Consider the following 144,179-nt stretch of genomic DNA (forward strand, 5'->3'; position numbering starts at 1 on the left):
CACACACACACACACACACACACACACACACACACACGCACGCACAGACCATCTCACACCCATCCACACCGAGGTAACAAGGGCTTGGCTTACACATAAACACTCCCACAGAAATACACGCTGAATGACTACAGTGTTACACCATCTTGCCAGGTGTCTGTGCTCTCTCACAACATGCCCAATAGCCAGCAGGCCAAGCAAAAGACCAGCTACAGTAACTAATTGACCAGCTGACTCCATGTATACAGTACCACTACCACCTCTGCAAAATAATTTACTCTCTATTCGGGTTTAAGATGATTCAGCACTGCCCTCTCACCCATAAAGGCAGAGTCATTAGAACATTGCAGGCATTTACTCCAATATGTGGATGACATTTCCTATTGAGGGCAGTGGTGGTTAAGGCTATCTGCTTCCCATTACGCACCCTTTGGGTCAAGGTATGTCGTATACATGTGGTGTGATCATGCAGAGAGAGAGAGCAACCCGATGGGAGGCATGTTGAATAGTAGCGAGGGCTAAACTGAAACCATGTGCTTTTGTGGTTAGAAACTTTGTCATGTTGAGCTGGGCATTGAGGGGGAAGAAAATCCCTTTTCACCCGACTGACAGTAACTAGACAGGGATGATTTGTTGTGATTTGATGCTCATAAGAAGTAGACACCAAAGCTATTGACCTCTACTTCAGTCAATGGTCTTCTGTGTAAGATATGAGTGTTGCAGTAGCTACACTATCACAGATTTTGATGTTCTTTCAAATTGCAGAAAATTCCTCCAGGCCTGTTTAATGACTTAATTTCCTAACTTGTTTTTGAGGGATGTTTATAGTGACCTCCAATAACCTACAGTAGAAAGCATCTGCCACCATTTGCCACTGTTGGGAACCCTCAGGGTCACAGACCTGCATACATGGAAGATTGCATTTTGCAGCTAAAAGGTCAAGGGTCAACAGAGGGTTTCTGGGTACGGATGAAGAACGTGGCCCACGAGGGAGTCTCTGTGTTGACATTGTGTTTGGACACTTTGAACAATGTTATCTCAGACAGTGTGGGGCACTGGGCCAATCAATCATTCTGTTATTGGACCAGCTCCGGTGATTATTCATCCTGGACCTTTGATATCGGCTGGCGTCAAATGATTCCTGCGTGAGCCTCCTTCTTCCCTCTCTGTCTCGACTTTGTCCTTGGGAATTAGTCACGCCTGTATTGACTTCAAAACATTTTGGCACAAGTTAAGCTTGAGATGTTTCAAGCTCAGCCATGGTTGTAAGGAGACAGCATATAAATCTGGAATTTACAGGCAGGCATACCTCGGGAGCAGAAGAGGTAGCAGGTCGCACATTTGGAAGGCCATGCATTTACAATGGCAATGATAGTAGCAACACACAGGACTTTCCCATTGTATTAATGGGAAAAGCTCTGAAGCGTACAGTAGTGTTTCTGCTGGCCAGTGTACCTGCCTTGACTTCCCCCCACATACTCTGCCACTTAGGCCAGACAAAATACTGTAATACAGAGAACAGAGGCACAGTGGCAAAAGAGCAGGCAGAGAAAAACTGAAATTGAGGGTTGAGAGGGAGGTGTATGGACTGATGTGTGTTTGCTTTTCTACATGACTTTTAGCAAGTGCTTTTAAAGTAAGACATTTCTATTTTGGACACAAGTTGGTTAAATACGATGATTAAAGATCCCCTCCAGACATATTTTAAGACCAAAACAAATATGCTGCTTGGAATAGTAAGTTGGGTCTCATGTAGTTTTTACGCACAAGGGTTCAACTGCCGAGTTAAAATTCTTGAAATTACATTTACTCCTGCCCCTTTCAAGGTCAAATATTCAAGTGAAGCAACAATGAAGGGGACTTTAAATGTCATTTTTTTCTATTCTTTTACAATTGTGATACATCTATACCCAGTTCAGCCTTTGTATTCTAGAAAAATTGTCTGACACACAGCTTTGTTGTCCTCATTTGCACCGGTATGTCTATTTCTGTGTGTGTACATTGAGAGCAATGGAAATACCAGAGTAAAATTATTTGTATGTGTACACATACTTGGACAATAAAGCTGATTCTGAATATGGACACGAAATGTTGTGACAGCAATATTGGACGAACTGAACATGCTATTTTCAAGTCACATGGAAATATTAGCTAATTGAGTTAAGCAAGTTGAGCATCAGTTAAGTTATCACTTTCAGTTTGTGCAACTGAAACATTGGTTGATGTTAGGATGAGGCTTTTGTTGTAGCTTAACGTCTTTATTTACAGTTACAAGCTTCCTCTGAAGTCAGGAACTGAACCTCCGTTGACAGAGTTGGAAGCAAATGTAATCACTTATCCACCAACTTAACCTCAATACCTGGATTTCCCACCACGTGCGTGTGCCTGTCATACTACAGTCTGTTTCTGTGCACATTCTCTACGTGATCCTTTCATAGTGCCAAACAGTAATTTCTCTTACTTTTTGTCCACACAGTGTGTAATTTCCATGCCCAGGTTGTTTGTCAGCATGTGTGTGCCTGTATGACACCGTGATCTTCCTACGTGTATGACTGTGTCTATCTATGACTGCCTGTCTGCCTAAATGTCTGTCGGCACAAAGGCAGCGGGGTCGTGGTGATGGGAGGTTGAGTCATAAATCTGCAGCCACCGTAGACAGTGAAGTATATCTTTTTTCTGTTAGTTAGAGAAGGTGCTGAAAGGTGATAGATACTCACCAGAGACAGACAGTAGCTGGTTGTGGCAGAAGTTGGGGTGCTGGTGGTGGTAAGGTAAGAGGAGAGAGAGTGTGTGTGTGTGTGCGTGTGTGTGTGTGTGTGTGTGTGTGTGTGTGTGTGTGTGTGGGGGGTAGGGGCACAAGGAGGTGCTGATTTACAGCTGGAGGCGAGACAGTGGATTTGGTGTTGGGTGTGTGTGTTTGTGCTGGTGTGTGCAGAGGGGTTTGTATGATGGTGGTCTTGGGGGGTTCAGCTGAGGCTGCATTTGTGATCCAGTGTTAAGTGCTCGGTCAGTGGTGAAGGCCTTTAGGATTAGACCCCCACCCCTCCCCACCCCCTGAACTCTTGTAAACAGCCCCCTTCTGTCCCGCACACACACTCTCTCGCATGCACCTCCTCTTTGCATGGATTCCAGCTGTGAGCCTTTGTGAGATTCTCCAGAGCCTCCCACCACCAGCTCCTACAACCAGTACTTTTTGCCTGTTCACACACACACACACACACACACACACACACACACACACACACACACACAGACACAGACATACTAATAGTGCTCACTCACATGTCAAAAGACACTCTAACATAACCAACAGCTCACCATTCCCTTAATATTGCCAGAGTAAAGTGATCCCCTCACACTCACATCACATTAGTGCTGCTATTAGACCATACCCAGACATAAGGACTCTAGGGTGTGTGTGAACTCTGCTTTTATGCATGCTAGAGGGAGTGACTGTGTGTTTGTGTTTGCGATTTGTGAGGGAGGAAGGGAAAGAGAAGTGTGTGTCAAAAAAAGGTCTTGGGTCTGTGTGTGTGTGTGTTTGTGTGTGTTTGTGTGTGTTTTCGTGTTGCGTTTTAAGAGAGAAAGTAGAGACACTGATATCCTGGCATGAGATGAGTGGGAGGAAGGATGGATGAGGTTAGCAAGGGTCTGGCGAGGGCGCAGTAGGTGTAAGCTTGAGAAATTTCCATATGGCAGTAAAATGTCTACCACTTTACTTATCGAGTTTCTAATGTGTGCCAGGTGCTTCTCACGAACACTTAGTGAACCATTTCTCTGTGTCTGTGTGCTGTATATGTGTATGTGTGTTTGTTTTAAGTCACATTTGGAACAAATTGTGGACTCCAAACCAGATCAACCACTGCCTCGGGACAATATTGGTTCTCAATTTGGTTTCAAAGCAGTTGCATTCAGGAACAGCTAAAATATCTTCTTGTCCTTATTGGGGAGATTATAGGGTAAAGGTAAGTACAATGGTTAGGGTCAGGCATGTTTTGGTTATGGGTAATGGTTACGGTATGGCTTCTAGGAAAAAAATATCAATGCATCGTCTCCAGAAATAGGCTATCTGTGTGTGTTGGTGTATGTTTTCAGCACTAATCTTGACCCGCTACAGTCATTATATGTCGACGGCTTTATATAAAGTTTTACTGCTGCCATTCATAGACGAGAAAACTCTCAACCGTCAAACCAGACCCAAATGACACACACTATAAAACGTAGAAAAATAAACCTGCTCTAAACATTTAGTAAAAACCCAATCATAGGTACCGAAGCACAGAACCGTTGATTTATTAATGTGGATGTTACAGTCATTGGAAAAAGCCCCCACCCCCACCCAGTGTGTTGGTTTATACCAAGCCCATATTTATGTTTGACGCACTTTTTTTTTACATTGGCAAACAGAGGGGCTTTCAACAAATCTCTGAGACTTACCCCCTGGTAATCTTTTGTTTATCATAGACCAAGATTTTAGCTTTCTTTTTCTCAAACCCTTTAAAGGTGAAACAGACTCCCGACAATAAATCTGTAAAATCTGTTTTCTTTTCTTAGCAAAGTTGCTCTAAAGTCTTTCTACCTCATTTCCTTTTAAGAGCAGTCTTAAGCGTGTAGAAGGAACAGAGGTGGCTGTCCTGAACTCAGTGTGTTTCTGGTTGCCCTTTAATGGCGACCAGGCAGGAGAGCTGGGGCTTCAGTGGTTTTGGCAACAAACAAGACTTCTTTGAAGCCGCCACAGATCCTCTTACCCATGAAGCTTCACTCATGAAATGATTTTCCTTTCAAACGGGCTATGTCTACAGGAATTCTTATGGGAATCTGACAAATTTTATGTCCGCGAGACCTACGCCCCAAAATACCTTGACTAATTCTGAGGGAGCTCTCAATGCCTTTTTTCCCTCTTTGCTAGTTTCTGAGTATTTTAGCACATCAAGACAAAGATGCTAAAGTTATTGGTCATAGAAAATACACGAATTAGTCTTTTTTTTGCATGGATATATTTTGACCATGAGATTAAATAAATGAATAAAGTATGTATATATAAATATACAGCATCTAAATATAAATTGTAAAAAAGCAAAATCCTGACAGGTAGTTTTACTGTAAAATCAATCCATCATTTACCAAAAAAAACGTTGTCTCACCTCTTCTGAATATGAATATTTTAGAATTTCTAAAGGTACTGTATATATTCACAATAAGAGTCTGTATATGACACCAACAGCAAAGCACTGTTTACAGCATAGTACTGTTGTTAAAATTAGTTATCCTGCTTATAGGAACGTCAAAACAACATTGATAATACAGTAATGTTATTGTTAATAAAATGAATACATTTTCTAGCAGTGTGTTGTCCTAGATGCTGGGCTGCTATATCATTAAACAACTGCAATAATAATCACAGGAGCAGAACAATTGTTTAAAGGAAATGTTGTAAATACACTGTTTATATTACCAGCAGAGGTTATTCTTTCATTATATTTCTTTTCATGTGGTATTTAGGTAGATTTGTGTCTCTTAGCTGATATCTATTCACAATAGAAACAGTGTGGATTAATAGTTAACCTCATAAAATCTCCCTCTTGTCATCTTTATAGTCATTCTACGAAATATATATCATATTATGTGAACGTAAAAGAAGTTTTCAGACACGAGGGAACACAAAGTGAAAACATCCCTTTGAAAAGTCGGCCTGTAACACCAAGATGGAAAACTTCAGCGTGTTTCTCATTCACATACAGGAGTCCAAGCTTTTCTTCTTATTTCTCTGGTCGCTCCAAAATCCTGAACAGAAAAACTAAAAAGTGAAGGGATGGGATTTAGAGCAGTGCTACAAGTGTTTTCAGCCAACTGAATCTTAACACTCTGAAAACAGAAGTACAACACATCAGCAACTCTTTCAAAGTTATGTTTCTGCCATTAAATAAATTAATTCAGTTAAATCTGTATTGGGTTGTATTCTCACTTTAAAAATATTAGTTTTTGACCAATAAAACCAAAGTACTGGAAATATTTATTCTTGATGAATGTCAACATTTCTGCCGTTTCACATTATATCACACTATAAACTAGAGGTAAAAGTCAGTTTTAAAATTATTTGAATATAAATCTAAATAATGACATGAAGTGGGAGTTTTGGTGATTACAAAAGTAAAAACTGCTGATCACTGTAATACTGAAAATACACTGAGTTATACAAATTAGCCAAAAGGCACAAGATTACCTTTTTAAACTATTTATTACCAGCCAGTGTGACGGTGGCAACACTGACACATAAAACACAGAGACACACAGCAGAGCACATGGTTACATCGGTCTGCTTGCACCTCTCAGGAAATGGCATCCAATCACCTTTCAACTTTACACTAACAGACCAGTCATTTGGCTTCACTTTGACATTTCACAGGTCTCGTTTCCTCATAACACACCGACAACTTTTCTTTATTTATGTGCAGAACAGGCGAAACATTCTATTGTATCAACATAATTGTTATTCTCTGCACACAGAATAAAGGAGAAGCAGCCTGACGATATACTGCAAATCACTTACATTATCTTTAATACTAATAACTTTATGTGTAGCTCTCCACTTCCTTCTGATCTCCAAATACAGCAGAGAACACATCAATATTCAACATGATTAATAATGTAGTTGACTCCTGCTATATGGTAGCCTAGTATTAATGCTGACTGTGCCTAGTTCAGCTTCTCATAGCCCCTGTCAACTGACGCTGTTATATATAGCCTATATGTCTGACTTGATTAAATGCATCAGTCGGTTATTACTGAATTAAACAATACAAATTGGACACAGTATTACTCAGCATTTAAGTAAGAGTGGAGATTATAGAAATATTCCCTATGCATCAGGGTGTGCCTATATGACTGATGTAATGAATGATAGACTTTGTTTTGTCAGCAGCCCTGTAATTCCCCCCACAGATCATAGGATTTTATTTAAGTGACCAAATGGCTATTTCCGTCCACCATGACCCCTTAAACTGAAGCAAACGTATTTATTTTATGTAAATAAAAAATAAATATAAAAGGTTGCCGTTTGGACTGAAATGCATTATCATTCCTGAATGATTCCCTAACTGTGTTCACTGCTGTTTTGAGAATAGACCGAAGCACTTACTGATACTTACTGATAGAATAAAAAGACTGCAAAGGCAGAGGGATTGAGGAGAAAGGCTGTTAAAGCCTGGTCGTGACAGATTCCTCCATGTTCAAGGAAGAGGGAAAGTAAATTGCGGGTCTATAATCCTGCAAGGAAAAAAAACACTGCCTGATGTAATTTGCCTGACCAGTTGAGGTAAATGTCTCACTATTATAAACACAAACGAGCGATTTAAATAACTGTGCAGTTTTATGTTCCGCTCAAGTAAGCGTCGCGTCCAGGAAAGTTTTTCTTTAAAAGAAAACGTTGAATCCACGGACTCTTGCATTTGAAATTAGTGAAGAACTTTGATGTTTCTCGTGAGAATATCATTGTTGCTTTAGTCTTAAATTGCATATTTTATTTTATTTTGTATTTTTTTTAAACGAAGTCTAGAATATAAACGCATTGGATATGATGATGTCACTATCATACTCACAGAAAAGCTCTAAAAATGCGAGGTGCTTTTTTAATCTAGGGGGTGGGTCCAGTGTCCACCGGAGCTTTTTCTTTCTTTCCTTTTTTTTCTCCCAAAATGCGTTAATATTGTTGAAGCCACGCAGTTGAAGGGAGAATAGTTTTAATCAAAGCATAAAGTCAGCAGAAACTTCCTTTCTCCACTGCTTAGAAACGAAGCGACCCGCAGGGAGGCGCTGTGTGTCCATGTGTGTACATAGGCTGGGAGTCCCAGGGAGGGAAAGGCGGAGTGACACGCTGCATAAAGAAAGATAAAATAGAAGAAGAAAAAAAATTACCAACATGACAATTACGCCATTAGTTTAAGTCATGCAAATCCTTGAACATTTCAAGTGACGATATAATTCAAAAATGTTGCGCAAAGTATTCCAAACGTATCCCATTATTCTATTTTGGTCACAGAAAGGTTTTATATCAAGAGTGTGGTAGAGAAGATCGTTTTGTATGCTGTCTTAATCGTGCTGAAACTCTGGGAAGACGTAAACATGTTCTGAACTTACCCTCGTTTTTTAAACAGACAAAGATTTTATTTTGATTATAAATGTGAGACTAAATGATTGTCATTTTTTTCAATGCAGCTGCTTCAACCCTAACCCCTCCTCCTGGCGCCCCCCTGGTCTCTCTCTCTCTCTCTCTCTCTCTCTCTCTCTCTCTCTCTCTCTCTCTCTCTCTCTCTCTCTCTCTCTCTCCACTCTGCTGTTATTCCTCCACAATCGTGTGCTTCATTCCAGTGCACAAGCCGAGCGAAGCAGACTGTCCACACTGCAGCCAAAGCTGATACATTCGCTCAGGGAATAAATCTATATAAACCGCGCGGCTGTTTCTTTACAGGAATACCACTTGATCGTGGACGCATGTGAGCGTGCACATGCCAGGCTGGGACTGTACACCATGGCTCTGACACAAGTGCGGCTATCTCTGCCTCTGCTCCTCTGACCACAGAGAAAGTCTTTGGATCTCCTCGCGAAGGCTGTTATTTCTTTTTTTCCCTCTCCCCATTGACTAACAACGACATATTGCTGGAAATCTTCTCTGGATGGTGACCGCGGACTGGACTACCTGTTTTCAGCTGATTCGCTCAATGCGAGGGGAAGGGACTGGAAGTCTTGCGTCCGCTGCCTTTTCTCTGGTTTAATAAGGCGCGTTGGAGATCACTGAAAATCGAGAAGGGCTGCTGTATTCACACTTTTTACACTAAGGGTGTTATTTCCTCTGAACAATCACCTTTACGTGTTTTTGGTGAATGGGGGTAACTCTGGTCCTGGGGGCTTGACACAGCTGGGACTGGGACGGGACTGGGTGCGTGGAGCGTCAAATCACCCAGGATTGTGTTCCCTTCTCTCTCTCTCTCTCTCTCGTGGGTCTATTTACATGTCCGACCCGACTGCTTTATGACAATGGATTACTTTCTGCTTTTATGCAGCCTCTTGCTGCCTGTGGTGTCCGCCGTTGAAGGTAAGAAATTTCATCTTCACTTGGTGTTGCGTTGCAGGATGCCTTAAGCGTATTTTTCCTCCATATAAAGCGAGTCAGCACCCATGCCTCTCAGAGGCTGGGCACCGCAGCGCGTGAGGCTCCCGTTTACCTAAATTCTTAATTTTCTACTATTCACGAATTGAAACTAACCTCTCATTTCCAAAGTGACCATCTGGCTTGTTTTAAGGGATCAGCAATGGCATTATTGGCTTTACGCAGCCGAGCGCTGTGGCCGGTACAGGTTTCAATACACAATTGTAATGCGCGTCAAGGAAAGCTCATCCATTTCAATGGTAGTTGTGTATTCTTTTTTTGTTTTTGTTTCATCAGCTATTGTCGACAGCTAGTGCTTTCTTCGTCACTTAAAGGAAATTAGCTTCACACTGTATCTCATCGGGGACTCGCGGCTCCAAGACACCCCTCCCTCTCCCAGACACTTTCCCTAAGGTCGGCTGCGTGTATTTTAGGGCTGTATGAGTGTGGCCTTTTGACATGTGGACTATTAGTCTGAGGTCAAAGTATACACTAAAAGCAACCGATAATCGTCTATTTTGATATTCAAAAGCTGCTACATGATTTTTCTATTTTCAAAGTTGCTTTGAAACTCAAAAAGTAATTCAGTAAATACAGTCAAGTGAACTGTTATCTCTGTGTAACTTCAGTTTTCGTTTAGTTAATATTTGTTTCATTAAGTGGCATCGACTGATTATTTACATTTCTGTTTTATAACAGTTGTTTCCAATAACAAAGCCGTCTGTTTAGCTGAGTGTTGATGTTTGCCGTGCGTTAAATCGATGGGAAATTCTATCTGTCATTTTTTTTTGTCCACCAGCGAGATAGTGTCCCACTCTTCTATTATTCATTTCTTACATATGGGATGTCTCACTCTGCTCTGTTTGGGTAAATAAGAATGAGGAACAGTGGAAATAAGGTTGAAAAGGGCCTAAAGCTTGAACTATGAATGCTGGAGCGCAGGCGAGGCTCCCGCTTGGCTTGTGATGCCAGTAGGAAAGTAGGACAGTGGGCCACAACGCCTTTCTCTCTGTGCTTGTTTCTCGACCTGTCTGCACAATGCAGACAGGTTTTTTTTTTTTTTTTTTCTCAAAACATGTGAAATGCGTCTGTCATTGACGTTAAAGGGACCAAGAATTTGTCAAGGCAATTTTTACTTTGCTTGACAATTATACTTAGCGTCCAAGCTTTGAAATAAAAGGACGCCTACAGTGAATGGGCTGCCTATTTCCTAGCTGGAGCTCAAACGACGAGAGACGTTGCTCTGAAAGGAAACGCTAATTTATTTCACTTCAATTTATACAACATACACTACGATAAACAATTTAAAATGAAGGTTATGTTTTGGTGCTTAGCCTATACACTGTGTGCATTTATTCAAGTTCATTTCTCACTTCCATTTCAGTGTATTGACCCTAATTTGAGAAAACATCCGTTACAGTCGGTGCTGAGTAAAGATTACACGCTGCTTCTTGAACTCTTCATGGAATTACCAAATTGGACTAAATTGCTTTTTAAACCAGCTACTGTGTTCGCTGCCAGGACCATGGCGTGAAGAAAACACCCGTGCGTGAAAACAGTGCAAAGATTGTCTGATAAGGTTTGCTGTAAACCATTGAATAACAGGGGTGACCGAGGAAGGCTACGATAAGAGTCCCAGTACAGAAGTGACTTGACTTAGAGGCAGTCTGATGATGTACTGAATTAATTACCGTCCCGTTCTGTACACCTAGATGGATGGTATGGCTTTAATTACAACTTTCTAACATCATCTTCAACTGAACAAAATTATTTTGAAACTGGAGTTCTTTATTTTGCTGTAGGGACCCCCTGGACCCACTCAGTGACCCCTGCAGGTCACCGGACCCCAGCTGGGACTCTCTGACTTAAAACACATGGCTTGAATGGATGAGTGGATACTTGTTGTGCAGAGAGAGAGAAAGAGAGAGAGAGAGAGAGAGAGAGAGAGAGAGAGAGAGAGAGAGAGAGAGAAAGAAAGAAATAAAGAAAAAAAGAAAGAAAGAAAGAAAGAAAGAGAGAGATAGAGGTGTATTCTAGTAGCGAGTTGGCTGCGCGCAGGCTTGAAGTTGATGTATTTCGTTAGAACAATCTATCCCATACATAAGTGATGCCATAAATTGTACCCGACTGACCTGGCTGGGGGTTTACCAAAGCTTTTAATACAGCCGAGTGATTTATGGCCGCTGCTGGGTCTTCTCTCTGGATATCTGGGTTTATGGCGATTTAGGGGAGAAACAAGCGGCCTGGTGGGGAAGTTTCCCTGCCCTCACCGCGCGTCTCTCCGGGTCCCGGGGTCACACAGCCCGGGGAAATGCTCTTAATGAATTCATGTTTTTTTCCCTCTCTTTTCTCCCTCCTTTTCCTTTTTGTTCACACCCGCTCCTTAAATTGTCATCTAATGACTCAACGCTATCAATCTTGTAAATTTAGTTTGCTTTTCATTATTTAATTATCGGCCTACTGCCTAATACACCCAGGGTTTCGCCCGATTCAGAACTTTCAGTGGCTGCAATCATCAATGCTGAATAATATTCTGACTCTGTTAATACACGTTATCTCATTTAACTGTTTGGGTGCGTTTACATAAAAGAATAACCAGGGTTAATGTTATTTTGCGCAGGATTTTGTATTCTTCTAATGGTTGTTTTGTGGCTTTGTTCTAAATAATAAAATATCCGGGTCACATCTTATGTTATATGAATCCGGTTTTTTGGGGGATATACAAATGTGTTTGTTTAATGTGTTAATTGTCTGAGGATCACGACCTCATTAGAAAGGGAAATTCGTTATGTTTTTGGTCAAAATGACAATTAGGTTGTTGCAATGCTGGTGAGGTCAGAATATTCAGTGGACCTCAGTGAGTGTAGGAAAGGCCTTGGCTGTTGAACTCCTGCTATCAGTGTACTGAGGAGACAAATTGCGTCGATGACAGTTGTCTGTAGCGCACAGGCGCTGTGGGTAGTCCTCTAGTGTAAATGACTTGTGATGGAGGGAGGAAGCACAGAAACAAAGGCAATAGGCACCATAATGATATTCGGGCAAGCCATCGGTCAGTACACCCAGCTGTGCATCTGAGTATATTGTCTTTATGTTTATTTTTAAGACTTTACCAGTATGTAAGCATTAAAAGGAGTTTCAGGTGGACAAACTTACTCCGGGTCCCGATTTAGGTGCCACAAATGAATAGACTTGTGTTCAGTGAAAAAGTTTTGCGTGTATTTATTATGACAAAAACGTCAACCCCGTTATACTTACACTTTAGCCAAAAGCCCAAAGTTCTTACGACGACTTCCAGTGGAACAACTCTCACCTGGAATCATTTTCTGTCTAAACTGAGACAAATGGGCTTTTATGGTTGCAGCTCAGGGTTCCCCACTCACACTCCATGTTTTTTTTCTTCTATTTATGGCGGTGCATTTCGTGGAGTGATTACGCACAACCAGGACCTTTGAAGCGCACATGTTTATGTTTTTATGTGAGTGAGATCACACCTCCACAGGAGCTTTCCTGTGCCTGTTTGCAGTTGGCACATTTTTCATCTAACTCTCTCCCATGATTTATTCTCCCCTGCTCTTTCTTTAGTAGAGGACGTCCCCTCGCCATTATCATTATTTTATTGTTAATATTATCAAACATTGGCTTTAAAGTGGCAAATCCTAAATTGTGAGGGAGTGGGCTTGCAAATTATAATTTCCGGTTGAAGATCAGCAAGCAAAAAATGCCCATACGAAAATATGTTGATTCGAGAATTAAAAAAAATTAAATAATCCATCCTGTTTTACTACATGCTATATGATGTAGGCAAGTTTCGTCAGAAGTGACAAATAGGCAATGTAAAGTCCGTTACCATAAATATAAAACATGGCTAACCATAAATTGAAGTGATGCGATTTTACTTTATTTTAAAAGAATTGCAAACATGCTTAACTGAGGTATTTTTTCACCCTTAATTACGTTCAAATAGCCTATATTATATGTTTGGTATTTGTACTCTTTGATATTAATAAAAAAAACAAAAATGTACAAATTCAAATGTATGTTTATAGGTTTGGGACCGGCTGCATCTTGCTGAAACTCAATTAACATGAATGATGAAGGGCATAATGGGGCCATTTTGTCCGGCACACTTGCTGTCCAAAGGCCTTCATACACCAGACGTTATTTAAGAGCCGCACAAGCATCAGTCATGTGTGGCCTGAGCAGGACTCACACACAGGACGCTGCTTTGTTAAACTTTACTCCAGGAGCTCCTCTACCCCTTTTACATAACATTTATAAGCAAATTACTGAACAAATGTATTTATGCGGACAATTGAAGTGACAAAGGGAACTGTTAGTGGCTCTGTGGTGGCTATTAGGCCTACACAGACCATTCAAGGGCCGAATGGCAACTTGCTAAAGAGGCGTGTAAATTTGCAAAATAAAAGCAAAGTCAATCTGGCAATTCTACTAATGAATCATTCCCGAGGTGACATGTCTATCTATCTATCTATCTATCTATCTATCTATCTATCTATCTATCTATCTATCTATCTATCTATCTATCTATCTATCTATCTATCTATCTAATTTATTTAAGAAATAAGATACTGCTGGTAGAGATGTAAAAAGATAGTCGCTACGATGCGCACACACAACACACGAAGTGTTCAAAGTGTCAATTGATGCTGTCTTATTGATCGAGCGAATCAGAGCTGCTCAGCCTTTCTAAAACCGCAGAATCAGGTTTGATGCTGAATACTGCCTAGTTGTCTTCCTGCAGGAAGCAATCAGTAATTCATAAGGATATTTATCAATGTGTCCCCATTGGCTGGGTGAACGATGACTTCACTTCTCATGCAATATTCACTAAGGGTTTCCATTAATAATAACAAAAGTAATAATAATAATAATAATACACCTGTATCATTATTATGGTATTATTATTGTTATTGTTATGATAGTATTTCCTGTAAGTAAGAATGTAGGCTTACAAAAAAGAAAATAAAGAAATACATTTTGTTAGCAGGGAAATTGTAAATAATTTGACAAAAATATAAATGTATGAATAGAAAAGGTTCCAACATATTATTTTAATTAATATTAATAACAATGATAATTATAATTATTGGTCAACTGTATTTGTTTATATATACTGTATATATATAAAAAAATTAATCCAACAAATTATTTTTGCCCATCATGCTGATATTTTCAAACGGTGCTTCTTATTGGTAGTGCATTTGAATTTTTAAATAATAAAATAACTTTTAAATAATAATTTCTTGCTTCAGAGTAAAAAAAATAGCACAGCAATCCAGATCCATCTCATCATTCACATATATGCACTTATTTCAAAGAATAAATAAATAAAGGAAACGATAAAGACACTGTCCATCACCCTCAACAGTGTCCTGGTGTATTGACCTCGACAGAGAGCACAGCCAGTCGCTAGGTCACATAGGCAGCAGCCATGTTGAACAGATGTACAGTGACTTAGGTTCAGATTGGCGTAAGGCGCTCAGGAAGAAGGGGGAGTGGATGACGACATGTTGTGAGTTGGGGTGGGACGGTATGGGGGAGAGCTGTGAGGTGGTGTTTGGGATATGGGGGCAGATTTGGATCAGAGACCACAGAGCAGCAGAGTTGACAGACTTTACAGATGCAGCGGGCCTGCGGGAGCGCTCATGTGCACCGACTGATGGTTCACGGCTCATATGGCGGCGGGGAAAGATTCACCGAGCTGGAATTTCACATGTAGGCAAGCAACAGCCGTGTCAGGCCCGCTGGGGCCTTCATACACCAGGAAGTGGACGAAGCAGGGTGACCGATGAATAAGGCAGCAAGGGTGAAAATAGGGATGTTGTGAACTCAGTTTTGAGTTTTTAGCACTGTACTGTGGAGCATTTATTGAAGATGAGTCAAAATATGACACCGGGGATGTCGCCAAGTCATATTCGTTTTACTGTATTTGTTTAGGGCTTTACAACATACCGGTCATTTCTTGCATAGTTTTGAGAGCTTGCAAAGAAGAATCATAAAGCCAGCAGCAAAATTAGATACTGTTAGACAAATATGAGTGTAAGCATTATTACAGTAATACAATATGTTTTGTAGGTTGTTAGTGTTAGTTTACAGTGACCTCTCTACATGTAGTTAAATCTTTATCAGCTATATATTACATACTTATATTGATAAAAATGTCAGTGCCTATGTAATATATGTGCATTATAGCATAGCATAAGTCACTAGTGCTAATAATCAAATTAGTTTAGTACAGCTATTCATATGTCACAAATTTAACATAACTGTGCCTGAGTATCACGATCACAGTTAAAGAAACGTGATTGTTTCGAATTTACGTTGTAACTTGTCTCTGTTAATTCCATAAAATTGGAGTACAATATTAGTAGTAGAATATTTTCTTGGGAGAATGGCTGTTTTTGAATATGGCATTGGTGTGTGCAGTCCATCCTGGCCTCCGACAGAGGGGCCTTGTGGGATGGCAGGTCTTTGACACCTACTGTCGAGAGCAAGCAGGGGAGGGCGAATGTGTCTGGGGCTGCTCACTGCACAGACACACTGCTGGTGTCTGGAGTCAGCCAAGCAGAACAAGGGAGAGAGTCACACAGACACAGGGAGTGAAAGAGAGTGAGAGAAAGAGAGATTTTTCACTCACAGGGTGTTACATCTCGGGAGTAGAAGTGTGTTTGGGAGGTAAGGGGTTGGGGATTGTTTGTGTGTATTGCTGGGGCTACAGTATGTTATGGGTTGCCTACTGCTCTCTAACTAAGATGGATTAAATTAGACATAGTAATGCGATGTCAGCATAGAGATACATATTAGTCATTATCATTTATAAGAACTAAGTTTCCAGTTAAACCTTTTATTTAAAACATTTCTCTTAGAAGTTTTGGACCATTTTCATACCCCGATACAACCTAAACCATTTTAAACTCAAATGTCTTCTTCAGAACCTGTTCATTTCTTGACATTGGAATGCCCAGAAGATGAACGTTTTATAGCATATGTGAATGTGTGGGTGTATGATGGGTGTTTCACATTGCTATGCTGACTCAGGCAGGGATGTTCCCCCTCTTTGGTCCTTACTAAACGATATTAATGGCTTTCAAAATACTGATAAAATGTTTGACATAATATTAATGGCCAACAGAGTTGGCGTTTTATAGGCCCTGTCTGCACCGGATGTCCATAAAGTGCAGCTGAAATTACCATGTGTCGAAATGTCCAGATTATAAAGTGAGTTAGGACCTGCTGTGCTTTCCACCCACTCTCAACCCACGTCCTGTGACCCATATCCAGAGGTCATGGGGAGGGGTCTGTTTGGATGAATTTGGAGGGGGCCTACTCCCCAAGGCTAGTCTTGTTCTTTCTCAACAATAGCTGTTCTAACACAATCAAGCTCCAGGGGTTATCCTTTTCCAGTGGCGAATAAAAATACACTGAAAGAGGATGTGTATATTTGGAGGGACCGACTGTGCAACTTTCCACGACTCGTTGACGTACAAACATTCACACAAACAGACCAGGTCAAAAGCACAGTCGGAGACTGGGTCGTAGGTGTTCGCTTGACTTTTTTTTGACAGCGTGGCCAGCCTGCAGACCAAGGCAGATATACTCTTTGTATGGTGGACCTGGAGCAGTTGATGAGAGATGACTAGGGGCCTGCATGGACATTATTGGCCGCTATGCCGCTCGTCACTTGGCGAGGACAGAAGAAGCAGGGATATTCGAAGGAACACAGGGTGGAGTTTGTGGGGAGTAGACTTCACGGCCTCCTCCCACCATTTCTTTACGAGCTACAGCCTCTTGTAACAAATTTTGCCAATGAAGCAGAAAGAGATCTTTGATATTCGTCTTTAAAAATTGCCAGTTACAAATCTGTCTGGAGAGTTGACGCCGCTGTAAAACAGTGTGCCTTGAGGGGAAGAAAGGCCACATCACCTGGTTTGAGCCTTTGCCGGTCTTGTTAAATATAAGAAAAAAAGAAAGATGGGGGAAAATAGGGAGGGGCATTTCTTTTTGGGTTTAACTATAGCTGGTGATGGTGGGACTTTTCGAGGCACAGTGCCCATATCTCCAGGCCTTGTTCCCTTCAAGAGCAGGGAATCAGCTATTGTTAATTTTCAAACATTGTAGTAAGTCTGTGTGATGATAGGAACAGCTTTAAGAGAAAATCTGATTTCATGAATGATGTGATGGGCTCAAATGTCCAGTGTAATTAACCATAATGCATGTGTGAGAACAAGAGTTTTTGAACAGTGTATATTTTATGTGTGAGTGTTACTGTTCACTATAGCAGATGGCTGTTATCAGACTTTATTCTGCCCCACTTCTCATCCTTGGTGTCAGAAACACTTGCCACCTGCACTTCAGCTACACTTCAAAAGGCCCGCAGGCATGAGGAGGGCTCCCCACTTCTATTAAATATTCCCCCCTTTCCCTTTTGTCTTCTTGAGAACAGCAGCAGGTTTAACCAGACCCCTGCTCTCTTATCAACAGTGCAGCAAATTCCCTCTCAACATCTTAAACCCACTCTCTTCTGCAGAGCTCACACATGGTGAGTCCAACACATTTCAGTGGTGGCAGCAGCACCAATCACATGTGACCTTTTGTCAAGATATTTACATAATCCCCATGGTTCCACGCTGCAGCCTCCTGGAGGCACTGCCAGCTGTAAGGAGCATTTATTTAACCTCAGATCAAGTTGGAACTGAGTTTCGGTGACACAATGACTTTATGTTTAAGTGAGTGCAATATGTAGAGGACAATGAACGGAAGGTCAAAAATCCTTACTGGCTATTATTAAGGCAAGCATTTCATGGGGGCAATCTAGCAAATGTGGAGGTGTTGCTTTTGGTCTTTCAGATAGGCCTAACACCTGACCATTTGGTAGATGGATGGCGGAGGGCTATAAAATAGTGCTTGTGTGACAGATACACTCATGATGTGTTTTCTCAACAGCAGATAGCGGAAGGGAGGCCACCCTGTGGGTTTGCCATCAGCTTCATTCAGTTCACAGAGCTGTTGTTCCACTGTTTCAAGAAAATCTGTTCTCCAGCAGAGTTACTTCCTTTTGATAGTAAGATGCAATCAACTGCAGCTAGTATATTCATTCTATTTGACTTAACTGCAAACTTAGCTGTGGATAAAAATTGTAATTCATATATATCATGTCATTTTAAATATATATTCAGTGTGCAGATGGTGGTTGTTAGCTGTGATTTTAACATGGATTTGACGAGTGCTGTGAAAGACTAATTGCAATGAGCCAGATGAAAGCACCGGACAATATAGGCTGACCCCCTCCCTCTGTGCCAAACAGCTTCCCTTTCCCCTCTCACACCCTATGGCAATCCCTTCTAACCTCTCACACACACACACACACACACACTTAACACACATGAATGGTGACAGTTGCTTAATCTCATAGCCATACACACGCAGGCACGCATTACCTCCGCCCAATACACATGCACACACAAGTCCCCACAAAATCTTTACCCACGCACACATCCACATCCACTCACTCCTCTGCTAATGAATCAATCAGCTGGTTCCATTCATTTCATTGCTGTCAGACCCCATCGATCAGCCCCTTTCTCCCCGTCCCAACAAATCAGCAGGGGAGCTCAGAGATCGAGAGGAGAAGAAGGGGCTTGAAACATCCAGGCAGTTCAAAGACTCCTCATTTCTTATCCGCTTTGGTTCCCTAGAAATATGGTGTTTTGATGGTGTGTAGCAGTGTGTATGTATGTGTGTGAAATGAAAGCAAGAGAAGGGATTAAAAAAAGATCAAGAAGGCAAGACGTCTTCTCCTAGAGTTTATACATGGTATCTGACCTTCCTTTGACCTTAGACTAGCGTGCTAGCACTGTGGACTCGCAACATCACGGGAAGACTGGAGGTAGCAGGTGGCGGACTTCAGCCAGGTGCAAGCTCATGCACTTCCAGGGATGCCCCTTCTTGGCCATGAGGTATAAACTGCCCCACCCGTTTGAGCATCTAGCTTGGCTAGGTGAGCGATGTGTATGGTGGGTCCAACTCTCGCCATGCTCCACTCCCACACCTACAGAGTCAAAGTCAGAAAGGTTATTAAAGCCTGTCAAAGCTGGAGCTGTGTGTGTGTGTGTGAGGCCATGCAGAGCGAGAGAGGCGAGAGAGGGGTTTTCTTTACCAACAAACACTTAATTCTGTTTATTGGCCAGCCAGTTCATTTCAAAAGGTGTTGAGAGAAGCAACTACGCAGGCCAGAGGTTGCAGGGAGCCAAGGTCGATTATGTTCTGGTTGGGGGGAAAGGAGTGGAGGACGACAGGTAGGAGGCACACAGGAGGAACAGTAGATTCTGAGATTGTGAGATCCATCTAAGCAGAGAAACTGTAATCTCCACTTCCACACCATGCCACTTCCTCCCAGATACAGGATTGTGCCTGGGAAGAGACATCCATTGCTTTCCACTAGTACCTTTCACTATATCCTTAACACTCAGTCTCTGTATCTTGTCCACACATACACTCACATTGGTCCCAGATGAAAGGTTGAGGCTTTGATGCAGTCTGGAAGGAATCTGCCAGCAGGGTTTTTAATGAATCTGACAAGCAAGCCAGTGCAGATCGATGAAAACATTGTGCGATGATTTCAAGATGCAGTCTAGTGTCAGAATGGTAGAGTCATTGGCAGATGGAACAAAATAATTAGAGTTGAACTTAAGGCAGAGGGAGCGTGTGAGTAAACAATGAGTGAGTAAACACAAATATATAAATGTTAAACTAGGTTATCAACAGGAACAAAGCACAGAGTTATTTCTCAACATTTGGTTTCTTTTTATAGAGTGGCGATGTTTACCTTTGGTTCAGATGGCCATTGATTTTTATGGATCAGTATATTTTATTGCCATTTAGTTAGATGAAGTCTGAGGTTTTATAACTGCAGTGGTGGTTTATCAGGTACGACTAACTCCAAGGTATTGTGCTAGCCAGACAGCTTGGTGCTCCGGCCTGCCAAATAGGAAGAACTGAAAGGTTCAATGCTTTCCACCAAAAAAGCAAAAATCCTCAGACAAAGCCTCCTTTTATATGCTGTTTACCTTCCCTTTCTTCACCTCCCTGTCACTCTCTTTGGCCTTGTCCCTTTCCCAGCCTTGCTCTCAGTCTATGATCTCTCCACCCCCTCTCTTAAACTGTCATTCTCGTCCTTTGTTCTCTCATCCCATCCTTTTTGTCCATCGTTCTGCCCTCTGCCCCTCTTCAGTTCTCTCTTCTGTGACCAAAGCTTATCACAGTTACAGTAGGTCCTAATTGCAGTATTATTTTCCTTTCCCTGTTATCTCATGTCCTTGTGATATCAAACTCCCAACAGTGACAGTAAGCAGCTAGGAGACGGATGCTATTTACTGCTCAGAGACCCTTTGTTATTGTGTATTACTTGATAAGGTCTTGACTCTCGAGAGGACTTCCCCTATTGTGTATGTAGACATGGAAGTCTGCAGTTGAAAGGCATTGCAAATGCACATCATCTCCCCTCATTCCACTGACCGAAATTGTTTGTTGACATGACAGGTCTGACATGAACTTTTCTTTCAACATGTCGCCCTTGGCTTTTTACACAAAACATGGTCCTTGCCTGTCAACTTGGACAATAAAAAAGATTAGTGCAGAAGGAATGGCTGCAAAAAAGAAAGGCAAGAGTGCCTTAGTGGGCTGTAATGCAATATGTTGCTTTAGGAGGGCGACGAGAGGGTGTCTAAGTGGGAGTCGCGTGAGGTGTCTGGGAGCCAAACAGCTTAGAGTGTGAAAACAATCGGCAGAGACATGAAAGTATGAGCGAGAACACACACAGGGGTCAGATAACCCCTGGGCAGATGGGGATGGTCAAGTGAGCAGGGAAGAGAGGTTTTGGGGGGTTGCAATGTTTATGCCACTAGTGTCAGGAAAGGAATACAAAAGCATTACCCCCCGTGCCACTTTTGGCCTCTGTAAATCCCCAGGGGTGCAGGAGCTAAAACGGTGGTGATGATTAGAAATTCAATTTGGCTTGCCATCAATCAATGCTACCAAGATTGACAGGATCGCTGCCTATTGCCCACCCTTGCAACCAGATTGGGTTTGTGCCTCTTGGGATTCACGCCCTTTTTTCACGCTTTGTTAATTAAGCGACCAAGCTGCCCCTGCACTTACTTATTTATGAATCTTGGCTTCGACCGGTACTGGAGACCACTTGGTCTCCCCTAATTAGTACCTCACTAATGGCCAAGCTTCCAGACAATCCATACAATCTCAATCCAGACCGGCGACCCCCATTCTGTCAAGGCACACATGGAAGCATAACACCCATATGACCTTGACGTTACACAACCCAAGTTGTCTGGTGTTGTGTTTCTATGGTACTGTTTAAAGTGCCCCACATGGGATAATGAGGCAACACTTAAAAAAAATCAATTTCCATCTCCGTCTGTCTAAGTAATTTCTCACCTGTTCATTAACCCAAGAATAGTTCAGCCCGGATGTGTTGAGCATCGACAGTCATTAGATATGGAAGAGAACCTGAAGGAACAGATAACGGGAGGCTTCATGTTGGTGAAATATTAACACTTTCCCAGAGCAGCAAGGGCTATGCAGTTTTGACGCCGCCATGATTTATTGATATGTGTATCTTCTTTGAAACAGGGGCTTGTTACAAGGAAAAACAACAGATGTATACTGTGGACTTTAAAACACCTCTTTTGAATAAATTATGCCAGTAGCATGACATCATTACTATAAATCACAATCTTATAATTACTGTAACTACCAATCAGTCCTGCAAACACCCTGCCCAAAAGCCTTTTCCCCTTCCTTTCAATGAAGTCATTGTTCAGGGTCAGTAAGCCAATCAGCTGTGGCCTTGTGTGGTGCGGTTTGAATCCCATAAACACTGGTCCTGAGTCAGATTTACTGGCCAGCGGCCCTGGGGATTCATTTGTATTCTACCCACTTTGGTTGGTTCAGGGTCAGGACGATGACTAATCAGGTCAGTGCTGATCCACACCCTGTGGTTGGAGCATTACCAACCCCACCTAGCTCACTTGGACCACCAAGAGGTTTGGCCTGTGTGTGTGTGTGTATGTTTGTGTCAAAGGTAGATGGAACACATCTGGGTTGGAAACATTCTGATATTTTTGGAACATCGAATTTCTCACGTCCCCAGTTGGGGAGAAAAGCAAACTTGCACCTAGCTGTTGTTTATTCCCTTCAGATTGTATCGCCACATGCCACAACAGAAGTGAACCCAGCTGAACACTTGCTAATGGGTGAGCTTAGGCATAAACATTGGGGTTGTTATTTTTTAACTAGCGAAGTTCGCCAGAGGCTGTGTTATAAGGATCGCAATAAGGCAGGTGGGTAGATGGGGAAATTTCTGGGCGCGTAATGAAACAGTTAACTATTGCCTCTCTTGGCCAACTCTGGTGCCAAACAAGATTCTGCTCATCTGCTCGAATGTGCAGTTATCCATTTGTACATGTATGTAAAAAAAACAAAATTAAATCATTAAAAATAAAATTGTTGCTCCCCTGATTGTAGCTCACCTCAGAAATCTGTAGTCCTGTCTCTTTTTTACTGTGGCACTATTTATCCCATCAGCCTCTCTGGTAGTCAAATTATTCAGATATGATTATTTCAAAACTGAGTGGGCTGTCAAAACAGCAAAGGTTAATGTATATACTGATTATTGACTGTCCCTTCAACCTGACCTTTTCAACCAATGACCTCTGCAAAAGTATGAACTAAATCCTTGTCTCTTTTAAACTACATACCATTTCCCCCTTCTGTTTATATACAGTAAATATCATTTTTAATTTATTTTCCTTTTTATCCTGAGCCACCAGACCCCGCATTTGGTTTTCCAGGATGTTTGGCACACCACAGGACACACACACACACACACACACACACACACACACACACACACACACACAAACACACACACACACACACACTATCCATCTTAATTGGATATACATGTGTGTGTGTGTGTGTGTGTGTGTGTGTGTGTGTGTGTGTGTGTGTGTGTAGGTAGTAGTGGTGGTGTGGGGGTTATTGGTGACACCCTGTTCCCTCCTAACTGCCAGCTTTAGTTACACATCAATGAAGGGTGAATAATACATTATCTAGGGTAGCCTATATTACTCCTACATATCCCAAGAGAAAGACAGAGGGATGGAGAGGTAGACACATGACATAATGAGAAATATCTACACTTACTATATCTTCCATTAAGAAAAAACAAGCTAGAAGAAGAAAGAGATTTAACCCAGAGCCCCCCCGATTCCTCCCTAATCAAATTTATCATCCACATCATTCAGCCAAACCATGAAACTTCAACCAACCTCGCTTCCTGTTTAGATAGTGTCCCTTTCTTCTAGCTTCTGTCTTTTAGATTTATGCGGCTGTTTAGGTACATTAAGGACAACAGGACACCTTCAGATGAAAGAGGAGTTGAGGCATAAACTCTAGGCCAGTCAGCTAGCGTGGGTTTAGTGGACTTGCTGGAGTGTGTGAGGGTCCTTGAGCATGAATCGGTGATGCATGTGGTTCCTTAATCATGGTGTGATTATTTAGACATCCATCTTACTAGGATGGTGACAGGATGAGTTTAGGTTTGTGTATGTGTGTTAGAGAAAGATAGAAAGTTCAGTTTGTCTGTGTGTACCTCGGCCCATGCTGTGTGTGTGAAGCCTCTGCATTTTGGGACTTGCATCCTTGCCAGTCTGTCTGTTTCTGTGCATGTGTACGTGCATATATGTGTGTCCATGTGTGCATGTTACTAACCGCTGTATGATTTATTCCTTCTTGCTCTGGTGTTGCTGTCTGGGGCCCTCTGTGTGTCATGCCAATGCGCAGAGGTCTTTATGTAATTGAAGTGGGCCTCTGAAAGCCCCCTGCCATATGGAATCCAGCAGCCTTGTCTGTCCATCCGTCAATTTCTTTTAATTGCCCGAATTCTATGACGTGACTATCTATCTGACTACCTATGTGCTCCCCCCCCTTTTATTTGTTAAGAGTAAACTTAAGAATATGAACCAAAAACAACCCTTTGTCATATTGAGATCATGTTGTTGAAATCTTGGAATAAGAATAACGTTTTGTATTGTTAGCTATATAAATGTAGTTATTGTGTTGGGTCATAATGGTAATCCCCCTGTGTTCTGTAAGGTTATACAGCCAGGTTCCTGCAATCTGTGTGGTACATGTGACCACTGTTTTGGAGGTCAGACGCTGCCAATCTTCACAGCAGTGATTTTGTTAATTATGGCAATTATACTAATGCCTTAAATAAACTAATTTATTATTAAGCGATACAACAACTTCTTCTCCTTCTCCTCAGCTTTTTTTTATTTTCTTCAAATGGCATCATTTCCTTAGAGTCACATTAAGGTTTTGTTGCATCTTTGGCAGAGTGCTGTAGCCGATGTTTGCATTTTCTCATATCATTTTGCAATGTTGGCAATCAAGAAACTGGAGCTTATTTTACAGTGCTGCTACACTTACAAGAAGCCACTTTGCAGAAATGTACTTTAAATTGCTAAACGTTAATGTAATGTACAGTACATGTAAGGTGGAGCAGATATTAGCATTGACATGACCATGTTTTAAGCTTTTTATGGATGCTCCTGACGCTCTTTCTCTGTGCCCGTCTCCTGGCTGGTTCTTTTACTTACTGGTGCTTTTAGCTGCTAAAGAGGCAAAGTCCATTTGCACAGAGGAGGTCTAACAAGTCAAGTTATTATAGCAGCCAAGTGTGGGATTAATTAACCCAGTGGCGAATAAGAATCTAGAATCTATCTCATGCAAGAGAGCAATGCTGCTGCCAAGGTTTTGCAGGGTCGAAACTTGAACTACTTCACTTCACAGCTCCAAAGCTGGTTAGTTAGTTATAGCCAGCAAACAAACACCTAGGGAGGAGAAAAACAAGGATGGGGATGGTGGCTGTGTGTGTGAAGGCGAGACTCCGTCATAGAAACAAAAGAGAAACAGAAGAGAGAGGACGGAAGAAAGGATTAGGGAGGAAAAGAGAAAGGACAAAACCAGACAACCTGCCCAGTTTACCTTGCCCATCTAGTGTGTGAGTGCATCTGGGCCATTGTTCCTCTTTCTGTTTGTATTTGCAATGTTGCATGCTGCATTATGATTTTAATTGTTTATCATAACGCGCCACTCCCCAATTTCTTTGAGGCTATAGAGAGAGATATGTGCACTTTTAGATATGTGACCTTTGTTTATGTGGATTTGCGTGGCTGTAAGAGAAAGGGTGTGTGCGAGTGTCTCAGTCACACAGGCCCGCAGAGCCCTGACCTGGCGGGTTGCATTCCTGACTTTAACTGCCCTAACCTCCCTTTTGTTCTCTGAATGGCTAATGACTAGGCAGGCAGGTAGACTGTAACAAGCCCTCTGTCTACTAAACGAGCTAATGTGAGAAGCACCAGTCTGCCCGCAGGGTTTGCTTTTCACCTGGTCCTCCTTATCCTTCCTTTTGAAAAGAGAAGACATGGGACTGGGGGCTGTGTGTGATGGTGATGGTGATGGGGGCAGAGTGTAATTACTCATCTGCTAAAATTCCCCATCTGCCATTTTTTTCTCCTTTTTCCCACCCTCTTTTTTTTTCTTCCTCACAGGTAAATGAGGGCATACCTGGGAAATTAACTTGACTGGCGGTGATAATGGACTTGATAATTACCCTGCATCATCTTCATTAATCATAAGCGGTTGCTCATTGAGCCAAAAGACGTCTTTTAGAATGTCTAGCTGGAGTCCACGCTAATAGGGTAGTCCCCAGCTCCTATTTTGGTTCTGTTTTTTGTTTATCCTCTCTGTGCAAGTTTCCGAGGAGAAGCAGAAAAAAACAAGCAAACCTCAAAGACTTTTGGTCTCTACCACCGCAGTATTTTTTAAACTGTTTTAAAGTAATTGGAAGCCACTGGCATGCGGAAAATGCGGACCGCATCGGGGCTTTGCCCCTCGCTGCAGACGCACAGGCAGCTGTTCCGGGTGTAACAGGCAGTAGCCATCTTTAATTAGATTCAACATGATCATTACATGCTGCACTGGAAGTGCATTGTAAGGTGATCTGATATGTTGGCAGATGACTGTATTCGGAGAGACTGTATTAAGAGAAACAATGGTAGAGGGAGAGGGAGAGGGCATGTGTTTGTGAGAGAGACTCAGTGGCTATTGAAACAGAATGGCAAAGCTGGGTGCTAAGCCCTTTTCTTGTGGTGCTCAGCCATTCAAAAAGCCACAGCTTTTATTCAATGCCCGGTTCCAGCTCTTTCTAGGCTACATCCCCAGTGAACAAACAGGATTTGTGTGTGTGTGTGTGTGTGTGTGTGTGTGTGTGTGTGTGTGTGTGTGTCTTAATAACATGTCTCATTTTCTATTTGTATGTGTGTTGCTGTTATTACTGCTTAAATAATGTATTATACATAATGTGTATGCATTAGCATCATGTAAGTGTACAGTATGGGTTTGTGTTCCCATATGATTGAGCTCTGTTTGTTGAGTCAGCCATTGCTGACACACGGAATTGCTTAAAACCTGCTATTAAAGCTGTGAGGCAACTGCTCACACTCTCCTACTGCACAGGCAGCACAATAGCCCACCTCGTATCGAACAGAAATGTGTGCGTGTGTGTGGTTTTGTGCATGTTTATGCTTATAGTGCCTCTGAGACACTCAGATAATCAGCAGCTTCCACTCAAACAGGCAAATACTCATTCATTCACACAAGTGAGTGTGTGAGTGCACACACGCAAGCAAACACCATTCTCGGCACCAATTTCAATGTTTTCATTGAAATTCACACATTATTCCCCAAGGACAAGTTGCTGCTATCACATTTTTGTATGTCTGGTCCAGGAATCTGTGCTGTTATCTTCTACACAGTCTGTTGCCAGAGCTATCGAGCTGTTATGAATGGACGCCCTGGCTGGCACAGGGGCAGTGGATGAGAGGAGAGGAGAGGAGAGGAGAGGAGAGGAGAGGAGAGGAGAGGAGAGGAGAGGAGAGGAGGACAGCAGTGAACTAGACGATGGCTCCCTGGGCTGCAGAAAGGCAATGAGCAAAAACAGTTCCCATCAGGCTGCATGTTAAGCACAGACACTTCAGGCAGACACATACACAGGACATTGTAGACATCCACACACACACACACACACACACACACACATTCACATGCAGACACACAGTCTCTGAAGGCCGCTGCATGTCAGCATGCCAAAAACACAGTGGCAATGAAAGAAGCACAGGGGCTGTGGGGAATACAAGAGTGCGTGTACCAGCTCTCCATCCTCTCCTCTCCCTCCTTTTCTCTACTCTGTGTTCTCTCCTCCCTCTTCACACCCGTTTTGTTACCTTACTGGCCCCCCTTGCCTTTCATTCCCATCTCTTTCTCTGCTTTGCTCCCTCCCTCTTTCTTTGAATATCTCTTCTTTTCTTTTGCACTGCCATCTCTTGCACCCCCTTCCCTCCCCCTGAGTTTTTCATGATTCCTCCTCTTTCTCTTTTGGTTTTTGCTGAAATCTACAGAGACTTACAAGCAACACTGGTATAAATGAGTGTGCACTGAATAACATTTTTTTTTTATTTTTTATCACAAGCAAGCAACCACACCCAAAGCTGGGAATCTCTCTTCCTCGCCCTCTCTCTTTCTCTCTGTCTCCATTCCCCTTTCCCTTTCTTATCGCTACAAATAAACCCATATTCAGTAGTTATTTCCTTTGTGCCGTGGCTGTATTAGCCTGGGAAGTAATGCATATCAAATGCAGGAGAATGATGGCACATATCATATTATTGTTCTCACATGGTTTATTCCTTCAGTCACAGCTTTTTGAATCTAGCATGGATGTTCCAACATTGAAATTCTACTGCTTCAGAGTGACTTGCAATCACTGAGAAAATAGAGGTTCATTCTCTCTCTCAAGGACATATGAACAGCCTTAATGAACACGCACGTCGTTGGTGATCAAAGTGAAGTCTTAGTTCCAGCGTGGTCTCTGTAACCCGAAGGCCACTCTCCCAAGAAGTCTTCGCTCTCACAAAAGGACACAGAATCTGTAGAAATGTGACTATCGGGGGTCAATGAAGGTAAACTACAAGGGCAGATTGTTGGCTGCCAAAACCCCGTTGGCAGACTTGACATGCTAAATGTGACTTTGATGGGGTTAGCGAGTCCTGACACTCACCTGTCACAATGTTAGCCTGCACCACTAATACCTCAAATCCCTTAGAGAGGCAGAGGCGCCAGGTGAATTTCTGCTCACAGACAGACACACAGGCTCAGACTAACATTATGCTGGGATGCTGCCTTCCTTGAATAAAGACAGAAAGAAAACGATTCATAGATAGATAGTTAATGCTGGGTTTTCTATACACAGATGTGTGTGTGTTAAAGCACGCGTGTCTGCCTCTCCAGCTCAACTCATTCAACTTAATTCGATTTTTTAATGAGGATTCCGACATTTAAATGAGAATGTTGAGTAAGAATGAAGCTTATTTCAAGACTAATTAAATCATAATCTATCTTTCCCTCTTCTCGTTTGACCTTTGAGGCACTTCATATTTATTAGCGTCTGTTAACCCTGATTCTTATCAGGGTTGCGAGCTACGCCGCACTGTTTGTTCATTAGCCATATTCACGGAGGAGTCATCAGAGCAGTCTGCAGGTTTGGCCAGACAAAGCAGCAAATCAAAGAATATCGGCACTGCTTTATCTCATTGAGTAAATTACTCCGCCGCCCCGCTTTTATGTCTCTCTCTTTGTAGATGAACATTTAATGAGGCAATTGTTGAACATCAGTAACAAGTAAGTAAATGCCAAAGTACATGGAATATGAGATGGATAGATAAAGAGACATGTATCTGTTTTAGAAGATGTAAAATAATATTTCTCGTCATGCTGGCTGTGTTGTTGCTGAACAAGTGATGGTCTTTTTTCCATAGCTGGAATACCAAATTAGTCTGCTAGATAACAGATACTGTCCTTTATCTATAACTGTAAAAGACAGAGAGTGCAGGTTTTGTTTTGCAGTATATGTTATAAATAAGTGTGGTTGAAAGTGAGGTAATGGCGGAGCTGATGTTTAGAAAGGCGTGTTGCCTGCTTGTTATCTTGGTATGTGTCAAAGACGTCTTTTTATAGAAGTTTGAAATGTGCCTACATGTGTTCATGTATATGTGTGATGTATTTGTTTGCCTTTCATCTATGTCGCAGACTAGTAAATCAATCAGTGCATGCTGAGGTTGCAGTTACACTATATTGTGTTTTAAATATGAATTGTATTCCAGGTATTGCTACCCCCCAGGGAGTGGGAGGTGAGACGGAAAGAAATCAACAGTTGTAGTGCCACACACACATACTTTATCAAACACGAACACACACACACACACACACACACACACACACACACACACACACACACACACACACACACACACACACACACACACACACACACACACACACACACAAATAGCCAAATTACTTTGTCTCGCTTCCTTTCTCACTCTGACTAATACAAACATGCACACACGCACAACTACCCACAAAACTAGACTAGGAGTTCCATATTTCCATATGCAGATCCTTGGGGCAAAAGCGGACCTGCTCCTTGCTTGCTTGTTTGCATTTTTCAGACACAGTTCGCTGAATCATTTGCCAGGAAATCAGATCATGGCATCTAGACGTCTCACGCAGAGTCACCCTGTGCTTGCTTTTAGCAGTCTTAATTCATGACTAGAGTATTATGTTTCAACAGTGTTTACTGTCAGCATTTGATGTTGAATGTTAATTGTGGAAAAAAATCTGAACCCAGACTGAATTATGAAATGTTGTAAAAAATAGAGAGAGAGAGAGAGAGAGAGAGACGTGTGGATTTCTAGGAAGGGTTGTAAATGAAAACTCACTTCACTTATGGTAAAGGTTGAGGCAATAGTTTCCATGTTAGGTGATGTAAACATCCCGTGTCCCTACAGAAATCTGGTTCTGTGCCCGTTTCCTGTTGGTGGTTAAACACTGGCAGACCTGATGCCCTTAACATAATCATTTGCAAATGAGGAACAGGCCTTTTCAAAATGAAATGTAAGTGGTAAATGTGACATCAAACCTTATAAAATCATTGCTACAATGAAGCAATACTTGGTAGGTTATTACTCAAGTCTGATTTATTTTCGAATCTTTTTCAACTCGTGGACAAATACAAAAAGGATAGAGGTATTTTTGCAGTGACAATGTCCTTGTTTACTGTTATTGTAGAAGTGATATTTCCATTTCAGATGATTTCCCATGCTTGGTTTCCAGTAAGAGGTGAGGTAAAACACCGGCATCCCTAATGGCCTTCATATGACAAGGCCAAACATCCCAGTGTCGTAAACCAGCTGGGACTGGGATGGCCCCTTCAAAGGAATATTTTGATGAGGAATGAAACCCAGTAAACCGGACGTCAAGCAAGGAGGCATGGCTGTAAAAAAACAAAACAAAGGTGGTCATTTCTATTCAGACAAATGCCCAGAACTGTTATTAAGTCAACATCGTCTGCATCAGCAGTTTTGTGGAAGCAGCACACACACACACGTGAAGATAGCTGTTAGATATGTGAAGTAAAGCAGCAGGGAGAGACACAAAGATAAATGTGGAATGTTATAGATGGTGAACAAAAGCTTTCGCAATCCTTTCTGAGAGCAAAATGTTAAGTGCAGGACTCACAGTATGGGAAATGAAGCGGTAACTTAAAGGTTTCAGGTTCAAAGCGAGCTCAAGTATTTAGCTGACAACACTACGTCAGTCAGCTGTAAGTTAAACTGCATGTCTCGGGCAATCTGCTGTGCTGTTATAACATCGGTACTTTGGTTTAAACGCAAACAACGACAAAAAAAGTTGCTGATCGGATCAAGGTACACGAACAGGAGCAAAGATGGCATTCCTGATAAAATGCAGACACTCACACTATCGAGGATTCCCATTGAACCTTTCCAGAATTGGATTTTTGAAGGTAGTCTAAAGTGCTTGTGTCAGAGAGCAAGTAGCCAATAAAACAAGTGCTAATGGCTCACCCCAACCGTGAATGTGTGTGTTTGTGTGTATGTGTTATGTTGTCACTACTGTTGATGAAGGGGCTTTGACTTATTCAATAGCAAACCGAACACAGAGCCATTCAATGAACCCATGGGACAATGCAAACCGCTGTGAATGCTGGGTCTCGGGCAGGGTGAGGGGTTGGGTGGTTAACTAGGAAGTTGGGGAACAGAAGGGACAGAATGTGCACATTCACACACGCACATATGCACACAAAAAGAGGGGGAAGCTATAGTGTGTGAAACTTCATCTTTTAGCATTTTCATTTAAGTCAGTAAGAAAATGCAGTTAGCTATATTGACTTACACTGAGTGAAACAGTGAAATAAGCTTGAATTTCTAAGTGGCCAACATTACTGTAAAGCGACTAATCCTAAAAACTAAAGTGACACTGCAGTAAACAAAGCACAAGCTCCATTTTCAACCACTTATATTTACACATATGTCGATCACCCAAACAGGCACACGTACGATCACTCAAACTCATTATAGCAAGACGCCGGCTTCGAAAGATCCAACATGCGCACATATATGCACACAGTCATTCAAACACACACATGCTGACGCACATGTATACACACACACACACACACACACACACACACACACACACACACACACACACACACACACAGAGGCACACCTGGTTTTGTAGACAGCTGCCCTTAGGGCTACCTGGTCGTCAGATCCCCTGTGCTTTGTAATTAGAAGAGTTAGTGAGAGAAGGGGATAGGAAGGGGAGAGAGAGAGAGAGAGAGAGAGAGAGAGAGAGAGAGAGAGAGAAAGAGAGAGAGATGAGAGAAAGACTGCGTATGAGCGAGAGAAAGAAAAAAAAAGGTGGGGGTAAAGACAAAGAGGCCCAGTCCATCGGCAGTACAGGAACTAGACTAGACTTCATGAGCCCTTGAATACACTCTTTAGTCGTAGCAGAAACACACACCCACACTTCCACACACGCTCACACACACTTAGTAATTTGAAAAACCACCTGCGCTAGCTCACAATGTCCTCGTTGCTGCGATTAAAGCTATTTTTTCCATTTCAACAGCTTTGCTCCCTCAAAGCCTCTGACAGAAAGGAACATTGTTGTGTTTGTTGTTGTTTATTTATCATATGTCCCAGAGTCATCGGGTAAGAGCTGCTTGTCAGAAATTGCCTCGGCAGCCACGATGGGCCAAGCCGAATGCAAAATTGCCAAAATGGCATGCTGTTACAACCCAAATAGTATTCAGCCCCAAGGTATCTTTTGACGAGGAAAAAAATAATTGAGGGCAGGGGCCCAGCGACAAACGCAGAGGGCAAAGACTTGCGTTCGTTAGACTTCCCCATGGGGAGAGATGATACAAGAATTAGACTTGAGTGAGAGGGGAAAGAATAAGAGATACAGGATAGATAGAGAATAAAGAGATAGAAAGCGAGAGACAGAAAGATGGAAAGAGAGCTTATTTCTAATGCATCGACTGTGTAACCCTGTTAGCGCGCACACACATCACAAACCTCTTGTGTGACAGGCTTTGTGGGATGACTGACAGCGAGTGGTAGCGGGGTGAAGTATGTGTGAGTGTATGTGTGTGTGCTGATGGGGAGGGGGAAGTGTTTTGCCATGGGGGCGAGTCCGTTCAGGAATTCCACAGAGGAATCACCTCCTTGGCCTGTCCATGTCGCAGCAACCAATTACCGTGACTGTGAGTGTGTGGTTGTGTGTGTGTGTGTGTGTGTGTGTGTGTGTGTATGTGCTGAAGGGGAGGTCTCGCCATAAAATGGAGGGGACTTCTCCTAATCATCACACTCTGGCCCCGCACAAAGGCAAAAAGGCCGCTTGGACAATTTGAATGTGAATAGCATCTCTCCTCCTGCTCTCTGTGTCTCTCTTCAACTTTCTCTGCCTCTGCTGCACATTGGATGACAAAAGCGGAGCCAACAAAGATAGCACAGAAAGCAATCAGGCTAATAGCGCTAATAAGTTGAGCGTGGGGTCCTCGCTCTCAATGTTGACACATTTCACTGTTTCTGTGGCAAAACAGAGGCTCAAGTGTTTGGCAACCAGACAACATAGTATTTTAATGGAGTGGCTACCCCATGCCAGGTTGCCATGTGCTTGGTCTGTTTGACTATAGGAGAATACAACAAAAGCAACTCGGAGGAGAGGTGGGGAGCAGATAATTAACTAGTGGAGAAGCCTAAGGGAAGGATTTTGGGAAAGGAGTCATTAGCAGGGTTTGAATTTGTTTTTTTGGCTGAAAACTAAATCCGGCTGTCATCATGTTTCATTAATACAGCAGTTAAGGCTAGCATGAGAAGAAGCCATTTAGTTTTGTGCTTATAGCAAGAAACCAAGCTAATAGGTAACTAGCAAGTCAGCTTTTCTTTAACATTAAAGACATTGCTCTGCAACTCCGTAACACTCATATCTCCATGGTTGTCGAGACATATCATTTAGCTCCCTCAGTGTTTTGCTTCAGGTACCTTTTAGTTGTCCTCTGACGGGGTCACGCTAACAAAGGCAAAGATGCTAAAAAGCTCAAAGTAGACGGGGCAAGATCCAAGCTAAATCCCTCACCTGTCTGCTCCTTGCGACCCGGGGACTTATAGCCCTGCGAAACGACTACACATTCCTCTCTCTCAATAATGGCCTTTCTTCCTCTTTCGGTCTTTTTTTTCTTCTTTTAACAAGTCTGCTTGTTTGAACAAAGAAATATTTTAAGAGGCTTGTAACTGTGGGTGCTGAGGGTGCTGTGTGTGTTTGTGTGCATGTGAGTGTATGTGTGTGTTGCATGCGGCCATAGGGACGAATGCTTCAGTGCCCTCCCCTGTTATTAGGCCTGCCCTGTCATTACTGGATTAGAGTTTAGGGGATGGCTTTGTGTGTGTGTGTGTGTGTGTGTGTGTGTGTGTGTGTGTGTGTGTGTGTGTGTGTGTGTGTGCGTGCGTGCGTGTACACATGTATTTGCTTGCACACATGTATTTGCTTGCATATGATCTCTCCAAGCCTGTTTGTATTTCTGCAATTTTTCTCACACAATCAGAGTTCGCAGAAAAAACTAAACATTAAACATTAACCCCCCCACCACCACCATGTTTGTTATGCTAATCCCAGGTGCATTTGACCTTGATCATAAATAACACTTTACTATCCTCCGGTTACTCAAAACAGTGACTATCTAATTGAATAGTCTTCGTGAGCGGTAGGAGGTTGAAAACATTCCCCTGTACACTGCACTTCACATCCATCACATCACAGTGTGAAAACACAAGCACAGATATAGAGATTGGCAAGAAAAGGGGGAGGGAAGAGGAAGGGGAAAAAGACAAATGAAAAGAGGTCAAACCTATCACTTCCGAGTGGAGGGAAAAAGGGAAAGTAGTTAGTGAAAGTAAGACGATGGGGAATTTGATCCATCGTTTCACAGGGATGATTACAAAGAGATTGAAAATAAATGAGAAAAAAAGTGAGAGTGCGTGCAAGGAAGATGGATTAACCAGCCTTATGCATCTGTGTATCCTGATCAACTGTTACCTCCCACATCTGCATGCTTCACTCTCACTCTGTGTGTGTGTGTGTGTGTATGTGTGTTTTACGGCAGTACATTTGCATGTTCATTTGCCTGATTTACTCTCTTTGTTCTTTTTCCCCCTCCCACCTAAAAGCTTTCCTTCTCTCATTGTACACTTCCAGGATTTGAAACGGTGAAGTGAAACGTATAGAGAAAAGGCAAACGAGAGTCGTTCTGTACAGGGGAGAAACTTACAGTCACACAATTGCTGTTTCTCCCTCAACTCGTCCTTCTGGTTTTCTTTCTGTATTTTTTTCTTTTTTGTCTCTCTCTCGACCGGGCCCATTAGGCAAGCCGCCAGATGGCCTTAGAAGCTTTCAGGGGTTGTTTGCTTTAAAAAAAATACCTTTCTCTCTTTAATCTGTCTTACTCTGCCTCCCTCTCATCCTTTATCATCCATATAGCACAGGTTTGTCGGTTTGGCACACAGAGACGATTGTTACTTTGTGCGTGGGCATATGGCCCTTTTTTCTGGTTTGTTTTGTTCTCTTTATTGTGTGTGTGTGTGTGTGTGTGTGTGTGTGTATGCGTGTGTGTGTTTTTTTTGTGACTGTGCAGGTGTCTGAATTTGCTGCACAGTCATGAATATTGCAGTGTGCTTCTATTGCCTGATTTGCAATTCACACACACAAACGTGGTGTGCAGAGACAAATGAGCCTAACAGCCACCCACATGCACGCACACACTGACATGAGAAAGAGCGGCCGGGTTAAGTTGGGGTCATTCACTGGTTTTGCTCTGGCCCATTGACTCTGGATTGGTGCTCCACTTTGGGCACAATACAGAGCTTTGCACCGAATACACACACACACACAATTGCATTCTGACATGTACACACATTCATACACACAAGCACAGACCTGGTACGTTTAAACAATGCAGATGCATCGGGAAGGGTTACTGCTGCACATGCACTCCCGAATGATCCCCTAAACTATTGATTCAGACTGCACATCTGTGTGTGCGTTTTGCATATCTCCCTTTTTGCTCTCCAGCTCTTGTTCTTTCTCTCTCATCTCTGTCTCCTCATTTTCTCCCCTCTTTGAATTTCCCCGTCGGTCATTTTGTTTCACTGTGCTGTCATTTTCAGCAAGGTCAGCTCTAATGACAAGCCGACACAGCATATACACAGACCAGTCATAATAATAAACACAAGACGGCGGAGGTGTATAATTTCCACCACAGCGGCTCACCTACCTGCGTAGCTGTCGGTAACACGTCCCAAATCACACACTGTCATAGTATGAGTCAGGGGAAGTCCCGCTGCTAATCTGCACACACAGTTCCTGAGATGAAAACACTACTAGGCCTTTATTTGCTCAAGAGACAGATGTGGCTCATTGCATCTGGTTACAAAGAGAGCTCTCAGCAAAAGCAGACAAATTTCATGATTTGTTTGAAAGCATTTTCACTATCACCACCAAGAGAAAATCCGAGACTGACAGGCGAGAAAGGGAGAGGATTGTTTGCGACAAAGGGTGTTGAACTGGATTTGACCCTGCGCTGCTGCGAGTACATGATATTTACCAGAGCCGCTCCCAGAGAGACAGTTTTCGCTGCGTGAGCTGTCTCACATTGAAGCATCCAGACCATTTCACCTGCGAGGGCAACAAGCTAAAGCTACATTTGAAATCTGATTATATGTGTTTTTATGCACAGGAAGAGATTTCCCTTTGGCAGGAACTCTTTTGAAAGTCGTGTTTTCTCACCACTGTAACAGGCACATACACATGTCAAAGACACTGTCACTCAGAGCATGAGGGGGTGGAAATCAATGGGAATTCCTAGATGGAGGAGCATGCTGTCTCTACAGTGCTAGACATAATTCACAAGGGGTCTCTGAGTTTGAGGGTATTTGCACTTGTCACTGCTGGTGTTTCTAAATGCAGCAGTGGTGGCAGCAGGTATTTGGAGAAGAAATGGTGAAATCCCGGCGTATACTCTTCTATTTTGCTCCCAAGTCCCATTTCCTGTCAGCTTCCCAGGACTAAAATAAATTCTAAGAAGAAAGTGGGAGAAAGAGGCAAAGGAAACCTCAGAGATGGTGATAGACTAGCAAAGTGGGCTGAGAGACTTCTTCAGGTTCATGCCTTACAACTGAGGCAGGAAAAATGGAACATCTCATACTTCCCTTCCATGACCAGGCACGGTTTAATCTCACTTTCTGGCAGTGCCGTTTCATCATCTTTTACTATCTTGTAGAACATCACAGCGGTTGAGATAATAATGGTGGCTGAATGCTGCGCCTTGAGCGCCAGGTAGTAAAAGACTCAACATTTATAGTGTTCCTTCCCAGCTCTCACAAAGCCGGTGTCTTTGCCAGTAGAAACAAGAGAGCGGAAAGTGGAGAGGAGAAAAGGGATTTGCAGAAGAGATCCCTGTCCACCATTTTGTGCATTTGTGTGTATTGTGTACATGATGTGTGTGCGCTTTGCTGTATGACACGCATAAAACTAAGGTGTATGTGTTCAAGTATCGACAGAAAGTAAATCCAAGTGAAGTGTATTGACCTCTGTTAGGCTCAAGAGCTCCTCTTTTGTGACGCCTAACTTTATTACCCCCCCTCTTCATTCAAGCCTTCTGTTGGGTTATAGATCTTGTGGAGTTTTACAACCTGTAGCTGTGTGTGTGTGTGTGTGTGTGTGTGTGTGTGTGTGTGTGTGTGTGTGTGTGTGTGTGTGTGTGTGTGTGTGAATGTGTCTGTCGCTGTGCCCTGTGGGAAGCGGAACCGTTTCTCAGCGAGACTTCGATGTTGTTTCCTTTCCCCTGTACAAAAGCAACGTCTAATTGAAACTAATTAGCCATACAATCAGCGGCAATAAAATGTCATAGAATACCTCACAGAGATCCCCCACCTAGATCTCTGCCTCGCTATTCCACTGTCTCTTGGTCTTCCTGTCACACAAGGGCATACAGCACTTCTTTGTCTTATTGAATGTAATATCGCTCAAAGCCCGCGCTTTCTGTCATTCAGTTACTCACCCAGTTATCTGAGAACAGCTTTGGTCAAAGCCTCTTATCTCTTCGGCTATTAATTTTACTAGTTTTATGACATTGTTGTAAAACTATTGAAAGTTATATTGATCTCCTCTGTCACCCTGTTGCTCTTTGTCTGATCTGGTTGTTTTATTTCTGCTTCCCTTTACAGAGACGCTGATGGACACGAAGTGGGCCACGACCGAATTAGCCTGGACTGCACACCCTGAGACCGGGGTGAGTTTACTGTGCACTCTGTGTGTGTGTGTGTGTGTGTGTGTGTGTGTGTGTGTGTGTGTGTGTGTGTGTGTGTGTGTGTGTATGTGTGTGTGTGTGTTTGTTTGCCTTTGTGTGTCCATGCAGAGTAAGACTGAATTATTAATGGAGACACATGGTGAAAGAGAAGAGGGAACTGTGTATGCAACATAACCACATTCAACTTTATGTTCATGTATGGACAGTAACTTTGACTCTTTCCTGTATTCAAGGGGTACATCCAGTTTTGTGAGTGTGTCTGTATTGTGTCTGCATGCCTTTTGGAAGTGTAACAGTCCTGCACACCTTCATCAACAAATCACTCAACAGGATATGTTTTGGGATGCGCTTTTTAGCGGGCAGAAAAAGAGACACCGCAATCCAATTTCACAGATGTTCCCTTCCCCTTGCCCCAGTGCACTTAAAACATGTGAAAACGGCAGTTTCCTCATGAAATAACCATTTATACACTGAAATATTTCTTGCCGTTGACCCATTGCACGCCCCGGCATCCAAATCTACCACACACAAAGTGCCACTGACAGCCCCATCTTGCTTTCCCATGTGGTCCACAATGGCCTAAAGAGGAGCAAAAAGAGGTTTGACCCCTCCTCAGCTATACTTCAAAGACCCCCAGCTCTCCTCCCCTCGTCTTTGTGTGGCCCTCTGACTTAGCCCTTGTGTTTTGAAAGGTGGGCCCCCATTTTTTTATGTTTTTGTTTTTACCCCAACGCACTTCCATGGAGATTCCAACCCAGCTGGTTGAAGTCGCCCACCCCCCTTATTCTCCCCTTCCTTTACTTCCGAGTAACTAAGCACTAATGAAGCCAGACACACTAGCCACCTCAGCTGCAACAATCAGTTCACAGCCTTTTGTGCCCTCCTTCCCTTAAGTTCTTCCCTCTTCCGATCCGTCCATCTTCCCTTTGCCTCCCTTTGCCCCCCTCCTCGTTAAGCTACAATGCAGCATGGATGCTCCCACCGGTCCCATGCAGATTGGCATAGGAACTAAAACACGCCTCCCCGTTTCTTTTCCAAGCAAACCCGCAACAGATGCTCCATTTTCAAAAGATGTACATACAGTGGAGAGCCTTTTGCACTCCAGATTTCCCACATTACCAACCAAAAGACTGGAGATGAGTTTTTCCCCCTGCCTTTTTAGTTTTGTAGCAGAATGTGCCAGACGCTGGTTGTCCCTGAGTTATCTTTCCACCCTGTTTTCCTTCGTTTTATTTTCCTCTGACACAAAGAAATCGATCCTCCCTGTTGTCTTGTTTCTGTCTTCATGCACAATGTATTGTGTGTGTGTGTGTTTATTTGTATGTTTTTGAGGTCTTGCAACAGGAGCGTTGCAGCCTATTTTTGTTAGGGGTGACGACGATTGTCTAAGAGAAGCCGATACAGTGGCTGAAAGGACAAACACAGCAACATACTGAGAGAGCTGGAAGGGAGGGGGAGAGCAGTGAGTCTAAAATTAAGTAAAGTACACAGAAATGTCCATGCAGAGAGAGGGAGACAGCATATGAGAGAACAACAATCTATTCGTAAGAAAACATCTTAGAAAAAGACCCAATCACACTCACCTCAGACTACACACACTCTCCCAGGGATGCTGGCCAGCCAAGTCTGAGTCACAGCATTGCTGTGTAATTTCACTGTGTTGCAAAACACAAAAAAAGCATCAGACAAAAAGCTTCACAGAGAAAACCTGAACTGTGTCTATTTGTGACAGTGGATCCAAAGACAACCAGCATATAAGTGCTATTAATGCTACCACTCTTGGTGTAAAAAGTGTGAAAGCCATTTGTGAATGTGTAAGAGCACATTCAATTATTGATATTTGCAAGGCACTGCCTTCACATAGCATGTCATATGTGGACGTGCGTGTACATGTATTCTTTTACCTCTGTGTCTCCACCTTGGTATGTGGATTTCTCTGTCTGACTGTTTGCATCTGTCTGTAGATAGCCTGTAGCATATGTGCATAATGTCTCATGTCTCTGTCTAGGTGTGTATGCGTATGTGTGTGTGTGCGTGGACACCTATCTTGAGCTGCATTCTTGTTGTTGCTTGTATTTCCAATTTCCACTGTCTCCCTGTATTGTGTGTGTGTGTGTGTGTGTGTGTGTGTGTGTGTTTGTCCATACACCGTATCATCTTTTAAAACAGATGGGTCATGAAAGGGTAATTCCACTTTATAGCAAGACTTCCCCAGATCTGGAATGACACCCACAGGGTTTTCCATAACCATACACTAATAACAATATACAAAGTTAGCTAGCTTTTGGAGATAATAACTATTCTTGGTGTATCACTGTCTGCTTCACAGACCCCCAGCATGCTAAAACATGTTATGAACAAGCTAAAATGTCCTTAGACATTATATAATATAATCCAGAGATTATTCATACTAACAACAAACAGAAAAATAAAAGCCTGTTGGGGCTACAGCATTTCAGCTAATCCCTAAATCTACAGTAATAATGCTAGTTTATCTAAGTTGCCATCAAGGTTGCTAACAGTTAATGTTCACCTTGAATTCCTCTAAGGTTCATGAATAAAAAAATTTGCCCATGAAAACGTCTTAAGGCCCTGCAGCACAATCTGTGTCTCCTGTCTCTATTCATATCTGTAGCTTGTTCCAAAGGGTCATAGTTTTGCCAAAATATTGCGGAATTTGTTTTTCCAGCGGGCCTTTGGACCTTCAAGGAGGGTGATAGTGCGTCACAGAAGCATTGTTCATTGTCATCTGAAATTATAATTTAAAGCTTTGATTGGAAAGGACAACGAGAAAATGGAGTCAATCGCAAATCTTGCATAACGATTCATCTTGATGGAAATCGATGCCAAGAAACTTGACCCTTTTTTACATGACCTACTTAATTCATTCAGGCTTGGTAAGCAGGCGTGTTTGGCCACTGGTCGTGTCTCGGGGGGAATGACCTCTCTCTTAACAAGCGCATGCAGAAACAGACGCACACCTACATACTCTCAAACAAACAGAGCTATACACACTCAGGCAGACAGACTCACACAAGCACATTCAAACAAACACACACAATCTCACACGCACACCCACAAACACTTGGCTGTATCGCTCTTTTGCGGTGGGTGATTTATTACTCTGAACTAAATACCCATTGACACTTCATGCTTTTAGCCATCCCATTGACCTGGTCGGTGATTATCGATTCCCTCTGGTCGCTTCCACTTTCGCTCTAGCTGGGCAATCGTTTTAATGCCACGGCCGAGCTACACCCATTCTCCCCCTCTCCCTCATGGCCTCCAGGGTCTTGGATGAATAGCCTTGTCTCCACCACATCCATATTACAGCCTCAATTAAGGTACCCAAGAGCTCAGATAGAAACAACTGTCTCTGGAGACAAACTGGTGCCTTTATGCCAGAGTTTCGAGACAGTCAAATGTTCCGAGGCTAACTTCGGTCCCAAGAGTGCAACCATATTTAATTTGTTATCGTGTCTTGGCATAAAAACTTAAGTATTCTAGTGTTTTAAGGTGGCAGGGCGGCTGAGTGATGTAAAAGATCATCCTGTAATCAGAAGGTCACAGGTTCAATCTCATGGATTCAGGTAGCAAGTCCAATGACAACCATTTAAAGTAGTACAGACTTTTAGCTGAAGCTGCACTCTAGCTTTTATTCCTTTGTCTCGTTTAATTTTGTTTAATTTAATCTTCCTTCTCATTGCCTTTTAAATGCTTTAATGCATTGCCATGCCTTATGCAAAACACTTGTTTGAAAGGTGCTATGCAAATAAACTTGCCAGTCCTTGGCTTAGCTAAAGAAAAAATTTCACTCTGTTTGTCTGATAGGAAAGGGGAGCAGATCCCTCAGCACACATACATGCGCACACATACTCACAAAGATATTTTATACACGCAGGAATCGCTATTTGAAGTGAAATGATTTAATCGTGGTGTCCTCATTCGAGATTGAAAAATGCATTAGATTACAGTGCCTAACCGCTTTTACAGTCGAGTTTGCTTGTGCTCATTTAATGAAGCTGGTAATCAAAGTTTAGAAAATTTAATCCTATTTTATCCTGAGTAATTCACCCCCTGGGTACTGTAGTACCAATGAAAGATGTAGAGGAGTGTAAGAACCAAAAATCATGAAGGTTAACCGGCATCTTCATTAAAGGACGTTGCGATCATTGCTCTGTAATTGAAGCGTAATTGGTTGTAAAGCAATGTGGCTGCTATTTCCAAACAGATATGAGGTAAACATGCTGTGGTGGCTCTGGGGTAAGGAGGTGACAGGTTGCCGTAATTGAGATGAATTTGCAGTCCTCGTCACTGGCTTTTTACACTACACTAACCAGAGATGAAAAATGTAGCATGACAAAGGCAAGGGACTGTAATTGAAAATACCTAAAAAGCCACAAAAAAAAAAAGAGATTACCTTTTGCTTCTTTCTCTGTAAGTTTTTTTCATTTTTTTTTTATCATGAAATGTGACTGAATGTAGCTCTTAAAGTTTTAATGCAAGGTGTACAGAGATGGGTGAATGCACTTCCCAGAAATTAGACAGACACAATGTCTTAGTACTTGTGGAACTGTATGTGTATCTGTCAATGATAAGAATACGCATTTACACCCTCTGACCTGTTTATGTTTCTTTTCTGCCCGCTTTTCAGTGGGAAGAGGTGAGTGGCTACGATGATGCCATGAACCCCATCCGGACATACCAAGTCTGCAATGTACGTGAAGTCAACCAGAATAACTGGCTACGCAGTGACTTCATCCCACGAAAGGATGTGCTGCGTGTATATGTGGAGATGAAATTCACAGTGCGCGATTGCAACAGCATTCCCAACATCCCAGGTTCCTGCAAAGAGACCTTCAACCTCTTCTACTATGAGTCTGACTCAGACTCAGCCACAGCCACCAGCCCTTTCTGGATGGAGAACCCTTATGTGAAGGTTGACACTATTGCCCCAGATGAGAGCTTTTCCATGCTTGAGTCTGGCCGGGTAAACACAAAAATCAGAAGTTTTGGACCATTGTCCAAAGCCGGGTTTTACTTGGCCTTTCAGGACCTTGGCGCTTGCATGTCGCTCATCTCAGTGAGGGTCTTTTACAAGAAGTGCTCCACCACCATCGCCAACTTTGCCGTTTTCCCGGAGACAGCAACTGGGGCTGAGGCAACCTCTTTAGTCATTGCGCCAGGAACTTGTGTCCCCAACGGCGTGGAGGTGTCCGTGCCATTGAAGCTTTATTGCAACGGAGACGGCGAGTGGATGGTTCCCGTAGGAGCCTGCACCTGCTCGTCTGGCTTTGAACCAGCCATGAAGGATACCCAATGTCAAGGTGAGTGTTTTCACAACAGATATTATGGTCAGTCCAGAATTTTATTACTCAGTGTTTGTCGTGGTGGAATAATCTAGAGTTTAGCGAGACATACTTCAACAGGGTACCCAAGGTTCAAGCTCTATGTTAGCTGCTGAACAGACCCAAAGCAAGTCAATGAATCTTTACAAATCTACAGAACAGTGTGATATTTTGTAGCTTATTCCGCAGTCTTCCCCTCCTGGAAGATGCTGATGGGGTTGGGGGGATTTCCCTATGGCGATCAATAATGTATCACATTATTACTGCTGAGAAAAAGTTACATTTGCATTTTAGGCGTATAGTATCTGATGGTTCTATGCAGGGTGAATTACAATGAGTAAGTAGTAAGGGGTCAAAGTCTTGCTGAAGGACGCTTCATCTGGCAAATGGCTGTTGTGGACACACACTGATTGTTGGAGAGATTAAACTGGTATTGTTTTGGCTACCGGTTACAGCCTCTATCACTAGATTGTCCAGCTGCCACGCTATTATGAGCCATTTATTTGCCTTGTATTCTTTGACACATTAATCGAATGATGACAAGGTAAAATAATACACCCTAGATGACACTGTCAGCACGCGGCTGACCTCAGTTTCGCCTGGCAGCTGGTTGCTAAATAAATGGAAATGCAGGGGAGGCTGTCTGTTTCTGAGAGGCCCTATGATGGGTTCAGGTCTGATGGAAAACATGACAGGTTCACAGAGGTTGAGAGAAAGGTAAATTTAAACAGCAAGGTCTCAACTGGAATGGAGTGCAGGTGACAGCGTGGAGGACAGGGAGGGTTAAAGGGAAAATGTATGTGTAGTGAGGAGTATGGGGGCGTAAAATTAGGCTTAGGGTGCGCAGGTCAAACGGAGACAGCAGAATGAGAGAGAGGGGGGGTGGCAGGGTTGTTGATCAGCGAGGTTGAATGCGAGGTGTCTGTGCATGTATAGTTTGTGTGTGGTTGTGTCGGCCTGGGTTCAGAGGGCTCATTCTTCTCCTTATACCAGAGAGAGATAAAGCTGAGAAGACCTTTAAGTTAAGTACCCATACGGGTGGCCTGCCAGCTTCTGGCAGACCCTAAATATGTGTGCTCACCTTTCGAAGGAGTGTGCATTTGTAGAGAGAGAGCATAGTAAATCTAAAGCATGGTGTATGTGGTTAAAAACTCATTTGTTTGCTCCTGGCAGCTCAAGGTTAAAGCCCTGGCTACTGGGTCCTGATAAAACGTACTCTAATCAAGCTTCACTGGAAACCACAGGGGATAAATCTCCCTCTCGTCTTCTCTTCTCACTTCACCTCTTCTCAGGTCCACTCTCCATATTCATTACTCATCATCCTTTCGCCGTGACTCTTCCTTTCTCTGCTTTTCTGTCCTGCAGCATCTCCTCTAGCTCCGCCACCGTCGCTCCCCCATTCTCCATTGTAGTCTTTACCTATCATCTGAAGGCCGTTGCTCTCATTAATACGCCACCAGAGTTACAGTAAGGGTGTCTGCATTAATATTAATCAATGAGCCTTTTTTTGTTGCCTTTCCACTCATTTGCTGCACATTTTTCACCCCCAATTTTCTTTACTTTTTTCTTCATGCTCCACACTTTCCAATTTCAGCATACATTCTAATCAGTTCCTTAAGCTCTATGTTCTGCATGAACATAGAGCTTAGGATAAGACACAGGGGAGTGGGGAAAGGGAAGAAAAAAAGCGCCTGCAGGATTAGCATTTTCTATGCCTCCACCTCTTCCACCTCTCCCTCCCTTTTTCTTTAGCCCCTTGTCTCTCTTTCTTCCTCATTCTTTAGCAGTTCCTCTGAGGGGAAAATTGATGAAAGGAAGATGATGACCCCTTTACACACTGGAAGTGATTGATCAGCACTTTCAGCCATTTCCTGAAAAAAGAAGAAGCCTCATTTAATAGGAAAGCTCCATCAACATCTTTCGTTAGGCCAACATGTTCAAAAACTAACACTGTCATCCCCTGGGACTGGAGAAATTGCTTGTAGTTTACTTTGTGTGAACTTAAATGAACTTGTACGGGTCATGTCACCATTTTGAAGAAGTTGTTCTCCCGCCTGGTAAAATTCGAGGTCATATCTTATCTGTTAATCAAGCAGTACTTCCTGTTAGCCAGTGGCGTGGATGACTCTGATTAATGGTGGAAGAACAAATACACTCAGTACTAATGTACACGGTGCAGTCAACTGGTGGTTTTGTGCTAATATTGAACTTTCAAAAAAAACAAACAGGGAAACAGCAGGAGCAGGAAGTGGTCTGCTGTCGATTTTACCTCCAACCTTGGTTGTTTTCAACAGGGAGCAAAAAACAAATGTAGGAGCTCCAGTGATGATTATCATTCAGAGGGACAAACATAGCAGTGTGTCCTTGACGTTGACGAGCTAACGCACTGGTGGGTCAGCTAATCAACTGGCCCCTGTAAACTTTGCCTGTCTTACCTGCTCTCGTCTTTTTTTTATTAAGCACTGCGGCAAACTCATTCATCTTTTAACGAGATAGTTTATCAAAGATATGGAGTCTGCCAAAGCGTTCTGGATCACAGTGCCGCTGTTAGTGTTTCCCTGCATGTGAGCAGCTTATCACTTGAGTTATAAACTTCCAAACAGCGGCTATGAATGGAGATAGGGCATTTACAAAGACCAGCAGTGTTTCCATCTGAGTAACTAGGCTTCACTTATCGAAAACCAGTTTAGGTGAAATTATGTTGAAGGAAGTTGTGTAGGTCTGTAAAGGAAGTGATCTCAAGGATAGAAGAGTGCAAACAAAAGTTTGTGTGTTTTTGTGTGTGTGTGTGTGTGTGTGTGTGTGTGTGTGTGTGTGTGTGTGTGTGTGTGTGTGTGTGTGTGTGTGTGTGTGTGCGTGCGTGTGCGTGTGTGTGTGCGTGTGTGTGTGTGTGTGTGTGTCTTAGCAGTTTTGCACAGACCCATGTTTGTGTACACCTCAGCCTGTGTGTCTCTCTGATTTTCTGTGTTCTGTTTATATGCATTTGATAAAATACTGAATCCAGATAAAAGCACCATGCCAACATTTTGGCTCTGAAGTTCATGTATGTAATTTGAGTTGACAGTCTCATCGTGTCGAGCATGGGTTTATGCAAACAGCTACATGCTGCTCAAAACTCCATCTCCTTCCCCACTACAGTTTGCTGAAGATTCACACTCCATGTGGGGAAAAGGGAACATGTGGGAATGAAAACAATGTGCCCACATGTACATAAACAAACCCATGCTAAATACATCAAATAAGCTGTTTTAGCGAGCTGGAACGGTGTTACCAATAAAATTTAGTATTTTTATTCCAGAATGAGAGTGGCCTACTGCCCATTTGGAAAATGTGACCCGCACAAACATAATATATAAGTGTAGCAAAAACAGTTTTACCTTAAATTGTTATGTACAATCCACACTATTACTTATAATACTTATCTTTCTCCATTCTCTTTTGCCATCAGCTTGCAGCCCTGGCACCTTCAAGTCCAAACAGGGAGACAGCTTCTGTTTGCCCTGTCCCGCCAACAGCCGCGCCAGCTCAGGAGCATCCAGCGTTTGCTCCTGTCGAAACGGTTTCTACCGCTCAGACACCGATTCTCCCGACTCCCCCTGTACCAGTAAGTAAAGACTGCTTTCAATTGACTAAATGCTGAAAGGAGACTGAAATGATGTTATTGCATTCCTTTCTGAAAACCAGACAGAAATACCTCATATTCAGACAGTAATCAAATGTATTGATAGCCATAAAAAAAATATAGTAATGTGTGGTGAATGTTCTCCCAAACCTTCCTCTTTTTATTTTTCTTTCAATGGCTGATAAACCCCCCCAGGAGTACATTCCCACCATGACAAATGGATGGCAAACAAGTCTGCTTGCTTTCTCAACGTTATCCGAAACGTTATCATCCAACCCCTCCCCCGCCTGACTCTCGGTCTATCTGTTCTCTACGCTGCCATCCCTTTACAGACAGACAGCGGAGGGATTTTTCTAGTAGCAGTGCCTTCGCTAAGAGCAAACACGCACACGTAGGTGCTAATTCATTCACTGGTGAAGAGAGAAGATCCTTTTTTCTGTTGCTGGGGTGGGGAGCTGGTTCTCCCACAGTGCAGTGAAAGATAAAGCTCCGGTAATTGGATAAGAATTGCCAAGGCTCTGCCAATAGTTTGTCTCGCTCGTCCCTCCCAGCACTTCACACACAGACACACCGTGGAAATGAACATCCAATTCGAATTTGAACTCCTGTCTTTTTTTTTTAAGAGCTCTTGGAACAGACAGTTGTTATGTGAAAGAAAATTTTTGTTTTTGAGTTAATGCATGAAAAATGTACTAATACCACAGCACAAGGAACATTCTTGGGTCATGAATTGTGTTGCTAGCAGCTATGGAATAATGAATGCATGTGTGTATAATGATATGCAAACTGTGTTTTACAATATGAATCTCTGTCTATTGTCAGTATGTCTCTGTACTGTCACTGAAACAAATTTATTTACACCTATTGTGCATGGAGATTAAATTCTCTCTCATTCCAAATGTATTTTCCTCATCTCATCCACACTGTGCTTCCCTTTTGCAGCTATTCCTTCTGCACCACGCAGTGTCATCTCCAGTGTGAACGAAACCTCACTCGTGCTGGAATGGAGCGACCCACGTGACTTGGGTGGCCGTGAAGACATCTTCTACAACGTCATCTGTAAGAAGTGCCTGCCTGAGCGAGGAATGTGCTCACGGTGTGACGACAACGTCGACATCTCGCCACGCCACCTGGGCCTGACCCAGCGCCGCGTTGCCGTCCGTAACCTACAAGCTCACACACAGTACAGCTTTGAAATCCAGGCAGTCAACGGTGTTTCCAACAAGAGCCCATACACACCTCAGTTCTCTGCAGTGAACATCACCACAAATCAGGCCGGTAGGTGAAACTGCAGCCTCGTGGCTACCTGTCACAGATCAATATTGAACTTGTAGGCACTGCCAACTTTTAAAGTCTGGAAAAAGACACAAAAAGAATGTCAGAGAATACGTTCTGCACTTAAGAAGTAAAGATCAATTTCTTGTATGTATGTAGGAGTGTGTTACATATTTTCCCTTTGAACGGGGATTGAGAAGGAAGACATTCTTCTGAATGAGCTTAGAAAGGGACCTTTTTCACACACCCACAGCATGCTCTGTACTAACGCCGCTGCAAATAGCAATAGCGAGGCAGTGTGTATTCAAAGTGTTGAACCCTCAGTATTCTAGCTGCCCACTGCTTCCAACCCACCACTCCTACAGCCCACAGCAACAACAGTAACTAGGCCAATGTAGCAATCAATGCTGAGATACATTTTTTTGTTTACAGAAGACTGAAACCCAGCTGAGTGTACGGGTATGGAATAATTTCGGATAGCAATGATAAGCTATTGCATGTGTTCCTCATAACATTGAGATGTACGCTGTTAATGTCAGGGTCAATGCTTTTGCCATAGGTAGATAGGTATGTGGGTAGGCAAGTAGATTTTTGCAATTACTGAAATTTGACAATTTTGGTGCGTTCAGTTTACCTTAAATGACCACCAGCGCTGTTAAGCTTGCTTTACGTGCTAGTTATTGTGAGTTGGTCTTTGTTGAGGTTCTCCAAGGGCTCTTCATTTGGGCCTTTGATGTGTTTAGTCGCTATGTTAAGTTTTCTATATCTGCATACTTAAACACCAAGGATTAGCCCTTGTTCCTCCCCCATCCCCTCCATCGTCTCTCGCTTTCTCAATGGCCTTGTCCTTCTCACCTCTAACCTTGTGTTCCTGCTCCTAAAATATGCTTTAGGAATGCCTTCTGTTTGTGGGTCTTGGACCCAAAGGCCCTACAGGCCACCTCGTGACAGACTCATTGTTTTACAAGGGGATGGGCACTGGGCTGACGGGGACCACTGTCCATCCTTGGGTGCTTGGGGTCAGTTGAGTGCAAAAAGAGAAGCGAAGGGAAAGGAGGGGGCAAGAGAGCATCAACTGTGATCAGATTATCCCCTGGTGTAGTCCAAAGACCATCCCTGCATGTGCATTCACCTTTTAAGAACCAAAATAAATACTAGCGTGGTGATAAGCCCCAGGGGCCACCTCCATGGTTACTTCAACGTCTTCTACCGGAGGAGGGCCCCTAATCCCCTGGCTAGGGGATGTGCCTAGGAAGCATTGTCTTCTGGGGGTGAAAGAGAGATGTGGTGTGCCTGGGTGGATGCTGGGGGGGAGCAAAGAGAGAGAGTGAGAGAAACAGAAGGATGTCTGGCTACATACACAGGCAGCAGAGGGAGAAAGAAAATGCAAGGGGGAGGATTAAAGAACTAAAAGCTAGGGATAAAAAAGGAAGGGAGAGAGACTGAGAGAGCGGAGATGGAGGTCTGCACTGGAGAAATTAAAGAATCTGGTTGTGTGAGTGTAGGAAAAAGTGAGGAACTTCATTTTTAAAGAGAAGGCACGACTGGAGATTGACAGTTGAAGTTATGAAACAAAAGCAATGGAGTAGACTAGGAAGAGGGAGTGAGTCAGAGATACAGAACAAGGATGAACTCAGAAAAGAGGATGAGAGACAGGTAGGCAGACAGAATTTAGCCATTAATAGGCCCATGTGAAAGAAGCATGAAACGCTCAGGTTGGTGGAGTGCCAGTGTGTTTTATGCTCCTCTGTGTGTTTGTGTGTGTGTGTGTGTGTGTGTGTGTGTGTGTGTGTGTGTCCACGGACCAATGCATGCATGTCTATTTGTGTGCACATTATATAAATGATGTCTATAAAGTGTGGGAATTGTATGCAATACAATGTATGCACAGTACATACTGTAGGCCTAATGCATAGGATTTCTTTATCTTGAGAAACGACAGAGAAAAACAGTTCTTCAAGAATTTGGAGCAAAAGTGCAGAAGTAGTTCAGCATGGATGCAGTTAATTTAAAAGTGAAAAGTCTTCATCTGTATGTGTGCTTGCCCTTAAGCTTGCCTACAGTTGGTGTATGGTAGAGGGGACTGCATGTACCAGAGACTTATCCATCAGTTTTGCAGTTTGATTCTCTTGTCACAGGAGAATTAGACATTAGACAGAGGACTCTGGGAGGGAGAATTTGAGCATTAGCGGGTAATGGTTCTGCATACTAATTATTGGCCAACGCTTTTCACAAAGCCCACAGTCTAAGACTTTGGATTTGGCCTTCTGTGGACATACAAAGGGCATAGAACTTGAAAAGACATAACATAGAAAACGATAAATAAAGCGGATTTTCCTTTATTTGTTTTGCCCTGTGTAGCTCCGTCTGCAGTGCCCACAGTTCACCTGATGGCGGCCACAGCGAGCACCATGAGCCTGTCCTGGCTGCCTCCAGAGAAACCCAACGGAATCATTCTGGATTATGAGATTAAGTACCATGAGAAGGTAAGCAGCAATGTAAGTCAATGCCTCTAATTCAATCCAATTTCATTGACTTGCATGGTCTCTGTTCCATCTGTGTTTCTGTAAATGTGGAAAACAATGCCTCTGCTGATAAACACATGGTTGCAGTGAGGCAAGTCACCATTTCCAATCTTAGCTTGTGTGATGATCCTCCCCTACTTATTCCCCTCTTCCCATCCCTCTATCCCTCCTTCCTTATTCTCTCTTTCTCTCCTCCCAATCCTTTCCCATATTTCTATTATGCTCTGCCCTTTTCTGTAACCCTAATTCCATTTCTCCCTCTTGCCCTCCCTCTTATCCTCCGTCCCCTCTCAATCCATGCGTTAGAAAGTTTCTGTATTTCCAGGGGCCCAGAAAGTAGTGACTGGGTCTGCCTCAGGGAGAGAACAAAGACACTCAGTGTATATCTGCTCTGTTTGTTGTCATGTCCTCCTCCCGTTGAATTTACACACCGGCTACATTCTGTCTCTCTCCATTTCTCTCTCTCACTCTCTCTCACTCCGTCTCCATATTATTTTTTCACTGGCCTGCATGGTTAGATTGGCGTGTAAAGGAGGGTAGAGCATCAGAGAGAGGGGATGATGAGTACGTATTTGGTATTGGTTTCATCACTGACTGTCTTTGTCTCTGCAGGATCAGGGTGAGGCCATCGCCCATACCATGACTGCCCAACGGAGCAACGCCCGCATTGAAGGTCTCAAGGCTGGTACGCCTTATGTAATACAGGTCCGTGCCCGAACAGTGGCCGGTTATGGTCGTTACAGCAGCCCAGCAGACTTCAGCACCAACCTGCAAAGTATGTTACTCCCATACCTACTTCATTACCCAGGGATATATTGGGTTATTTGTGGCTTAACAGCAATACTTCTATAATAGGGCTGTGCATAAGCTTATGAACATAATGGAGGCTCAAATGCTTATAGAGATAGAAGCTACTGTGCCTATTTTTCATGCAGAAATACTGAAATCCTTGTAGAGAAACTGACTCATGATTTGGTGAAAATCTACTATTTACTAGCAATCAGTCAAGGTATCAGCCTCACTCCCCCACTCATTAAGCAGACAAAGAAAAAGAACTGAATAGTCTATCTTACAGTCTTCATAAATGCATTTATTAGTCCCAGCTGGCTCTCCATTCTGCTTAACACAGCATTATGAACACAAGGGCATGGTTACCTACGTAAGCATACAATTCTGAAGTGGGCGCGGGAAGCATACAAGTCTATTTTGTAAGAACTACAGCAGAGCACACAGTGGCACAGTCTTTAGCTATACAAGTGATTGCAGCTAGTGTAGGTGTATGTTTTTCTCAACTTCTCCAAGTAACCACTTTTTCTCTTTAACCCCTAAAGCCGACCCTCCAAAGCCATGGCAGGAGCAGCTGCCACTCATCGTGGGATCAGCCACCGCCACCTTGGTCTTCATCATTGCAGTTGTGGTCATCGCTCTCGTCTGCCTCAGGTCAGAATATAACTCCTCTACCAGCCTCTCAAAAAGTCAGAACACGTGAAAGAAGAGCATGTGTGGCGAAGCACGTCTACACTGACTCATTTATGACAGTGTAGTTATGTTCAAACAGCTAGGACTTACAGAAACGTTTGTGGAAAATATTTTTCCTTCAAGTTGAAAAAAAAAAAAAAACTGAGATTGCTTCAAATGTCAACTTTGTTTGCATGTCCACCACCCCACCCCAGAACAGTCTCAGCGGATTGCTGTGCCACCTGTGAGGCCACTGAATGCCAGATTAGCCTTCTGAATCTGTGAATAGTAAACAGCTTTGGCCAAAATGCTACTTTGCTCACTGGACACAGCATGGCAGAGCAGCTGTTGGGCCTGATAGGCCTGTCCTCATGGCCTGACACTCAGAATCAACTGTGCGTCTGCCCGACCACAAAGAACACAGATGCGCTCCTGTCTGCTGGGCCCAATTGACTGGGAAGATGGAAGCAGCTGCTCACACCTTTTAAAAAGTCTGACAATGCATCGGCTGGGTTCTAACCACACGCATTTATCCTTATACCAATCATTTGTCAAGCAGCAAATGCAGTGCATGTGTGTATATATGTGTGGATGGTTGGCACCCACCACTGACTAACACCCACTGGGTTCACTCCACAAGCCAGTTCAGGCATTGGCTGACAAGCGTGGGCATCGGTCACGCTAGACTGAATAATAATCGCCCTTGCTCCCCCACCTCTCCCTCTTGCATCTTCGCTCTCTTATATTTTCACACCGCTACATTGTGTCTCTCTCAGGGTCTTGGCTTAGCCGCTGCTCCGACTGCCACAGAAGGACAAAATAGTAATAGCACAAAACACAGAGCTTCGGCATATTCCGGAACCAAATTAGAATTTGAAATAAGATGCAAATCAGCGTAGGGTATTATTGCCCTGGTTACTGGTTAGACAACAAAGGAAGCACATTAACATGTAATTTCAACAACCCAGCCCCCTCGCTCTGTCATCCTCGTTGTGCCCACCCCCCCCTCCCTATGGTGCAGAAGGGACACGTGCAGGAAGATGATGGTTCTATGGGTAAACGAGAAAAAGAAAAGAGAAATGGTGAAAATGGAAAGAGAGAATGACAGCAAGAGAGAGTCCATGAAGACAAAATAAGAGGCAGATTAAATTGAAATGAACAATGTGATGTCTGTAGGGCTAGAAAGGAGAGACAGCTGAGCTTGCTGTTTGAATTTGCTTTTGTCTCGGCTGCTCGTTTTGGGGGTACCGAGAGTGAATGGCTTTCACTTGCTGCTTCAGACAATGGTACGATATCTTTTTGTTAAAACTCATGTTACAGTCCCCAAGTCTGAATCATTTTACCACAAGGCATTGATCCAGTCTTTATCTACATTATATCCCTCGCTTCTAATGCAAAAAGGCAAAACATTTTCCCCAAGCCACAATGTAGCGTGGCTACATCTCCGCAGACATTATTAGGGATCTGTGCTCTCCTCCCGCCTTTGTTTCTTTTTGGTATTTGCACCCTGCTGTGTGGAGTCCATGTGACTCAGTTTGTGTTTTGATGTTTCTCAACAGAAAGCAGAGAAATGGTTCAGAGTCGGAATACACAGAGAAACTGCAGCAGTACAGTAAGTCTCTTTGCTGAGCTGCCCCACCTTTTTGCATTATTCACATTCCAACGGCATTATTCCTATACTCCCGCTCAGTCATTATTACTTAGCAAAGACTGAGCATCACCAACCATTAAAGAATAGCTCACATAACATGAATTGGCTTGATCATTTAGTGAAACAATAATAAATGATCTTGCTTTGATCCATACTTTGATTTGATAAAATAATATGTTTATAGAACTTTACATAGTGTTGAAATTTAGTTTGACGTCATAGATTCACTTTCCTGTTCTTGCCACTGAATCCCCTATAGTAACGCCGGGAATGAAAGTCTACATTGACCCCTTCACCTATGAGGACCCCAACGAGGCCGTGCGCGAGTTTGCCAAGGAGATCGACGTCTCCTGCGTGAAGATCGAGGAGGTCATTGGCGCAGGTAACCCACCAAAGCTCCTGAGCTACAGGGGGAAGACTGCTAGTCACCTCCAGGCCATACCGTTAGAGGACTTCACACCAAGCGGTACTTTCACTCAATTCATCGCTAGCCCTCTCCTTGCTCCCTCCTCTCCCACACTCGCCATCTCTTAGGAACCCCTTTCCTGTATTACAGATGTCTCCAGCACTCTATGTTTTAAAGCATTACAAGCTACAGTATGTCCTCTTTAAGTTAGCGTCACTCACAGTCCTAGCACCCTTATGTTGTTTACCATGCTATGTGCATTTAGAGTAGCTGTAATACCTTTATGTGTGGTGGATTATCATTTCACCCGTGTTCTTAAAATGGAGCCCAATCCTGGAAGAGAGAGAGATGCTTTCTAAATTTCTTTTCTAAACGATTAAAAAATATTCTTGATTTGAACTGAAGCCGATTTTGCACAATGCAAGACTACAGCCCCATACAGACAGGATTTATTTCTCTAGGGGAGTTAATCCTGTCCGAGCGCATGTGTGTGGTTTTTCTTCATATCTCTTCTAGTATTAATTACATCCCTATTGGCACACTTATTGGCCCTCCCATTTTTTTTTCACGTCCTGTACAGACATGCTGTGTTTAAATGTAACTCTTGAGTATTTGCACATGCATTTCCCAGTTTCCCATTTTTAAATTTCAGCAGTCACCGGCATTTGAGTTCTGAGAGGTGTAATGCAAGAATTTTATACTAACCCATTACTTGGTCACCGACATACAGTTGTTATTGGAAGCCGATCTGACCCTACAGGCTTATCAAATAGTCCACCTTACATTAAATTGTTTTATGTATAGTAGCCTGAGGATGACTGGGGTTGTACAAAGCAATTCCTGTTACCAAGGTGCATGGCTAATATTTATCTCTTGTATCCCTCGGAAATATTTATCCCATCTGGATTGGGCATAAGATATTAAAATGTTTCTTCTCCAGGATTGTCCGTCCCTGACCCTGCCCTCTTTTGTCTATAGAATATCTTTATTTAAGGATGCACTATATTTAACCCCTTGTCCTGGCATTACAGTATGTGGTTGTGTCCCCACCTTTTAGAACCCCTCCCTAACACTTGATGTTGTAGATAGTAAAATATTTTATGTATTTAATATATTTGATAGTAATATCTCTGCTCAAAAGCTGCAGGACTGTGCCGATTGAAGTTGAGTTTTTCTTAGCATTGTATCTGAACCAAAATGGAGGACGTGATGTCAGAGATGGGAGTCCTTACTACTGCTTCTGCTACTACCATTACTACTGCTACTGCTACTGCTACGACAGCTCTTCTACTTCTGAGGCTACTACTTGAAACCCGTCGCTTCCCAGCATTCGCCTTAAAAGTGACGAACCCTCAAACCCTGTCTTCCCTGTCCCCCTCCTCTCCTCTCCCCCTTCCTCAATCCATCCCTCCATTCCTCCATCCCTGCCCCTCTCTCCCCTGACTTCCCCCACATCGCTCCATTCACCTTGTTTCTCTTGCGTTCTTGCACACGCTTGGTGTAGACTCTAAACGGAAAGCATCCACCACCTCAAGAACCCCCAAGCTTCTGTCCCCACCTATCTCCTCCCCCTGTGCCCGCTTCTCCAGCCACCCTGAAGCTTAGCACCCCACCCTCCACCCTCCACCCCCCACCCTTCACCCTCCACCCCCCACCCTCCACCCCCCACCCACCCGCCCAGATCCTTGCCCCATTCCTTCTCTGTCCCCCTCAGCTACTCAAACACTGTCACCCTGCTTTACCCATTTGTTTTACATTTCAACATGCGCTTTTTTCAACTCTACATCTTCTCACATTTCGCCATCATGTCTCACACTCACCATGTTGTTTCTTTTAATCAGTAGCTTAACAGCACACAGTCATTGTATGCTCCCCCATCACCACCATCCCTTGACACTGGCCTAGAGTCCTGGCTTCTCTTGCAGTTCCCCTTGTCCCACCTGCTACCCTCCTGGCTCCTTGGTTCTAACCAGTTAACTGTCCCCTCTCCCCTCTTTTCCCCCACTCTCCTCCACTCTTCCCTGATGCCTCTCTACCCTCCCTCCTTCTCTCTCTCTCCTTCTATTCCTCTTTCTCCGTTTCTCTGACTGGCTCACGTGGGCTCTCGCAGGAGAGTTTGGCGAGGTGTGTCGCGGTCGCCTCAAACTACCTGGGCGCCGGGAGATCATCGTAGCCATCAAGACTCTCAAAGTGGGCTACACTGACCGCCAGAGGCGAGACTTCCTGTCTGAGGCTTCCATCATGGGCCAGTTCGACCACCCCAACATTATCCGTCTGGAAGGTGTGGTCACCAAGAGTCGGCCAGTGATGATTGTGACTGAGTTCATGGAGAATGGAGCCCTGGACTCTTTCCTAAGGGTGAGAAGAACAAAAATGGCACACGCAAACACATTACACACAAGAATACATCTAATAATAGCTACTCCCTATAAAACATGTATCTGTGATTTGTATCAATAATGCAACACTATCTTGCAAATAAGCCCACCAAAATCTGCTTGATCTTGCTTCTTGTTATCTCACTTTCTTCTGAGCCATAAAGGGTCTTCTTAAGCTCTGCAGCAAAGCCCACAATGGTTATCTGACAAATGCTGCATTCGGGTGATTGGTGACATTTACAAAGAGCTCAGTCTACAATGAATCACTGCCTCAAAGTCACATCATACATTGTCTGCCAGAGAAAGGGGAAGGGTGGAATACAGGATGGATAGGTAGAACAGAGAAAAACAGTTACAGTGTGAAGTGATAGGAGATGAAACATGCAGGCAAGAGGACATATGAAGAGAACAATCTGTAAGAGACATTGAAAAAAGAAAGGCAGGTAAGACAAATAAAGGTAAAAAGGAGACAAGCATATATCCCTTTAAACATGCAACCTTGATCTACAATCCAATCTATCCTTGTCATTCTCTCTCTTCCTTTGCCAGCTCAATGACGGGCAGTTCACAGTGATCCAGCTGGTTGGCATGCTGCGTGGTATCGCAGCAGGCATGAAGTACCTGTCAGACATGAACTACGTGCACAGAGACCTGGCTGCCCGTAACATCTTGGTCAATAGTAATCTGGTGTGTAAGGTGTCTGATTTCGGCCTATCTCGTTTCCTCGAGGATGACCCTTCAGACCCCACCTACACCAGCTCCCTGGTGAGTCAGAGTAGAAGTGTGTGTATGTGTTTGTGTGTGTATGTGTATGTGTATGTGTGTATTCATGTTTCAAAGCAATGTTTAAAGGTGCTACATGTAACATTTTAACATCAATACTTCACCGTTATGTTAATTCTAGTCCTCTTTACAAATGAATCCATAGCATTGCCAAGTATGAGTGTAAACAAAAAATAGATCAAGTCTGTTCCCACATGACCATTATGGTTAGACAGGGACTTTATGTCTCACTGTGGATGGCAGGTGCAAGTAGTAAAGATAAGAACAGTTGAAACAATGGATTAAATATATATATTGCAGCTAAATTAATGTTTCAGTACAAAAGTAGCTCAAAAGGGCAGAATTGTTATGGTGGCTATATAAAATGTTTTATCTGGACATGTTGCTGCGTGTTTCCATTAAAGCTGTAGTAGATTTCCAGACATTTGGTAAGCCGACAAATTACTGGAATGTGTGATAAGTAAGCTCAATTCTCGCTCCGACTCTCACATCTCACAAATAAGTAAAATTGGCAAAGCAGGTCAAGGCACATAGGATAGGGTCCTTTGAGATTGAGCATAATTGTCATAAATGAGCCTGAGCTCTAGTACAAAGATAGGCAACCTCCTTTGGCCTGTATACAGAAGTCTAGTTTGTGTTGGTCTGGTGACTTCTCAAAACAGGAAAAGGGCTCTCTTCTTCCAGGGCAACTCATCTAAAGCCTTCTGAGTATGTTACAATGGCAAGTCCCTTGGTGACAGGAAGCAATGGTGTTAATAGGGAAGTGTGTTCTTAACTTTGAGAGACACTGTTGGCATGAAATACCAATCACCTCACCCCCAGTTCACTTTGTCTGGTAGTTATATGAAAGGATTCTATGATGGTGATATATCGATGTTAAAACAGTTTGTAGCACATTAAATATTCTTCTGGCTTCACGTGTTTGTGTCATTTTCTGTAACTGTGTTGTTACTAACCTTTTGTGTATGTGTGTGTTTGGGCTCTACAGCATGCACCCATGTGTTGTGCATCAACACTTCCCTTAGACTGTGTTTTTCTCACCCTCTCTTTCCCTCTTGTATGTGTGTGATTCTGTGTTTGTGCTCCATCCCTCCAGTATTTCATGCTCACCTACTCATTCGCATATCCACAGGGAGGGAAAATTCCCATTCGCTGGACGGCTCCCGAGGCGATTGCCTACAGGAAGTTCACCTCGGCAAGTGATGTGTGGAGCTACGGCATCGTCATGTGGGAAGTGATGTCGTATGGCGAGCGGCCGTACTGGGACATGAGCAATCAAGATGTAAGCTGCTATGAGGATATTGTTGAATTTAATAATTTGTAAGCATAGGCATTCTGTTGAAATATGAAGTATTAAACAGTAGCATTCTGCCCTAAAAAATATAAATGTACATATAAAAAAACTGTTTTCAACCACTTCTGCCATCACTGTTTAAAAGCCATTCTCTCCCTACATACCCACCCACAACTACCACTCAAAGCTGATCTTTCTCTGGCCCTTATTTCTATGCATTGCCTAAAGCATTTTTCCTGTTTATCTCTGACTCTTCCATCATTTCCCGCATTCATCCTCTTCTGTCCTCCCTCACTTGCTATTTTCATCGACCCATCTCTCTCCTTGTGTTCTGTTCTCCCTCAACACCGTACTCTGTGATTAGAAGTGATTGTGATTTCTCTGTCATCCTTTCCTCAGGTGATAAATGCTGTGGAGCAGGATTATCGACTGCCCCCACCCATGGACTGCCCCACAGCACTGCACCAGCTCATGTTGGACTGCTGGGTCAAAGAGAGGAACCTGCGACCCAAATTCACCCAGATTGTGGCCACGCTGGATAAGCTTATCCGCAATGCTGCCAGCCTCAAGGTGGTCACCAACAGCGCACAGTCTACTGGGTAAGTTGTGATATTCTAATATAAAAGTATGTTGGTCACATTAAGTAAACGCAAAATCACAGTTAACGCAAATGTCATATCTTGTGTATGCTCGGTGAAGCCTGTGATTATAGAACTAACTCTCTTAGTTTTGCTGGAGGTCCTTGTTGAGTTTCATTAGGTGCATTAGTGATCTTCATAAAGAGCAATAAAGAATCATTATGGTCATCGCATCATGGATATTAGTGCTGATTGCTTTCTAAAAATATGCTATGGTTTTCTTCGGTCATATGTTGAGGAGACCTGCTGGGCTCTTGTGATGAACTACAGTAATAGGGCATTAGTTTATTGAATGAAGTCACTTGACTTTTCAGCAGTGAGAGTACTACTGGCCAAGCCATTTCATTTGCAGCTGAGCCAGAGCAACCGCAATAACGATTTCCACTGTGCAAATAGTCCCTATCCAAGTATATACTGTGTTTGTGAGTCACTCTGACTCAGCTGTAACAATCTCTTAACTCCTGTAAAGTGCACATTTCTTCCCATACAACTCTTTAGTTCTCACAAATGCAGCCTGGGCCATTATGCAAATCCAAATTACCATCGCTCAATAGACAGCCCTTAAAGCAACTCGTCCGCCAACCGGGAGCTCAATCAATGATGTCACATCTACATTTAGCTGCACTAACTTCCTCCGCAACCTGTTTCTTGGAAAGAATTTGGAGGATAGAAGGTGGTGGAGTTGGAGCCATAGGGAGGAAGATGACCTACCTATCTGTCCCTGCATCAGGGTCTTTCTGTCCTGAGGGAGGGCTACAGACAATCCTGGTTTAGGCTCAGGGGGGAAACCAGGGTCTCGGTTGGCCACCGGAGTGACGTTCTTAGAAGATTAAGCTTGCGGTTAATTAGCTCGATTAAGACGATGCAAAAAAGAGATGGGAGCGCCTTTTAATTAGCAACTAACGAGATTTAAAACGGGCCAGTGGAGAGGTGGCCTCCTGCCGACAAAGAAAAAAAAAAGGGAGGAGTGAGAGATGATGGCGCCGTCCTGGTCGGCATTGAAGGGTGGCTGGAGGTTAGCTAACACTGTCTGGGATCAAAGTCCTTTGGTTGTGTGTGTTATGTGTACTTGACATGACTGCATATTGCATTGTAGGTGTAAAGTGGAATGAGCAACTGAGGTTTGTTGATGTTAGGTTTCCGGCACTAGTGCCATGAGTCATTTCTGTGTTTTTATTTAAGTAAATACAGAAATTCACACTCTCTAAACTTCGTAAAAACAGACATAACCCTTTGGAGAAACACTGACAGTCCCAACCCTTGATTTTGAATTTAGGCTTGGCCTGTAACTGTCTCACTAGCTAGCATACAATATGACCCTACTTTCCTGCTGTGTTTCTGCTTGTGGCTCACATGTGGCCAGCAATGGCTTGGACCCTTTTGAAGCAAACTTTAGAGGAGGAGGACTAACAATACTCCATTAAGAGAAGCCAGAGTCTGGTGTTAACAACAGCCCGAGGCCTTGGGCTCCGAAGCACAGGCCTTATTAAAAATCACTCCATCTTCACCACTCAATGGAGCCTCTGTATCACTGTTATTAACTCCCCCTCCATGCCTTTTCTCTTTTCTCCCTCTTTCTCTCTCCATTCCTCTTTTAATTGTTAATGAATCTAATGCCATCAAAAAGGATGACAGGGATCAACAGAGCAGAGAGGAGGGGAGACAGTGGCACTCTTTCTCTTTGGCTGCTCCCTCATCTGATTCTCCTCCTTCAGCTCCCCGCACCTACCTGCCTCAGCCCTCCACCTCCACCTCCTCTCTTGTTCATCCGCTCCACTTCTCTCTGAGTTGTAGCACAGTTTTATTAAAACTCCCAAGGTGGCCTCTCTATCTACAGCATTGATCAGCACAGAGGGTTAGGTTCTTCTTTAGAAAGGCCCTTTTGGGCTGTCAACAGGTGTGCAGAAACATGCAAAACACACTTTTTCACACACATTTTCAGGATTACACACACACACACACACACACACACAAATACACACACACACACTCACAGGTTTGTGAGTCACTCCTTTCGTGTATTGCCAGTGTCCACAGGTTCATGAGTCAACCATGCACACATCTGTGTTTACATTCCACAGATAGTTCTTTATTGTCATGAAGCATTTTCCCAGAATGTTTTTCCACTTCTGTGGAATGGTGTTACCTTTTTGTCTATTCAACCTTGGAGAAGAACATATGCATACATGTTCAAACACACCCTGAGACAATGTACTATAAAGCATATGGCTAATAACCAACTAGTTAAGCTCATGTTCAAATGATTTGAGCTGACCAGGAAAAACTGCAGGAAATCCAATCTTCTCAGATCAGATTCAAACCACATTTGTATGCAGTAGCGAACCATGACTCTTAAACCTTGGCCCTCTAACCCCCCCTCCTTCCCTCATTGGGAAAAAAAGCAAACTAGCAGCCTATCTCATTGTGTCCTCTCTTTTAATACTGCAAAAGTTAGTTCTGAAACAAAAATTAATATGCCAGTCCATCCTTAGCAATGCAGCTAGCAAACAGCACAGAGAGAGTGAGTATTATCACTAACACAAATTAAATAATTTAACCCTTCACATTCTAATACAAACTAAATAGGCAGGTTTAAAGGGTTTATTTCCCCAAACATGTTTTGTTTAGAATTTTAGATTGTCGAAATATGTATTGATAAAATAAAATTACAATTGACAACTTTTTCAACACTATTCTTTGGGATATCTTAGGCCCTCTGTGAGTGCCTAGAGGGCCCTGACAGTCCCCCCCCCCACTGATTTGTACAGTAAGTGGTGCAACTCAGTACAACCACTCAGATTGAATTTCAAGTGGGTTTTTTCTGTTTCGTCAGTCCCCACAACAACAGTGACATGTCACTGCAACAAGAAGAACAGGATTCAGCAAACAGGAAGAGAGCTATACAGATATTTCCAGGGTCTGGTTCCTTGTAAATTTCGATGTGTGTAGTCATCATTCAAGACCAGATTTGACATCTGCTCTATGAACACACATCACCTTGCCTCACCAGCTGCAGCGCCAGCATCCACCACCCACCACCCACCACCCACCACCCAAGCCTCCAGCCAGTCTCTCCACAGTCATAAAAGTGACCCCCCCACCCCAACCACCCCCCTGCACACAACTCCTTACATGTGGAGAAGAGGACAGGGGAGGGGAGAAGAGAGGAGGAGAGGTGGAGAAATGGAGAGGTGGCGCTCAGCGGCGGGCGTTTGGGGGTGAGGTTGGCCGGTAGAGGCAGTAGAGTGACGACCTAAACCCTCTCTCTCTCTCTGTTTCTCTTTCTCCCTCCTCCCACCCCTCTCCCCAATGTAGGGTATCCCAGCCCTTGCTTGACCGCTGTGTGCCAGACTATACCACTTTCACCACTGTGGGGGACTGGCTGGACGCCATCAAGATGAGCCGCTACCGTGATAACTTCGTCAACGCCGGATTTGCTTCCTTTGACCTGGTGGCCCAGATGACAGCAGAGTGAGTGGAGAGGGAGTGGATTCAGCTAATCAGGCCTAAAGTGATTGACTGGGCTGAGTTTGAGAGTCAAATTAGTGTTGTACAGATTGACCTTGAGGGAATAAAAATAGTCTAAATTAGACATGTTAAGATGTGGAAACGGGGCTCTGATTAGGCTCAGACAAGAAATTAATACATAAGAACATACATAAAGAATAAGAAAAAATAGCACATTTTACTTTGGTACATTAAGCAGACATTTCATAAGTATGTTTGTTGTGCTATAAAGATAAATCATGCTTTGAAGACATACAGTATCACCTTTTATACTGTTATGTGTTCCAGTATTTATGTACACGTAGTGTATAAAGAAAACTAGTTTAAAAAAAGGAAAATGTGACATTTACTGGCAACACAACTTGCGAAGAGACACGAGAGAGAGAGAGAGAGAGAGAGAGAGAGAGAGATATTAAGTAGTACAAAAATGGGTTAAACACAAGATCCTCCATGCTTTTCCTCTAATTTGATATGCAATTGACCAATCAGGATAGGTTTACTGTAGAACGGGGAGGCTTATGTAATCAGGAGATTAATAACAATCACCTGCTTCAGAAGCCAACAAATCTGACACAATGGACAAATACACAATTTAACAGTGTAGTACAATGTTTAACCAAACACCCGTCACTGCTTACTTAACTACGATCTCCAGTTTACCTTGATGGGTCACCCACCTTCTGCCGCGTGTACAAACAGGAAATGATGTAATGGAAGTCATGGAAATTGAAGGCTAGTGATGATCAAATAAATGAATTAGGATTATAATGATAAATAAATTATCCTCATTAGCTGCATAATAGGCAACGGAGGTGGGGGTAATTTGTTTCAATTTGGACAGGCTGACAGATGTGGTGTACTGGGGCTCTCTGTTGACCTTAATGGCCAGTAATTCCTCTAATGTTGCCCATTTATTATCATTTCATCCTCCATCGCTACACTGATGGGGATGGCGAAATATGAAAAAACAAAAAGAAACACTATTTATTTGTGTGAAATTGTGGTATTGTGCCCTTATTTGGCTTTGGAGAGGATGGATGTGCAGTGTGGATGTGTGTGTGTGTGTGTGTGTGTGTGTGTGTGTGTGTGTGCTACTACATGCATGTGCGTGTTTGCTCATGAGTTAATTGTACTAAAATGGATGGGGCCACAAAGTCATTTAGACAAGCAGAGTGTATGGTGCCTGCATGTAATATTAGATTATCCAGTATTTGTGTGTCTGAGTGTGTGTATGACTGAACGGAGAGGACGCAGACTGTGGCAGAGCCCCAACAGTCAGCTAATCGCTGCTCCAGACGCCGTCTGCTTTCTCCTCAGCTATCGACTTGGGAAATCAAACAAGCAAGCGGAAAAGAGAGGTTCTCGTGATATAATTGTACAGCGTTAAACCAACATGGCCATGATGATTAGATTATGCCATCTGACTAATGACGGCCAGAGCAGGTGTGCTCTCCCTGGCCTTTTTAAGGGTGTAGTAATGTCCACTGTATGTCAACAGTTTTCATATTTTCCCACTGCACCCTCAACCCGAGGTTAAGGTCTCTACTCTAAAGATCACACTGTAGCTGCTGACTAAAAGACTCATTTACACTTTCTAGTCTTATTTGCTTGGATATTTTAACAGTGGCATTTTAACAAGTTAAAGCTCATATACTGACACAGGAGTATGAATGACAGGCTCCTTACTGAGTAATCTGTCAAATATACAAAAAAAAGAGAGGATTTTCTACTTCCCTGTTTCTGTAGCTAAGTGGCAGGCTGGTGTGGACGTTGTGAAGTCTGCCAGCTGCCGAACAGTAGCTTAGTTTGCTCTTTAATCATTAACCATCACATTATGGCCCCTTGACTCCACTCCTCTTGCCCACTTGCCAGGCAACAGAAGTATGTTGCATTACGATCACCATTAACTATAGCTGGATGAGTTTTCACATTTTGTTGACATACCCTCTGGAAGCCATTTTATGGGGGATTGACAAAGTGCTGTCCCACCTGGTACAGTGTGTTTACTTGTGGCTGAAAAGTGAATGTTGCACTTCAACTTCAGACATGTGATGTTTGTCTACTTTTATTTTTTTTATGACTGAGCCACCTGTTCTCATTTTTCTTCTCCTTTCTTCTCACTCCACAGGGACTTGCTGCGGATAGGGGTAACGTTGGCCGGCCATCAGAAGAAGATTCTCGGTAGCATTCAGGACATGAGACTACAGATGAACCAAACACTTCCTGTCCAGGTGTGAGCGACAGGACCCACAGACAGATGCAGTCGAAGGACAGCCAGACAGAAAAGGGGGAGGAACTGTGCCAGAGAGAGCTATTGGAAACCCTCGCTGCCTGACCCATCTCTGCCAATTAGACGCTATGAAACTGGCTTGCAGTGCCTCTGACTATTTTTTTTTTTCTTTATTACACTACCACTTCCATTACCTGTTCCTGCTTTTTTGTTATTCGTCATAGTTTCTTTTTCCATCCAATCAGAATTTGTGTGTATTCGAGAGGAAGAAGAGTTAGCCCCCTTTATATCCCATGCGTGCCTCACCAGCTCTGGTGTGGGTTGACGTTTGCATGCATGTGTGTTTTAGTGAGGTTGGCCTTAGCCCTGTAACTGGAATGTCACACTCTGATCCTCACGCAAGAGCCCCTCCCCGTGACCTCTCAACACAGTTTTGATGGACGTAATATATAGTAAAGAATGAACACCCTGGTATAAATAAGTGAACAAAACATAAAACTAAACAAAAAAAAAATAACAGGTGTTTCGGAGCCCACAGAAGATGGAGGACTATCCTTTCCCTGATAGAAGTTGTTTTACTGTGCACGTGTGTGTCGTTCTCCATCTTCATATTGAAGGTGTGTTATCTAAAAGGGCACTTGCTGGAAAAGGGTGAGGTGGTGGAAGAGGATATATGATGGGCTGAGGTCAAAGGTCAAGAGGATGACAGAGGTCTGAAAGGTCCAAGTAGGGCAGCCACATTTTGGACACACGTTTTGGCTGCTGAATCCTCAATAGGTCACCAGATGAACTCTTCACCCCGACCTGAAGTGACTCAGGATAGCTCCACAGATTGGGATCACCTGCTCATCAACTGTGTATTATTTTTGTTTGTCCACACACCTTTTTTTGTGGCTTTCTTACACATTTTTTGGGAGATTTGTGGTTTCAAAATGGCCGGTCAAACCTAAGTAACCCCCACTGGACGCTATATGTGATTAAGGGGGAGACGAGGACTGTGGCAACACTATAGAAAGACCAGTTGGCCTTTTGTGTGCGTTTTTGTATGTGTGCGTGCGCATGTGTGCGTGTATGTGTGATTAAGTGTGCTTGGATGTGCGGGTGTGTCAAGTTGCACACAAGTATACTGTACAATACAGCTTCCGCTATTTGCCACCGTGGAGAATTAACGCATGAACTGAACCGTGACAAGGAGCAAATATATCTGAAACAATTACGCTATATTCTGTGGACAACTGTTAAACATTTTTTTATTGAGTCCAAAAAAATGAACTTAGGACATACATATATATATATATAAAATTATATATATATGCAACATGATGAAACTGAGAGAAACCATGATGGACACCTTACTTTCTACTTACTATTATCTGGATTTAGAAATAATCAAAATTGTTTTAATTTCTTGACATCCTGCCCTATGTATTTATTTGTACCTCGCCCTCCAACCCCCGCCCCCCACACCAACACCCAGATGGACTGTATTTGGGACAGTGGACTTGGAACAATCAGAAGAAAGAGAAACTCCAAGAGGATTCACCTAATGAATTGCTGATTATTAAACATAAGAAATTGCATATAAATTGGATATTGTATTTTTGTTGTTGTTCTAAACAGCCTGTACATGTTTTGTAACAAAAACACGATAAATAACAAAAGAAAAGTGGTGTTTTGACAAAATAGAAGTGTTGTTGTGGAATGTTTGCTTTAGAGTGAAATGAACAGAAAGCAGAGTAAGAGAGAAGCGAGAGAATGGATAAAGTCAGGAGGTAGAGAGGAGAAGATGAACAACTACTGTCACCCTTTTGCTCTCCGTCCATTTTTGTGTGAGTGTCTGTGTAGATGTGTTCAAGTCTGTGTGTGCCACCTGAACTGGATATTAAGCATCCCCAATCCATTCTCATTCTCAACAGGAAGAACATCTGTGAAGCACTAAGCTGTTACTATTTATCTTCTAGGCACATTTTTTCCAACTTCCTGCAAACCACTCAAATGCTTCCCTTTAACTAGGTTTTAATTTTACTTATTTACCATCGCCTCAAACAATCCCCCCCTTCTTGGAAGTTAAGGAGTCATTAGGGGGAAGGTCCAGAGATGATGCAGCCTAGCTGCCAATCATTTAAATCGCTCCATCACTCAACCTGCAGTTTGCCTCCCTGCAACAGGATGCTCATCAGTGAATCTAGAGCTGTCAAGTGAAACCTATTGGTCTTTGTCTGTCAGGTCAGTTGCCAATCTGGCATTGCGAGGATACGAGCAGGCAGTGAGCGCAGACATACGGTGGACTGACCTATCATTATCTCTCTTCATTTCCTGTCTGGCCTGCAATCATCCTGTCTCAGCTCAGACTGCTGCGTGATTAGTACAGTGCAGGATCAACAGCCCTGGCAAGCAGACAGCCCCAAATCTGCAGACCCCCTCATCCTAAATGATAGCAGCTGCATCACGGAGACCATACTATTTGCACTTCTCACAGAGGGGTGTTTGAAGGTAGTGGATTAAGGGATGGGGATGTACCACTGGTGTGATTTTCCAGACAGTCTCCATATTGTTAGGGTTGGAGCTAATCAATGCAATATGTGAATATTATTAGTTAGGTGTGTAATGATAGCGTGATGTTAGTGGCCATGCAGTGTGTCTTCCCATATTGCTTTTGTCAGCTTCTCTTAAGTCCTTTCAAAAGCCATGAAAGGATATTATGCAAAACAATGTGTTTCCTCTTTTATATTGTTTCATCTTTTGTCACAAAGACTTTTTCACTAGTACACTCTGTTAAGGGCTTACTAAACTGTAACAGTTGTAGGGCACAATCAAGTAGTAATTTAACTGTTGTGTACTCAAACTATACAGGTAATAAGTCTCATGGCTGAGAATCAGAAGCGCAGGTATATTTAGCAAGATTTGTTGTCACCATGACAAAGTGTTGAAAGTGCCTGTTACATGAGCAAACATTTTTTTTCTTGATGTCATTCTGCAGAATTATTTTGTTTCTCCCCAAAGCAAAACAACACGTTGATTGGAAAAGAGTGACAGAGTCTACTTTTGGAGATGAGACAAGAGCAGAATTAATGCAATCAGAAGCTCACTTTTACCCAAAGTCTCCCAGGAATATACAATAGTACTGTCTCCTGCACTCAGCTCAATCATTCAATCAGCTAAGTCACTGTTGCAAAATTGCATGTGGCACCAAAAACGACACAGTTGATGAGCATAAAAATAGAGCGGGGGGGGCATATGGGGGTTAAACACAATCACATGGCAGACATGCCCACTCATGAAAAATGGCAGCGCTTTTGAGGTTTATGAACTGTTGATGAGGTGCACATGGTGCGCTGGGGTCTGGAGTTGTGTTCTCCAAAGTCAACTGGCCGTGAGTGATGAGCTCAACTGGTACTGTTGCTCATCTTAAAATGATTAAACCGCTGCCACATGAACTGCAAACAATTAATCTTTAAGTGGATTTTTCACACATTCATGGGAGTATTTAATATTTAACATTCACAGAGGAAAGAAACTCCTCCTGACAGCACACATTGCTGAAATTAGTTATGTTTGTGTGTGTGTGTGTGTGTGTGTGTGTGTGTGTGTGTGTGTGTGTGTGTGTGTGTGTGTGTGTGTGTGTGTGTGTGTGTGTGTGTGTGCGCGTGTGTGAAACAAAAGGAATGCTTTTTTATACAGAAACACTTTGATCAGCAGAGTTTAGGCTTTGGCAGATGTGGTTGTCGCTTTGTGTGCCAATAGGATTCAAACTTTCCCAACATTCCTTCCACCTTTCTTACAGCCTCCACAGATCGTCAAACACACCCACCCTTCCTGAAACCCCTCCACTTCCAACTCTCTGACTTTCTTTTCTTCAGTTGTCTGTTTTAAATAAATATATACAGTACTGTCTTTTCTTCTGTCTTCTAAAAAAGCTCACTCCACATCTGTCTTCTGGTCACTTTTGAAAACCCTCTCTTCATACAAGGCAGTGAGATGTTTCAGAGAGTGCTGTACATGTATAGTGAACTGCGAGGGGTGGGGGTGAGGGGGACGGCGTAAAGTGCTGAGAAATGCAATTCCTCTTTGAAAAGCATTACGATGTATTTAATGGTGCAGACATACACAACGAATTACTAAAAAATGATGATACATTCTTGTAGAAATATTTTTAAAAGACCCTTTTGCAATTAAATTATTTAAGAAATGTGACCCGATCTCCTGAGTCTTTATGTTGTGTTTTGAAATGATAAATTAATCATGTGGACTTAAAGTTAATTGTTCTTCCATGAGGTACCAATGCCAACACATAATCACACACACGTTCTCCTCTCAAGTAATTCCCCAAGACAAACACAATCAATTCAACTGCTTATCATTTATGGCCGTCTTTCGCTCCAATAATCATTACCAGAACTTTGTGTAGTTTTTCACCCACAATAACATTTCTTGTTGATAGAGTGGCACCAACGCCTCAGTTCAGATAACTATCTGCTTCAGATAAACATACCACACTACCACATTTAACTGCATATTTCTATAAATGTGCTCAGTGTACCTGTAAGTAGGAGATGTTCATTTTTCATCCAAATCTCTCTGATTTGATGTGTTTCAGACAGGTTTAGCATGGACAGGTTTAGCCTGCATTATCCCCCTTGCCTTGGAAAAGCCTGAGGATATTTAGAGTTACAATGTCTGTATTTTTTTTTTGTAATGCTGTGTAAAGCTTTCATCTTTATAGCTACAGGCAGCTGATGAATGGATATCGATCCTTGGGACAAGTTACCCAGAGTTCTTGTATTTCTAATGCTCCTTTAAGTTCCTTATTGAAGTTAAAGACCACTAATCTAAAGTAGTTTGCTAAATTTAGATGTATAAAACTGAAGTTAAATTGCACATGTGACCAGAGGCTAATTTCAAATCAGATAACATTTTGCAAAAGTTACCATCAGAACAGGGTTGATTTGCTCTCAGCCTCACAAAGTTTGCAAGACACGTGACTATCAAATCAAAACGTTTGCAATCCATAGAGCCATGTCAATGCCATGCAACACCAAAGCTCCCCATATTGTCTTTTAAGCCCACTAATTTATATGAACTCCTCTCATCTCTGCAGGCACTGAGCCAACACTCTTGTTTTCCCGGCAAAAAAGGGAAAGATGCTCAGATCATAGATTCTACCTCATCCGCCCCTCGCCTTGTCCCCTGGCTCTCCCTTTCCCTGTCCAATTAAATACAGAGCCTTGGAACGGGTGGTCTCGGTGTCTGGGTATAGCAGATATTTTTGAAACGCTCCCCCCTAGATGTGCTCGGAGAAGTTTCAACAGAGGATTATGTGGGTTCTTTTTGTGCTGCAGCAGACAGAATAAATTTCATCTCAAATTTCCCCAACTTCTACAGCTCCTTGTTCTCCACTGTTTTTGTCAGGTGACGAACACACTGTATTGAAGGTCCAGCAGCATTTCACGGACAAATAATCTGCATTTTCTTGGCACCACTTTGGCAGAGGAAACTTAGAAGCCCCATTGTAAAGAAACAAAATGAACTATGACTACTGTATGCATCCTGAGACAGACCGGGGACCATATCATCGGTTTTGAGTTGTTTTGACTAGCCCAGATAGCGGTTGCTCCTTCAGTGCTCGATATGTAGTATAATCTGTCAGCTGGAAGTAAATATGGACCAATGCCAAGATGAACTGGAGCACTGTATACTTGCCTACAGCTATTGACATAGTGTCACATTACTCCAAGCTGGAGAAAATTGATTGTATAAGGGCCTGTTTCGTCAAAATATGCCATATAATGCGATGGGGGAATTATTGAGACGTCAATTAAGATCAATTTCTTATCCCTGCTTGGTCAGTAAGGGCGCATTAGCATAAATATTGCAATGAATTAGCATGTCTTAGCCAAATGTCGGTCAGGACGAGGATCAATGCGAAACATGATCACACAGCAACATTAAAAAAAAGAAATCCGCTCCCTTAACCCCTCCTTACTTACGCCTTCCCCTCATTTCCAAAGCAAAACTCTGTCTCCCTTTATTGTCTCTCATTCCCTACAGACGATCCCTCCCTCTTACGAGCTCCCCACTAACACCCCCTCACCAGTTCTCTCTCTACTTTTTCATGCTCTCCCATCTCTTCTGCCATAATCCCTCTCTTTCACTTTAGCTTGGCACAGCTAATTGGTCACGTCTGTACTGTGACATGGGGACCTGACATAATTGCTGGACAAATAGCGAGGCATTTAGCTTCGGACCTGTCTCAGCTAAGCTGTACACGGACTGGAAAGCCTAATTACCACTCCAAGCCCGCAACTTGCTAATTGGCAAATACTTCCAACAAAGAAGTGTGTGTGCCTTTGTGCATGTGTGTGTTTGTCTGCACCTCTGTTTCCTTTTTTTATTTAAAGGTACTAAGAACAAACTAAACCAACTAAAAAGAAAAAGAAATAAAGGAATAGGCACGATGAGTCATCAGAGAGATATGCCTACAAGAGTTACAAAATGTGTAATTCATTTCCTTCAGTTTCATTTGGAATGGTCATCTGTGGAGTTTCAGTTTTAGTGTGTGATACGTCACATGTCTTGTTGTTTTATCAGTTTGTTTGTCATGACAGTGCTAATTAAATGTCCCCTTTGATTTGCTTAGCTCATTCCAGATTTTCTCCAAACACCATGCTTTTGTTTTTTTCCTCTCCTTTTTTATACCACTCTTCAACACCCCCACACCATCTTTTCAACACATGCACTCTGTTGCAGACTGATTGAACTGATTATCACTTCCCAGGTTTTTTTGGCATTTGATTAATTACAGTTACTTTAACAATACATTCATTATGTTTGCAACAATTTTGGCATGTTTCTTCCTTTATTTGTCTTAGCCTTTTAGACAGTCATGACTGTAGATGAATGAATTAAAAAGTAGCTATGGGTTACCATTAGTATTACACACCATAACTAATATAAAGCATTTTTAGAAATAGTCAAGTGGTTTGTGCAGAACATAGAAATGCTCAATATTTTATAGCTATATATAAATAAAGTAAATAAATATTTCTATAGTGAAAGAACGTGTTTTTAACTTTTTCCAGTGCTCCCGACGATCGCTTCTATTCAAAGGAACATCACAAAGGATTATTTCCCTTCTAAAACCCCTGAAATATTTGACCACCCGCTCACATCGCCCCCTTCCTCAAAAAGGGGACCGACCTTTTCTGCCCCAGAACAAGCATCCTATTGTTGGGTGTTTGGGTGCAGCTGCATGGTCTTTCTGTCTGATGGGTTGAGTATGTCTGCCAGGGAAACAATATTTGACAGGACTACACCCGGGGACCGTGGGGTGACCTGGAGTTCAGGGTCAAAGCTGGACGCTTGGTGGGAATCTGCCACATGTAAGAGGTATGGCAGCCTTCAGGTACGGCGAGGCCATTGAACAAGCACATCAAAATGCCGCCGTGGAAAGATAAGATGTCCTCATGGCTGCAGTTATCAAGATAGAGCCTTAATTCACTGTAAACGGAGCGTAATACCAGCACAATGATGCATAAATCACAGGGCCTAGCATGAAACCGCACTGACGTGGGCATGCTACCAAGGGGAGAAGAGCTCACACATACAGCAATGCATAGACGAAGCTCGGCGAGATAATGATTCTGCTTTCTTCCAGCCCCCCTGCTGAGCTTGTGTCCTCATCATAGTTCAGCAGACGTCTAGCAGGCTTGTGTGTCTTTTGGGGAGTTTTTTTTTTTGTGCACTATAGTGTTTGTAAAAGGCTTCAGGCTTGTTTCCTTTACATAAATAAAACAGTGCAGTGTCACTATGCTAACCAAAACCAAATGATCTCAGTATGGAAATGTTAATCTGTACCTCTTTGAATTTATTGATGTTTAAGACTCTAAGCTCAAGGATGGGCGTTGACTTGTAGAGCAGCACAGTCAATAGGAGAGAAATATATGTGATAATCATTTAATCAGCTAATTGACCTGCCTGCAGGAGCCTTTTTGTTGACTACGTATCTTTCTGAACAACAACAATCATTCTCAGTTTAGCTGACGTACTCATGAAGAATAACTTCAAAACAAGCATCTGCTGGCCACTATTTCTTTGATGTGAATAATTCAGCTGCACCATTGATAATCTGGCTCACCAACTAAAGATAATTGATAGCGTGTGCTTTGCACAGAGAGATGGTCATGACATCGCCGAGTCAAGGTCATTTTTCCTCTCGATTGGTGTCATCGGTAGGCATGAAGGCAAGGGCCTTGTTCCTGCCTGACATCTCATTAACTGCTTGTCGATATTTATCAGTCTTAATCAGAGCTGTGGCAGGTCTGGTGTGATTACTTCCTGGTTGTGAAAGCAATCACACCTCGTCCTCCCCACTGTCCTTGATTTACAGAGGGAGAAAACCACGCTTGTCTCCCATGTGTGAGGAAGTTTGAGAGGGCCGGGGAAAAATAAGACGGAGTTGAAAAAAGCGAACTCCCAGCTTCTGCCTAATAACAGAGTATTTGTTTTCTCACTTGAAAATTCAGTTGAGGATTGTAGTTTCCCCCATCAAAACATATTTATTTTTTTCTGTGAAATCAACATATTGTCTACCTTTGAAGTGATACCCAATATTATGATGTATATTAATTCTACTGAGGTTTATACTATCAATTATTATCAATTGAAAATATATCAAGGATAGTCATTTGAATATGTGGACACGTTGCATCACCTTAGTACTGTGTTTTAGATTAGATTTTATTTTGAACATGTAAAAAAAAAAAATAAGTAAGAAAACAAAACAATAATACCCAGAAAACGACATAATTAAGTATTTCATGTCTGAAAAAGAGTAGGAAGAAGTGAATACTTCAAGTCCTAGCCCTTGCTTATATTTTGTCAGTGTTCACCATACACACACGATCAAATCGAACCAAACAAAAATGAAACATTCAAAACAAAACAAGAACAAATTCATCAGAATAAATCAAACAAAGCAACACAAATCAGTGAAGTTTAAAAAGTTAAAAAGTTAATCAAAAACAACCTATATGTCCTGTCTTCTGTCTTACTATGCTCCTGCTCCGATTATCCATCTCTTACCCATTTAATGTTGTTTTCAAAAATGTGTTTGAACATGTTAAATGTTTTCATTTCCTCGCTACAGTTGTCCCATAAATTAACTCTTGACTGTAATACAATGATATTAGGCATTAGTGTTTCTTTAAACGTACCATCAAATAAAATGTATAATAATAATAATAATAATAATAATAATAATAATAATTATTATTATTATTATTATTATTATTATTATTATTATTAATAATAATAATAATAATAATAATAAATTCCTCTCAGATCATGTTGACACATATTAATACATATTTCTTTTGCTCTGTACAACACTCCTATGTTCACATTAGAAAATAAGTGCAGCAGGGTAAAATTAAAATTAAATTGAAAACCGCAATAATAATAATAATAATATTATCAATAATAGATCAAAAACGCACAAAAAACTCCCTTGTGAATTCAAAATGCAAGGAAATATTTGGTGCTGATAATTTTACTTTATTTTTTATCCTGAAGACCACCAAAGGAGATATGTTGAAGCAGATGATGGGCCGATTCTTTCCTGTGCCTTCCACGAGCAAAATATTGAACAGGTTCACAGAACACCCCAATATGCAGCCTAAAGCAGTAGAAAATGTTGTCATCACGCAATCAATGGGAGGGCAAAATAATCACCCCATACAACCCAAAGCATCAACAAAGGAGTTTAAATTGAGGTGAGGTGGAAGATAGATGGAAAGAGGAAAATGGAACCATTATCTTTAACCAGTTTCCAGCAGCTGGAAAAACCTCTTTCATACGTGTGCTGAACTGGTACGGTACAAAAGTTGGTGCAAATCGAGATTTTATTTCCTGAAAAAAATTACACTAGTTCGACAAATGTTGGACACAATTGACCCCATAAAAGTCTGATCAAGGGGGCAAATACATTTTTTGTTCACACACAAACTCCAGTCGTTTACGCCTACCATCAGGTGTCCAGTCTTACCCCTTGACCTCACTAAGGACCTCTAACAAGGCCAAAGTGAAGCAGCCTAATTTCAGCTGGCAGGCAGACAAAAGTGAGGCAATGGGGGGTGTTGGCTAATGTGCGAAAATTCTTATGGGCTGCGCAGCTGTGTGGGTTCGAAGGCCAGTGAGGTGTTTTTATGTGGAACCGAGTGTCAACTCATTACAAACTCTGCTTCACCTCTCCGCACTGCCAATGACCTGTAAACAGTACGAGTCGTCCAGATTTGTCACGAAACAAAGGCCAAGGCTAAAAAAGTGCAGCTTAAATGTCAGGCAAACGCAGCAGGAACACCAAAGCGCTTTCTGTCCAATAAAATAAGATGAATCATGAAAAATGGGACATTGTCCGATTTCACAGATTAAGAGACTCACCATGTTATGTCTGTTTTTTTTTTTTTTCTTCCTTTGGCTGTTATGTTTGCTGCGTTCGCTCTGCGACGCTACACCGATAGCGTCACCGGGCTCAGCACCAATCACAGCCACTCGGTCACAGCAGAGGATTCTGATTGGACAAAAGTGACCGATGTATGACCCGCCTGCGGCCAGACGCTCGCATCATGGCGGACGGGGGTCATACAAAGGCCAGATCGTGATGCATCTTGGGTAAAATGTGTCCTCTTTTTCCAAGGAGGAGGGCAGTTGTGAAAGCAGAAATGTAGGACAGCTGGTAAACAGAGAAGCCATCATTCTGTTAAACTAGACACAGATTTAAATAAACTAATCAGACATTCACGCTTTAAGGATAGTTGTTGCCCTCATGCTAAACCAGTGAGCGTTGTGTTTAATAGCTGTATTGAGACAAGCCTAAATACACAGTGCTCACATATCGCTCATTAACAAAGATTTGCATCAAGCCTAATTTAGCAGAGTGCGCTATCAGGGTGTAGATGGTGTCCAACGAAGAACAATAAAGGCTTTCGATAGAGGCATAGTTAGCGCAGGCAATTGCCTCTCATTACATTCTAGATCGTTAGAGCCGTCATATTAAACACATGGAAAATGTGAAATAAAAGCTATGCTTCACACATCAAAGGCTGCCCATAAACTCAGCTTCTTTAATAAGATTAGAAGGTGCTAATTTGTGAGGCAGTATTATCTAGTACTATGTTGCAAGTATTAATAGCAGAGGAAAGAATGTCAGACTTTAAAGGAAATTGGTTGTAAGAGCATTTTAACAGCAGTGATGTCCTGTTTGTTCTGCTTTTCTCATCTACTCTTAATCCTTCTCCCCTTAATCCTACACTTAATATTTTTTGAGTATTGGTGTGGACAGTGACAGTGATTGTCAGCTATTGTTGTTTTTACAACAATCAGTGTAGTATAGTCGTCAAAATTAGTTCAGTAAATAAAATTCACATTTTAGTGACTTTAGAATGTTGACATCATGTGCTGTCAACTCCTTGCAACAACATTTTACATCCTTCAGATGGTTGCACTTGCACCAGATAGAGATTTACCACTGTGTGTGGTCCTACCTCTGGCTGTTCATGTTTACTTTCATGTCTTCATACTCAGCTGCAAACGTGTGAGTGTCTTTAGAGGAGATGGTTTTGCTGTGTTGACATATGAACACCATCCCTCTGTGACGGAAGGAGAAAAAAGGATTAAAAAAAAAAATCTAGACACGCTTGACAACAACAATACAAGCACACCTCCTACCACACATGCTCCAGTGGTCCTGTGTGATGTGATAAAAACCATCACATAGGCTGAAAGGCATGGCAGACAGTTGGAAGACATTCACAGACAGATCAGTCCCCTGGCACACAGTGTACCACTGAGTTGAAAAGAAGCAGCACCTGCACCCTATAAAAAAATCCATTCAACTTAATTCCATACACAATATGTGCATGTCATTGTGTTTCATATTTTACTTTGATTTGATTTTCTACAGTGTTCTAACCCTTGATGAATATATCATATTTATGGTATTGCCTTTGCAGTGGCTGCATGGCAATTAAAGGTGACATCCACCTTTAGGATCTCACACAATGTCTTTAATGCATCAACTGATCAAGTTAATGTTTAATTTAAATGAATTTAACTTTATTGGGGTATTACCCACTTATCTTCAACCTGCTACTTTATGTAGTGATTCAGTGCACAGGTCATGTACATTTGCGATTAGATATGGGTTATGTCCACACAAAAGTCTGTCTACAATTCATTATTGCTGTTACCTGTAAGACAACCACCAAATAACAACGTACACAAGTGCCAGAATTGCATTGCAACATTTGTTTGTGATGGAATGGGTTTTTCCTATTAGTATTACATGCCATACACACACATTCCTAACAGTTGACCCATGTGCATTATTTTCGTGCCACTGGCTGCTAAATTGCTCTGCTTACAGCACTTTGGAGGGTCACATCTCCTTGCTCAAGGACAGAACAATAGTAATGACAGGGTGAGTTTGAGAGGCAAACGAACATCTCATACACCTTCCTGTTTAGACATTCCAAATCGGTTTGAACTGCCGACCCTCTGGTCGAAAGCGCAGCTCTCTCACTGTTAACTTGCAGCTGTGTGTAGTTGAGGTAACGCGACCGTGGTTGCTGGCTGAGGTGACTTTTTCCTCAGGACACACACCCTCTCACTGGACTGGTGATTATTGCCAGACTTTATTGCCTCTGCCAGGGAACATTTTCTACATGCTCACACTAACAGTGCTCAAAGAGATGCAACCTTCACACACACACACACACACACACACACACACACACACACACACACACACACACACACACACACACACACACACACACAGTATATGCACACACACAAAACATGCATTCCTGCACACAAGAGCACACATGGTTCACCTTGAACACAAAGATACTGATGTTTATCTCAGAGGACTTTGAGAACAGTGGAGGGGAATTGAATCGATTTGATGACAGTGGAAAGGCGTGATTATGGTAATATGTCTTTATAACGGCATATAGAAAAGAGAAAAAAAACACAGCTAAACTCTAAAAGGGAAACTTATTGTGTGAATGCTGATTCAGCAGCATTCACAGCAGGGGCGATTCTAGGATCAGACCTTTAGGGGGGCTCAGCCCCTAATGAGAATGTGACACGGATACAGTGCCTTGCTTTGTGTTAACCCCCTGCTAAATCAGTAATTTCATTAGCCGATAATCTCTGAGCTAGCAACTGAACAACGTCAGCTAATGTATTTTGACACTATTAACACTATGATGGAACTAAACATGACACTTTATAAGTCACAGTGATAACGACCAATTTGACACAATGTTCTAACATTCAGCAATTTTAGTTGCTTACGTTTCAATTTGGGTTCTAATCTGCACCATGAAATAACCAACTTCTTCTTCTCTGTTGACAACCAACGTTAAACTTCACAACCACAGCTCTCCCTCTGACAGATTTAGAGAGAGCAAGACTCAGCCAAAGGCAGGAGTCTGGCACAACCTCCTCTGATTGGCCAAAACTACGTTTCTGTTAACCCTTTCCTTGACTGGGTTACAGGTGCATAGCATTGGCGACAGCGACACAGAAGATTAAACCTGTTTCAAACCCTTTGAACTTGTAATTGTTGTCCTCTGTCACTAAAAGACAAGTTCGCAAACTCTCACTTGAAGCACCAAAATTGATAAAATAAAATAAAAAAGGGGGGCTGAGAGGGCTTGAGCCTCCCTAAAAAGGGTCTAAAGTCACCCATGATTCACAGTATTATCTGATTCTACCGTACAATTTCCGGTTGCTTACTACTTCTGCATACTTTCAGCTACAAAAACCATTCAAATATTAAAATGTTCAGCTCTTTAAGGACATTTGTATTATACTTTATTTTACCATTCATACTTTTTGAAATATTAAGCTTTTTTTCTTTTTACATTGAAAGTCAATGGAGCAATCCTCTTCATGGTCTTCCAAACTTAAAACTATTCACCAAACCTTCAGCTATTAAAATAATGATTCAGTTTTTTAAAAATCTTTTACATTTGTTGTGTTATCATTGTAAAATGTAGTGCTTCTTTAGGATTTTTCTGCGTTTGTGTCTTGTATGACTTAGACTTTTTGTGTGGAGTTTGCATATTCTTCTAGACATTCTTTGACATATTATACTATGACCTTTTTTTTATCACTTTTTTTCAACATAAAATACTATGACCTTTTTCGACATATTATGCTATAACTTTTAAATCACTTTTTTCAACATACCATACTATGACTGCTCCAACAAGCATTAGCAAGTAGACGCTGCAGACTCTGACCCCTGGTTTGATTCCCAGTCCGGGCTGGGCCTTTTTGGTTGGAGTTTGCATGTTTTTCCAAACTATCTTTGACATACTATACTACAACTTGTTTTCAACATACTTTTCGACTTTTTATCACTTTATTTCTACATACTATACTACGATTTTTTTAATCACTTTATTCAACATACCATACTATCACTTTTTTATCACTTTTCAACATACTATACTATGCTTTATTCAACTTACTATACTATGACTTTCTTAGCACTTTTTTCAACATACTATACTGTGATTTTTTTTCCGTCATACTATACTATGACCTTTTTATCACTTTTTTCGACATACTACACTATAACTTTTTCAACTTACTACACTATGACTATTTTATCACTTCATTCGACATAGTATACTATGACCCTTTTGACATACTGTACTATGACTTTTCTCAATATTATACTATACTTTTATTTTTTAACGCCTTTTTGTTCAACATACTATACTATGACTTTCTTAGCAATTTTTTTGACATACTATAATATGAATTTCTTTCACTTTTTTCAATATAGTATACTATGACTTTGTTATCACTTTTTTCGACATGCTGTGACTTTTTTTCAACATAAAATACTATGACCTTTTTCGACATATTATGCTATAACTTTTAAATCACTTTTTTCAACATACCATACTATGACTGCTCCAACAAGCATTAGCAAGTAGACGCTGCAGACTCTGACCCCTGGTTTGATTCCCAGTCCGGGCTGGGCCTTTTTGGTTGGAGTTTGCATGTTTTTCCAAACTATCTTTGACATACTATACTACAACTTGTTTTCAACATACTTTTCGACTTTTTATCACTTTATTTCTACATACTATACTACGATTTTTTTAATCACTTTATTCAACATACCATACTATCACTTTTTTATCACTTTTCAACATACTATACTATGCTTTATTCAACTTACTATACTATGACTTTCTTAGCACTTTTTTCAACATACTATACTGTGATTTTTTTTCCGTCATACTATACTATGACCTTTTTATCACTTTTTTCGACATACTACACTATAACTTTTTCAACTTACTACACTATGACTATTTTATCACTTCATTCGACATAGTATACTATGACCCTTTTGACATACTGTACTATGACTTTTCTCAATATTATACTATACTTTTATTTTTTAACGCCTTTTTGTTCAACATACTATACTATGACTTTCTTAGCAATTTTTTTGACATACTATAATATGAATTTCTTTCACTTTTTTCAATATAGTATACTATGACTTTGTTATCACTTTTTTCGACATGCTGTGACTTTTTTTCAACATAAAATACTATGACCTTTTTCGACATATTATGCTATAACTTTTAAATCACTTTTTTCAACATACCATACTATGACTGCTCCAACAAGCATTAGCAAGTAGACGCTGCAGACTCTGACCCCTGGTTTGATTCCCAGTCCGGGCTGGGCCTTTTTGGTTGGAGTTTGCATGTTTTTCCAAACTATCTTTGACATACTATACTACAACTTGTTTTCAACATACTTTTCGACTTTTTATCACTTTATTTCTACATACTATACTACGATTTTTTTAATCACTTTATTCAACATACCATACTATCACTTTTTTATCACTTTTCAACATACTATACTATGCTTTATTCAACTTACTATACTATGACTTTCTTAGCACTTTTTTCAACATACTATACTGTGATTTTTTTTCCGTCATACTATACTATGACCTTTTTATCACTTTTTTCGACATACTACACTATAACTTTTTCAACTTACTACACTATGACTATTTTATCACTTCATTCGACATAGTATACTATGACCCTTTTGACATACTGTACTATGACTTTTCTCAATATTATACTATACTTTTATTTTTTAACGCCTTTTTGTTCAACATACTATACTATGACTTTCTTAGCAATTTTTTTGACATACTATAATATGAATTTCTTTCACTTTTTTCAATATAGTATACTATGACTTTGTTATCACTTTTTTCGACATGCTGTGACTTTGTTCAACATACAATACTATGAATTTGATGACTTTTTCAACATACTAAACTCTGATGTCTTTCCACATACTATACTAAAATAATAATGACAAGAATTTTTTCTGGGAGAAACTGACATGTAACTGTAGCAGACTAAAGCCACATAGCTCAATAAGAACAGGCTTTGAACCCGTGCGTGCTGAGGAGAAAGGATTAACAGCCCTTCACCTTAACCCTCCTATGTCTTTTTCTGGTTTTAAAGTAAAGGTCTGATACTATGACTTTTTCCAACATAATATACTAACTTTTGTTGACTTACTAAACAATGACTTTTATCCTAAATTCCGACATACTATACTATGACTTTTTAGGACCTTTTATGACCTACTATGACTTTTTAATGGCTTTTTTGACATACTATACTATAACTAGTATAGTATACTATAACTTTCATCAGTTTATTCAACATACTATACTATGACTTTTTCATGCCTTTTTTCAACGAACTAAACTATGACTTTTTCAACATACTATACTATGATTTGTTTTATGATTTTCCTCAAGATACTATACTATGACTTCTTCATTACTTTTTTCGACAAACTAAACTATCTGTCTTTCTGGGAGACACTGATAACACTGTTGCAAAGAGAGTTGTTTGAATGCAGCCAGTTATATTGTTGACAATGTTGCAGAATAAAGAAGCATGGTTCGACAAGGATGGGATTTGAAGCGACGTGTGCAGAGCACAATTAGCCGTCCATCGCCTTAACCACGCAGCCACCTCATCTGCCTAAATGTGTTTTCTAAAAGGAAAGGTCCGCTCCAGGTAACGCCTAGAGTGTTTACACAAGCCTAGTCAGTCTAGAAAATGCGGCATGGAGTAGATGAGGAAGATTCAATCTACATGGAGATACACTCATGTAGGAGAATTAGCTCAAATGGTACAGTGCTTGCTTAACATGCGAAAGGTAGCGGGATCACTGGAATTTAGATTCATCTGTGTTTTTTACTTGTGCGACCAATTAAACAGAGACCTCCCACTGTGTCTTAACACACTATGCTATGACTTTTTTTTAATAATTTTTTCGACATAGTATACTATGACTTTATTTCAACATGCTGTACTATGACTTTTCTCAAAATATTATACTTGGACTTTTTAATGGCTTTTTTCGACAGATTATACTATTACTTTTTATTAGATCTTTTGACATACTATACTAGGACATTTTATCACTTTTCGACATACTATATACAATGACTTTTTATCACTTTTTCGACATACAATACTATGCTTTTTTCAACTTACTATACTATGACTTTTTTATCACTTAATACGACATACTGACTTTCTTAGCAATTTTTTTGACCTACTATAATATTAGTTTTTCCCCTTTTTTTGACATAGTATGCTATTACTTTTTTCGACATACTGTACTATGACTTTTTCATGACTTTTCTCAATATACTATACTTTGACTTTTTAAAGTTTTTTTCGACTTACTATACTATGACTTTTAATCACTTTTTTCGACATACTATACTATGACTTTTTATCACTTTTTTCAACATACTATACTATGAATTGTTTATCAATTTTTTCTACATACTATGACTTTTTATCACTTTATTCAACATACTATACAAGGACTTTGTATCACTTTTTTCCACATACTATATACTATGAAGTTGTTATCACTTTTGTCAAACATACTGTGACTTTTTTTGACATACTAAACTATGACCTTTTTATCACTTTTTCGGCATACTATACTATGAATTTTTCATAAATGTTTTCGACTATACTATGACTTTTTTATCACTTTTTCCGACATACTATGCTATGACTTTTTTGACATACTATCTATGACTTTTTTCAACATACTATACTATACATTTTTATGACTTTTCTCTATATACTATACTTTGACTTTTTAACCGCTTTTTTCGACATATTGTACTGTGACTTTTTTATCACTTTACTCAACATACTATACTATGACTTTTAATTACTTTTTTTGACAGACTATACTAGTACTTTTTATCACTTTACTCAACATACTATACTATGACTTTTAATTACTTTTTTTGACAGACTATACTAGTACTTTTTATCACTTTACTCAACATACTATACTATGACTTTTAATTACTTTTTTCGACATACTATATTATGACTTTTTATCACTTTACTCAACATACATACTTATCACTTTACTCAACATACTATACCATGACTTTTAATCACTTTTTTCGACATACTATATTATGACATTTTTATCACTTTTTTTAACATACTATGTTATGACTTTTTATCACTTTACTCAACATATTATAACTTTTAATCCCTTTTTTCAACATACTATACTAGGACCTCATATCACTTTTTCGACATACTAAATACTATGAATTTGTCATCACTTTTTTTTTTACATACTATATCATAACTGATGACATTGTTGCTAAGAGACTTGTTTGAATATAGTCAGTTATATTGTTGACATGTACTTGTAGCAGAATAAAGTAGTCTGGTTCGACGAGGATGGGATTTGAACCCACGCGTGCAGGGCACAATGGATTAGCAGTCCATCGCCTTAACCACTCGGCCACCTCGTCTGCCGCCATTTGTTTTCAAAGTAAAGGTCCGATCCAGGTAACACCCCTAGTGTTTACATAGGCATAGTCAGTCTAGAAAAATGCGGCAATGGGTAGATGAGGAAGATACGATCTAGATGGAGCTACACGATCATTGTTCCTATAGGGGGACTTAGCTCAAATGGTAGAGTGCTCATTAGTATGCAATAGGTTGTGGGATCACTCTCCGCATTCTCAAGAGAAATTTTGATTGTTCTGCTTTTTACCTTTGCCACAATTAAACAGAAACCTCCAACTATGTCTTAACATACTATACTATGACTTTTTCGAAATAATATACAATGATTTTTTTGACATACTATTCTATGACTTTTTCGACATACTATACTATGACCTTTTTATCACTTTTTCAACATATGACTTTTTGACATAGTATAGTATGACTTATTTCGACATACTATGACTTTTTTCGACATAATATTATAGTACTATGACTTATTTTGACATACTATGACTTGTTATCACTTTACTTAACATACTATACCATGACTTTTAATCACTTTTTTCGACATACTATATTATGACTTTTTATCAAATTTTTTCGACATATTATGACTTTTTATCACTTTTTCCGAGGTACTATACTATGACATTTTTTTCGATATACTATGTTATGACTTTTAATCACTTTTTTCCAACATACTATACTATGACTTTTTCGAAATAATATACAATGATTTTTTGACATACTATTCTATGACTTTTTCGACATACTATACTATGACCTTTTTATCACTTTTTCAACATATGACTTTTTGACATAGTATACTATGACTTATTTCGACTTACTATGACTTTTTTCGACATAATATTATAGTACTATGACTTATTTTGACATACTATGACTTGTTATCACTTTACTTAACATACTATTCCATGACATTTAATCACTTTTTTCGACATACTATATTATGACTTTTTATCAAATTTTTTCGACATACTATATTATGACTTTTTATCACTTTTTTCGACGTACTATACTATGACATTTTTTTCGATATACTATGTTATGACTTTTAATCACTTTTTTTCAACATACTATACTATGACTTTTTCGAAATAATATACAATGATTTTTTGACATACTATTCTATGACTTTTTCGACATACTATACTATGACCTTTTTATCACCTTTTCAACATATGACTTTTTGTCATAGTATACTATGACTTATTTCGACTTACTATCACTTTTTTCGACATAATATTATAGTACTATGACTTATTTTGACATACTATGACTTGTTATCACTTTACTTAACATACTATACCATGACTTTTAATCACTTTTTTCCACATACTATAGTATACATAGTATACTATGACTTTTCGACATAGTATACTATGACTTATTTCGACTTACTATGACTTTTTTCAACATAGTATACTATGACTTATTTTAACATACTATGACGTTTTATCACTTTACTCAACATACTACAAAAAAGTGACTTTTAATCACTTTTTTCGACATACTATATTATGAATTTTTATCATTTTTTTCGACGTACTATACTATGACTTTTTATCACTTTTTTCGACGTACTATACTATGAAATTTTTTTTGATATACTATGTTATGACTTTTAATCACTTTTTTTCAACATACTATTCTAGGACCTCATATCATTTTTTCGACATATTAAATACCATGAATTTGTCATCACTTTTTTTTTTTTTTTTTTTACCTACTATACTAGGACTTTTATAACTTTTTGTAGGAGAAACTGATGACATTGTTGCAAAGAGACTTGTTTGAATATAGTCAGTTATATTGTTGACATGTACTTGTAGCAGAATAAAGTAGCCTGGTTCGACGAGGATGGGATTCGAACCCACGCGTGCAGAGCACAATGGATTAGCAGTCCATCGCCTTAACCACTCGGCCACCTCGTCTGCCGCCATATATTTTCAAAGTAAAGGTCCGATCCAGGTAACACCCCTAGTGTTTACATAGGCATAGTCAGTCTAGAAAAATGCGGCAATTGGTAGATGAGGAAGATACGATCTAGATGGAGCTACACGATCATTGTTCCTATAGGGGGACTTAGCTCAAATGGTAGAGTGCTCTTTAGTATGCAATAGGTTGTGGGATCACTCTCCGCATTCTCAAGAGAAATTTTGATTGTTCTGCTTTTTACTTGTGCCACAATTAAACAGAAACCTCCAACTATGTCTTAACATACTATACTATGACTTTTTCGAAATAATATACAATGATTTTTTTGACATACTATTCTATGACTTTTTCGACATACTATACTATGACCTTTTTATCACTTTTTCAACATATGACTTTTTGACATAGTATACTATGACTTATTTCGACTTACTATGACTTTTTTTCGACATAATATTATAGTACTATGACTTATTTTGACATACTATGACTTGTTATCACTTTACTTAACATACTATACCATGACTTTTAATCACTTTTTTTTCGACATACTATATTATGACTTTTTATCACTTTTTTCGACATACTATATTATGACTTTTTATCACTTTTTTCGAGGTACTATACTATGACATTTTTTTCGATATACTATGTTATGACTTTTAATCACTTTTTTTCAACATACTATACTATGACTTTTTCGAAATAATATACAATGATTTTTTGACATACTATTCTATGACTTTTTCGACATACTATACTATGACCTTTTTATCACCTTTTCAACATATGACTTTTTGTCATAGTACAGTATGACTTATTTCGACATACTATGACTTTTTTCGACATAATATTATAGTACTATGACTTATTTTGACATACTATGACTTGTTATCACTTTACTTAACATACTATACCATGACTTTTAATCACTTTTTCGACATACTATATTATGACTTTTTATCAAATTTTTCGACATATATTATGACTTTTTATCACTTTTCCGGTACTATACTATGACATTTTTTTTATACTATGTTATGACTTTTAATCACTTTTTCCAACATACTATACTATGACTTTTTCGAAAAATAATATACAATGATTTTTTGACATACTATTCTATGACTTTTTCGACATACTATACTATGACCTTTTTATCACTTTTTTCAACATATGACTTTTTGACATAGTATACTATGACTTATTTCGACTTACTATGACTTTTTCGACATAATATTATAGTACTATGACTTATTTTGACATACTATGACTTGTTATCACTTTACTTAACATACTATTCCATGACATTTAATCACTTTTTTCGACATACTATATTATGACTTTTTATCAAATTTTTTCGACATACTATATTATGACTTTTTATCACTTTTTTCGACGTACTATACTATGACATTTTTTTTTCGATATACTATGTTATGACTTTTAATCACTTTTCAACATACTATACTATGACTTTTTGAAATAATATACAATGATTTTTGACATACTATTCTATGACTTTTTCGACATACTATACTATGACCTTTTTATCACCTTTTCAACATATGACTTTTTGTCATAGTATACTATGACTTATTTCGACTAACTATCACTTTTTTCGACATAATATTATAGTACTATGACTTATTTTGACATACTATGACTTGTTATCACTTTACTTAACATACTATACCATGACTTTTAATCACTTTTTTACTATAGTATACATAGTATATTATGAATTTTGATTTTTTTTTTTCAACATTTACTTGACTTATTTTAACATACTATGACATTTTTATCACTTTTACTCAACATACTATGCCATGACTTGCAATCACTTTTTCGACATACTTTTATGAATTTTTATCAAAAACTATACTATGACATTTTTATCACTTTTTTTGACGTACTATACTATGAATTTTTTTTTTGATATACTATGTTATGACTTTTAATCACTTTTTTTTTTTCAACATACTATTCTAGGACCTCATATCATTTTTTTTCGACATATTAAATACCATGAATTTGTCATCACATTTTTTTTTTTTTTTACCTACTATACTAGGACTTTTATAACTTTTTGTAGGAGAAACTGATGACATTGTTGCAAAGAGACTTGTTTGAATATAGTCAGTTATATTGTTGACATCTACTTGTAGCAGAATAAAGTAGCCTGGTTCGACGAGGATGGGATTCGAACCCACGCGTGCAGAGCACAATGGATTAGCAGTCCATCGCCTTAACCACTCGGCCACCTCGTCTGCCGCCATATGTTTTCAAAGTAAAGGTCCGATCCAGGTAACACCCCTAGTGTTTACATAGGCATAGTCAGTCTAGAAAAAATGCGGCAATGGGTAGATGAGGAAGATACGATCTAGATGGAGCTACACGGTCATTGTTCCTATAGGGGGACTTAGCTCAAATGGTAGAGTGCTCTTTAGTATGCAATAGGTTGTGGGATCACTCTCCGCATTCTCAAGAGAAATTTTGATTGTTCTGCTTTTTACTTGTGCCACAATTAAACAGAAACCTCCAACTATGTCTTAACATACTATACTATGACTTTTTCGAAATAATATACAATGATTTTTTTTTGACATACTATTCTATGACTTTTTCGACATACTATACTATGACCTTTTTATCACTTTTTCAACATATGACTTTTTGACATAGTATACTATGACTTATTTCGACTTACTATGACTTTTTTCGACATAATATTATAGTACTATGACTTATTTTGACATACTATGACTTGTTATCACTTTACTTAACATACTATACCATGACTTTTAATCACTTTTTTCGACATACTATATTATGACTTTTTATCAAATTTTTTCGACATACTATATTATGACTTTTTATCACTTTTTCGAGGTACTATACTATGACATTTTTTTCGATATACTATGTTATGACTTTTAATCACTTTTTTTCAACATACTATACTATGACTTTTTCGAAATAATATACAATGATTTTTTGACATACTATTCTATGACTTTTTCGACATACTATACTATGACCTTTTTATCACCTTTTCAACATATGACTTTTTGTCATAGTATAGTATGACTTTTTCGACATACTATGACTTTTTTTCGACATAATATTATAGTACTATGACTTATTTTGACATACTATGACTTGTTATCACTTTACTTAACATACTATACCATGACTTTTAATCACTTTTTTCGACATACTATATTATGACTTTTTATCAAATGTTTTATTATGACTTTTTATCATCACTTTTTCGAGGTACTATACTATGACATTTTTTTTTCGATATACTATGTTATGACTTTTAATCACTTTTTTTTTCCAACATACTATACTATGACTTTTTCGAAATAATATACAATGATTTTTTGACATACTATTCTATGACTTTTTCGACATACTATACTATGACCTTTTTATCACTTTTTCAACATATGACTTTTTGACATAGTATACTATGACTTATTTCGACTTACTATGACTTTTTTCGACATAATATTATAGTACTATGACTTATTTTGACATACTATGACTTTTAATCACTTTTTTTAACATACTATTCCATGACATTTAATCACTTTTTTTTCGACATACTATATTATGACTTTTTATCACTTTTTTTTTTTTTTTTTTTCGACATACTATATTATGACTTTTTATCACTTTTTTCGACGTACTATACTATGATTTTTTTTTTCGATATACTATGTTATGACTTTTAATCTTTTTTTTCAACATACTATACTATGACTTTTCGAAATAATATACAATGATTTTTTGACATACTATTCTATGACTTTTTCGACATACTATACTATGACCTTTTTATCACCTTTTCAACATATGACTTTTTGTCATAGTATACTATGACTTATTTCGACTTACTATCACTTTTTTCGACATAATATTATAGTACTATGACTTATTTTGACATACTATGACTTGTTATCACTTTACTTAACATACTATACCATGACTTTTAATCACTTTTTCCACATACTATAGTATACATAGTATACTATGACTTTTCGACATAGTATACTATGACTTATTTCGACTTACTATGACTTTTTTCAACATAGTATACTATGACTTATTTTAACATACTATGACGTTTTATCACTTTACTCAACATACTATGCCATGACTTTTAATCACTTTTTTCAACATACTATATTATGAATTTTTATCATTTTTTTCGACGTACTATACTATGACATTTTTATCACTTTTTTTGACGTACTATACTATGACATTTTTTTTGATATACTATGTTATGACTTTTAATCACTTTTTTTCAACATACTATTCTAGGACCTCATATCATTTTTTTCGACATATTAAATACCATGAATTTGTCATCTTTTTTTTTTTTTTTTACCTACTATACTAGGACTTTTATAACTTTTTGTAGGAGAAACTGATGACATTGTTGCAAAGAGACTTGTTTGAATATAGTCAGTTATATTGTTGACATCTACTTGTAGCAGAATAAAGTAGCCTGGTTCGACGAGGATGGGATTCGAACCCCAGCGTGCAGAGCACAATGGATTAGCAGTCCATCGCCTTAACCACTCGGCCACCTCGTCTGCCGCCATATGTTTTCAAAGTAAAGGTCCGATCCAGGTAACACCCCTAGTGTTTACATAGGCATAGTCAGTCTAGAAAAATGCGGCAATGGGTAGATGAGGAAGATACGATCTAGATGGAGCTACGGTCATTGTTCCTATAGGGGACTTAGCTCAAATGGTAGAGTGCTCTTTAGTATGCAATAGGTTGTGGGATCACTCTCCGCATTCTCAAGAGAAATTTTGATTGTTCTGCTTTTTACTTGTGCCACAATTAAACAGAAACCTCCAACTATGTCTTAACATACTATACTATGACTTTTTTCGAAATAATATACAATGATTTTTTGACATACTATTCTATGACTTTTTCGACATACTATACTATGACCTTTTTATCACTTTTTCAACATATGACTTTTTGACATAGTATACTATGACTTATTTCGACTTACTATGACTTTTTTTTCGACATAATATTATAGTACTATGACTTATTTTGACATACTATGACTTGTTATCACTTTACTTAACATACTATACCATGACTTTTAATCACTTTTTCGACATACTATATTATGACTTTTTATCAAATTTTTTCGACATACTATATTATGACTTTTTATCACTTTTTTCGAGGTACTATACTATGACATTTTTTTTTCGATATACTATGTTATGACTTTTAATCACTTTTTTCAACATACTATACTATGACTTTTTTCGAAATAATATACAATGATTTTTTGACATACTATTCTATGACTTTTTTCGACATACTATACTATGACCTTTTTATCACCTTTTCAACATATGACTTTTTGTCATAGTACAGTATGACTTATTTCGACATACTATGACTTTTTTTTCGACATAATATTATAGTACTATGACTTATTTTGACATACTATGACTTGTTATTTAACATACTATACCATGACTTTTAATCACTTTTTATACATACTATATTATGACTTTTTATCAAATTTTTTCGACATATTATGACTTTTTATCACTTTTTCCGAGGTACTATACTATGACTTTTTTTTTTTCGATATACTATGTTATGACTTTTAATCACTTTTTTCCAACATACTATACTATGACTTTTTTGAAATTTACAATGATTTTTGACATACTATTCTATGACTTTTTTTCGACATATATACTATGACCTTTTTATCACTTTTTCAACATATGACTTTTTGACATAGTATACTATGACTTATTTCGACTTACTATGACTTTTTTCGACATAATATTATAGTACTATGACTTATTTTGACATACTATGACTTGTTATCACTTTACTTAACATACTATTCCATGACATTTAATCACTTTTTTTCGACATACTATATTATGACTTTTTTATCAAATTTTTTCGACATACTATATTATGACTTTTTATCACTTTTTTTACTATACTATGATTTTTTTTTTCGATATACTATGTTATGACTTTTAATCACTTTTTTCAACATACTATACTATGACTTTTTTTAGAAATAATATACAATGATTTTTTGACATACTATTCTATGACTTTTTCGACATACTATACTATGACCTTTTTATCACCTTTTCAACATATGACTTTTTTTGTCATAGTATACTATGACTTATTTCGACTTACTATCACTTTTTCGACATAATATTATAGTACTATGACTTATTTTGACATACTATGACTTGTTATCACACTTAACATACTATACCATGACTTTTAATCACTTTTTTTCCACATACTATACATAGTATACTTTCGACATAGTATACTATGACTTTTTCGACTTATATGACTTTTTCAACATAGTATACTATGACTTATTTTTAACATACTATGACGTTTTATCACTTTACTCAACATACTATGCCATGACTTTTAATCACTTTTTTCGACATACTATATTATGAATTTTTACATTTTTTTTTTTGATACTATACTATGACTTTTTATCACTTTTTTTAACATACTATGACATTTTTTTGATATACTATGTTATGACTTTTAATCACTTTTTTTCAACATACTATTCTAGGACCTCATATCATTTTTTTCGACATATTATACCATGAATTTATCATTTTTTTTTTTTTTTTTTTTTTACTAGGACTTTTATAACTTTTTTAGGTAGGAGAAACTGATGACATTGTTGCAAAGAGATGTTTATATAGTCAGTTTTATCACTTTCGGACGAGGATGGGATTTTTAGCAGTCCATCGCCTTTTTCGTCTGCCGCCATATGTTTTCAAAGTAAAGGTCGATCCAGGTAACACCCTAGTGTTTACATAGGCATAGTCAGTCTAGAAAAATGCGGCAATGGGTAGATATGACTAGATGGAGCTTTCATTTTTTATGCAATAGGTTGTGGGATCACTCTGACATTCTCAAGAGAAAATGCTTTTTACTTTTCACTTTTGTCTTAACATACTATACTATGACTTTTTGAAATAATATACAATGATTTTTTTGACATACTATTCTATGACTTTTTCGACATACTATACTATGACCTTTTTATCACCTTTTCAACATTTTTTTGACATAGTATACTATGACTTATTTGGACTTACTATGACTTTTTCGACATAATATTATAGTACTATGACTTATTTTGACATACTATGACTTGTTATCACTTTACTTAACATACTATACCATGACTTTTAATCACTTTTTCGACATACATGACTTTTTATAATTTTTTTTCGACATACTATATTATGACTTTTTATCATATACGTACTATACTATGACATTTTTTTCGATATACTATAGACTTTTAATCACTTTTTTTTCAACATACTATACTATGACTTTTTCGAAATAATATACAATGATTTTTGACATACTTATTCTATGACTTTTTTCAACTATATATGTATACATAGTATACTATGACTTATTTTTAACATACATAATATTATAGTACTATGACTTATTTTGACATACTATGACTTTTTATCACTTTACTCAACATACTATACCATGACTTTTAATCACTTTTTCCACATACTATAGTATACATAGTATACTATGACTTTTCGACATAGTATCTATGACATTTTTATGACTTTTTTTTTCAACATAGTATACTATGACTTATTTTAACATTTTATCACTTTTTTCAACATACTATGCCATGACTTTTAATCATTTATATTATGACTTTTTTATCATTTTTTTATACTATACTATGACATTTTATCATTTTTTTTGACTATACTATGACATTTTTTTTGATATACTATGTTATGACTTTTAATCACTTTTTTTCAACATACTATTCTAGGACCTCATATCATTTTTTCGACATATTAAATACCATGAATTTGTCATCACTTTTTTTTTTTTTTTTTTACCTACTATACTAGGACTTTTATAACTTTTTGTAGGAGAAACTGATGACATTGTTGCAAAGAGACTTGTTTGAATATAGTCAGTTATATTGTTGACATCTACTTGTAGCAGAATAAAGTAGCCTGGTTCGACGAGGATGGGATTCGAACCCACGCGTGCAGAGCACAATGGATTAGCAGTCCATCGCCTTAACCACTCGGCCACCTCGTCTGCCGCCATATGTTTTCAAAGTAAAGGTCCGATCCAGGTAACACCCCTAGTGTTTACATAGGCATAGTCAGTCTAGAAAAATGCGGCAATGGGTAGATGAGGAAGATACGATCTAGATGGAGCTACGATCATTGTTCCTATAGGGGACTTAGCTCAAATGGTAGAGTGCTCTTTAGTATGCAATAGGTTGTGGGATCACTCTCCGCATTCTCAAGAGAAATTTTGATTGTTCTGCTTTTTACTTGTGCCACAATTAAACAGAAACCTCCAACTATGTCTTAACATACTATACTATGACTTTTTCGAAATAATATACAATGATTTTTTGACATACTATTCTATGACTTTTTCGACATACTATACTATGACCTTTTTATCACTTTTTCAACATATGACTTTTTGACATAGTATACTATGACTTATTTCGACTTACTATGACTTTTTTCGACATAATATTATAGTACTATGACTTATTTTGACATACTATGACTTGTTATCACTTTACTTAACATACTATACCATGACTTTTAATCACTTTTTTCGACATACTATATTATGACTTTTTATCAAATTTTTTCGACATACTATATTATGACTTTTTATCACTTTTTTCGAGGTACTATACTATGACATTTTTTTCGATATACTATGTTATGACTTTTAATCACTTTTTTTCAACATACTATACTATGACTTTTTCGAAATAATATACAATGATTTTTTTGACATACTATTCTATGACTTTTTCGACATACTATACTATGACCTTTTTATCACTTTTTCAACATATGACTTTTTGTCATAGTATAGTATGACTTATTTCGACATACTATGACTTTTTTCGACATAATATTATAGTACTATGACTTATTTTGACATACTATGACTTGTTATCACTTTACTTAACATACTATACCATGACTTTTAATCACTTTTTTCGACATACTATATTATGACTTTTTATCAAATTTTTTTCGACATACTATATTATGACTTTTTATCACTTTTTCCGAGGTACTATACTATGACATTTTTTTCGATATACTATGTTATGACTTTTAATCACTTTTTTCCAACATACTATACTATGACTTTTTCGAAATAATATACAATGATTTTTTGACATACTATTCTATGACTTTTTCGACATACTATACTATGACCTTTTTATCACTTTTTCAACATATGACTTTTTGACATAGTATACTATGACTTATTTCGACTTACTATGACTTTTTCGACATAATATTATAGTACTATGACTTATTTTGACATACTATGACTTGTTATCACTTTACTTAACATACTATTCCATGACATTTAATCACTTTTTTCGACATACTATATTATGACTTTTTATCAAATTTTTTCGACATACTATATTATGACTTTTTATCACTTTTTTCGACGTACTATACTATGACATTTTTTTCGATATACTATGTTATGACTTTTAATCACTTTTTTTCAACATACTATACTATGACTTTTTCGAAATAATATACAATGATTTTTTGACATACTATTCTATGACTTTTTTCGACATACTATACTATGACCTTTTTATCACCTTTTCAACATATGACTTTTTGTCATAGTATACTATGACTTATTTCGACTTACTATCACTTTTTTCGACATAATATTATAGTACTATGACTTATTTTGACATACTATGACTTGTTATCACTTTACTTAACATACTATACCATGACTTTTAATCACTTTTTCCACATACTATAGTATACATAGTATACTATGACTTTTTTCGACATAGTATACTATGACTTATTTCGACTTACTATGACTTTTTTCAACATAGTATACTATGACTTATTTTAACATACTATGACGTTTTATCACTTTACTCAACATACTATGCCATGACTTTTAATCACTTTTTTCGACATACTATATTATGAATTTTTATCATTTTTTTCGACGTACTATACTATGACATTTTTATCACTTTTTTTGACGTACTATACTATGACATTTTTTTTGATATACTATGTTATGACTTTTAATCACTTTTTTTCAACATACTATTCTAGGACCTCATATCATTTTTTCGACATATTAAATACCATGAATTTGTCATTTTTTTTTTTTTTTTTTTTACCTACTATACTAGGACTTTTATAACTTTTTTGTAGGAGAAACTGATGACATTGTTGCAAAGAGACTTGTTTGAATATAGTCAGTTATATTGTTGACATCTACTTGTAGCAGAATAAAGTAGCCTGGTTCGACGAGGATGGGATTCGAACCCACGCGTGCAGAGCACAATGGATTAGCAGTCCATCGCCTTAACCACTCGGCCACCTCGTCTGCCGCCATATGTTTTCAAAGTAAAGGTCCGATCCAGGTAACACCCCTAGTGTTTACATAGGCATAGTCAGTCTAGAAAAATGCGGCAATGGGTAGATGAGGAAGATACGATCTAGATGGAGCTACACGGTCATTGTTCCTATAGGGGGACTTAGCTCAAATGGTAGAGTGCTCTTTAGTATGCAATAGGTTGTGGGATCACTCTCCGCATTCTCAAGAGAAATTTTGATTGTTCTGCTTTTTACTTGTGCCACAATTAAACAGAAACCTCCAACTATGTCTTAACATACTATACTATGACTTTTTCGAAATAATATACAATGATTTTTTTGACATACTATTCTATGACTTTTTCGACATACTATACTATGACCTTTTTATCACTTTTTCAACATATGACTTTTTGACATAGTATACTATGACTTATTTCGACTTACTATGACTTTTTTCGACATAATATTATAGTACTATGACTTATTTTGACATACTATGACTTGTTATCACTTTACTTAACATACTATACCATGACTTTTAATCACTTTTTTTCGACATACTATATTATGACTTTTTATCAAATTTTTTCGACATACTATATTATGACTTTTTATCACTTTTTTTCGAGGTACTATACTATGACATTTTTTTCGATATACTATGTTATGACTTTTAATCACTTTTTTTCAACATACTATACTATGACTTTTTCGAAATAATATACAATGATTTTTTGACATACTATTCTATGACTTTTTCGACATACTATACTATGACCTTTTTATCACCTTTTCAACATATGACTTTTTGTCATAGTACAGTATGACTTATTTCGACATACTATGACTTTTTTCGACATAATATTATAGTACTATGACTTATTTTGACATACTATGACTTGTTATCACTTTACTTAACATACTATACCATGACTTTTAATCACTTTTTTCGACATACTATATTATGACTTTTTATCAAATTTTTTCGACATACTATATTATGACTTTTTATCACTTTTTCCGAGGTACTATACTATGACATTTTTTTCGATATACTATGTTATGACTTTTAATCACTTTTTTCCAACATACTATACTATGACTTTTTCGAAATAATATACAATGATTTTTTGACATACTATTCTATGACTTTTTCGACATACTATACTATGACCTTTTTATCACTTTTTCAACATATGACTTTTTGACATAGTATACTATGACTTATTTCGACTTACTATGACTTTTTTCGACATAATATTATAGTACTATGACTTATTTTGACATACTATGACTTGTTATCACTTTACTTAACATACTATTCCATGACATTTAATCACTTTTTTCGACATACTATATTATGACTTTTTATCAAATTTTTTCGACATACTATATTATGACTTTTTATCACTTTTTTCGACGTACTATACTATGACATTTTTTTCGATATACTATGTTATGACTTTTAATCACTTTTTTTTTCAACATACTATACTATGACTTTTTTTCGAAATAATATACAATGATTTTTGACATACTATTCTATGACTTTTTTTTCGACATACTATACTATGACCTTTTTATTACCTTTTCAACATATGACTTTTTTGTCATAGTATACTATGACTTATTTCGACTTACTATCACTTTTTTCGACATAATATTATAGTACTATGACTTATTTTGACATACTATGACTTGTTATCACTTTACTTAACATACTATACCATGACTTTTAATCACTTTTTTCCACATACTATAGTATACATAGTATACTATGACTTTTCGACATAGTATACTATGACTTATTTCGACTTACTATGACTTTTTTCAACATAGTATACTATGACTTATTTTAACATACTATGACGTTTTATCACTTTACTCAACATACTATGCCATGACTTTTAATCACTTTTTTCGACATACTATATTATGAATTTTTATCATTTTTTTCGACGTACTATACTATGACATTTTTATCACTTTTTTTGACGTACTATACTATGACATTTTTTTTGATATACTATGTTATGACTTTTAATCACTTTTTTTCAACATACTATTCTAGGACCTCATATCATTTTTTCGACATATTAAATACCATGAATTTGTCATCACTTTTTTTTTTTTTTTACCTACTATACTAGGACTTTTATAACTTTTTGTAGGAGAAACTGATGACATTGTTGCAAAGAGACTTGTTTGAATATAGTCAGTTATATTGTTGACATCTACTTGTAGCAGAATAAAGTAGCCTGGTTCGACGAGGATGGGATTCGAACCCACGCGTGCAGAGCACAATGGATTAGCAGTCCATCGCCTTAACCACTCGGCCACCTCGTCTGCCGCCATATGTTTTCAAAGTAAAGGTCCGATCCAGGTAACACCCCTAGTGTTTACATAGGCATAGTCAGTCTAGAAAAATGCGGCAATGGGTAGATGAGGAAGATACGATCTAGATGGAGCTACACGGTCATTGTTCCTATAGGGGGACTTAGCTCAAATGGTAGAGTGCTCTTTAGTATGCAATAGGTTGTGGGATCACTCTCCGCATTCTCAAGAGAAATTTTGATTGTTCTGCTTTTTACTTGTGCCACAATTAAACAGAAACCTCCAACTATGTCTTAACATACTATACTATGACTTTTTCGAAATAATATACAATGATTTTTTTGACATACTATTCTATGACTTTTTCGACATACTATACTATGACCTTTTTATCACTTTTTCAACATATGACTTTTTGACATAGTATACTATGACTTATTTCGACTTACTATGACTTTTTTCGACATAATATTATAGTACTATGACTTATTTTGACATACTATGACTTGTTATCACTTTACTTAACATACTATACCATGACTTTTAATCACTTTTTTCGACATACTATATTATGACTTTTTATCAAATTTTTTCGACATACTATATTATGACTTTTTATCACTTTTTTCGAGGTACTATACTATGACATTTTTTTCGATATACTATGTTATGACTTTTAATCACTTTTTTTCAACATACTATACTATGACTTTTTCGAAATAATATACAATGATTTTTTGACATACTATTCTATGACTTTTTCGACATACTATACTATGACCTTTTTATCACCTTTTCAACATATGACTTTTTGTCATAGTATAGTATGACTTATTTCGACATACTATGACTTTTTTCGACATAATATTATAGTACTATGACTTATTTTGACATACTATGACTTGTTATCACTTTACTTAACATACTATACCATGACTTTTAATCACTTTTTTCGACATACTATATTATGACTTTTTATCAAATTTTTTCGACATATTATGACTTTTTATCACTTTTTCCGAGGTACTATACTATGACATTTTTTTCGATATACTATGTTATGACTTTTAATCACTTTTTTTTCAACATACTATACTATGACTTTTTCGAAATAATATACAATGATTTTTTGACATACTATTCTATGACTTTTTCGACATACTATACTATGACCTTTTTATCACTTTTTCAACATATGACTTTTTGACATAGTATACTATGACTTATTTCGACTTACTATGACTTTTTTTCGACATAATATTATAGTACTATGACTTATTTTGACATACTATGACTTGTTATCACTTTACTTAACATACTATTCCATGACATTTAATCACTTTTTTCGACATACTATATTATGACTTTTTATCAAATTTTTTCGACATACTATATTATGACTTTTTATCACTTTTTTCGACGTACTATACTATGACATTTTTTTCGATATACTATGTTATGACTTTTAATCACTTTTTTTCAACATACTATACTATGACTTTTTGAAAAATAATATACAATGATTTTTTGACATACTATTCTATGACTTTTTTTCGACATACTATACTATGACCTTTTTATACCTTTTCAACATATGACTTTTTGTCATAGTATACTATGACTTATTTCGACTTACTATCACTTTTTTCGACATAATATTATAGTACTATGACTTATTTTGACATACTATGACTTGTTATCACTTTACTTAACATACTATACCATGACTTTTAATCACTTTTTTTCCACATACTATAGTATACATAGTATACTATGACTTTTCGACATAGTATACTATGACTTATTTCGACTTACTATGACTTTTTTCAACATAGTATACTATGACTTATTTTAACATACTATGACGTTTTATCACTTTACTCAACATACTATGCCATGACTTTTTAATCACTTTTTTTTCAACATACTATATTATGAATTTTTTTATCATTTTTTTTTCGACGTACTATACTATGACATTTTTATCACTTTTTTGACGTACTATACTATGACATTTTTTTTGATATACTATGTTATGACTTTTAATCACTTTTTTTCAACATACTATTCTAGGACCTCATATCATTTTTTCGACATATTAAATACCATGAATTTGTCATCACTTTTTTTTTTTTTTTACCTACTATACTAGGACTTTTATAACTTTTTGTAGGAGAAACTGATGACATTGTTGCAAAGAGACTTGTTTGAATATAGTCAGTTATATTGTTGACATCTACTTGTAGCAGAATAAAGTAGCCTGGTTCGACGAGGATGGGATTCGAACCCACGCGTGCAGAGCACAATGGATTAGCAGTCCATCGCCTTAACCACTGGCGGCCACCTCGTCTGCCGCCATATGTTTTCAAAGTAAAGGTCCGATCCAGGTAACACCCCTAGTGTTTACATAGGCATAGTCAGTCTAGAAAAATGCGGCAATGGGTAGATGAGGAAGATACGATCTAGATGGAGCTACACGGTCATTGTTCCTATAGGGGGACTTAGCTCAAATGGTAGAGTGCTCTTTAGTATGCAATAGGTTGTGGGATCACTCTCCGCATTCTCAAGAGAAATTTTGATTGTTCTGCTTTTTACTTGTGCCACAATTAAACAGAAACCTCCAACTATGTCTTAACATACTATACTATGACTTTTTCGAAATAATATACAATGATTTTTTGACATACTATTCTATGACTTTTTTTCGACATACTATACTATGACCTTTTTTATCACTTTTTCAACATATGACTTTTTGACATAGTATACTATGACTTATTTCGACTTACTATGACTTTTTTCGACATAATATTATAGTACTATGACTTATTTTGACATACTATGACTTGTTATCACTTTACTTAACATACTATACCATGACTTTTAATCACTTTTTTCGACATACTATATTATGACTTTTTATCAAATTTTTTCGACATACTATATTATGACTTTTTATCACTTTTTTCGAGGTACTATACTATGACATTTTTTTCGATATACTATGTTATGACTTTTAATCACTTTTTTTCAACATACTATACTATGACTTTTTTCGAAATAATATACAATGATTTTTTGACATACTATTCTATGACTTTTTCGACATACTATACTATGACCTTTTTCATCCTTTTTCAACATATGACTTTTTGTCATAGTACAGTATGACTTATTTCGACATACTATGACTTTTTTCGACATAATATTATAGTACTATGACTTATTTTGACATACTATGACTTGTTATCACTTTACTTAACATACTATACCATGACTTTTAATCACTTTTTTCGACATACTATATTATGACTTTTTATCAAATGTTTTCGACATATTATGACTTTTTATCACTTTTTCCGAGGTACTATACTATGACATTTTTTTCGATATACTATGTTATGACTTTTAATCACTTTTTTCCAACATACTATACTATGACTTTTTCGAAATAATATACAATGATTTTTTGACATACTATTCTATGACTTTTTCGACATACTATACTATGACCTTTTTATCACTTTTTCAACATATGACTTTTTGACATAGTATACTATGACTTATTTCGACTTACTATGACTTTTTTCGACATAATATTATAGTACTATGACTTATTTTGACATACTATGACTTGTTATCACTTTACTTAACATACTATTCCATGACATTTAATCACTTTTTTCGACATACTATATTATGACTTTTTATCAAATTTTTTCGACATACTATATTATGACTTTTTATCACTTTTTCGACGTACTATACTACATTTTTTTTCGATATACTATGTTATGACTTTTAATCACTTTTTCAACAACATACTATACTATGACTTTTTTCGAAATAATATACAATGATTTTTTGACATACTATTCTATGACTTTTTCGACATACTATACTATGACCTTTTTATCACCTTTTCAACATATGACTTTTTGTCATAGTATACTATGACTTATTTCGACTTACTATCACTTTTTCGACATAATATTATAGTACTATGACTTATTTTGACATACTATGACTTGTTATCACTTTACTTAACATACTATACCATGACTTTTAATCACTTTTTTCCACATACTATAGTATACATAGTATACTATGACTTTTCGACATAGTATACTATGACTTATTTCGACTTACTATGACTTTTTTCAACATAGTATACTATGACTTATTTTAACATACTATGACGTTTTATCACTTTACTCAACATACTATGCCATGACTTTTAATCACTTTTTTCAACATACTATATTATGAATTTTTATCATTTTTTTCGACGTACTATACTATGACATTTTTATCACTTTTTTTGACGTACTATACTATGACATTTTTTTTGATATACTATGTTATGACTTTTAATCACTTTTTTTCAACATACTATTCTAGGACCTCATATCATTTTTTCGACATATTAAATACCATGAATTTGAATTTTTTTCATCACTTTTTTTTTTTTTACCTACTATACTAGGACTTTTATAACTTTTTGTAGGAGAAACTGATGACATTGTTGCAAAGAGACTTGTTTGAATATAGTCAGTTATATTGTTGACATCTACTTGTAGCAGAATAAAGTAGCCTGGTTCGACGAGGATGGGATTCGAACCCACGCGTGCAGAGCACAATGGATTAGCAGTCCATCGCCTTAACCACTCGGCCACCCTGTCTGCCGCCATATGTTTTCAAAGTAAAGGTCCGATCCAGGTAACACCCCTAGTGTTTACATAGGCATAGTCAGTCTAGAAAAATGCGGCAATGGGTAGATGAGGAAGATACGATCTAGATGGAGCTACACGATCATTGTTCCTATAGGGGGACTTAGCTCAAATGGTAGAGTGCTCTTTAGTATGCAATAGGTTGTGGGATCACTCTCCGCATTCTCAAGAGAAATTTTGATTGTTCTGCTTTTTACTTGTGCCACAATTAAACAGAAACCTCCAACTATGTCTTAACATACTATACTATGACTTTTTCGAAATAATATACAATGATTTTTTTTGACATACTATTCTATGACTTTTTCGACATACTATACTATGACCTTTTTATCACTTTTTCAACATATGACTTTTTGACATAGTATACTATGACTTATTTCGACTTACTATGACTTTTTTCGACATAATATTATAGTACTATGACTTATTTTGACATACTATGACTTGTTATCACTTTACTTAACATACTATACCATGACTTTTAATCACTTTTTTCGACATACTATATTATGACTTTTTATCAAATTTTTTCGACATACTATATTATGACTTTTTATCACTTTTTTCGAGGTACTATACTATGACATTTTTTTCGATATACTATGTTATGACTTTTAATCACTTTTTTTCAACATACTATACTATGACTTTTTCGACATACTATACTATGACCTTTTTATCACCTTTTCAACATATGACTTTTTGTCATAGTACAGTATGACTTATTTCGACATACTATGACTTTTTTCGACATAATATTATAGTACTATGACTTATTTTGACATACTATGACTTGTTATCACTTTACTTAACATACTATACCATGACTTTTAATCACTTTTTTCGACATACTATATTATGACTTTTTATCAAATGTTTTCGACATATTATGACTTTTTATCACTTTTTCCGAGGTACTATACTATGACATTTTTTTCGATATACTATGTTATGACTTTTAATCACTTTTTTTCAACATACTATACTATGACTTTTTCGAAATAATATACAATGATTTTTTGACATACTATTCTATGACTTTTTCGACATACTATACTATGACCTTTTTATCACTTTTTCAACATATGACTTTTTGACATAGTATACTATGACTTATTTCGACTTACTATGACTTTTTTCGACATAATATTATAGTACTATGACTTATTTTGACATACTATGACTTGTTATCACTTTACTTAACATACTATTCCATGACATTTAATCACTTTTTTCGACATACTATATTATGACTTTTTATCAAATTTTTTCGACATACTATATTATGACTTTTTATCACTTTTTTCGACGTACTATACTATGACATTTTTTTCGATATACTATGTTATGACTTTTAATCACTTTTTTTTCAACATACTATACTATGACTTTTTCGAAATAATATACAATGATTTTTTGACATACTATTCTATGACTTTTTCGACATACTATACTATGACCTTTTTATTACCTTTTCAACATATGACTTTTTGTCATAGTATACTATGACTTATTTCGACTTACTATCACTTTTTTCGACATAATATTATAGTACTATGACTTATTTTGACATACTATGACTTGTTATCACTTTACTTAACATACTATACCATGACTTTTAATCACTTTTTTCCACATACTATAGTATACATAGTATACTATGACTTTTCGACATAGTATACTATGACTTATTTCGACTTACTATGACTTTTTTCAACATAGTATACTATGACTTATTTTAACATACTATGACGTTTTATCACTTTACTCAACATACTATGCCATGACTTTTAATCACTTTTTTCGACATACTATATTATGAATTTTTATCATTTTTTTCGACGTACTATACTATGACATTTTTATCACTTTTTTCGACATAATATGTTTTGACTTTTTATCACTTTACTCAAAAAATTATACTATGACTTTTTATCACTTTTTTTATACTATACTATACTATGATTTTTTGAATACTATGTTATGACTTTTAATCACTTTTTTTCAACATACTATTCTAGGACCTCATATCATTTTTTCGACATATTATATACCATGAATTTGTCATCACTTTTTTTTTTTTTTACCTACTATACTAGGACTTTTATAACTTTTTGTAGGAGAAACTGATGACATTGTTGCAAAGAGACTTGTTTGAATAGTCAGTTATATTGTTGACATGTACTTGTAGCAGAATAAAGTAGCCTGGTTCGACGAGGATGGGATTCGAACCCACGCGTGCAGAGCACAATGGATTAGCAGTCCATCGCCTTAACCACTCGGCCACCTCGTCTGCCACCATATGTTTTCAAAGTAAAGGTCCGATCCAGGTAACACCCCTAGTGTTTACATAGGCATAGTCAGTCTAGAAAAATGCGGCAATGGGTAGATGAGGAAGATACGATCTAGATGGAGCTATACGATCATTGTTCCTATAGGGGGACTTAGCTCAAATGGTAGAGTGCTCTTTAGTATGCAATAGGTTGTGGGATCACTCTCCGCATTCTCAAGAGAAATTTTGATTGTTCTGCTTTTTACTTGTGCCACAATTAAACAAAAACCTCCAACTATGTCTTAACATACTATACTATGACTTTTTCGAAATAATATACAATGATTTTTTTGACATACTATTCTATGACTTTTTCGACATACTATACTATGACCTTTTTATCACTTTTTCAACATATGACTTTTTGACATAGTATACTATGACTTATTTCGACTTACTATGACTTTTTTCGACATAATATTATAGTACTATGACTTATTTTGACATACTATTTGTTATCACTTTACTTAACATACTATACCATGACTTTTAATCACTTTTTTCGACATACTATATTATGACTTTTTATCAAATTTTATCGACATACTATATTATGACTTTTTATCACTTTTTTCGAGGTACTATACTATGACATTTTTTTCGATATACTATGTTATGACTTTTAATCACTTTTTTTCAACATACTATACTATGACTTTTTCGAAATAATATACAATGATTTTTTGACATACTATTCTATGACTTTTTCGACATACTATACTATGACCTTTTTATCACTTTTTCAACATATGACTTTTTGACATAGTATACTATGACTTATTTCGACTTACAATGACTTTTTTCGACATAATATTATAGTACTATGACTTATTTTGACATACTATGACTTGTTATCACTTTACTTAACATACTATTCCATGACATTTAATCACTTTTTTCGACATACTATATTATGACTTTTTATCACTTTTTTCGACGTACTATACTATGACATTTTTTTCGATATACTATGTTATGACTTTTAATCACTTTTTTTCAACATACTATACTATGAATTTTTCGAAATAATATACAATGATTTTTTGACATACTATTCTATGACTTTTTCGACATACTATACTATGACCTTTTTATCACCTTTTCAACATATGACTTTTTGTCATAGTATACTATGACTTATTTCGACTTACTATCACTTTTTTCGATATAATATTATAGTACTATGATTTATTTTGACATACTATGACTTGTTATCACTTTACTGACATTTTTTTCGATATACTATGTTATGACTTTTAATCACTTTTTTTCAACATAATATACTATGACTTTTTCGAAATAATATACAATGATTTTTTGACATACTATTCTATGACTTTTTCGACATACTATACTATGACCTTTTTATCACCTTTTCAACATATGACTTTTTGTCATAGTAGACTATGACTTATTTCGACTTACTATCACTTTCTTCGATATAATATTATAGTACTATGACTTATTTTGACATACTATGACTTGTTATCACTTTACTTAACATACTATACCATGACTTTTAATCACTTTTTTCGACATACTATATTATGACTTTTTATCAAATTTTTTCGACATACTATATTATGACTTTTTATCACTTTTTTCGAGGTACTATATTATGACATTTTTTTCGATATACTATGTTATGACTTTTAATAACTTTTTTTCAACATACTATACTATGACTTTTTCGAAATAATATACAATGATTTTTTGACATACTATTCTATGACTTTTTCGACATACTATACTATGACCTTTTTATCACTTTTTCAACATATGACTTTTTGACATAGTATACTATGACTTATTTCGACTTACTATCACTTTTTTCGATATAATATTATAGTACTATGACTTATTTTGACATACTATGACTTGTTATCACTTTACTTAACATACTATACCATGACTTTTAATCACTTTTTTCGACATACTATATTATGACTTTTTATAAAAAAATTTCGACATACTATATTATGACTTTTTATCACTTTTTTCGAGGTACTATACTATGACATTTTTTTCGATATACTATGTTATGACTTTTAATCACTTTTTTTCAACATACTATACTATGACTTTTTCGAAATAATATACAATGATTTTTTGACATACTATTCTATGACTTTTTCGACATACTATACTATGACCTTTTTATCACTTTTTCAACATATGACTTTTTGACATAGTATACTATGACTTATTTCGACTTACTATGACTTTTTTCGACATAATATTATAGTACTATGACTTATTTTGACATACTATGACTTGTTATCACTTTACTTAACATACTATTCCATGACATTTAATCACTTTTTTCGACATACTATATTATGACTTTTTATCAAATTTTTTCGACATACTATATTATGACTTTTTATCACTTTTTTTTCGACTACTATACTATGACATTTTTTTTCGATATACTATGTTATGACTTTTAATCACTTTTTTTCAACATACTATACTATGACTTTTTCGAAATAATATACAATGATTTTTTGACATACTATTCTATGACTTTTTCGACATACTATACTATGACCTTTTTATCACCTTTTCAACATATGACTTTTTGTCATAGTAGACTATGACTTATTTCGACTTACTATATTATGAATTTTTATCATTTTTTTCGACGTACTATACTATGACATTTTTATCACTTTTTTCGACATAATATGTTTTGACTTTTTATCACTTTACTCAAAAAATTATACTATGACTTTTTATCACTTTTTTCGACGTACTATACTATGTCATTTTTTTTGATATACTATGTTATGACTTTTAATCACTTTTTTTCAACATACTATTCTAGGACCTCATATTTTTTTTTTCGACATATTAAATACCATGAATTTGTCATCACTTTTTTTTTTTTTTACCTACTATACTAGGACTTTTATAACTTTTTGTAGGAGAAACTGATGACATTGTTGCAAAGAGACTTGTTTGAATATAGTCAGTTATATTGTTGACATCTACTTGTAGCAGAATAAAGTAGCCTGGTTCGACGAGGATGGGATTCGAACCCACGCGTGCAGAGCACAATGGATTAGCAGTCCATCGCCTTAACCACTCGGCCACCTCGTCTGCCGCCATATGTTTTCAAAGTAAAGGTCCGATCCAGGTAACACCCCTAGTGTTTACATAGGCATAGTCAGTCTAGAAAAAAATGCGGCAATGGGTAGATGAGGAAGATACGATCTAGATGGAGCTACACGATCATTGTTCCTATAGGGGGACTTAGCTCAAATGGTAGAGTGCTCTTTAGTATGCAATAGGTTGTGGGATCACTCTCCGCATTCTCAAGAGAAATTTTGATTGTTCTGCTTTTTACTTGTGCCACAATTAAACAGAAACCTCCAACTATGTCTTAACATACTATACTATGACTTTTTCGAAATAATATACAATGATTTTTTTGACATACTATTCTATGACTTTTTCGACATACTATACTATGACCTTTTTATCACTTTTTCAACATATGACTTTTTGACATAGTATACTATGACTTATTTCGACTTACTATGACTTTTTTCGACATAATATTATAGTACTATGACTTATTTTGACATACTATGACTTGTTATCACTTTACTTAACATACTATTCCATGACATTTAATCACTTTTTTCGACATACTATATTATGACTTTTTATCAAATTTTTTCGACATACTATATTATGACTTTTTATCACTTTTTTCGACGTACTATACTATGACATTTTTTTCGATATACTATGTTATGACTTTTAATCACTTTTTTTCAACATACTATACTATGACTTTTTCGAAATAATATACAATGATTTTTTGACATACTATTCTATGACTTTTTCGACATACTATACTATGACCTTTTTATCACCTTTTCAACATATGACTTTTTGTCATAGTAGACTATGACTTATTTCGACTTACTATCACTTTTTTCGATATAATATTATAGTACTATGACTTATTTTGACATACTATGACTTGTTATCACTTTACTTAACATACTATACCATGACTTTTAATCACTTTTTTCGACATACTATATTATGACTTTTTATCAAATTTTTTCGACATACTATATTATGACTTTTTATCACTTTTTTCGAGGTACTATACTATGACATTTTTTTCGATATACTATGTTATGACTTTTAATAACTTTTTTTCAACATACTATACTATGACTTTTTCGAAATAATATACAATGATTTTTTGACATACTATTCTATGACTTTTTCGACATACTATACTATGACCTTTTTATCACTTTTTCAACATATGACTTTTTGACATAGTATACTATGACTTATTTCGACTTACTATCACTTTTTTCGATATAATATTATAGTACTATGACTTATTTTGACATACTATGACTTGTTATCACTTTACTTAACATACTATACCATGACTTTTAATCACTTTTTTCGACTTACTATATTATGACTTTTTATCAAATTTTTTCGACATACTATATTATGACTTTTTATCACTTTTTTTGAGGTACTATACTATGACATTTTTTTCGATATACTATGTTATGACTTTTAATCACTTTTTTTCAACATACTATACTATGACTTTTTCGAAATAATAATATAATGATTTTTTGACATACTATTCTATGACTTTTTTCGACATACTATACTATGACCTTTTTATCACTTTTTCAACATATGACTTTTGACATAGTATACTATGACTTATTTCGACTTACTATGACTTTTTTCGACATAATATTATAGTACTATGACTTATTTTGACATACTATGACTTGTTATCACTTTACTTAACATACTATTCCATGACATTTAATCACTTTTTTCGACATACTATATTATGACTTTTTATCAAATTTTTTCGACATACTATATTATGACTTTTTATCACTTTTTTCGACGTACTATACTATGACATTTTTTTCGATATACTATGTTATGACTTTTAATCACTTTTTTTCAACATACTATACTATGACTTTTTCGAAATAATATACAATGATTTTTTGACATACTATTCTATGACTTTTTTCGACATACTATACTATGACCTTTTTATCACCTTTTCAACATATGACTTTTTGTCATAGTATACTATGACTTATTTCGACTTACTATCACTTTTTTCGACATAATATTATAGTACTATGACTTATTTTGACATATTATGACTTGTTATCACTTTACTTAACATACTATACCATGACTTTTAATCACTTTTTTCGACATACTATAGTATACATAGTATACTATGACTTTTCGACATAGTATACTATGACTTATTTCGACTTACTATGACTTTTTTCAACATAGTATACTATGACTTATTTTAACATACTATGACGTTTTATCACTTTACTCAACATACTATGCCATGACTTTTAATCACTTTTTTCGACATACTATATTATGAATTTTTATCATTTTTTTCGACGTACTATACTATGACATTTTTATCACTTTTTTCGACATATGTTATGACTTTTTATCACTTTACTCAAAATATTATACTATGACTTTTTATCACTTTTTTCGACGTACTATACTATGACATTTTTTTTGATATACTATGTTATGACTTTTAATCACTTTTTTTCAACATACTATTCTAGGACCTATATAGGACTATATTATGACTTTTTATCAAATTTTTTCCAGCCATCCATCCATCTTCGTCCGCTTATCCGGTGTGGGGTCGCGGGGGGAGCAGCTCCAGCAGGGGACCCCAAACTTCCCTTTCCTGAGCAACATTAACCAGCTCCGACTGGGGGATCCCGAGGCGTTCCCAGGCCAGGTTGGAGATATAATCCCTCCACCAAGTCCTGGGTCTTCCCCGAGGCCTCCTCCCAGCTGGACGTGCCTGGAACACCTCCCTAGGGAGGCGCCCAGGGGGCATCCTTACCAGATGCCCAAACCACCTCAACTGGCTCCTTTCGACGCGAAGGAGCAGCGGCTCTACTCCGAGCTCCTCACGGATGACTGAGCCTCTCACCCTATCTCTAAGGGAGACGCCAGCCACCCTCCTGAGGAAACCCATTTCGGCCGCTTGTACCCTGGATCTCGTTCTTTCGGTCATGACCCAGCCTTCATGACCATAGGTGAGGGTAGGAATGAAAACTGACCGGTAGATCGAGAGCTTTGCCTTCTGGCTCAGCTCTCTTTTCGTCACGACGGTGCGATAGATTGAATGTAATACCGCACCCGCTGCGCCGATTCTCCGACCAATCTCCCGCTCCATTGTCCCCTCACTCGCGAACAAAACCCCAAGGTACTTGAACTCCTTCACTTGGGGTAAGGACTTATTCCCTACCTGGAAAAGGCATTTCAAATTTTTTCGACATACTATATTATGACTTTTTATCACTTTTTTCGACGTACTATACTATGACATTTTTTTCGATATACTATGTTATGACTTTTAATCACTTTTTTTCAACATACTATACTAGGACCTCATATCACTTTTTTGACATACTAAATACTATGAATTTATCATCACTTTTTTTTTACATACTATACTAGGACTTTTATAGTTTTTTTTGTAGGAGAAACTCCAACTCCAACAACCTCCAGCACATAGGAGCTGGAGACTATGATGGACAGGAAATGCATTTTCTAGTTTCTCACTACTCCCCTCTTTTGTTGCCTCCACTTTGATCCCGAAGGCCTTTGCCCCCTTTCTCGCTGTTTGCCCCTTCATTTTAATCCTCATTACCATCTGTCCCCTGCTCCAAGGGTCAAAACAGCGGTCATGTTTACTAAAATGGAGATCAGATCTGGTGAAACATTATGACATACTGTCGGTTTATTACAAAGCTGTCCCTCGCCGCAACCATGTTTTTCTTTCTCCAATCATTCTCTCCTTATGCATCCTCAACCATCGTCATCCATCCAACCTGATCTCACAGAATTCCTTGAAATGAACACGGCCCCTTAATTCAAAATCTGTGGCAGTTTCATGGAATCGCAAAAAATTCTGTGATGGGTCCACGGAAGAATTCCGTGAAATGAACACAACCACTTAAATTAAGGAAAAGGTCGTGGGTGGGCTTACGTTTCCATGACATACGGGACAACAGGATGGTTGGGTTTAGGAAAAGAAGAACGGGACGGTTGGGTTTAGGAAACGTGAAACAAGCAGGACACGACCCCCAGTCTCCTGGGTGAAAGTCCTGTATTGTTTGACCCCTCCACCACCCTAACCAACCTCCCTATGCAGATTTTCGGGCTTTCTTACTACTCGCTACTGTAGTTGCTCTTAATGCTACATCATCTTCTCATTGACTTTACATTGGCATTGTTTTCCGTGGTGGCCACACGGAATTTTCACATATTCGGTGCCACCTACCACATAATGCGGTGTTAACAGTTTGTGATCATTTCACGGAATTCTGTGAGACCAGGCTGCATCCATCACTGCAGACACTAACTCATGACTGGGGAAATTAAGTGTGCATGCTATTAAAGTAGCCTTTAGGAAACACACTGCATATGGTGTATATCTCTTCCCACCCACCATTTCAATTCAATATGACAGTGTGCTCACCTGAATGCTTCCTACATTTTCAGTCAAATTGTTGCTTATTTCCAAGTTTTGTATGCGCATATAAACATTTTTGTGTTCCTTTATTTAGCAGGCTTGTTACACATAACTAAACTAACTTCCAGGTGTTTAACAATGTAATGTAATTTTAACATTACAGTACTTCAACTACGCCACATTCTGTATGGACAATGAAGACTGCGACCTAATGCTGAGTGTGTATGACCACACAGAAAGGTACAAAAGCATATGTCAAATGTCACTATCGACACATACCCAATAACTTAATGTAGTTTGTATTTATTCTCTGAGTGCTGAGTGTTTACTACACAAAAGCTAAAAGTCCTTGGGCAATAAATACAGGATTAGACCATTATGCTCTGTTCTGAAAAGTAAGAAGCTTTTTGCGGAGAAGCTAGACGTGGCACTGGTACGTGCACGGTGCAGAAGTGAGTGCCTGTGAGTGACTGCCAACCATGATGAATAGCTTTCAATCAGGCCACAAAATGGGTTCACACACCTCTTGGAAGTTTAGTCATATAATTGCTGTTAAGAAGAAAAACTATTCAGATTACTTTGTTGGAAATTCATTACAATCTGATAGGGTTCATCAGTGGTAAGCATGAAAAAAACATTTAACCTTGTGAAAGATGGAATGTCTTTTCAAACACATCTTTAAGATAGTTTGTATTCACCTAAGATCAGTGAAAGTTAATGTGTTTGAGGTTTGAAAGTTGTCGAGGTTAAGGAGTAATTTGCTGACTGAGGATCTGGCAATAAGAACATCATCACCTCTAGAATTTAATCAAGCCTAATTAAAGTTATAGTTTTATTAATTTTATTACAACTGTAGACTTAACTGTGGATTTAATAAATAAAACCATAAGCAGCTAATTTTGAGAAATTTGGCAAAATATGCATGTGCATATGCAAGCTGTTTTTGCTTACTTGCTCAGCCTTGAGCATTTTCATCATCAGATGATTGTACCTTTTAATGTCTGACGGACAATGTAAACTCAAACCTCATCAAAAAAACTGAAACAGGTAAGTCCCCACATATCCAAAAATGTTTGATGAGTGATCTGCTGGATTTCTAGAAAGTGCAATATCACAAGACTGCAGAAGTAACTACCTACAGTAAGATTACTTGAGAGAATCATAAACACATTTTACCTTAGGACAGGGTTAGCTCCTACTACTCTGCCAATGCTGTCTTGGGGTTGAAATGGGTGTGACATAAACTGGATATGCAAGAATGATTTGTGTTCCCCTGCTCTTGTCATATGTATTAGATTGATCTGCTTTTATTAAATTTATAACAAACACATTTGTGGAAAAATGCCCCTTCTACTGTTATATATCTTGCAAAGATGCACATGAAACAAACTAAACTAAACCAAAAAAACTAAAAATGAGAAACTGTACCCCAGAAGCAACTGTCACTCTACTTTCTCACCTTCGCTGTTAGTCTCCCCTGTGTCAGTGAGTGAGCACAATTTAACGTGTCCCAAGCCAGTTAACCTGATAAGGACAGTTGCGCCAGCTGGCATGATGGGAGGGAAAGCAATCCCACTCCATCTCCAGTTAGCGCTTAAAGCTTGCCATGCCACACAGTGTGAGTGTGCAGGCACGCTTGGCCCTGTCCTGAGGCAATCAAGCTGCTTTGGAACAGGAGGATGGAGCCACATCCTCTCTGTGCCTCCAGCAAGTACACACCCAACCTCACAGCAAAGCTACTAAATATAAGTTTTACAAGCATTATGTAATAATTCTATTGAAAGATTAGAGGCACTGGATATCAAACTGTGTGGATATCAAAAATGGATGTATTGCAAAATTAGTCTAGTGGTTTTCAGCTTGTGGTTAACCTGTCATCTAGGAAGTCACAGACTTGCTTCAATGTTTTTTAGGCCAGGGACCGCTTAGTTGAAAGAGAGACCGAGTAGAGACCCCCTACTACATACATATGTTGTATAGTTTGTAAAATTGAGTTAAACTGGGCCGAATAGAAAAAAAATAAATGGTTATTATTTATGCATCATGTTTTAACGTTAAACATACCATACATGTACCTTCATGGTTGAATGCACTTACTGGAAGTCGCTTTGGATAAAAGCATCAGCTAAATTACATGTAATGTAATGTAATACATGTGGAAGGCAAAGTTAATTCTTAAGCTTAACTGTATGGCTACCATAGTGGCTACCTTACCTATAGTGCGCTTATCATCAATGTGTAATCATTTATTTTTCACAAATAGGCCAATTTATTTTTGCTATTGATATGCTGGATTCATATTAATGTATATTTTCAGACATATTTAATTTATTTCAAATACTTTGGCAAGCTCCCCTGCACTAACTCTGAGGACCCCCTAGGGGTCACGGACCACCTGTTGAAGATCTCTGGCTTAGAGGAAGCATTACAATATGTACATTTAACAACATTTCACACAGGCTTTGCCCTGTAACAGGCTCAAGGGTCAATCGCCAGTTACAAGTGAAAGTACACACAACAAGTTGACAATTCAAGTGGAAAAATTACATCATGTCACCTGAATGACTCCTGGTGCTGAAGGCTTAACAGTGCTCTGCCTTGCCATAATATAGAAAACCAGAGGTTCAAAGGAAAATGATGACGTGATCGTAGTCACCATCAATTTACAGTAGAACAAACCTCATCTTATTGTATAACCTACAGCCATGTAAACGATCCAGGGCGACCTGTGGAGGTTACAATACAGCTATAGAAATAAGAATCTCACAACACCTTCCCAGTTAGACGTTGAAGGACAACAGCCAGTCAGTAGCAGATTGTCTGTCTGATTGTCATGTCATCATGAGGTCGATGACATCTTCCAGGTCACTGGAGAGGGCAGCAAACCAGAACTGAAGCAGCACAGCCAGAAGTGGGAGCTGTCACTGTGCTAACCTGTGCCCTCTAAGAGTGGGTTGCATACACATTAGTGCCAGCAAATCTATAATGAATTTAATCCAACAGGCAATATAGGGATGTTGTAGTTCTAGTCGTGTAGTTAGGCTAACCATTATTGCACTGCTCTTCTTTTTACCACACACACACACACACACACACACACACACACACACACACACACACACACACACACACCAAATTAATTTTGTTAATTTAGTGGCACCTAAATGTTTGTTTATTATTAAGAAACAAGTATTATAATATTTATTTACATATAAATGTTATTTGTAAGTTTTAATTGATTGTGAATGTTTTTTTTTCTAATATAATGGCCAGACAAGGGCAGAGAAAGATGATAATGAACATGTGCTATAGTCTCGGACAGAGCAAACTTTTTTGTGCATAGTTTGCACCTTTCGTGGGAACGAAAGGGCCACCATATTTAGATTATCCAGTGTGTCTATCGATGTTGAAACTTGAGCATGCTAAGGTGGGGACAGATCATCCACAAGCTGACATTGTTGGCCTGTCTGAACCAGTGGGGGAACATCACTAGGTCATAGCCAAACTGGGAGCATGGCGCCAGAGGTCAGCATGCCGTTTAGCTCCCATGAGGGTACAGGACATGTTGTGACCTTGCACCCCAAGGTGCTCTGTTCTATGAACATGCAATCATCTAGACAGCCACCTTTGAACTTGAGCCCTGTCTGGTCCAGACACATATGATAGCAGTTACCGTCGTGGCCTCTGGGAAGTGGCATACATGTAAGGTGAAATGTGAATAAATTAGCCAAGAAAAAAAAACATTTAAATGTCAGATAATCATAGTTGTATATACTTGTGTTTCTGCACAAAAGTTTAGATATTGATTGGGGTGTCCATCTTTGTCAGCTCTACAGGAAACGAGCTCAGTCAGAGGAACCAACTTTGTCAAACAGTTTGAGGTGGACCATTCAAGTTCTGCCTGACTGCTGTAGTTCACTGTCACTGTGTATAAAATGCAATATAAAATGTTGTTTTTTGTAACACTATCAAAGTAATATTGAGGTTTTGAAAAATGAAAACACATGCAAAGCTTTGACATATCTACATAACTTGTCATCGTAGGTATACATGTCAATTTATCAATCAATTGAACTTTTTTTTTAGCTTTACATTTTTACTTTGATAACAAGAGATACCAAGTTGTGTATGTGAGTTTGCCTGTGTACTTTTGTCTTTTTAAGTCTTTGTGGCTTTAATTAATGCAATAAATCAATACAGTGTGAGATTAAATATAAATCAATGCTTTTATTATGACAGCATAATAGTACATGATCTACAACTATTCCACCTTTGTAACTCAATAGTCTATACAACTCAATATTGTTTCATTCGCCTCCCTCAAAGACTGGTACATTATCCAAAGCCATTACCTACCTCTTTCCAATTCAAGCTTACTTTGCCCCAAAGTAGAATAAAACACGATTAATGATTTCAATTACTCTGACCCTGCTTGCCGTTTACAGTGCCTGAAGTCTGGGCGAGGGAGCTGTGCTGCATAAAAGCCGATGGTGAAGGACATTTACTAGGGGAATGATTCAGTGAGGGGACTGGCAGTTTGTGCTGGCTCATCAGTGGGGGAACAGAGCTTCTCTTTGTGCTGGGGCCTTCCTATTGCACAGCTTGGAAACCACATTGTAGATTCATGCTGCTGATGCTGCTGGCCTGCCATTCTCTTTTACACATCTCAGGATAGGATACTTGTATAATTGGGCTCATGAAATTTCAGAAGGAGCAGGATATCTTAAAATGTAGCAGGTGATGCAGAGTGAGAATCATTTGGTACTAAAGTATCATAGAGGTAAGGATGGAGGATGGATGTGTATATTTATCCTCAACTTGGGCTAAATTAATTTATGTTTATGCAAAGCTCAGTTTCTATTACAGAGCATATCAAAACCTTAACATTACTAAAATTATTATTTAAACTTGTGTCATCAAAATGTGACCCTAAGTCAATGCTCCAACTAGATGGTGAAGATCCAATAATTAGGAGAATTAGTTTTATTCACTGGCACTCAATCTCCTTCCATATTCTGCATGCTTGCATAGAGCACTGCTCATCTTCTCATAAAATGTATAATAATAATTGTATACCACAAAGGTAAAAATGCGCAGTGGGAAAATATAAAAATGCTGTGCAGAGTCAGCATTGTACAATATCATAATGGAATCTCATTGAGCCAACACAGTTGATTTTTTGTTCTGCAACAGTAGAATGTTATCGAGCAACAACAGAATGCAGAATGTTAGTTTAGGTTGGTTTAAGTTCCTTTACAGGCCAATGTTGCCAAATTGTAACAATTAGTTTATATTAAAATGTAATAAGATGACTTCCGAAAGGTCATTATTTCTGTTTTAGAGCCCTGTTATTGAGTGTATGGTCAAGTCTCTGGAACAGAATGATTGTTGGACTTACATGCATCAACCATGACGCCAAGTGAATGCTAATGTTGCTTTGCGTCTGCTAAATGTGAAAGCTGAAAACTGTTTGCTAGCGCATTTGCCATGACATATTTACATAACTCCAACACTAACCGCATCCAAAGTTGATTTAGTACACTAAAGCATTTTTTTGAGATTATGTTGGAAAAGGTCTCATCGATTTAGTTGAGCAAAAAAAAAGAGAGAGATGGATAGAAGAGAAGAAGAGGTTTTATTCTTGCAGAGTTTCAATTTGAACATGTGCCACCTGTACTTAGAATGCATGTACTCTTAGTACTGTATGGTCATTTGGATAAACCACATGAAAAGAAGATGAGGCAAGGCGACAGAATGTGACAAATGCTTTGAGAGTTTTCAATTTGCTTGGCTTGAGGTCAGAAAAAATTACCTTTTTATTTTCATCTTCACTGACGAGGCTGAGAAGTCACAGGCATGGCTACAGATGAACTCCCCGTAGTCAAGACCTTCTCCGTCATCTTCACGTAGAAAACCCTTTAACGACAAGGTTGCCTCATGACGTCTTGAATATTAAAGAGTGAAAAAAGAAAATACATGCACTGACAGCAGCCATGTAGGCTGATAGTGGGTTTCTTAATTACCTGAACTGCTTCTCACAAGGCTTTTAAAGGGAAAATGATAGCTCTTGATAGCAGAAGGAGGCTGATGACACTGCATTAGCACATTAAAGAACTTGGTGCCAGTGAATCAAATCAATTGCAATATCAGATCACGGTTTGTAGTGAACACATATTTGGTGAGTAACTATCTATGGCCAGAGCTTGGAGAGCTGCCTTTTAAAGTCTCCTCAGTAAGGTATAATTTAGTGTTGCTGGTGTTCTTCCCTCTGCCACGGCATTGGATATGAGGATTTTGTAACCCAGACCAATTGTCACAGAATCCAAGCCTGTCTTTCGGCGGGGTGTTGAGTATCAGTGTGTTGAACAATTATTACAACAAGAAAAAACAGGTGTCTCTCTTCAAGCTACACTTCAAAGCACTCCCGTGGCCTTTGAAGTCATAGCGTTCCAATACCTGGGTGCAACAGATAGACAGCAATCCCAATTGCGTATAATTCCTCCTTTTCACAAGTCCACTGCTGAACAAATAGGAGGAGAGGAAAAGATAGAAATACAAAACAAAACGTGTTAAGTGGATTCTTTCGTCGCCTGTAATCTCCCTGCGCTGTTGAAACGCCTCTGGAACTCGGCGGTGAGATCGGACAGTAACAATGTCCTTTTCAGCTGGCGATGAAAGAGTTTCAAGTCATTCCCTATTCTGTGTGTGCCTTTGTGCTCCTTATCCACTTATTCAAATCAGTATAAATGGCAATGTGTCATATTAGCAGGCTAAGTAAAAGAACTGAAAAATGCTTTGATATGTATGGTAACAAAAGTGAAAAGACTAGCTAAGAGGGCAACGTGAACACATAGGCCCATTCCACTGATCCTTTCTAGTCTGCTTTGAGACATTCCCGCTTTGGTAAAGGTTACAGACAGCAAGTGTGTGTGTACACATGTGTGTGTGTGTGTGTGTTGTCTAGTTATGCATATATGCGCTTAGGAGCAATGCGATTTAAAACTGAGGCCTTTTTATATGCTACATACAATGCCGTTCTCACACACAGACACCTCCCTCCAGATAGAGGGAAAGGAATTCTGTGAATATCAGTCAGCCAGACTGGGGCCTCAGATTGACACAGTGGACTTAAACTGCCAGACTATGCGGGAAAAGAGAGAGGGAGGCTCCGGGAGCAGCGTCAGGGGGCTGAAGATGTCAGCACCATATCCATCATCTCCACATACTAGTGAATGCAAGAACTATGAAGCATAATCGTTAATTAGCCGGGGCATGAACTTGCCTTGAAAGAAACCCCGAACATACCAAGGTCTTCCCACCCTCTCTCCTGCTTTCATTCTTCCGCCCCCTTCCCCAGTGGCTCTATCTCTCTTTTTACACAAGTGAGGATAACCGTGGACCTTCTTCAACCAGCCGCCCCATTTTATCATTTGAAAAAACAAAAGAAGAGGGTAGAGAGAAAGGAGAGGGGAGAGGGTTTGGGGGAAAGGCCATTCAGAGTTCTGAGAATGTTGCTAAACAGGATTAGAATTAGTTAGAATAGGGGTAAACAGTAGCATGCTGCATGGGGGGGCCAATGGTATGGGAGTTTGCTCAAAGGGGCTGGGTTGGGAAGACAATGGTTAGATTAGCCATCTGTGGGGCTTCTGGTGCCCGTCGTCATTAACCGGCTTAGGGCCCCACTGTAACACCAGACACCCTCCATCCCCCATGCATTAAGTATCAAGCCCTGTGAGACATGTGTGTGCATGCGTGTGTGTGCTTGTTGGGATGGCCGGGTGATAGTTGTGGCAAGGTCACGTCTGATAAAGCTGATAATTGCATATACAAACACACATACGCACATGCATAAGTAACTAATGTGTGTTTGCGCACATCTGCTTGCACACTTAAGCCCTTGCCAGCACAGGGAAACACATTGAATTTAGCATAACCTCCACATGACACCAACATGCCCCCACCCCTGTTTCAGTCCCAGCTCAGCGGAACACAGTTTGACATTTGCTTTGTCTCCTTTTTTGTCTCCTGAGTAGATCAGTGCCATTTTGCATATCACTACGCAATGGTTGGAGGGGGACACATGACCGACACTGGGACATCTTTCAAGTATTTACCACAGAGCAGAGAGGAGGGAGAGTCAAGCGTAAAATCTAGTCTGTTCACAATCACAATGGGTATTGATGCTGTTTTAATTCCCAAATGGGGAACTTCTTGATGAGTATCCATTGCCTGCCATGTCCGCTTTATCCATACTGTGTATTTTCTCTTTAGTGCCATGCTCATTTTATCTTGGTTCACACTGATCTTTTACTTACTTACTTATCATTTTGAATATAATAACTTGTTTACTGTGTATATTTTTATTGCAATGAAGTCCTACTGCACACACAAGTGATGCAAATTGGAACATGCAGAGAAGAAATAAAGGTTGAACGGATGAAACAAAAAGACATTATAGGACAAACCAACAAAATGATGAACTGAGATTGTTAGATGAGTAATATTTTAATTTAACTGGCCACCATCTTCACCATGACTATAAATCATTCAGGACTGCACAGTAACAGCTCCCCATGTTGACTCATTAAGGCTTACCTCCTGTCAAGTGTTTATATTATGGCCCTGACATAAATGTATTGTTCACTGTATGAGGTGGAAATGCATGCGGTGCAGAATGACTGTGGTGCAATTACAGTAATAACCTGGCATTGTCATCCTAATTTGTAAAGCTTAATGGCTGTTTGTGTCATTCTGTTATAATCAACATCTCTCAGTTTTCTTCACTGTCCTTTGACTGACACTGTTATTTATTCCACTAACACATGAACCTGAATGGAGTTTATGACAATGCAAAGGTCTTCAATGGTTATTATGGTAAGTGGCTTCACTTGAATGGTTGATAATGTTGTCATGAAAATGAGGCATGAGACAACGGATGTGCTACCATTGTAAAAGCATCCTTTGAGTGAACCTACCGTACCTAAAAACCGTGGGTTAATAATTTAAATATCATTCATGTATATGTACATTTTGCATTGATAGAACTTCCTCTCTTGACATGTTTATTTAGATTAATGAAAGCTATACAGCAGGATGTCACTGTTATGCTCAAGATATCATTTCCACCTATTTGATTTGCCACAGAGCAAAGAGCTTCCAACACATTCTTTTGTTACACATCACTAGTCACCCTCTTTCCAGCAGTTGCCTTATTTTTCACGTCTTGCCATCTGGCTCTCGATTAGTGGTTAACTTATAAGGTCAAGGCTGGACCAGCATGTCTCTGCACTCTCCCTTTATGCTTAGCAACAAACACCTAGGTGTGTGTCTCCTGCTTTGTATGTGCCATTGTCAACTCACCTTGTAATCCTCCCTGACATCTCAATCCTCAATCCTGGTTAAAAGGTGGCCTACATAGCAGGCAGAGAATAGACATTGTCAATTGTCAATGTGGAGAAGAGGAGAAGGAAAGGAGGACTAACTGGTGCTGAGGGAGGAACTGGTAGGTTATGTAAGGTAAGAGGAATGTAATGTGCTGCATTGGTTTACATATGATGGATGGTGACAGGAGAGGTAATATGCACCGAGGTTTGACAGTATATAGTGACCATGTAACACAAAGCTTTTGTAAGAGTTGGTTTGCTTTGGTAAAATAAAGACCAAAATTAATTTAAAAGTATTATTTTTCTTTATGGAACTTAAGAATTCTCCCTCAGGTGGTTTGAATGTCATCCAAACAGTATAAATCCATATTAAGGGTGGCTGTGGCTCAGAGATAGAGAGGGATGGCCCTCAACCACAAGATTGGTGGTTTGATCCCAGGCTCCTCCAGCCACATGTCAAAGTGTCCTTGAGCAAGACACTGAACCCCAAGTTGCTCCCTGGACACTGTATGTGGCTTTCCACTGCTCCTAATGCTTAGGATGGGTTAAATGCAAAGATTGAATTTCACTACATTGTACTGTATGATTGTATGTGATGAATAATAAAATGTGAGAAAGATCACAGCAGAATTTTGCAACTTTATTCAATCATTTTAGAGTCATAGAGTCATCAAACTTCCTAAGTACCTGCTCTAGTAATACATTATCCCCTATCTTTCAAAAGTTATTAGCTTTTGTCTTATTTTGATGACATTGATACACAATGATACTAGGCAACCCAATAGGCCATTACCTTCCTGATTGGCTGCTGAAGGAAGCTGGTTTGCTTTGGACTGATTAGTACCATATTCTCCATTAACCCTTCTGATGGAGCCACACAAACTCAAGTGCCACTTTGTGATGACGGCCATGTACAAACGAGATCCCGATTAATGGATCATAGAATTGTTCATTAGCACTCCACCTGCCAGAGCGGTGCTTGAAAAATGCAAATTGGTTGTTGTTTTTTCTCCCCTCTCCCAATCACCTTTCAAGTGATATTTGAAGTGCAGCTGCGCTATTAGTAACATTTGGGTGTGAGTGACTGGATTAGGGTGGAGGTTCAGCTCAGACCCACTTCCACAGGAAAGTGCTTGTTCTAGTAAAAACCAGAGCTCTCCACTACATGTTTCTGGCCATCGTCATTTCCACAGAATGCTCAAACCAGATGAATGTGTTTAAATGTCCTTCAGGAGCAGCCAATTGAATTATTAAACATCCGTCCTTGCAGACCATATCTGATTCTAAGTGTTGGAGGTGTGACTGTACAAGGATCAGATTCAGAGTAATTTATTACCTCCTACTCGTTCTCCAACCAAGACCTTTACTGAAATACATGGATATGAGTCAAGGACATCGTTTCAACACTATATGAAAATGCAGTCCAATGCAGTTGAAAATAAGATATAGAATATAATATAATACAATAACAAGTACAACAAGATGAACATTGCAACATCTTTATCAATACTAATGGTAAATGGCATTTATATAGCGCCTTTCTACCTTACCAGACAGAGCTTTACAATTTGTCTCTCATTCAAACACACATTCATGCATAGGGAGCAACTTGGGATTCAGTCAAGACAGGAATCAAACCGCCCAGCCTTGGGATTAAAGGACGACCTGCTCTACCTCTAAAGCCATATGTCTCCCTATCTTCTCATACAATTACATCTATGATAACCATGAGTATAATCAAGAGAATAAACTGTATCATCATCATAAATTGGCTATCAAAATGAGTATGGGCACCAATAATGGAAATAGTGGAATATCTAGGATTACACTAGAACATCTTTTTTTACCTCAGTACAGCCAGTGAAAATGGTAATTTGCTAAAATGTATGAAGTGCTTAATCTTAGTCACCACAATGTGGTTAAGATAAAAATGTTATTGATGGCTGATTTGGTTAAACAGATAAATATTTCATCTTTTCATTAAACGAGAAAAGATCTTTCTCTACAGCCAAATGTTTAGACCTTCAGCATATCTGATAGTGGCGCTTCAAACGATGAGACTCATCACAATGTAATCCAAAGAATGCATACTGTCAGTAGTTCTTAATTAATCTTTAGATATGGCATTTGTGGCCTTTTGTGGCCCTGACTGTTTTTTTGGAATTCTCTACAGTGATACTGTCAGGGCGTTTCTTCAGGAACTATTCCTATCCATCTGGGAGTGATGGAGAATGCTCCGCAGGGGATTGTGGAGATTAGGTGTCTTCCTAGATTAGGGTTGACAGGGCGCCAAGGCTCATCCCCTCTCTCCCCGGGGTATTTACACAGCACTTGGCTTGCCCACAGGTGGCTAATATGCCGTTAGCTAGGCCTCCATCTCCCCATATATGGCTTGTGTACATATGTGTGTAAAGAGTAAAGAGTGATGGATATAAAGGTGCTGAGAGGCTGCTGGATAATCAATCAAACAAACAGATAAAGAAGTGTGCACACACAGATGTGTTGTTCCGCTCCTCTGATGCCAACCTCCTGTCTACAGTATTCAGAACCAAGCACTGGACCTGGTGCGTCAGAGCCTTCTCCATAGCTGCCCCGTCCATTTGGAACTCTCTCCCCAAATGCATCCAAGACTGCACCAATCTGTCCATGTTCAAATAACTGTGTGTTATATATTTTAGTGTATTGTTTTCTATGATCAATTTAATCTTTGTAAAGTGTCTTTAAGTTCCCTGAAAAGCCCTCTTTTAAAAAAAAAAAAAAAAAAAAAAAAAAATATATATATATATATATATATATATATATATATATATATATATATACAGTGTTGGGAAAGTTCACTTTCTACATGAACTAGTTCAAAGTTTAGTGCACAAATTTTAAAATGAACTAGTTCAGTTCATAGTTCATACTTTTTGACATTTTTAACTAAGTTCACAGTTCCAAAAATGAACTAGTTCATAGTTCTTTTTTTCCATATGTTGCTGTGAGCTATTATTTTTCAAAAATGAAAGGCTAGCCGGTTGCTTTAGTTCAATGTGCCGTTTGAGGTTTGCTGTGGATGTGACTGAAGTGCGGATTTCTTTTTGAAAGCCGGCGGGCAAATGTAAGATTTTTTCGCATCCTCACTGACTTTTTGCATCCTCATTGTCATAAAACTCATTTAAATGATCATACGACACCTCCATGCTGCTTTTTGTTTTGATGACGCATGCGGCGGTGCGACACTGGTGGCTGGTGTTGCCAGATTGGGTGTTTTTTCCGCTACATATTAAGGCCTGTTTATGGTGTGTTTTAGCCGGGTTTTCGCCTGGAAGGCTCTATAGAAATCTGGCACCCTATTGAACGAAGTTAAACTAAGAGAGCGTACCGTTCACGGACACCAGAATGAATGAACTATCATTCAATGAAAATAGTTGAGAACTTGGGTTAGAGAACTTGGGTTAGAAAAAACAGAAACCAGAACAGTGACCGGTCCCGTAATTAAGGATGTAACTGGTGTATTTGATATTATTTCTACTTGCTGTTATTTATTTTTACTTAGTCTGGTGAGAAAAGAGTCCGAGTCTGTCTGTCTGGCAGGAGGAGAGTGAACAGGTACTTTCAGTCGACTTCCCTAATGGAATGGGGATTCTTTCTTAGCATGAATAGCCAGGTAGAGCTGGGAAGTTGCATCAGCACATCAGCCACCCACTGTTTCATTAGTGCGTCATTATCAGCGGCTCATGCATCTGATCCAGACCATTCATATTCATACAGGTGTACAGGATGGCAGTTCTTACCACCCTACTGACCCTCATGTCAGAGGTCCACTGCCACAACATCTTCCTTATGGATTAAAGCTTTTTGTACTGTTAACTAAAATCATATATATGCAGAGGTGTCAAAAGTATTCACATTCATTACTCAAGTAGAAGTATACTGTAGATACTAGGGTTTGAAAAGACTTTTGTAGAAGTTGAAGTATCAACTCAAGCTTTTTACTTAAGTAAAAGTGTAAAAGTACTGGTTTCAAAACTACTTAAAGTATAAAAGTAAAAGTAATGTAAGGCTGAGATCTTCAACAGGGGGTCCTCAGAGTCATTGCAGGGGTACCTCCAAATTATTGTACATTTTTGAGTCTTTAAAAAAAATAAAAAATAAAATGCCTTAACATAATTCCAACATATTATTAGCAAATATAAATTCCCACTGATGATAGGTCTTACTGGCCTATAGGTAAGGTAGTCACTAAGATATCAGCCCACAGATACAGTTAATCCTAGATTTACTGTGCCACATATGTAACATTAAAATATGATTTATAAAATCATGCCAACAATTAATATTTTAATAGCTTATGAAAAAACGTATGTAAGAAGGTTTTAGGTTACCCTAACAGTTATTGTAGGCCCAGTTTAATATGCAACTTAATTTCATACAATATATAGGGGGTCCCTGCTACATCTCACTTTAAAGGAGAATTCCGGCCAATTTTTACGTTAATCTTGATCGCTATAGCTACGCGAGTACTTTCGATAGAAAAAACCCCGACCCGAATCAGTGCAGGTAACACTGAGAAGCTGCAGCTACGTACTACAAGCGTCCCCTGAGCTAAAACGGCAGTGCTCGGGGCAAGTTTTAGAGTGCCTTTGTGCCTCTTAACAGACACAAAATGCAATTAATATGTCTGTGCCACAAGAACAGGGCCCTTACGTGTCAACAAGATACGTTTTCAACTCAGACATTGTTTAAATTCACCTACCCTGGTCCCTGTCTCGATCCTGCCAGTAGCTAGCTTGCCCTGCTAGCTGATAGCCGTTAGCTGCTAGCTGCCGTTTGGTGAGTGTATTCCGACAGGCTTCTGTGATAATCATCCCAAAAACAATCCACGGAGCGGTGGTGGTGTGGCTATGTCCTCCAGAGGACATGTCATGTCATGTCTTGAAGTGTATTCCCTAAAAAAAAAAAAAACAATAGTGCGGTAGTAGCTGTTAGCTGCTAGCTGCCCTCCGTGAGTGTGTACAGCCAGATAGCTGTTAGCCGTTAGCTGCTAGCTGTCCGTCCGGAGAGTGTATTCAGCCAGGCATCTGTGCTAATCATCCCAATAAAAATCCACGGGCGCCCGGTGGGTTGGTGGATATCCTGCATAGGACAGATCATGCCTTTGCAGCGAAAGGTTTAGATTATTTCCCCCTCAAAATAGGTAATTGAGCACTGTAGTGGTTATGACCATATCAGTGACTATGTAACTACATGGAAACGGGATAAACGATGTCTGTGGCTTGCACAGTAATAGCGTTACTGAAGCCTAGCTGTTGCATCGCGCGGTCTCCTGGGAATTCAGTTGTAGCAGAAAAAGGTAAACAGTAATTTTCAGATTGGAGCGTAGTGTGTGTGAAGAGTGAAAAGCGGAGTTGTTTATAACGGAAGAAGCTTGGAGTATGAAGAATATAGCAGATATGCAACACACTGAAGAGCCTTTTGCGTTTGATGGTCATCCTTATTTATTCAAACCAGAGTATACAGACGAAGAACTAGCCTCAAGAGTTGGAAAGAACGAGACTGACAGACAGAGGGGAAACAGGCAGATGAACTTGCTGCTCCAAGCACAAGCTAAAGGTAGCCTTCAGTAACTGGGGGACATAGCCACACCACCGGGCGCTCCGTGGATTTATTGGGATGATTATCACAGATGCCTGGCTGAATACACTCACCGGACGGCAGCTAACAGCTAACAGCTATCTGGCTGTACACACTCACCGGAGGGCAGCTAGCAGCTAACAGCTACTACAGCACTATTGTTTTTTTTAGGGGGGAATACACTTCAAGACGTGACATGACCTGTCCTCTGGAGGACATAGCCACACCACCACCGCTCCGTGGATTGTTTTTGGGATGATTATCACAGAAGCCTGTCTGAATACACTCACCAAACGGCAGCTAGCAGCTAACGGCTATCAGCTAGCAGGGCAAGCTAGCTACTGGCAGGATCGAGACAGGGACCAGGGTAGGTGAATTTAAACAATGTCTGAGTTGAAAACGCATCTTGTTGACACGTAAGGGCCCTGTTCATGTGGTACAGACATATTAATTGCATTTTGTGTCTGTTAAGAGGCACAAAGGCACTCTAAAACTTGCCCCGAGCACTGCCGTTTTAGCTCAGGGGACGCTTGTAGTACGTAGCTGCAGCTTCTCAGTGTTACCTGCACTGATTTGGGTCGGGGTTTTTTCTATCGAAAGTACTCGCGTAGCTATAGCGATCAAGATTAACGTAAAAATTGGCCGGAATTCTCCTTTAAGTTAAGGGGTCCTTGGCTTAAAAAACGTTCAAGACCCCTGATATAAGGGGGGGAAATGCCATTAAGGACAACAGCTTAACTCTAAAACGCGGGAACAAAATCATATGACTATAATAACGTTACAGTATATTAAAATCATACCTGCAAACTCAGAAGGGCTGAAAAAGGTGACACGTAGGCTACATCTCTTCTGTGTTTTTCAGACAACGGCAGCTACAGTCTGGTGTCAGACTCCTCTCCAGTGAAATATAGACACACTTTTACACCGTTTAGCTCTCAGCATTTTATCATGTTTACTCCATCTTCTAGCTAACGCTAGGCTAACCTGCTTCCAACTGTAGTGTTGACTAGCGTCCCGTGCGGCGATGTTCAGTTCCCTCTAACGTCCGTTTTCGGAGCATCGCACAGGCACCTAAGGCACCGAAATCCGTGTTGCTATTCGGTCCGGTAGATAACGGTCGTTAAGGCACCGGTGGCGTATTAGCACCGGGTCTGTACAGGTGTTATGGATCGCGTACAAACCAATAGGGTGTCGGAATAGCTATGTTTATACTTCTCATCCAACCACAATCAAATTCACTCCGGATGGAGCGATTTGGATAGGGGTTTTTTGTGTGTGTGTTTTTTTGAACGATGACTGACGAGCTGGAATGAAAACAAGCCGAACTGAAATATGAGTAACGAGGCTATTTTTAAAATGTAGGGAGTAGAAAGTACAGATAATTGCGTGAAAATGTAAGGAGTAGAAGTAATACCCAAAATTTCTACTTAAGTAAGGTAACGAAGTATTTGTACTTCGTTACTTGACACCTCTGTATATATGTTCATATATGTGTGAGTCATGCTGGGAATTAGTTGTTGCATCAGAATCCTTGTTGCTGCTCAGATTCAGTTGATTGTTTAGTACACAGTGTGGATCATTGGTTAAATGTGAAACAGCAAAAATAAAAAAAAATAACATTGACATATTCAACTGTAAGCCTTTTGCGCAGCAAACTTGTATGCATGTGTATGTATATGTCTGCATGTACATTATACATAACTTGATACACTAAGCAGAAACAAACCAACCACATGTTTCATGTTGCTACTGTGGTCCAGTAATGGGTTTTTGGTGTTTTTCTGCCTCTTGGGGGCTAGTTCATATAAGCAATTAATGTTATCTTGTGTATTTATGTCAAGTAGAATGTAGTGTTATTCATCATCTTGAGGAAGTGTAGCTTCTGGTTCACTTGGTGTTTTAATCCATTACAAAGTGAGCCTGCTATGACAGGATGAAAGCGAAGAGAAGGGAAAGCTGGAATGCCGGTGTATACAGTATCAGTAGTAGCATAAAGGGAGAAAGTGCAGATGGGAATTTCATCAGGTGTTTCAAGCTTAGATATCACTAAACTGTGTCTCTTCTAAAGGCGAACCTACGGGTTGGCGGGCTGGTGAGTGAAGCAAGGTGTGTTTACAATTAGAGCACTGCACCTCCCCCAACTTACAGGCAGCTTTTCACTTTTTGAGATATATATATATATATATATATATATATATATATATATATATATATATATATATATATATATACTGTATATATATATATTTTTTTTTTTTTTTTTTTTCCCCACAGTATGTAGAACAAATGTCAGCTCTACCAACTTATTTTATGTCAGGGTTGTTCCAATCCTCAGCTCTCATCTGAAACGATTGCAGTGCCAGTGTTGTAATGTAACAAAGTACAAATACTTTGCTGCTGTTCTTAAGTAGAATTTTGACATATCTGTACTTTACTTTGTTATTTATATTTCTGGAAACGTTTACTTTTACTCCACTACATTTCCTCTAAGCATTACTTGTTACTACAAAATGAAATCAGAAGAAATTTGTTACACTGGGAAAAAAAAGCAGGTTTGGCGAATTATTGCTCCGAAATTGCCAAGATAATGCACCCTCCATTCCAGTTGGTGACCTAACGCCTGTTTGTTGCCAAGCGGCAAAAAATAAATAAACCATAGGCCAAAACTAAAGAAGAAGAGGAGGAAGCATAATGACTAGATAGTGTCATGGAAGCACATGGTGCAGTCTCCTCCGCCATGGTAACAGACAATGACCACCCCGACGACACTGGTGATGAAGATAACGTCACACACCTTTGGCCATAAAGTTAATAAATTTTTTTTACTTTTACTTCTAATACATTTAATATCAGAAAATAACTTTTTGATACTTAAGTACAGTAAATATCAGATATTTTAACACTTTTACTCAGGTAATATTCTAAAAGGAGACTTTAACGTCTACCAAAGTCATTTTCTGGTAAGATACTTGTACTATTACTCAAGTATTTCTTTCAAGTACTTTATACAAGACTGTGCAGTGGAAATAAATCTGTACACTATCACATGAGATTCTTTTTAGGTGAGATATGATTGAGCTTATTGAAGAAAGGCAGCAAAACCTTTGGGTAAGTAACCATTATTTATTCAACAAATGTAGGCTGAAACTGTCTGAAATGTTGGAAACATACAGGTAAAAACATGTGGTTTACAGCATAAGAGTATACTGTAAGAATGTCATCAACAAAAACGGTGTATTTTGCATCAGCATTAAAATCAATTATTGAATATTGTATTGTAAATATGTTCACTCTGTGGGAGGAAATCTGAAGCAAAATCAACTGCATGCAGTTCTCTTTTCACAATTCCTCAAAGGGAATAAGACATCAGAAGTGTCCAGGTAAATATAGATGACTTGCATTTCATAATGGTAATAACTGTGTGGAAAAGAAAGGCACAGCGGTTCAGTGAGTAGGAGTTATTAGCGTGAGTTTGTATTGTTGTGGGATGAATTCCAGTTTACTGTATATCCATTGTTGTGTTTTTATTTCTTCTGTTGCTTACCACTGACTTTTTTTTGGAGGAAGTAGAACCATAAGAACCATATTAAAGGCCAAAGCTTTCCAGGCATTGGCTCTGCTGAAGTGAAAGTGAGCAAGAATCCCTCCCAGCATAATAACATGTCTTTAGCTGACGCTGACGGCCCTGCAGAAGCAAAATGTTCTCAACAAGAAGAGAGTATCAATTCATTCTAATAAAACAAATGCATATGGGTTATATAAAGGCCTTGCTTTGTTTTGAAGGTTTGTTTGTCTCATTGGATAACATTAAATATCACACTAATCTATGCAGCATTAGCATACTGTATACGTGCTATTATGTATGCATGCCGCAATTTCCATAATTCCCTCTAACTGTCTACTGTTGTGTTTGTTAATTAATTTACAGTGAATGAGTTTATTATCTGGGCCTCCGTGAGTAAGGGCCATTCATTTCCTGATTAAAGCAGGAAAATGTAGACCCAAGCAGCAAATAGACTGTTTCAGTAAAGCTTAAAGAGGGCCAGTCATTGGAAGAAACCATGAAGACTGCTTTGGGCTTTGTATTGACTGTTCATGGCAAAGAAAGTGTCTGACTACTTGCAGCTCCATTAAACCTGACCTAAAAGGTCTGCAGACTGTGTTGTCTCTATTTTTCCATGAAAAGCCAATATCAAGGTGCTCTAATGAGAGAGTCTTTCCACTTGGTCTCCTGTTGAAGCCCACTGTGGGTGCTCTGTTTTTAAATGTTCAAATGTTATTGAAAATTTAACTCTTCAAGCATTGTTGAGTACCTCTGCCTCTACATTATACACACAACAGTGAGGTAACTTATCCAACATTTGACGAAAAAAACTCTGGAATGGGTGCAATAATCATGCCCAATAAAACACATTATTGGTAAGAAAAACATTCAACAAGCAATGAAAAGCTTTTTTATTCTTGAATATAAACAAAGATCCTCTTAGCAGATGTACATAATTTTATCAGGAGTCACCTTGAATTTTTTGAATCATTTGTTAATGAATCAAGTGTGTCAAGTGAGTACAAAATCACAGTGGTAAACCAACAAAAGTGCCAATATGATTGCACTTTTAAACTGGACATTTCATCTGATAATTTTTGTAATGTAAACTGTGCAATGGTAGTCATTCATTAGATTGATTGCCTTTAGATTCAAACAAATGTCTTGCAGCTATGCTGCAAATGTCCTGCACATCACAATCCTCTTGGTATGGCTTTAAACTTGTGTTTAAAGGATGAATTTAGAAATTATGAACATGTTTGACAGCATAATGATCATTCATCAACAGTGTTGGGCAAGTTACTTCCAAAATGTAATACATTATAGATTACTAGCTACTGTCGTTTGAGAGTAATTAGTTATATTACAATATTATTCTCTCTAAATTGTAATGCTCTACACTACTTTTGAGTTACTTATGACTTGGCAGGTAGCTTGTGAATTTCACCACGGGATCAACAAAGTCTCATCTTTATCCACTTTAATACATCATAATTTATTAATAATATTTTGTATTATTAATCTGAATCTGCAAAGTAACTAAAGCTTTAAAATAAATAGTACAATAAGTATAGCCTACTTGACTCTAGAAGTATAAAGTAGGAAAAAATGAAAATACTCAATTTAAAGTAGCCTACCTTACAATTGTATTGAAGTACGGTATAGTTATACTTTCCAACGCTGATGAAATGTAATGCTAATATTTACATGTAGCAAGCCAGACAATAATTTCCGACATGTTTGTATCTGTCAGCTGTTCGGACACACTGCTGTCCGCGCTGACGTACCGTCACCTGTTGGGACACAGATGTTGTCTGTACCGTCTCTGGTTCTGGCTATGACCATGGGAACAGTGACGGGACAGCTTGCTTCAACACAGCGTAAAAAACTCCTGAAAATAATGTCCATCTTGCAAATGTATCCATCTCTGCTGTCATTTCAACCACCAAATTCCAGCAACAGGCATTAACACTCCAAAATGTGGTGTTGGTGAATAAAAAATTAATTAAAATAAATCCCACTAAATGTCTGGTTAAAATGTGTGTAACTCGCGTTACTGAAATTGTAATGGGTATAATATTACTGAAATTTTGCGTTATATTACTGTGTTACAGTAAAAAGGAATACATTACTGTTATTGCGTTACTTTTGTAACGCGTTACTTCCAACACTGCTCACCAACGTAGCACTTAACACCTTACGCTTAGCCCTTCATCAAATAGCATTGTATTCATATTCATCAGGTCAGGTTGTGGAGGAGCATTACTGCACTGGGTAATAAAGGGAATACAGTGCAACCTTCAAGTTCAAGGACAACATAAACGGAAAAGAAGGAACAAACAAGTGAGAAGAAAAAATATAACTCATGTTCTCCTCCTCTCACTGACCGGTAGCTTTCCGAGTTTGAAGGAGTGTAAAGTGAAAAGCTGCTGACACATTCTTTGAAGACCTAAAAAAAGATTGTTTTTATATTGGTGGATAAAGATGTAGCACTTAAAAGGAGCTCAGATCCCAAATGTGCACCCAGACCCAAAAACACCCAAACACCAACCAAACACGGACTGTCTCAATACTTGTTCAATTTCAAAATAAGATACATCAGGCTGCATGCATGGTTTCACAGCTCCTTTTTGTTTTGTTAGTGTGCAGACTTCTGTGGCATTTACAACCCACAAGCCCTTGCTCCCCATGTAGTTATTGTACACTCAGCTTGCACAGTTTGCCACCACCGAGCGCTACAACACATCAACAGATGGGAGCATTCCAGTCTTGTCGAGTAAGTTGTTGCTCATTACAGATACATCAAACCAAACATTTCTTTTGTCTTTGACAGAAGATCAGCTTGAAACCTTTAATGCAGCGGCGGTGACACATTGCGAGCAGATGTGCTCAGGATGTAAATGAGCAAAATTGAGAGGGGTCTGGTATATTTCTACAATACCAGCGGTACATTTGGCTGGGAACGATGTTCTAGCTAACGACGGGCCTAGATAATCATAGGAAGAGTGATGATGGTAATAACCATTACTGGGCTGCGTGATAGGCCCCATGGTGATACTTGTTTACAGTTATTAGTCAGTGCACTATCCAGTGCTGCATGACGCACATTAATAATGTGTGCGTGCGTGTTAAAGTTATGGGTTAAATGTCTGCACCTGAATGCCAACTTTGGATTAGAGTGTCTGACTGTTTTTGTGCCAGTGTGATTGTTTTCACATGTGTATGTATGCACCAATTTGTGAGTCTTTTTATAATGGTAACTTTAATGTGTGTGTATGAATGCAGTTAGGTGTGTCTGCATATGTATGTGTGTGTGTGTGTGTGTGTGTGTGTGTGTGTGTGTGTGTGCCAAAGTGGGTTTTTGCAGCTCTGTTTCTGCTCAGTATCCATCTGCAGCGAAGCCATCCATCAATCTGTCGACTCCCCAGCCCACCGTATCACCTTTCCTCTTCACTCTTGCATTCCTCCCATCCTTCCCTTTTATGTCACACCTCTCTCTCTCTCTCTCTCTCTCTCTCTCTCTCTCTCTCTCTCTACACCCCTCCTTATCCTACTTCATCCCTGTCACCTTCTTTCTCACTGTCCCATTTTAAGCATAACCATACCATGTTGCTGCTTTTGGACAAAAAACATGCATGCATTTAGAAATTAAACAGTTCTTTTCTTTCTGCTTCTTATGTCAGGTCCAATACATATTAGTACTGTTCTGCACATCAAAATCAATGAAAACTTAAAATTCAAGCAGGAAAAAGTAAAATGCCAAAGTTACAGATTCCCCCGCCAAACACACACACACACACACACACAAGCACGCACATATAACCCCCCCCCCACACACACACACACACACACACACACACACACACACACACACACACACTCCAATATTTTTTCATCCGTCTAAGGCCATATCCTCCGCTCCTGGGGGCATCCACTGGAAGGAACTAGCTGAGGTCAGTGTAATTGTAGTGCCCTTTATCAATGCTTATTTGCTTCAATGGCTGCTGTCTCTCACTCCCTCTCTTTCTCCCACACCTTACCAAACTCCAGCCAGCCATGCATCATTCATAAGGAGTGTAAAGAGAAGCTCAGCAACTCTGGGGCCATCTAACCTCCAGGCGAAGGCTGGCCCCCCAGTGCCCTTTGTGAGTTATGTTCTCTCCTGCCTGTCTGCAAATGTGACAAGGTGTTCAGTTGCTGGGTAGAACTGTCGTCTGGGTGTCGTCAGTATTTGACCGTCAAAGGACAAGTATGGAGTGACTTAGGTTTGACCGGGGTTTGAGGTGATGGATTGTCTCATGCGAAGTACATGTAGATAATGTAAATTACTGTGTCTATTTTAACTCTTGCACTATTAATATCCACTGAGAATTCCCTTCTCAACTCAGTTACTCAAGTAACCTAGAGTGTTGTGTGTACTGTAAATGTCATTACTTGGGTTACAACCTGGTTAAGTCCATGGTGTAATCATTAGAAACATGGTTAAAGGGTCAGGTCAAACTAAATACAATAAAACTGCACGTCAGCTATATTTGTAATTGCAGAAGGAAATAGTACTCATGGATAACAGGGGTGCTAATGACATGGACATTGTTGTAAACAGTGTACACAGTTAAGATAGTATACAGTGGTGCTTGGTGAATTAATGTAGCAGTATTGTTGAGCTGTATATACAATTCTCCATAAAGTTGTGTTTTTACATCCAATTCACTCTACCAACGAAAATGTGTTCCTCCATGAACAAACCAGTTGGTGAGGCCAGCTTCGTAAAACATACATCCAACTCACAACAAAGTCTATTTTCAGCCTTGAGTGACACAAAGCATATGCTACTGAACTATTTGTATCAGCTTATATTTTTTATATAAGCTGATACATAAAATATATATATATTTTATATATATATATATATATATATATATATATATATATATATATATTTTTTATATATATATATACTGTATATATAAATACATGTATAATTCATTGTTTTAACTTTTCTTTCTGTAAGCCATCAGGGCAACCTCAACTCACACAGTATTATGCATACACTTGAATACAGAACACACACTCAACCAGCATCGGAGAGATGCCAGCGCAGCAAATTCAGAAAATATTTTATAAAATGGAAGTCTACTGTACACTTGTAACCTGTATGCAAGGAATACATGATTTTTATTTAGAGCAAAGCTTTGACAGCTATGTCTTTCTCAGGGTGATGTTGTACATTTTGATGTTGGAGGGGAAAAGAGTACAAAGACTGCAAGAAGTGGGTTTCTGTTTGGATAAGCAGTTATTTCCTCTGCATGAAGAAGCTGACTTTTTAGTCAAACAGGGAAGAAATATCTCATCTATTTTATACTTTATAGTCTGCTGACAGGACACTGGAGGTAGACAGGGATACTCATAACCGGTTTATTTATTGTAGGGGGATACAATTGCAGCTTTACTCAAATATGACCATAACTACATGACACTACTACTCTGTACATGTACTGTTTAATGTAGGTATTATGTGTGGGCTGTACTCTTTACTGCTGTGACTCACACACATCCCAGCACCTCTGAACTACATACACATTTGCACAATATAAAGCATTGAATTTTGGAAAAATCTTTGTTACCTAAAATGTAAGGAAATAAAATTCATACCACACCTCCGGCATCGAGGAAACAAATCCTCTCGCTTTGATCTGTGCTAACCAAGGCCATGAAAGTCAAGGTTGCAAATGAATATCTCATTAGCCATCACACCACTACATGGGAAATCCCAATCAAGCCCATGTTGCTCTTTTCTGTCTTTCTCGCCTCACCCACACAACACACCAACACACAGACATGCAAGCAAGCATGGAGATGGGTAATCAGGCAGGCATTATGTTAATAACTTCCTCTGCTGCTCTGTGGGAGTTATGTGTATTTAAACTTTCCTGCTGTTCCCTCGTTTCGGACTCGACTAGTGCCCCGTTCATTAGTTAGGCAAGCCCGGCACATGAGGACATGCCGGAAGATGGTGTGAAGATGGTGTTTTTTGTAAATGTGGTTATTCTATGGTCATGAAAGAATTAAACCTTTATTGCCCTGAGGGGAATTTGTTTTGCACTCAAGGAAGCCACATTAAACATTAAGCACATACAATAGTAAATAACCATAAACAATAAAAACCACACCAATGAAGACGTAGAGGATACAGAAAACAAAACATAAACAACAACAACGCAGCAATGGTGGTGACATGCAATCATCAGTCCAATAGCTAAGATGACTTAATAAATAAAATAAAGAACCAATAGTACACATTATAAATGATGTGCCTGTATCTGATCTATTCAGTAACTGAATGTTCCTCAGCACAAATTATGTAATGGCACGTTTGATTTTTGTTAGGGGCATTCGAAATCTACGTCCAGAGGGGAGGGGGGAAAACTCTGAGAAAAGTGGTTGGGATGGATCATCCAGTATCCTCAGGGCCAGATTGAGGGTATACTGTTCTGTGAGGTTATAGATGCTTTTAACATCGGATCCAGTAATGTTCCTGCCCATCTTAGTCACTTTGTCCAGCATGTTCCTGTTCTGGACAGAAAGACAGGACAGCAGTTTCCTTAAAAAATAGAGCCTTTGCTGTGCTTTCGAGTATCTTGCTAGTGTGTTGGCAGACCAGGTGAGTTTGTACCTAGTATCAATAATAGTGCCCAGATACTTATACTCCTCCACAGTCTCAATGACTGTCCCTTCAATACTAACAGGTTGCAGTGGAGGGGGCCTTTTCCTAAAATCAATCACCATTTCTTTTGTTTTTGAAATGTTTAAAATTAGTGAGTTTTGATTGCACCATTCATGGAAGTGTTCAACCTCAGTCCTGTAGTCCTGTTCATTATCTATTAAAAAACCGACTAGGGCAGCATCATCTGCAAACTTAATCAGTGAGCAGTTGGAATGGTGGCTGACACAATCATTAGTATATACAATAAATAACAATGGTGATAAAACACATCCTTGTGGCATTCCCGTGTTTGTCATGATGGTTGTTGACTGACTGTGACACATATTGTTGTCTGCCCGCCTATCGGTGGTTTGTTGACTGCTTTGTAAGCATCTTTTATGTTGTCATAACATAGATCAATTGGTTTTGATCCTCACATGGCGCACTTCACATATTGCTGATAGTGGGGATAGTGCAGATGACAAGGAGCAGCCATTAAGGTCACCCAGAATAAGTTTGGGAGTGTTTTGGGATGCTGCCTCAAGTTCTTATGGTGATATATCACGTCTGCAGCCGCTTTGTAGTTTGCGTCAGGGAGAATATACTCTAGACATACAAATAGTTTGTCTAGTAGCCCAAACTCTCGTGGTAAATATGTGGGTCTTAGGGAAACCGATAGGAGTTCTAGGTTTGGGGAATTGATGGTGTGTCTAATGATATGGTGTCTACACCACTTGGTGTTAATGTGCATGCATAGTCCTCCACTGAAATGATTTCGCCATGGCTTGTTGTTCTCTGTCAAGTCTTAACGGTGTACCAAAGCCAGGTAGGGAAAGACTGTCATCGTTCACTGTATGGTTTAACCAAGTCTCACTGAAGCATAACAGACAACTATCTCTGTACTCATACAGGTATGGAGTTCATCTAATTTGTTCCTTAGCGATCTCATATTAGAGAGGACTATAGTTGGTAGTGGGGGTTTAGATCCTCTTGCATGAACGCAGCGTTTAATTCCTCCTCTAGAGCCACGCTTTCTCTTTGTCCTGACAGGTCGCTGTTCAATTGGACGTAGGCATTCCAAAGGAAAGTCTGTCGGAGATGTCCAGCTGAAGTAGTTGACCTCTGCTGTAGGTTATCCTGGATGGCTCGGCGTTTGACAGGAGTAGAGAGAGTAGAGTGATAACCAGAAATAGTTCCAAATAAGCCATGTTAGGGACCATTCTGTATTTATGGTATGGACCACTGCAGGACAATAGTTTTTTTGTCTTTTTGTTCTTTGTTGAGGGGAGGGTCATCCAACATTTTTAAGTCCGGGGGGGGGGCTCTTAGTCTCGGCCCCTGCTACCAGATGGGTCTGACCCATGAGTTTGCTGTGGGGCAGGGGGAGCTGCCCCCCTGGTGGCTGAAACGGGTAATTGCATTGTTTAAAAAATGAGTGGAATAATTACGTCTGGCATGACCAGATATTTTATAAATATCTTAAATAACACAAAACAACTAAATGGTGGTAGGTAATACGTCTGATTTCATATACTGTTTTAGTAAAAAAATATATTTCCTGGCTGACGACAGGAGCAGCAAGACGTAAAAAACGAAAATGACTATTGCTAGTCTGGACATCTTATAGTGCCAAGGTTGCAATAAAGGTTTCCTAAATGCCACATTTGATGTCAGCTTACTAATTGATTGCGGGTTTTGTATAGATTTGGACTTACGTTTATTCCACTTTGTTTAAACGCGAAGTGGAGGAAGCCTAGTGATGAGTCCATAGCAACCAGTTTGTGTGTTGAATGATACCCAGAGTGCTTTGCTGAATGGTCTCAATGTTTTATTGTTTTATTTCATGTGAATACTAGTTTACTAGAGGAGTAACTTAGTATTTGAAGTAATGCAGTAATGCAGGAAGTGTGCATTTAGTTTCCATGCTTATTGTGTTTCCACAACAACATTAGCGAGTAAATCTACTGAAATGGCCACCACACAATAACAGAGGAGTAGGATGCGTCAGATGAGAAAGCAGAAGTTTAGTCTCGTATATCATGGTTGTAAAAAACCAATGGGAATCTGTATAGCTTTGCCAAGCGCAAACCAGTACAGAAGGTATCGATAAATTGTTGGGGGAGGGTTGTGCTTGTTTTCCAAATCGTTTTGGAATGTCATAGAAATATTTGTACTGGCGAGGGGAGGATCATGTCTATTTTGGCTAAAGGTCCCAAAACTCCTCCGGTGGCCCCATAAATAAATAACAAACAGTCCCTTACTGTCCATTATTTGCATCCAATTGCAGACGTTTACATTCAAGACATACAAAAACACGACTTGACACCGAGGGACCGTAATTAACAAGCAAACAAACAAAAACAACGGATACTAACAAACATTGACTGAACAATCAGAGCTCCCGTGTGTGTGTCATCTTCATGATAATAAGGTGAAGCTGTGATGCACAGTATGACCACATCTTTTATGGTCGTTGAGCTTCCCCTGCCCGGCAGATGCAATGCTGGAATGAAAGGTGGTGACAGTTTGTTTCTGTGTGGGCGGGTGTGTGCATGCATCTGCCAGGAGAAAAGAGGGAAGAGACCATTAAAGAAAAACATTCCCATAAAGATAGTGCACAAAACAATAAAGTTGCTATGTGCACACAGTCCTTGCGGGTTAGTACCTCCCACTCTTCCTTGTGTCTCCCCCTTGCCTCCTCCATCGCTTCATCTCTTCTTTGATCACTACCCTTTCTTTCCACAGGCCTCACTCCTTCTGTGGTTACACACATAAACACTGTCTTTGTGTGTGTGTGTTTTTTTTTCTCCTCCATTCTTTCCTTCCCTCCCTGGGTATCACCTAGACTTTGATCAGCATCACAGACTTGCACATCCCTTTCCCCTTTCTTGTTCCTCCTTTGCTGTTCATCTGTCTTCCTCTCCCATGCATCTTGTGAGCCTATACCTTTGTTCCTCTAGGTTTCCTCATACTAACACATCCTCACATACCTACATTAGCCAACCAAAATCACCTGGTATTATCTTGCTCATTATATCCTCAAAACAAAGGCTTGAAACCAAATTTTAAATTGAAATAATCGTCAAATCATTCCTGAAAGCCTGTCTTGAACACCACTGACTTAATACCAGTGACTTTATTCCAAGTCTTTGATCTGAGGTAAACAATTACTGGACAAACAGGACAGCAAGAAAGCATAGATCCGGCACTCGTTCAGCATGACTTTCCTCTGGCAGCGGTTAATTGAAGACTTGAAAGAGATAAAGATTTAAGAGGAGAGAGAGAGAGAGAAGAACAATGATGAATGGCAAGAGTATCATGGGCCCCTGTATCTTCCATCAGTCCTCTTGCCTCCCCACCTTATTCGAAGAAGGCAGTAGCCATGGTAACAAGGACAAAGAAGGGCAGAGTGAGAAGTAAGTATAAAAGAGAGGAGTGAGAGAAGCAGGAGCAGAAAGGCAGTGGAAAAGACAGAGAGGGATATGAGATAGAGGACAGAGACAGAGAGACACAAGGAAAAGGGAAAGCAGAAGCAGGCCACAGACAGGTCATCTCCTCAGAGGTCTGACCCCAAGGCAATGACAGGTCCCTTCCTGCTGTGTGAAGATGTGAGCCCCCCGAGGAAAGTGACATATACAGGCATCACGTCTCAAGAGAAGCAATTTCACAGACACCGTGTACTGCTGCAAGAACTTCCATTTAGCAAATTTGGCCCTCTGGGATCATAAAACCTCAGAGCCATTTACTATCTTCCCGGTGTTTTTGCTTCAAATTCGATCTGTGTTCATCACCACGACCTGTCCTTGTTACGATTGGTCTGTTCTTTCTGTCTGCGCTTGCTGCAAAGTTTCACAAAGTCGCTTATATCAAGAACTGTAATTGCAGATCCTTTGGCATTTTTCTCCTCTTGTACATGAACTACCACAGTCCATTCCTGAGAGCGAGAGAGTTGTAACACTGCCAAGTGTTTGTCTGCATGGCAGTCTCAGCGGGATTGTCTTCTCCTCTTGTTTTCCCCATAGGCACACACCTTGGGAGGTACAATCTGCTAGAAAAGCCTACAACACACACAAACACACTGCAGCTGGTTCTGACAGTGGCAGCCCACAGCCAAACACGGCAGTGTACTAAACTAGACAATGCAGTAGAGTTGAGAAAAGAATGTATTCCAAGCCATGTGGCAGCTTGCTAGAGCTGGAATTGTCAGAAGCAAACTTGTGGTACCTCAGATTGGCAGTAGTAGATGAACCATCAACTTCAAGCGAGATCCAAAGACACACCTGCAATTACCGCTTATCGCCATAGGTGCCGCCAAAAAGATCCACAAAATTGTAACTTCTCTTGATATTGTGTATGCACACAATGTAATTTTTTTAGTCAGTTCTCACTCTGAGCCATTTTTTGGCCTTTACAGTAAATATTGATTTCAGTCTTAATCTACTTTTTGTCAAAGCATAAAGCTGTATGGGTGGGGGGTCTGGTGGGGGGTCTGGGTGTCCTCCCCCGGGGTTACTTTGAGACTTCATTTCCAGCATTCTGACACACTTTTATGCACCAATTTATGGTGGAAATACCTTTATTTAACGTATGTAAAGAAGAAAAACACAGATGACATCGCAAAATATATAAAAAATATAATGGGAAGTATGAGTATCAGTATCAGTGTCAATGGGCATTTTTAAGTGGGTATATGGGTAATGGAGCTTTTCTTTGTGGGTATACTGTGTATACCTACGTATCACATAGACTACACCATTAGGGTCCATGTATCATTTGGTCATTCGTTTTTTCATGAACGGGTATTAAAAGAGTGTTTGTTTGATTTTCATTTTAAAATACAAAATTTTAAATAATATATAATATAAGGCATTTTTTTCCTTTTCATGGTCAAAAGGGGATGAGCGGAATTTAAATTATGCTTTGATTTTCATTTTCTATTTCAAATAACTAAAAATAAAATCACTACAAAACAGAAATGAAGCAGAACAGAAACTGTTTTTTCATATTCTGAGACCAGATGTTGTCATCTCCAAAGCAACTTTTTAAATTTCACTCACCCCCTTTTGACCATGAAAAGGAAAAAACACCTTGTATTTCGATTTTTTATTTTGTATTTTAAAATGAAAAACAAACAACAACCTGTTTATGAAAGGAAAATCAAATGACCAAAAGATACACGGACCCTTATGTATGTACTTTACTGAATCATTCTCGTCTAAGTTATTGTGGCCAACATAAATACAGCATATTTAGTTCCAAAGCTTCCAAAAAGTCCACACAGTAATAGTAAAGCAGTACAATTTCATATTTTCCTATGTGGAAAAATCCAAGTGCCAAAATCATTGTCCCACTAATTGGTCAACAAATGTATGCCGTAAGAGGTAATTATCCCTAATTGACTTGGAGGTAATTAACACATTGTTTCTCCGCATGTGACTGTCTAATTTTTTGTATCTGAA

At 38.8% G+C, this 144,179-nt stretch overlaps 1 protein-coding gene and 11 non-coding genes across 20 annotated transcripts; 1 reads left to right on the forward strand and 11 right to left on the reverse strand.

Moving 5' to 3' along the window:
- The first annotated feature begins 8,349 nt into the window (after positions 1–8,349).
- ephb3b (eph receptor B3b) lies at positions 8,350–69,342 on the forward strand. 9 transcript variants are annotated; one of them, XM_028586852.1, is made up of 16 exons: positions 8,350–9,091; positions 37,951–38,015; positions 42,688–43,360; positions 46,830–46,985; positions 47,946–48,281; positions 50,640–50,776; positions 51,416–51,578; positions 52,135–52,243; positions 53,821–53,873; positions 54,160–54,378; positions 56,429–56,676; positions 57,246–57,461; positions 58,612–58,761; positions 59,173–59,372; positions 62,727–62,882; positions 65,047–69,342. In XM_028586852.1, the coding sequence occupies exons 1-16, from the start codon at positions 9,028–9,030 to the stop codon at positions 65,153–65,155; spliced, it is 3,054 nt and encodes a 1,017-aa protein (XP_028442653.1). In that variant the 5' UTR covers positions 8,350–9,027; the 3' UTR covers positions 65,156–69,342. The 9 variants fall into 9 exon arrangements, with proteins under 9 accessions (XP_028442653.1, XP_028442656.1, XP_028442655.1 ...); XM_028586855.1 differs by having other exon boundaries at positions 54,160–54,294; XM_028586854.1 differs by having other exon boundaries at positions 54,172–54,378.
- Positions 69,343–84,012: 14,670 nt separating this feature from the next.
- Positions 84,013–84,094, reverse strand: trnas-gcu (transfer RNA serine (anticodon GCU)). Its single transcript has one exon. It is a non-coding gene; the product is annotated as a tRNA-Ser (tRNA).
- Positions 84,095–85,947: 1,853 nt separating this feature from the next.
- On the reverse strand, positions 85,948–86,029 carry trnas-gcu (transfer RNA serine (anticodon GCU)). The gene has a single exon. It is a non-coding gene; the product is annotated as a tRNA-Ser (tRNA).
- A 2,192-nt stretch (positions 86,030–88,221) lies between these two features.
- Positions 88,222–88,303, reverse strand: trnas-gcu (transfer RNA serine (anticodon GCU)). The gene has a single exon. It is a non-coding gene; the product is annotated as a tRNA-Ser (tRNA).
- Positions 88,304–90,561: 2,258 nt separating this feature from the next.
- On the reverse strand, positions 90,562–90,643 carry trnas-gcu (transfer RNA serine (anticodon GCU)). Its single transcript has one exon. It is a non-coding gene; the product is annotated as a tRNA-Ser (tRNA).
- Positions 90,644–94,114: 3,471 nt separating this feature from the next.
- On the reverse strand, positions 94,115–94,196 carry trnas-gcu (transfer RNA serine (anticodon GCU)). The gene has a single exon. It is a non-coding gene; the product is annotated as a tRNA-Ser (tRNA).
- A 2,249-nt stretch (positions 94,197–96,445) lies between these two features.
- trnas-gcu (transfer RNA serine (anticodon GCU)) lies at positions 96,446–96,527 on the reverse strand. The gene has a single exon. It is a non-coding gene; the product is annotated as a tRNA-Ser (tRNA).
- A 2,257-nt stretch (positions 96,528–98,784) lies between these two features.
- trnas-gcu (transfer RNA serine (anticodon GCU)) lies at positions 98,785–98,866 on the reverse strand. Its single transcript has one exon. It is a non-coding gene; the product is annotated as a tRNA-Ser (tRNA).
- A 2,254-nt stretch (positions 98,867–101,120) lies between these two features.
- Positions 101,121–101,204, reverse strand: trnas-gcu (transfer RNA serine (anticodon GCU)). The gene has a single exon. It is a non-coding gene; the product is annotated as a tRNA-Ser (tRNA).
- A 2,250-nt stretch (positions 101,205–103,454) lies between these two features.
- On the reverse strand, positions 103,455–103,536 carry trnas-gcu (transfer RNA serine (anticodon GCU)). Its single transcript has one exon. It is a non-coding gene; the product is annotated as a tRNA-Ser (tRNA).
- A 2,262-nt stretch (positions 103,537–105,798) lies between these two features.
- On the reverse strand, positions 105,799–105,880 carry trnas-gcu (transfer RNA serine (anticodon GCU)). The gene has a single exon. It is a non-coding gene; the product is annotated as a tRNA-Ser (tRNA).
- A 3,059-nt stretch (positions 105,881–108,939) lies between these two features.
- On the reverse strand, positions 108,940–109,021 carry trnas-gcu (transfer RNA serine (anticodon GCU)). Its single transcript has one exon. It is a non-coding gene; the product is annotated as a tRNA-Ser (tRNA).
- Positions 109,022–144,179: the final 35,158 nt, after the last annotated feature.

The sequence above is a fragment of the Perca flavescens genome, chromosome 9, assembly GCF_004354835.1.
Source record: "Perca flavescens isolate YP-PL-M2 chromosome 9, PFLA_1.0, whole genome shotgun sequence".
In the NCBI taxonomy this organism is placed as follows: Eukaryota; Metazoa; Chordata; class Actinopteri; order Perciformes; family Percidae; genus Perca; species Perca flavescens.

Excerpts from the sequence above, each read along its gene's own strand:
- ephb3b (XM_028586852.1), top strand. The coding sequence starts at position 9,028 with ATGACAATGGATTACTTTCTGCTTTTATGCAGCCTCTTGCTGCCTGTG. Across the intron at positions 53,874-54,159 it reads AGAGAAACTGCAGCAGTACA|AATCCCCTATAGTAACGCCG; the intron begins GTAAGTCTCTTT and ends TTCTTGCCACTG. Across the intron at positions 59,373-62,726 it reads AACAGCGCACAGTCTACTGG|GGTATCCCAGCCCTTGCTTG; the intron begins GTAAGTTGTGAT and ends TCCCCAATGTAG.